At 41.0% G+C, this 144,179-nt stretch overlaps 1 protein-coding gene, 1 non-coding gene and 1 pseudogene across 2 annotated transcripts; 1 reads left to right on the top strand and 2 right to left on the bottom strand.

Annotated features, from left to right (window-relative positions):
• Nucleotides 1–57,852: 57,852 nt before the first annotated feature.
• Nucleotides 57,853–142,483, bottom strand: PTPN11 (protein tyrosine phosphatase non-receptor type 11). Its single transcript, XM_063085332.1, has 16 exons — nt 142,270–142,483; nt 125,832–125,954; nt 117,112–117,306; nt 115,222–115,414; nt 107,548–107,664; nt 106,818–106,931; nt 90,996–91,092; nt 86,835–86,914; nt 86,550–86,708; nt 83,254–83,385; nt 79,611–79,765; nt 78,506–78,573; nt 77,846–77,997; nt 65,227–65,339; nt 63,146–63,247; nt 57,853–61,974 (listed from the first exon to the last, which is right to left on the bottom strand). Exons 1-15 carry the CDS (start codon nt 142,281–142,283, stop codon nt 63,178–63,180), a joined length of 1,782 nt encoding a protein of 593 aa, XP_062941402.1. The 5' UTR covers nt 142,284–142,483; the 3' UTR covers nt 57,853–61,974; nt 63,146–63,177.
• On the bottom strand, nt 88,733–89,309 carry LOC134369145 (large ribosomal subunit protein uL1-like; annotated as a pseudogene).
• Nucleotides 91,495–91,574, top strand: TRNAT-GGU (transfer RNA threonine (anticodon GGU)). The gene has a single exon. It is a non-coding gene; the product is annotated as a tRNA-Thr (tRNA).
• Nucleotides 142,484–144,179: the final 1,696 nt, after the last annotated feature.

The raw sequence follows: 144,179 nt of genomic DNA, 5'->3' as shown, positions 1-144,179 counted from the left end.
ATGCATTCATTCAACAGATGTGCATTAAATGCTACTGGGTGCCAGACAATGCTGTAGGTTCCAGAGGCTTGGCAATGACCAGGACAAAGTCTCTACCCTCACATAGATGACCTTCTATAGAAGAAGAAAAATAAAGTCAGGAAGTCATAAATGAGATAAAGAAAAATAAACCATAAGGGGACATGAAGTTTGTGCAAAAACCTGAATGAAATAAGAGAGCCAACCACACAAGACAAACATTCCAGACAGGGAGAAGAACAGCAAGTACAAAATCCTTTCAGGTAGATCCTAGTATTGCCATTTTACAGATGATAAAACTAAGACTCAGAGAGGGTAAGTTAATTATTCAAGGTCAAACAGCTCAGAATTCAATCCAACTCTGACTCCAAAGCTCATGGTTTTCATCACTGTTATACTTTCACTCTCAGGAGAAGTATTTCAAGTATTAATACTATGAATTTGCCTTTATATGCTGCACTATCTATATCCTAAAGGTGCCAAAAATATTTTTATCGCCTCTTTCTCTAGATATTTTGTAACCAGGTTGATTTCCCTTCACCCAAGATGATTAAATGAGGTTTTAAATTTCCAGAAGTTAGGAGTGCTTTTTTCTTTTTCTTTCTCAAAGGAAATAGAGAGTAACTCAAACTGAAGGGAGGTGAAACAACAATTCTGTGTTTATGTTGCATTTTATAGCTTATAAAGCACTTTTACTCTTCTTTCTCAGAACTCAGTGAAATGAATCAGATGAGAAGATAGCCTTCCCATTTTGCATAGGTCAGAAATGTAAATTCCTAACCCAGGAAGAGACACCTAGCAAGTGGCCAAAACAACTGTACACTATATCCTATGCAGCTCCATGAGGAATCTGGATGCGATTCGAAGCTAGACTCCTGAAATATCTGAGACATGAAACTGTGTGGTGGTAAACAGTAGGACTCCCAAGTCACCCTGTGGCTCGGATCCAAATATTTCCACTTACAAGTTACAAATGCCTTTGTCTCTCTAAGCCTCAATTTCCCTAACTGTAAAATAGGTGCCAATAGTAGTACCTTCCTTGTAAGATTGTTGTGAGGATTAAATGAGAGGATGACTTTCATCATACCTAAAATGAGATACAAACACCTTACAATGCACAAAGTCACGGGCAAGGCTGTGTATGACCTGGTTCCTACCCACCTGTCTGACAACTCTCACTGGCTTAGCCTCATTCTCCTCCTTGATCTTCTTGGAACGCACTAAGCTCATTCCAGCCTCTTAGCCCGTGCCTGCTGTTCCTTCTTCCTGGAACATTTTCCCCACAAATCTTCCCGTGGCTTACTCCCTTATTTCATTGTTTTTTTTTTTTTTAAATTTTATTTTGTCGATATACATTGTGGCTGATTATTGCTCCCCATCACCAAAACCTCCCTCCCTTCTCCCTCCCCCCCCAACAATGATTTCATTGTCTTTGTTCAAATGTTTTTTCAGATAATCTCTCCAGGTCCCTGACATCCCCTCTCCAGCAACTCTGTCCCCTCCCCATGGCTATATTTGCCTTCAGAGTACTTAGCACAACCTGCAAGTATCTTATTTATTTATTAGTTAATTTTATTACCTACTCCCCTGCAGGTGTAAAAGCCCCATGAGGGCTGAAATTTGGTTTATCTTGTTCATTACTTTGTCCCCAATACATTCAGCAGCTAATAAATAAAAGTAGCTGTTATTACAGGGGTGGAATGGGCAGAGCTCTAAGTCCCTCATCTCCTAGTCAACAAGGCAGCTCAACCTTTATGTGACATGTAAGATTTCATCGGAGAAGCATTTCTTGGATTTCTTTTCTCTTTTTGAGTTTAAAAAGTAATAATATGGATCTGACTACCAGCATCAGACTTATCTTAGAGCACTTGCTAAAAACGCAGGTTCCCCAGCCCCACTTTGGACCCACTGAATGTTTAGGAGGATTTAGCCACCTGCAAATCAACAAACAGCCGGGTAGCTCCTAAACAATTTAAAAGTTTGAGTTCTACTTATCTAGAGGACTCTTGGGCCTTACTGAATCCCAAAATCAGGATTAGAGGTGTGCTAATTCTCTACAACATTCGTTTTGCCTCATAAGTGCATCTCCCGACCATTTCTTACCTGCATTTGAGCAAGTAAGCACCTTTGAAGAAATGAGGCTTAGCATGCTGTGATCAGGATGTACAGGCTTTTTGCCTGGGTATCTTTCCTTAGTGAATATCACTATGTGAGAAATCATCAATAAAACTTGGTTGTAATTCATTCACAAGCACGCATGTGCGTGCATGTACACACACACACGCACACGCACACACACACCTTAATGCCTCGAACAATAATTGGCTCCCCTGGGCACCCTCAATTCTGTTTATGCCTTCCTGGGAGTGCCACATCACATAAAATGAAAGTAACTAAAGTTTGATCATTAATGACAACTGCACAAGTTCTTGCCGTGCTATGTGATAACCAAGGGGTGCCACCATGAGAAGGAATTCTACCCTTGGACTTCCGAGCTCCATGCCTGGGATTGACACCTTCTGTGGCTTCCGCCCCTCCCTTGCTGAGCCCTGGGGTGCCGTGTTTGGGCCACGCCTTCTGCCTGACACAGCTCACTGGATCGGAGGTGGACATGTGACTTTGGCCGGACCAATCAGGTTTTGTCTCTAGATTGAGTCTGAAGATGTAATATCAGGCTCAAACATCTGAAAACCCAGTGACTTCCTTGGGTGGAGAAGCACAGGTACCAGGTCAGAGAGAGAAGAATGACATTGCCAGTAGGGTAGACATGAGCAGAAATATCTGTTTCCCTTGCTCTTTGGTCTTGGGTTCCCTGTGATGTCCCAATATTCTTACACTCTATTCTCCTTCTGTGTTTAAGCTTTGATAAGTCCATTCCCAAAAAGACCCCAAAATACAAAGTCCCAGATATTCACATGTGAAAGATCCAGCAGGCGCCTGCTACTTTTTGTGATACAGGTGACTTCTCTGTGCCTCAGTTTCCCAATTTCCAACAGCCATAATCACCACTGAGTCCCTTTCCACAAACCTAGAGTTAATAGGGGAATCTTCAGAGCCTCAGAGTCCTCAAAGATTCTATCCTTTAGCTCTTTAACTCCATAGATGAGGAACCCAGAGATGGGATTGCTCAAGGTCACACATCAGTTGAGTAGTTTGGCTAGAATGTGAGCCCAAGCCTCCTGGCTCTTAATGCAGAGCTGCCTCTAGACATTAGAGGAATGCAGAGGATGGTTCCTTCTTCCTTCCTTCCTTCCTTTATCCATCTCCTTCCTTTCTTCTTTCTTTCCTTCTCTTCATTATTTTTTAAAATTACAGATGTTTCTAGGAGAACCAATATGGGGGAAGGGGTGGGATATAGTGGTTAAGATGTCAAACTTTTGGATAAAGAAAAACTGGTGCAAATCCCATTCCCCATGTGATCTTGAGAAAGGAACTTAAGCTCTCTATGCCTCAGTTTCCTCATTTGCAAAATGTCACAAATACTGACTTCAGAGGAGCTGTTGTGAGACTGAAATGAAAGAGTGCACAGCACCCAGCAGGTGATGAGCGATCATTAAAGAGTAGCTGCTATTATTATATTGTTATCAGCCATGCAGACAAAAGAACTGAATGAAAATTGGGTCATACCCAAAAGAAGTGAGGCTGCAGGCAAGTGAGAGTTATAATAAAGACTGAAATTCAGAGTTACCTCGCAGCCACTGGCTCCCCTCTGACTCACAGTCCCCTCAGTTATGCGAGGCAAAGTAAGTTTTAATTCCAGGCAGAATTCAGGAAGCCACCCAGCAAGCTTCTGCACCATGTACCCATGTTTGCTCAGGGAATACAAATAGAGCCATTGGAAGAGCCACAAATTCAAGGAAAATTAAAAGATGGAGGAAGATTCACGGACAAAGATCTGTATCACAAGTAGTCATAGAAGAGCTGGCATCAACCAAAATACCTACCAACCAGGGAATGGTTATGTAAACCCAGACATGACTGCTCAGTGAAATATTATAAGCACATTAAAAATGTTGTTCATGGGCCGAGCCGGTGGCGCACTTGGTAGAGTGCTGCGCTGGCAGCGCGGTGACGCTCCCGCCGCGGGTTCGGATCCTATATAGGACTGACCGGTGCACTCACTGGCTGAGCGCCGGTCACGAAAAAACGACAAAAAAAAAAAAAAAAAAAAAAATGTTGTTCATGAAGACAGGCAAGACAGAGGCGTGCTTAGGAGAAAATTCGTGCTTAGGAGAAAAAAGAGGATACAAAACTATAGGGCACAATGTAAACCACCATGATTTGTGAATATTAATAGATCAAAAAAAGAAGAAAATGCACCAAAATGTTCACAGTGGCTCTTTGGATGGTAGAATTAGGGGTAGTTTTTATTCTTTTATTTTATTTTTTCCAAATTGTTTAATGAGTTTGTCCTCTTTATAACAGGACAAAAAATACATATTAAAAATGAAACACTTGGTGTGTGTGTCGAGGAATTTTAGATCTGGAAAAAACATTAAAGATCGTGTAGTTCATAATTTCTTACCCAACAGAAGAGGAAACTGAGCCCAGAGAGGTTGAATAACGTTCCCAAGGTCACACAGCTGGTGAGCAGCAAAACTGAGATTGAACTCAAGTGTCTTAAATGTCCATTCAGCTTTGGCTGCAGCATAGCAGGCTACTAACCCAGGAATAATATAGAAGGGAGGAAAATGAAACAAAAAGGAAAAAGAAAAAAGAAGGAAGGAAGGAAAGAAGTGAGAGGAAGGAAAATCTTAAAATTCTTCCCAATCTATCTGTGGTGTTTGTTCCTCTCCCCCACCCCAAACATTTTGAGTTATCTGTGCACCTGCTCATTTCCATAAAGGCTGATAATCTTAATTTTGTCAAGACTCTGTTAAACATTTCCTCTCACTAATATTCCCCAAAGTAAGAAAACTTGAAGGAAATAACCAAAGAACAATTTTTGCCTTCTAATTTAATTACCTCTGTTCTTGTCTATTACAAGAATTTGGATTTAAATGTTCCCTGCAAAGCCAGTGTGTAATGCAGTGGATTCAGTATCAAGAAAAGTTAATTTTGAATGTCAGCATAATCCCTGTGGGATAACATGCTTCTATAATTTACCTTCCCAATCCATTAGTACTTTTGACAGTGTAGGATTTTAATATTTTAGTCGCATCTCACATCGTGCAAACCAATCTGCACAAATTTGTTAATAAAGAGGCTATCTTGACTAAACTGCATTAAGTGCAAACTAGCTAACTCCCCCACCCTGCCCCCACCCTCAAATACAAAATGCAAAAATGATGTCAGTTAAGTCCTTGGTTAAAAATGGCCTCATCTAGAGGGGACTGTTTCTTAGAGTCATAGAATGTTAAGGGCTTGAGAGAGAGAAAAGATGAAGGCTGGGGGAGACAGCGAAAGACAGAGAGATAAAGAGAAAGAGAGACTTCTATGTTAAATCCAGAAAGAAATGGAGAGAGAAGCAAAGAGGAACAGAGACAAAAAAGATTGAGACAAACGGAGAGAGATATGCAGTCGTCCCTCAGTGTCCGTGGCGCTTGGTTCCAGGACCCCCTACAGATACCAAAATCTGGAGACGCTCAAGTCCCTGATATAAAATGGCATAGTATTTGCATATAACCTACACACAGCCTCCTGTATACTTTAAATCATTCTAGATTAATTATAATACCTAATATAATGTAAATGCTATGTAAATAGTCATTACACAGGATTGTTTTTTATTTGTATTAATTTTATTGTTCTATTATTTTTGTTGTTTTTTATATTTTCAATCAGTGGTTGGTTGAATCTGTGGATGCAAAACCTAAGGATATGAAGTGCCAAGAGAGAAAAACAGAGATGAGAGGCAGACAGAGGCAGAGACAGACAAAAAGACAAAAGAAACTGTTGGGGGGGGGGGTGCTGGTCTTCCCCCCATCATGTTCATATCATGTCATTGTCATTATCGCCGTAACAAACCATATGTCACCTGGGCTCAGGGTATCCTCTGAGGGGAGACGGGAGCAAGGTCAGGATAAAGTGGGTTGTTAGGATTCCAGGTGCTATGGTTTGGATATAATTTGTCCCCACCAAAGCTCATGTTGAAATCTGATCCCCAAGGTGGCAGTGTTGGGAGGTGGAGCCTAGTGGGAGGTGTGTGGATCAGAGAGGCAGATCCCTCATGAAGTGATTAATGCCCTTCCTGGAGGGTGAGTGGGTTTTCCCTCTATCAGTTCCCTAAGAGCCTGGCACCTCCCCTCCCTCTCTCTTGTCTCCTCTCTCCCATGTAATCTCTGTGCACATGAGGTTCCCCTTCTGCTTTCCTCCATGAGTGGAAGTGGCCTGAGGCCCTCACCAGATGCAGCTGCCCAGTCAGGGACTATCCAGCCACTAGAATTGTGAGCCAAATAAACCTCTTTTCTTTATAAATTACCTAGTTTCAGGTATCTGTTATAGCAACACTAAACTAAGACACCAGACAAGACAGCAAGAGAATGACCAATGCACCTCTCTGGTAGAAGGCTAGAATCCCAGGATTCTGTGTCTTAGATGGACAGGCAGAACCTTCTGGTCCATTCTAGGCATGCTAGTCCTGAAAGCATCCATTCTCTGTCTCCTGCTCAGGCAGTCCTAATAGGGAGTAAGAGTAAAATTTCACATAGCTCTGAAGTGCTTAAAATAATGAGGGCTAATGCTGCAGGCCTGGGAAACACCAAGCTCAGGGTGACTTTCAAAACCCATATGTTCTCTCTCCACCGTGATCTGCAGACATCAGAAGTGGTCATCAGTGCAGACCCCAAGCTTCCCTTGTCCTCCAGACTTCACAGGCCTAAACAACTTCAGGATCTGGCCTAGATTTGTTTTATCAGCTGATATTTAGCCAGTGGAGTGGGAGGGGGGGAATATGATAGTGATAATATCGATGAGCATTTTTGAGCATTTTGTGTGGCAGGCACTGGGAAAAAACTTCACAAGAATTATACCATTTCATGCTCACCACAAAACCATCTACACTTTAGTAACATCATTTTTCAGGTAAGACGATTGAGGCTCCAAGAAATTTCTTGTCCAGGAACACATTGCTAATGAGTCAGGGAAACAAGATTTGAACCCATGGCTCAGCTCTTAATCCAAGTCCCTACTGTGAAGGTTCATTTAGTTAAAGATTGTAATTCCTAGTTTAATTCAAAAAGTGGTTTCTGAAATCCACCATGCTCCCTCCTGCCACAGTGCTTTGCACATGCCGTTCCCTCTGCCCTGTCCTGAATGCATTTCCTTTCCTCCCTCCTTTCTCCCCAACAAGATTTTAAATACTGCTCACTTTTTAGATTTCAGTTCAATCATCTTTTCTTCAGGGAAGCCTTCTGTGATTTTCTTGACAAGGTCAAATTCCCCTATCATGCTGTCTCCTGGTGCCATACACCTTTCCTGGGTTCACTCGACAAAGATGCAATTTTATGTATTTTTGTGTGATTCTTTTATCAAATCCTGGTTCAGGCTCCTCTGCTAATGAAGAATTCTGTAAAGGAGAGCTTGCATCTGTTTTTGCTCATTGCTTTATCCATAGCATCCAGCAGAGCCCCTGGCCCACAGTAAATGCTTTTTGTATATATGTTTAATTAATTAATTAATGAGTAAGAGGGTGAATGGAATAACTAAAAATATATGTCAAGATCAAGATTAGAAATATGAAGATGGGGAAATACTATAAGAAACAGCTGGGCCGAGCCCGTGGCGCACTTGATAGAGTGCTGCGCTGGGAGCACGGCGACGCTCCCGACGCGGGTTCGGATCCTATATAGGACTGACCGGTGCACTCACTGGCTGAGTGCCGGTCACGAAAAAATGACAAAAAAAAAAAAAAAAAAAAGAAAGAAACAGCTAAGGGAGCTGAAGGTAATTATCTCTAGGAATGGACCAGAAGGAGAGGAGCAGAAAATAATATGTTGTTATAAATATGTTATAATCTGACTTTTGTGTGTGTGTGTGTGTGTGTGTGTGTGTGTGTGTGACCGGTAAGGGGACTGTAACCCTTAGCTTGGTGTCGCCTGCACCGCGCTCAGCCAGTGAGCACACCGGCCATCCCTATATAGGATCCGAACCTGCGGCCTGGGCTCTCCCAGCGCCACACTCTCCCCAGTGAGCCACGGGATTGGCCCTATAATCTGACTTTTAAACTGTGTACTTTAATACAATAAAACTAATCTTTTAAATAAGATCATAAAAATTAACTACTTGACTAGAATATTTTTTTTAATACAAAAGGAAAGATGAAAGCTACGGAGAAAAGGAGTTTTTCAAATGGAGAGAGAATCAGAGAAGAAAACGTCAGGGAGAAAGCATCCCGGAGGACAACCCATGAGGTTGGAAGGATCCAGGGCCCACAATCTAATTCTGAGAAATGTAACCCCTGGGAATATTTTGTTCTGAAAGGTATAGCGACTTGAGTCTGTGCATTGGGTAAAGCCAGCCCTGTATCCATGGCCCACCCTGATGAGACCCAGAATCAGTGCCCACGCCAAAGGCAACCAGTCACAATGAGACCACGAGTGAACTTCTTGCCCAATAGGAGTGCTACATATTTGGTGGTGGTAAATCCAGCCAATCAGATCCTCTCTTAGAATGTATAAATACCATGGCAGGTCTTTTAGTCCGTTTTGTGTTGCTATAATAGAATAGCTGAGACTGGGTAATTTATAAGGAAAAGAGGTTATTTGGCTTACGATTCTGGGACAGCTGCATCTGGCATGGGCCTCAGGCTGCTTCTACTCATGGCAGAAAGTGGAAGGTACGAACAGATCACATGGCCAGAGGAAGCAAGAGAGAGAGGGGAGGTGCCAGGGTCATTTAAACAACCAGCTCTGGTGGGAACTAATAGAGTGAGAACTCACTCACTACCCCCCTCCCCCGGGGAGAGCATTAATCCATTCATGAGGGATCTGCCCCCATGACTCAATAAGTTTCCAACATTGCCACATTGGAGATCAAATTTCCACATGAGTTTTGGAGGGGACAACACATCCAAACTCCATCAGCAGGCATCAGTTCTGACCTTAAGGCCCTCTATGAACCTCTCCAAATTGTATACAAAATAAAGTATGTATGCCATAGTTTCCCTGGCACTATGGCTTTGATCAGATTATCAAAGGATCCTGTGATGAAGAAAGGTTAAGAACTAGTAAAGTAACATTTTTTTCTAATTGGAAGATTTCATGTAAAAAAATCATGATTTCCTGCTTCAAAAAAGATACAGTAATACTGAGCCCATAATTTCTCATGCTAATGATTGCTAATAGCTGAGTGAGTTGCAGCTTCTCCCTATGGCTGGAGCATGTGCTCTCTGACTCACCACACCCCCACCACTCTTATATTTTTTGGCTCAGCCTGCTTCAATTGTTTATATTTCATGCTTGGACCCTGTAAGCAGTTGAGTTGACAACTTCCAGCTGTCAGAAAGTGGCTAGTTCAGACTAAAATGTGAGTGGCTGCTATGTTTGCATTTTTGCAATAGGAGTTTATTGACCCCATCAATCCCTGATGATGTAATTCACAGGAGAAATATTTTTGAGTCTCTCTTAGGCCATGTTTACTTTCCCTACTCTCTCTCCCATTCAAGTTGGACCAAAAGGACAGAAATTCAGTTCCAACCATTCTATCCCCAAAAGATTTCTGATCCTCTGTAGACCTTCCCAGATTTCTCTGCATTCTATTTATTTTTGTTGTTGTTCTTGTTTTGGTTTGGTTTTGGTTGGTTTTTAGGGTTTTTTGTTTTGTTTTGTTGTTGTTTTGCATTTTTAAGGCTCATTATTAACTGCTGGAATTATAGTTTAGCCTCTCAAAAGATTCTTGCTTCCTAACAAAATGGAGAATCAGCAGCACCCTTTGATTGCTCTTTAAAGCTTCTGTTTTCCTCCCTGGCTCTGAGGTAACAAACACAGACAGCCACTATCAGTGGGGTCATGCTGAGAAAAATCCTGTTACCTTTGCATAATAAAATGCTGCTGCGCAGTTTGAAATTGTCTCATGCTGGGCCCATTTTCCTCCTGGCACCTGTGAAGGGACAAAATGACTTTGAATTGAGGGGTGGCAGTGAGGGAAACAAAGGTGTCCAGGTGAGGAGCCTGTGATGCTCTTTACACTACAAGCTTGAGAACAGTGACTTTCACAATAACTCAGAGGGGTGGAGAGATTTCTTGCCTGAGGCATGTGTCTAAAAGACAGAATCTCTACTTTGCTTGAGTCAATTACATTTGATTCAGTACTTCTTGAGCATCATTTTGTGAAATACATGTGCATCTGACATGCAAAGATGAGGAAGAGAGAGCCACAGCTCTCAACCAACTTGAAGTCTAGTATAGGAAATCAGATAAAAACAAAAAGAATATAATAGATACGGTTATTCAACTATCGTAAGGGGCTTCTGATCTTTTCTTCCAAGTATTTATTCCCACTTTTTAAAATAAATGCCACCATGTTCCCAATTCCAAGCTATTTGGTCCCGGTAAGCCAGCTCCCACTGCCTCTCCTGACTCCTGAGAAAGTGACCAAGTGCCGACATTATTTGAGCCCCTGGACCTAGCCATGCCTGAAGTCCTCCTCCTGAGTCTTTTCTGAGCCTTGAAACTATGAAGTCCTTTTTTTTTTTTTTTCTTTGCCTAAGCTGGTTTATGTTATCTCTTTTAACTAAGAGTCCTGACTATCTCTTTTAACTAAGAGTCCTGACTAATAATAAAAATATATACAAATGCTCTTACTTATTGCCTTGTATGATCTTCCAAAAAATCGTGCAAGATTTATAGGAGGGAACAGATCCAGACCCTCACAAGGGTAAGACCAGTGTGAACACTGTCAGTTTTATTGTGCAGCTAAGCTTCCTAAAGAAAATACTTCCCTCCATCAAATTATCTAGGGCCAGATCTGAGCTTTAGGGGTATTAAGACAAGAACTCTTGCTAGGCCTGGAGGGAGAAAGACCTAATAGGAAAGAGGCTGATAAAATTTGTCCTGGCAAACAGATCTGGAGCAGAGCTTCTCAAACTTTAATATGTATGTGAATCATCTGGGAATCTCATTAAAATTCGGAATCTAATTCAGTAGGTCTGGGGTGGGGTCTAAGATTCAGCATTTCTAACCAGCTACCATGCTGTTGCTGCTGGCCCAGGACCACACTTTGAGTAGCCAGGGTTTAGATGAGGACAGTGTCAGAGGTGTTCAGGACAGAGGTGACCACTGGGCATGCTTTATTTGGCCAATACAGTGTTTAAAAAAACATTATTTTTTAAATTATTATACTAGTTTCTCTACTTTTGTGTATATTTAAAACTTTTCATTATAAAAAGAGTTTAAGTTCAAATTAATTGCCAAAATTTAAAGATGATGCTACTCGAAAGTCCCAATTTCTGGCTTCTAAGAAATCAGACAGTCTGGCCACACAGAACCCATAATCCTGCCCAGCAACCCCAAGTCTCCCTTGGGGGGCTCCAGTTGGCCCCCACCGCCCATGTGCTCAGCACAGCACGGTGGTTAAGAGTCTGGATTACTGAGACTCCTGCCTAGGTTCCCTACTAACTTGGCACTTGCTACCGATGTGATTTGGGGCAAGTGACTTCCACCTTGTGGTACCTCAGTTTCCCTACCTGTAAAATGAGAGTCATAACAAATAGGCACAGGGGCTCGTCCTGAGGATTAAATAAATGGGTATGTGTAAAGCCCTTGAGAGCGCCTGGCACATAGTAGGGACCAGGTAAACGTTGGGATCATTATTCACCTGCCTGCTCCATGTGTACATCTGGGTTTGCCACCCCTGGTTTAGGAGGTGAAAAAGAAAGGATAGTGTCCGTGGGTGAGGCCAGGAGGACTCCGACTAGCTATGGAAACCACGATGCATGGGAGATACCATGCCTTAGGGTGGGGAATGAGGATGGGGTAAAAATCTGAACCATCGTTCCTCAACTATCCAAATTTCAGCACTTTCTGAGTGTCCCCTCTTCCGACCCCTCCAAAGACCCGAGACCAAGGCCTGACTGGGGGACCCAGCCGGCTCCAGGTAACCCCTGGGATGGTTGGAGAAAGAGCACCTCCAAAACCCTGTGGCGACCCAGAGAGGGGTTAACCCCGCCAGCCCGAGGAAGAAGGACTGTCCCTGCGCCCCGAGGGACGGCTAGCACCCCGCGACCACCTGTTCCCCGCCCGCGGGAGCAGCCACACTCGGGGCCCTCCGCAGGGACCCGCCCCCCCAAAAGCCGGGACGATCCCTCCGGTCTTGTGCCTTCTCTCCGTCCCCAATTCCCTTGTCGCCCCACCCCCAGTTCTATAGCATCCCCCAGCTCCAGCAGCCCCACTCTGCGTCCCCTGGCCCGCCGGACATAACCACCCGCGACCCCCTACTTAGCGAGGGCTGCAGCTCGGAAGGGCAGGACCTGCAGCGGCCCGTCCCCTTGCTCGCAGCCCCCGCCCAGACCACCTTACCCGCCCGCAGCGTTGATGGGCCGCCGGTCCCTCCGCCGCCTCCAGCGGTGTCGCTTCTGCGACCGCCGCCACCACCGCGGCAAAGCCACCCGCGCGTGACCCTCGATCACAATCCCCCCACCCCCCTCCCCGCTCTGCCCTTAGATGTGGGAGCAGCGGATGATCCTCGTGTCTCCCACCAGGCTGATAAAGGGTTAATAAGCCAAGATCAAGGGTTAGGAACACACCACTCCCTCCCTCCTCCGACCACAAGAAAAAGTTGTCTCTGCAGCTGGTTTCTCCACTGGCGCTGGCTGAGCCGATTCTCACACTCCTCTCCCCATCGATCATTCCCTATTTTACTGTTCCCCAGATACAGTGGTCTTTGCCCCCTGGGGCTTTTCCACTTACTGTCCCTACACCAGGAACACTTTTCCCCTCTTCTAAGGGTCCCCAGAGGAGGACCCAGAGAGTCAACCAATTAAAGTCTCTCCATCTCTAGTCTCTAAAGGAAGTGCTGGCACAAAAGTGCAGGATTTTTAATCAGTGATTCAGATGGTGCCTAATCTGGACTTTCAGCTACTTTATTTATCCCTTTTGTGACCCAAATGGAATGGCGTTGTTGTTGGAAGTAGTAAATGACTTAGTGTATGTCAAGTGCTTAGGGAAGCTCCTGGCACACAGTAGGCCCTCAATAATGTTAGCTATTATCATGTCTGCTTGCATTCAGCCTGACAAAGATCCCCAAGGCTGAAATGGACCAGAACGTCTTTCCAGGGTTGAAATCATCCCATCCTCTTCCTGTTTAAGGCCAGTGATGTAAATCAAACGACTGCGCCAAGTGTGGCCTGCAGAATACGTTCTGTTTGGTTTAATTGGTATTTAGAAAAATGTGAATTAATTGCCAACACTTAAAAGCTGAGAGAGCACATAAATATGGGGATTTCCAGTAACTCTGAAAAATAGAAAGTCTGGGCCAGACTGATCCCACCTTCCTGGAGGCAAGAGTTAACAAGCTCCCCTTAAAGAGGTACTTCCTCTGATTAGTCAGTTTCCACCTACTTCTCTCTTTTACAAAGTGTGCCTAGCCCCCCACCCCTACTCTCCACCATAGGCTGTTGAGTTTGGCCTAAGGCCTAATGCTGAGTTTTCTCCAGTTTCCAGAAGTAACTGTCATTATCCCCACTTTACAGGTAGGAATATTGAGGCTCAGAAAGGCCTAGCAAACTGCCCAAGGTCACACAGCTAATAAACAGCAGAACTGAAATTTGAACCCAGTGTTTATACCCCAAGTGCCTTAGCATAGTAAGAGGAAGTATAAAGGGGAAAAGCAGCTTACACCAAACCATCTTTTTGAAAGGAACATTTTCATCAACAGCATACTTAGAATGCCAATCTGTTGGGATTGTTTAACAAGAATTTAAATTTTTAGCCTCATCTAAATTGGCAGTGCCCTCTCTCACACTCACTCCACGTTCTTATTTTTCTCGCCTAAGCATTTTAAAAAATTCTAAAAGTTTGACTAAAACTGAAAATGTTCCTTATTTCATCCATCCCTAGTTACTGTGAACCGTAGGTGTTCTTTCCTTTCCATTTCTTTTCATCAGCTTCTTTATTTATATTTTACTCTTTGTAGTTTGTAAATTCCCTCTTACCAGCTGCTTGCAAAATCAAAATGCCTTTGCTGTTAAGTTTACAATTAGGACTGTGCAGTCTTTTGGCTCAATAAACACAAATAGAAGAAATGTGTGTATTAACACACATATACCCATATATTAACACTCACACTCCTGATGGTTCTTGGTGTCTCTCCGGGTCTCATTGTCCAAAATGAATTTATAAATTTTAAATTCAAACACCAAAGTCACTGACAGTTTTTATGAAGCATTATTTAATGGACATAATTGCACCTTTTCCAGGAAATTTTTAGAAAAGTTTGGTTGCAACAATTAACCATAAAAATGATCGTACGTTAAAGTCAATTTTTATTTTTTAATGCATTCTGGTTGTATTTTTTAAACTAATCCTTGCCTTTTAAAAATATGAAATATTACCAGATGAAATGATATGATGTCTGAGATTTGACAATAATGTGGCCAGGATCACAGCATAAGGATCAAGTGGCAAATACTTTACTTAAGAAGACTTTGACCTGCTGGATCAGTGAGGATCTCCTTTTGATTGAAAGTGAACAAAACACAATCAACTTCAAACTGGGAGGGAGAAAAAAAGAACATATTGGATCATATAATTGAACTGTGCAGGGATTGATCTAACTTCAGGCACAGTGTGATTCAGTATGATGTTGTCAGGACCTGGTGTCTCTCCATCTCTGCTCATCTCTGCAGTCCAGGCACATTGTCACCTCATGGGGGTAAGATGGCTGCCAGCAGCCCCAGGCCATGTGCTCTCAGGCTCAAGTTTAGCAGAAGAGAGCAGGTCTCTTTTCTGGTAACTCCCCCAACGTTCCTAAGATTCACTCTGATTGGCCAGTTGTAGTCTAATGGTGCATTCCTCAACCAATCAGCGTGGCTAGTGGAATGAAAAGCACTGATTGGCCTAGGCCTGGGACACACGGAGAAAAAGGGGGATTTGATGCTGTGAAGGGTGACAGCAGATGACCCTGACTAGTGTGTTTCTTTATGAAGACACTGGGTCGGCAGCAAGAGAAAACTAATACAGCCTGCATCTGACATTGGGGATCTTCAGAAAGTTCCACTACACGGTTAATTATGGGTGTCTGCAGTGTTACAGGATAAATTGCATATAGGCAATGACTCATTAGGTACCTAGTACTGAATTAGTCCCTTTTCTATTGCTCATAACAGAATACCTGAAACTGAGTAGTTTATAAAGAAATGAAATTTCCCAGTTTCGGAGGCTGGGAAGTCCATGATCGGGGGAGCTGGTGAGGGCCTTCTTCTGGATGGGAACTCTCTTCAGGGTCCCATGGCAATGCAGGCAATCACATGGTAAGGATGGCAAGAGTTAAGATCAAGCTCTGGAGTCAGACCAACCTGGATCAAATCCTAGCTCTACCTTGACCCTCAGAAAGCAGCTCCCTTGGAGCCTCGGTTTAATGCTAGCACCTATTTATTTATTTCCCCGTCTGTGAAATGGGATGAATACTAGCACCCACCTCCTACAGCTGTTGTGAGGTTTCAATGAGACAACAGATGGGCAGCACGTGGTGCATATCAAGACTTCAATTAATGGCAGATATTGCTATTGTTACTATTACCAGAAACAGGGCCATCCCATTAATAGATTTGATCATTGTGGCAATGACAACCGTATGCAGTGAAGAACTTAACACGACTCTGGCTTTGAAAGCAAAAAAACAAAATAAAAAATAGGTTTAGGGCCAACTTGCTGACACTTCTAATGGGGCTATTTTTATTACCAAAATTTGATAAAATGATGATGGAATGAAACATCTGTATACACAGGTATCAAGCTAGGTGCTTTCATGTTTAATACTATTCCCAAGCAGTAGATATTTTCATCCTCATTTTTTTAGATGAGAAAACTGAGGCTGAAAGATGCGGGGGGTGGGGATCATGGCACTATCTTTGCAACAGAAGTGGTGCGATTGCAAACTGATAAAAAACTTTGGAAAAGAGTTTGGCAATTTCTTATAAAGCTCAAAATACACTTAACATAAGACTCAGTAATTCTACTCTTGGGCATTTACCCAAGAGAAATGATAACATATGTCCATACAAAGACGTGAACACAGCAGCTTTATTCGTAATAGCCGAAAACTGTAAGTGACCCAGATATCCACCAATATGAGCATAGATAAACAAATTGTGGTATATTCATACCCTGGAATACTATTTAGCAATGAAAATGGAATGAACTATTGATACACACGACAGCATGGATAAATCTCAAAAACATTATGCTGAGCAAAAGAGTCCAGACAAAAAAAATTACACTCATATATTGTATGATTCCATATATATGAAATTCTAGGAATCTATAATGATAGAAAGTAGGTCAGTGGCTATCTGGGGTTGGGGGAGTGGTGATTAATGGCAAGGGAGCACAAGAAAAGTTTCTGGGGTGATGGAATGTTCTATATCTTTATTGGGGTGGTGGTTACACAGGTGTACACATCTGTCAAAATTCATCAAACTGTCCACTTAAAATGGGTGCATTGCTGCATGTAAAGCACATCTCCAGGAAGTTGATTTTTTTTTTTAAGCATTGATACATGTAAATGACACTTCGATAAGGGAGCTTATTTTTAACTGCCTGTCTTGGCCCAGCTGTGTCCATACCAGGAAAAATTGCTAATACCAAAAGGGCCAGAGGCCTCTCTGGGCATGAGTCTGTCTTATGAGCACTGAACCTGTGCTCTCGAAGCTGTTCCTGCTTCAGCTTGGAGGGAGGTTAGCAGCATGGAGGTTTTTCCCACATCACATAAATTCAAATGCGCAGTAATTTGGAAACAAGCATCCCCAGCTCAATGCAATTACCAAGCACTCCTCACCCTGGTCCCTGAACCAGCCCAACAGACAGTGGGCTGGAGATTCTGTCTGTAAAGAGTGGCAGGAGCCAACCTAGGGGCTGTCTGGGGATTCTCACCAGCCAAGTACAAGATCCTAATTGGAATCCAGTTCATCAGGGTCACGTTCTATGTTTCCTGCACCTTTTGGGGAGGGAAGAAAGCCACAGGCTTGAGAAGGCACTGACATTCCAGCAAGTCAGATCAGTTTCTGACCATGGCACAGAGCTGCCACATCGCACGACTCTGCCCCCCCCCATTGCCACACATGGAGAACACTATGTGAATGGCGCCCCCAAAACTGGGCAACGCAGCAGCCCCACATGAGGCATGGAACTATGCACCAGCTGCAAAAGTCTCTGGCATTCACTAAAATAATACTCATTTTTCTGTTTACAGGCATTTTTTCCCCCTGGTTCACGTAGTATAAAATCAACTATTTTAAAGTGTTCAACTCAGTGACATTTAGTACATTTACATTGCGGTGCAACCATCACCTCTTATCGAGTGCCAAAACATTTTCACCACTCTAAAAGGAAACAAGTACCCATTAAGCCAGTCCTCTTAATTTCCCTCTCCTCCAGCCCCTGGAAACCACTGCTCTGTCCTCTGTCTCTGTGGATCTACCTATACTGGATCTTTCATATTAATGGAATCATATGTGACCTATTGTGTCCGGCTTCTTTCACTTAGCATCATGTTGTGAAGTTTCATCTATGTTGCAGCACAAGTTAGTACATTCTTTCATGGCTGAATGATACTCCATTATATGGATATATATCATGTTTTCTTTTTCCATTCATTGGTTGATGAACATTTGGGTGTTTGCAGGCATTTTCACAGCCCTTATCTCAGTCTTAGGAGATAAGCAGGACTGTGAGTTCCTTGAAGGCCAAGTTCATGCCTTCTCAGTTCTTCACAGCTTTTACCTCTGACCCAAGTCTGCCTCCCCTCATGCCACCAGAGAGTTCCATGGGATCTAAGATACACTCTTTAATATTAAAGGAAAGAAGGCTGGAGCCAAGGAAGGGAGAACAGTCTTTGAAGGAATAATAAAAACATCATAAGTTTGCTTATTATTTATTCAATAAATATTTAGTGGGTACCTATGTGGCAGGCAGGTTCAATACCAGAGACACGGCAGTGGCAAATCCTCCTACTGTAATATTTCTTATTTTTTCCCTCCTTAAACTTTCAATTTTTTAATTTCACAACTGCTGTTTCCCTTCCCCATCAAGTTGATCTGGTTCTTCCCACCCCCATCTCACACTTTGTTTCCACCCTATTCCATGATTGAGCCATTAATCTTCCCAGCAAATAAGAATTTTTTAATAAGATACTTCACAAAAGAAGATATATAAATGGCCAATAAGCCTGTAAAAAGATGCTCAGCATCATCAATCTTAGGGAAATGCAAATTAAAATCACAATGAGATACGATGGCACTTCCATTAAGATGGTTAAAATTAATTAGGCTGACAACATCAAGTGTTGATGAGGCTACGGAGCAACTGGGCCTTTCATACATTGCTGGTGCCAGTGCAAACGGTACAACAACTTTGAAAAACAGTTTGCAGTCCCTTTTAAAGTTAAAGATACACTTACCGTATGTTTTAGCCTGTTTTGTGTTGCTATTACAGAAATACCTGAGACTGGGCACTTTATAAAGAATAGAGGTTTATTTGGCTTACGATTCTGGGACAGCTGCATCTGGCATGGGCCTCAGGCTGCTTCTACTCATGGCGGAAAGCAGCAGGTACAAGCTGGTCACATGGCGAGAGGAAGCAAGAGAGAGAGAGAAGGTGCCAGGATCTTTTTAAAAAACAATGAGCTCTCACAGGAACTCATAGAGCAAGAACTCACTCATTAATCCCCTCTCCCCCAGGGAGAGCATTAATCCATTCATGAGGGATCCACTCCCATGACTCAATCAGTTTCCGACACTGCCACATCGGAGATCAAATTTCCACATGAGTTTTGGTGGGGACAATACATTCATATTCTATCACCGTATTACCCAGATATTCTACTCCTGGATGTTTATCCAAGAGACAGTGCTGAGTTTGAATTCACACCCTTTCTCTTTCCAGATATGTGACCTTGGCAAGTGATTAAGGCACTTTGAACATCAGCTTACTCATCTGTGAAATGGGGATGATAATAACACCATATTCATTCATTCAATAAATATTTATTGAGTACCTCTGGGTTCTGGGGATACAATGGTGAACAAGGACAGATGTGGTTATCCTCAAAGAGGCTCACAGTCTGGAGAGGAATACAGGCATTAAACCAATAAACAGACAAGTAAATACTACAAAAGTTGATGCACACTAAGAAGGAGAACAGAGAGCTGGCAGAGGAGATAACACAGGGTGCTAAATTTAGACTGAGGAGTGAGAGGAGACTTTTGGGGGAAATGGTGCAGAAGGTAAAACCAGAAGAGAGGAAAAAAGAGAGCCTTCCAGGAGGACAGAAGAGTCATAGAAAGGCCCTGAAACCACAAATCTTACTGATTCTAAGGAGGGGAAAACTCAGTGCAGCTGGAGTATTGATGGAGGCAGCAGCCAAGGACCAGATCGTATCTGCCTTTAAGACCATGACAAGCTTGAATATTATCTTAAAAGCAATGGCAAGTGTCCTCATTTGGGTTTCGCCAGAAGCAAACTGAGACAAAGATGTGAGTGCAAGTAGATTATTAGGGAGGTGACCTCAGGAAGTACTAGTAGAGGGAAGGGGAAGGGAAAGAATGCAAATCCAGGGTGCATCATTCAAAAGGTTACCACTGGGGCCCAAGTCCAGCAGGGAGTCTGGGGGACAGCCTAGAACACACTCAATGGAATCCCAGCCAAGGCACTGGGACATTTATCCACCAACTCTCATCAGTGGTGGGTTGAAGCATGCTGGGGGGCGGGAAGGGAGGGGGAGTGTTAATTTGTAGCCTGCCCTTTAAATGTCCAAAGAAGCCCCCAGGTTAAGAATCAAAGATGCTGCTGTTAGAAGCCATCAGATCTGCATTCCCAGAAATGGCACATGCCCAGGATACATGCCAATGGCACATGAGCAGGGCACCCATGACATCCACTACAGGGAACCACTGAAGGATTTTAAGCAGAGTGATTTTCAAACTTCATTCTTGTCTGCAGGTGGAGAATAGACTGTAGGCAACAGGAGTGAGGACAGAAATCCAGCTCGGAGCTTGCTGCCATGGTGTAGGCAAGAGATGGCCGTAACTTCATGAGACTGGTGGCAGCGGGTGGGGAGAAGTGGGAAGGTTTGAGATATATGTGGAAGTAGGAACCTCAGGGCCTGGTGATGGTTCAGATGTGAGAAGAAGGGAGAGAAAGCTGTCAAGGATAGTTCCTAAATTTCTGGCTTTAGTGACTAGCTGAATGAAGATGCTGTTCTCTAAGAGTGGTAAGAGGGGCGAAGAGGATGCTCATATTATTGTGGAACTGAATTCAATTCAGGGAGCTACTAAAAACTACACCTAGCCCAGGGCCCAGGTACCTATGCTAGGGACTCCATTCTATCTTTTTCCTTCCACTCTCACATTCTCTGAAGGCAAGCTCAAGGCCTGCCGGTGCCTGTGACAAATGATGAATTTGAAACATTTAATCTCTGGGAAATAACACACAACAGAAACAAACCTCACAGTCTACCTTGGCAGGTTACTGGCAAACCCACGTGGCACCCAACCCGATTCTGGAGGCAAATTCCTGAGATTGTCTTTACTCCTGCTGCACTAGGGACAAATCTTTTCCTTGGTTTGCAGTGATTGTGGCATAAACGGAATATTAGATCAGTATGGTTATTTTCCATGGGTGATGTGCTTTTAACTCATATTTTAGAACTGCTTAGAATTTTCCTCTTAAAGCATGGCCCAAAAATAAAAACATAAGAGGAAATGTATGGAATGCGTTCCAGAAGAACTGAATCACTGACTCATGAATTCAACAAGCATTATTATCCAATGATTTCAAGGCAACTGGTAAAAAGTGAAGAGCTTTCTCAGAGAGCTAATTCATATGGGCAGAGATAAAATGGTTCACAAACAAGAACAAAACTGCACTGAAGGGTCAGGCAAAAGGTGATCATATCCACAAGTGGCTTTACAGGGACTGCTGGGCCAAGGAATTATGTGGCAGACTTAGAGGTGGAGAGATGTAGAATTAGCTGAACAGGAGGTGCAAATTGGCATGATCACTTTGGAAAACTGTTCTATCTATTAGAAGTGAATATACATATACACCATAACCCAGCAATTCCATTCCTAGGTATATTCCAAAGAGAAATGCATCCATTTGCCTACTAAAAGGCATGTGCTAGAATGTTCGAGGTAGTATTTATTCATAATAGCAAAACAAAACAAAAAAACTAGAAACAACCCAAATGCCCATCAATGGTAGAATGGATGAATAAATTGTGGTATATTTATTAAATGAAATACTGTACAAAATGCAAATAAAGGATTTACAACTGCATGCAACAACATGGATGAATTCCACAAATACAGTGTTGAACAAAAGAAGTCAGACACAAAAGAGTGCATACCATATGATTCCATTTACATAAAGTACAAAAATAGACATAATTAATATATGTTGTTAGAAATCAGAATATTGGTTGCCTTTTTTGAAGGACAGTGACTGGAACTTCACTGTCCTTCCCATGTGGAGGAGGAGAGACTTAGGAGCCTAATAATATCCTATCTGTTGACCTGGATGCCATGAGCTTCTCTGTATGAATATTTTACTTCAATAATGAGTTCAAATTGGAGGAAAAAGTTACCTGAGCACCTACTGTATGCAGAGCCTCCTTATTTTACTCATCTAATCCCACAGTGTGGGAAAATAGATTACTCTAACTTCTGCCACCACAATCAATGATCACCCTTGTATGTGCCTCATGGGGACCCGTGTGTATGTCTTTAGGATATATACCCAGGTTAGTAGTAGAAATGAAGATGTTCTTAAGCTTTACCATAGATTGTATGACCCCCCAATCTCACTGAAGTTTAATCCCCACTGTAATTGCTGAGAGTGGGAAATCCTATTGTGGTAATTGAAAGCTGGGGCCTTGAAGATGTGATTAGATTGTAGGACCATGCCCTAGTGAATTAATAAAGGTGATTGGGGGCATGGTTCTGAGGGCTTTAAAAGGAGAGCATATGTGGAGCTATCTCTCTCTGCTCTGCCATGTGATACCCCTGCATTGCTGTAAAACCACCACCAAAGAAGACCCTCACCAGATGTGTCCCTGGACTTTGGACTTCCCAGCCTCTGAAACTGTAAGCAATAAATTTCATTTTCTTACAAAACACCTAGTTCCAAGTATTTTGTTATAAGCAACAGAAATGGACTAATACATGTTTTCTTTCACTTCCCTTCCTAGTACCTGATGAAGATACTAAATTGCATTTAAACCACTTTATGGGGTATCCTTAGAAAAGCAATATTTAATACCCCTAAATAATGGTCCAACACCTGAGTGTCTATGCTGCTTTGCAGGCAGAGTGAATTTCCTCATCCCTTGACTTCGGCCTCCACTGTTTTGGCCAACAGCCCAGGGCAGCAGTGGCTGCGAGGCAGTTCCAAGCCTAGGTCTTAAGAGGTCACACACATTTCCACTTGCTCTCTTAAATTTGTTATCACCGTGAGAAGACCATGCTCAGCTAACGTGCTAGTCTGAGAAGGAAGAGAGGTACATGGAGCAGATGCAACAGTGAGGCCCATGCCAGATCAACTGAACTCCAGCCAATACCCGAAAATGTGAAGAAGCCCAGTCAAAATTACCAGAGCTGTCCAGTTAAGGCAAGTACACATTGTCCAACCCCCAAGCCAATCTTCAGACTTGCAAGCTAAATAAATTCTTATCCTTTTATGCAGACGACTTGTGTGTGTGTGGTTGCTTGTTATGCAGCAATAGCTAACTAATATGGGCCGAGCCCGTGGCGCACTCGGGAGAGTGCGGCGCTGGGAGCGCAGCGACGCTCCCGCCGCGGGTTCGGATCCTATATAGGAATGGCCGGTGCACTCACTGGCTGAGTGCCGGTCACAAAAAAGACAAAAAAAAAAAAAAAAAGATGAACTATTCTAAAAAAAAAAAAAAAAAAAAAAAAATAGCTAACTAATATGGGTGGTGAAGGGCTTTTAAATAAATATATCACCTCTAGGAAGTAAAAAAAAAAAGAAAACCAGGACATATCACTTGACTCTGATAATGTTGATATGTAACTGGACCCTCAATGAAAATGGCTATTATATCTTTAAAAAATGAAATGAGAACAGAGTGTCAGCAGTGGCCCAAGATACTCGTTTATACTGTAGCTTAAATGTCAAGCCATTGACTCTGGAGTTAGAAATCTGGGGCCGATAGACTTGGCCCTCAACAAATTACACCAGCTTTCTAAGTCTCAGTTTTGTTCTCTGTGAAATGGAAACAATGACTGCCTGACCTCAGAAAGTTACTGGAAAGATTGAATGAGAAAATGCATGTGATATTCTTAGTGCCATAATCTGAACCATAGTAAGTGCTGAATAAGAAATGGTTTTAAATTATTACTTGTATTGCTACTATTATTATTACTAATTAGTAACGAGCATCAACCAGTTGATAGAAATGGCCACAACAAACATCAGTGGCTCTTCACATACAAAGTCATCATTCTAGTAATAATACTTTGAATTTGAGCTGCTATTAAGTAATTCCTTCATTCAGGAAATATTTAGAAGTTACCACGAAAATAGACCTATTCTAGGAACTGGAGATGCATACAGACACAACAAGACTAACAAGAATCTTTGCCTTCATCGAGTTTGCATTCTAGAGAAAGGAACAGACAGCAAACAAGTTGTATATCCAGAATCTCTGACCATGTTTTAGTTCGGATTTTGGCTTTGTAATGGAATTAAATAACTTAATGACCACGATTGCACTAAATAATCATTATGATTTAACCTGAAGTTAATGGACCTTTTCGGGAAAGGATGACCCTTAAAAGGGCATCTAGGCAGCCACAAATCTCTTAAAATTATACATAAAATGTTATATGTCTGGAAATTTGTGGGGGCAGACAGCCCACAGCATTCTCAGACTCTTAAAAAGGTCATTGACCCCCAGGATGCTCAGAATCTCCATTATTATTTTTTTTATTGAAATGTATTGATTATACATGTTTGTGGGGCACAGAGTTATGTTTCAATACATGTATACAATGTGTGATGATCAAATCAGGGTAATTAGTATATTTGTCATTGCAAAACTGAATCATTTCTTTGTGATGTGGATATTTCCCCAACGTTGCTGAAGGTACATACAAACCTTTTCAGAGTACATATCTGTAATCATTGGGATCAACTATATTTTGCTTGATTCACTTAACATTATTTCTCTGAACTAATAAATGTACACCATGTCCTATCTGTCAAGGCTACAAAGAATTACGCTGTGTCACACTCTGATCACTTCATGTAACCACCCCCCAACACTAGGCGTAGGGTTGCTTCTCATTTCCCACCATTCCATGAAGGCTGCTGCGAGTACCTTTGTACAGATTGTTTTCTCCTCCTAAAGGGTTTTCTTGGAGTGTTTTTGAAAACTACAGGAAGTGGGTCAAGTGGTACCAGGAGTTTAACACTCCTGGGTTGCTACCAGCCACATTTTCAATGCAGCAGGAATGGCTATTAAAAATCACCTACAGGTTATGACAAAAGGGATTGTTTCAGTTTTATTTCATCATTGATCTTCCTTTTTCCTTCTGTAATAATAGTCATTTATCCTTGATAAAATAGGAGAGCACAAGATACGATAATGGAAAAATACCTATTTCCTGGCAAGATATTTCATGCTTCTATGCCCTTGGAAGTTCCTCTCAAATTTTTTTCTATCATTCACCATAACAAACATGCCAGTTTTAGGGTAAACAGGCAAGACTGGGGGGGAGGAAGGTTTGGGGGGGTGAAGGGTGGGAGGTTGCCATGGCAACAAAGGATTTCAGTGATGAGTATCCATGGTGATTGTTGCTACATTCTGAGTGGTTTTAAATGCTTTATTTAAAATACATATCAACTGTGCAGCTGCTGAGGATGTTATAAGGGAAAGAAAGGAATGGGCTGTTTGCTCTTTTGTGGATACATGCTTGGTGTTGTTTGGAAGGAAGAAGATAAGGTGGTGTAAGGACAGACATAATCCTGTGTGATGCTATTTAGTAGATAGCAAAGGCTGCTATCCTCTATCACAGACTGCTCTCACACTTTAAGCCCCATTTGTACCTCGATCACCTACTTGACAGGTAACACTCTGATAAACTAAGGCGGAAACCAGCCCTCACCCTGCTCCTTCCCCAGGCATCATGCCCCCACCACTGCCTTAGAATAGAGTCACATGGGGCTCTGAGCTGAACTGACAGTTCCCAAGGGGGTAAGCCTCACTGGATGCTTAAAACAAGTGTCAGGGATTGCAAGGCAAGGGCTATTTATCTTTTTCCATTTCCAAATTCACACAGAATATGAGTTGGAGAAGTGGGACCAGAACCAGGTCTTCTAATCCCTAATCTGGGGTTCGTTTGTTATCCTTTTATGTTAGAATGGAGTTTGGCTGTGAACAGTAGGGACCCAACATAACAGGAACTTTAACAAGATGGAAGTTTCTCTTTCACAAAAACTAAACAAACAAAAAAACTACAGAGGCTCAAAGAACCAGGTTCCTTCTGTCTTGTGGCTCCACTGTATGTAGATACCTCATAGTCAAGTGTAGCTGCCTGATTCCAGCCATCACATACCAATTCCAGGCAACAAGAAAGAGAGATGAAGAAATAAAAGCAAAGGGCTCAGATGACTATCTTTTAAGGAAGGTTTCTGGAAGCTGCTGTCTGTCACTTTCTCTTACATGTCATCTACTACCTAGCCATAAAGGAGGCTGAAAAATATATTGTTTCTTCTGGGTGGCTAACTGTCCACTAAAAAACTGGAGGTTCAATGACTATGGAATTATGAGAAAACCAGTACTGGGGAACAACCAGCAGTCTCAGCTACACCCTCTTAAGTGAGGACTAGAGCTAACCTGCCCGCCCTCCTTTTTCCCTCTCCTCCTTCCTTCCCCAACTCCTGCTCTTCCTTCTTGCCCCTCCACAAACCACAGCCCATAGGGCACCACATAAACATACAGTGAGAAGAAGCCTTGCTTTATCCTCATGCTTTGAGTAATGACAATGATTCCAACATCACTGTGCCCTCAAGTTGCCCTCTTGGATAAGTCTTCAGAGTTTTCCACCCGTGGAAGGTCAAGTCCTTTTCAATGGCAAGTCTAAACACTCATTCTCAGCAGGCTGTGAGCTCCAAGATCGTGGAGCAGTGTCCTCTTAGGATCTTATCACCTGAGCTTTGTGTTAGCATGGGGAGGCAGAGAAAGAAAGAAGGAGAGGGAACTTCTCTGTTCAGATTTATCTAAAACAAGGACCGGTGGTGGTTTTTGAGATGATTCCAGATGGAACATCCATCCTTTTTCCATTCCCTTCCAATCCTTCTGATCATAAGGAAGGGAAAGTCTCTAGTTGGTGCTACAGGGTTCTAAACACCTCTCTCACATTTGCTATTTCCTTCTTTCCACAAAGAGAGTGCAGGTTTCAGCACAGAGTTTTAAGAATCTCTTAGGGCCGGCCCCTGGCTCACTTGGGAGAGTTCGGTGCTGATAACACCAAGGCCACGGGTTCGGATCCTATATAGGGATGGCCAGTTTGCTCACTAGCTGAGCGTGGTGCTGACAACACCAAGTCAAGGGTTGAGATCCCCTTACCAGTTCATCTTTAAAAAAAAAAAAAAGAATCTCTAGATATCCCTAAATATTAAACCCAGTGTGCAGAGCAGATGCTAACTTTTGTTTTACGTGAGTCAGTGCCTTATCAATCAAAGCTGTCTTGCTAGAGCTTAATAACATTATTTTGTATGCCTTGCATTAATCTTCATTTACTTCCTATTTTGGTGAGCAATAGCGTTTTCCATTTATATTTGTGAAGTGTTTTCCTTTTACATAAATGTCTTTACATTTTAAAAACTGAATTGATTTAAAAGAAAAAAACCATTAAGTAAACAATACAACAGGTGGTACATTGATATACTAAAAGTGTAACTGAAATGTGAGACACACACGTTTGGAGGAAAATAAAACTGCTGAAGCTGGAAGAGGCATGTGCTCTAATTTGAGTTCTGCCACTGCCTTGCTGTATGACCATAGACAAGTCCCTTTACCTCTCTGAGCCTCCATTTCCATACCTGTAGAATGAATTAAACTGAGCTCAGTGGTTGCTAAGATCTCTGCTCTGAATGACAGGAATTCTTGGGACCTACAGAGAACCCAAAATATAACTCCAGAGGACCCCAGACATCACTCCTCTAATGCACCAGCTTTGATCATGGTTTGCCTTGGTGAGCATTTCAGAGTACATAAAGCAGCAAACAGCTTAGCAATGGAGATTAATTTGCATTCAGAGCATTACAAATAAATAAAGATTTTTAAGCCAGTGGATAGCCATCTCCCAAACATGCAAAATTAGGCTTAATTATTTTAAAAACAATACATCTCTTAATTTGCAAATGAGCAGAATGGAATGCTAAACAGGATCTTATTTTGGATGCTAAACTACAGTAGCTTTTTCAATTGAAGATTTTTGTACTCTCTTTTCACACTTTCCCCCAGCTGTTTATTAATAACTCTGCCTTTTCCTTGGTTTTAAATTATCCCTAAATATTAAGCCTGGTATGCAGAGCAGATGCTAACTTTTGTTTTACATGAGTCACTTGTCTTATTATAACCCAAAACAAAGACCTATTTCCTATTTTCTCAAGAAATGCTGGGAGATGGTTTACTTTAGCACCCTGAACTTCCAGCCAGAGGGGGACACAGACCTACAATCCCTCAGACATGTCAACATGTGAATGCTCAGGCATTTCAAGAAATCCACATTAAAACCACAATGATACCATTTTATACCCATAAACTGGAGAAAATTGAAATGTCTGGCTATTGCAAGAGTTGGCAAGGATGTAGAATTTTTATAGACAAGAAGCCAGTCCAGGAAGGTGGTGGTACATGCGGTGGACAGAAAAATGACTTAGAGTCATTCATTCAACAAATATTTATTGAGCACCTACTTGTGCCAGGCACTGTTCTTGGTGTTGCAGAGAGTAAGACAGACAAAACATCTTGCCTTCATGGAGCTACTGTTCTAGTGGGGAAGGGTGAACAACAAACAAAATAGTAAATAATAGTGTGTGTGAGATAATGAGAGGTGCTGGGGAGAAAGAGAAAGAAAGAGGAAGGAGTGGTAGGGAAAAATTACAGTTTTAAAAAGGATTGTTAGAGAAGGGTCAATGAGGTGACTTCTGAGTAAAGACTTGAAAGGAAACAAGCCTCTGCGAATATCTGAGGCACAGTATTCTAGGAAGAGGGGGCAGCCAGTGCAAAGGCCCTGAGGCAGGAGCATGCTTCTAAAGAAAAGAAAGGAGGCCCTGTGACTGAAGTGCAGTGAGCAAGGGGACAAAGGGCAGGAGATGAAGACAGAGAGGGAACATACGGAACTTGTAAGTCAGGGTGAGGATTTTGGCTTTTACTGTGGGTAAGATGGGAGCTGTGGAAGAGTTTTGAGAAAAAGAGTCGACTTAGCATCCTTCAGGCTGCTGTGTTGAGAGCAGACTGTAGGGTGGAAGGAGGTGGAGAGACATAATCAGGGAGCTCAGGAAAGAGGCTATTGCAATAGTCCTGAGAACTGGTGATGATGGCTGGACCAGGTGGTAGCAGTGGAGGTGGGGAAAAGTGGGGAGGTTCCTGATATTTTGAAAGTAGAACCAACAGAATATGTTTGGATCCAGACAGAGCTGATTTCAAACCCCAGCTCATCCATTGGACATGACACTTACCCTTTCTGAGCCTCAGTTTCCTCATCTGTGAAATGCGGATAATCATTCCCATTAGAGCTGTGGTGAGGTGTCAGTGAGTCGGTGCACAATAAATCAAAACTGTTATTGTCACCATCTGCTCCAGTCAATGTCCATTTCCTTGTAGCTCTGCTGACCACTCCACGAAGCTTCACAGAGGACAATGAGGGTCAGAGACCCATGCTCTGGTATTGAAGAGGGAAATAGGTATGATCAGAGATGGACTCTAAGACGCTGATGTCACCAGCAGTATGGAAACATGAAGGGTCACAGGCATGGGAGGGGACTGACCAGTACATGACCCATCTCAGCCAGAGGCCAGAAGAACGCCTTGCCCAGTCTTTCTTCCCCCTCTCCAGCCCCAGCTTCTCTCTCTGCCTCTGCAGGTCTTCTCTCCACCCTCCATTAACTGCAGCCTCTTGTTCTTGATGGAGAAGGTGCGGGCTGCCTCTGACAGCCTTTCTGCCCACCGAAGATGTGGGAAAAGCAAAATAATTATGCCCTGCCTTTCCTGATATCTTTCAGCTGGAGACCTAGAGTGCTTTTCCAACATTAATGAGGCCACTGAGGCTCCCAGCAGCGAAGCATTGAGGGGAGGTCACAGACAGAGCCACAGACAGGGTTGTCAGGGTTTCTCTTTCTGCTGCCTTGGGAACCCTCCAAGAAGAATCTAAGCTAATTCAAAGGAATGTCCATTCTGCTCTAAAAGGATGGATGAATCTTCCCTTTGAGTCACTTCTTTAAAAAGCAGTAAGATTCAACCTGGAAGACAGAAGCCAGAAAACCTTAAAATGTTTGTGGAAGGAATCTTATGTAATTCACACTGATTACCAACAATCAGCTTATCCACTTGTGCCATAATCAAGCTGGGAATCAGCAAAACATCATTCAGTCAATCAACAAACATTCACTGTCATGTCACACATCCCTCAGACGTGCTTTTTCTGACCTCTCTACTTAAAATAGCATCCCACTGCCCCCCACTTCCATCATTCTTTGTTCCCTTACCATCCTTTATTTGTCTTCTTACACTTATTACTGTACAAAATTGTTATTATCTTTCTGTATTCTCATTTACTATTTCCTCCCCCACCTGAAAAGAAACCTCATGTCTGCCTTGTTGTTACTCTGCCCCAGCACCTAGCACAGTATCTGACACATAGTAGGTCCTCAACAAATATTTGTTGAATGAGCAAATGAGTGAGTGAATGAATGAATGAGGGGAAAACATTTGAGATAGGTGGGACTGACATATCTTTCCCATTTAACAGATGAAGAAACTGAGGCTCACCCACATTGAAGGGAATAGCTCAAGGAGGGAAAGGAACTGACAGGGATGCCTGCTATGTGCCAGGGACTGTGCTGGTGCTTGACATAGTTTCTCTCACCTGAACCCCTAATAGTCCTTGAAGGAGGCAAGATGACGCCCTATTTACAGGTGACAGCAAATATCAGAAACTGCCTGTGGTAGGCAGAAAAATCGTTCCGCAAAGATGTCCACATCTTAATCCCTGGAACCTGTGAATATGTGACCTTACATGCAAGGGGTAATTAAGGCTACAGATAGAATTAAGTTTGCTAATGTTATAATAAAGAGATTATCCTGGATTATCTGGTTGAGCTCAATGTAATCACAAGAGTCCTTAAAGGTAGAAGAGAGAAATGAGAGCATCAGGGTCAGAGCAAAGTGGCATGCAGAGGGCTGAACTGGCCACCGCTGGCTTTGGACATGGAGGAAGGGCCAGGACCCAAGGAATGCAGGCAGCCCCCAAGAAGCTTGAAAAGGCAGGACACAGGTTCTCCCCTATACCCTCCAGAGGGGAACACAGCTCTCTTGATACCTTGATATTAGCCTTTTGGTTTTAGTCCAGTTAGGGTTTCTGACCTCCGGAACTATAAGATAACACATTTGTGTTTTTTAAGCCACTAAGTTTGTGGTCATTTGTTACAGCAGTGATAGGAGACTCATACATGCCTCATGATTATACAGGAGTAAGTGACGGCAATAGATCCACAAATCGTTTACCACCTTCCAAGGAAACTTGCCCAGCTCTCAGAAAGACTATCCTGTTCCAAACTGAGTGGGCAGCGGGTACATGACACCTTCTGGCCATGACTGATTGGACAAGGGAGGGACAACCCAAACAAAATAGGTCAAATAGAATGTCTTCCTCCTGGGAATTTGGAATTGAGATAAAAGCCTCAAATTAATTTCTGTTTAGCGTTGGGCCAAATCTTGTTTGTGTATGGGATTTATCGGGCCCTGCCCAGCACTTTAAGCCCTTTTTTATTTAACTAGTTGACAATGTTTTAATCTTGAAATTTCATCATTTCCAAATCTGAATTACCTGTTTCTCTTAAAAAATCAGAGCCCCTGGCAATATGAGCCCACACTCCTGTGTGGCAGTAATGGGCCAGTGCAGAGTTGCAGCGACAGTGATTAAAAGGGATTGGCGTGCTCCTCTTTGTCCCAAGTCCCACAACTCCCCGTTTGCTCCCCAACAGTAAGACCAGGTGTCCATCAACACTTATCCTCCTGGGTTGGCTGGATAGCTCAGTTGGTTAGAGTGCCACCTTGTAACACCAAGGTCACGGGTTCTGATCCCCCTACCAGCCAGTTGAAAAGAACAAGAAAACATTTACCTTCATGCTTAAGTCGTTGTTTGCCATACAGCAGGGAAATGCCTCTTCATGCCCTGCATGTCTGCTGTCTTCCCTTGGCCCCTCCATGCCCCTCTCTTGCATCCCCATCCTGCTCAACACCCAGAGACTGACCATGTCGGCAGCACCCGTGGGCTCCTGTGCCCCAAGGATTTCAGATGGGTTTGGCCAAGGGGAGGTGCTTCAGGAGGTCAAGGATAGGAAGAGTGTGCTGTTGGGTTATTTGATTGGCTCCATCCCTATGGGATCACTAAGGACTGATGGTAACCCTCCCCTGAGGGCCAGAACTTCTGTCCAGGTGGCCCTCTCCACACCATGCATGGCTTCCAGATTCCAGAACCACTTCCGCCCCAGCCCTTTGGGGCATAGGAGAAGCAACACCTCTGCTATTACTAACCCCAGGGGTTCCTACAGCAGACCCACTCCTCTGTAAACAGTCCATTTACTAAGCCATCTCCAGGTCATCTGAATGAGAGTCTGCCATCTACGTTCTGCTCAGACCCTAGCTGATATGCCATGTTTCTATCAAGAGAGATGGATTGAAAAGCCATGTGCATCCTCTTTCACCATTGCCCCCATTGATATGACCTGCCTGACCCCTGAAGATTCTGAGTTTGAGACCCCAATGTAGTATCACTCTGAGCCCTTGATCTAGGAAAGGCCATGCCGCTATTGCACATTGTTAGGTACATGGGAAAGCAGAGAGAAAGAGAGAGAGGCAAACAAGACTGCCTGGTCCTCAGCAGCTTCCCAGTCCCTGGTTCCTGCCCCTTAGAGAACTGGCCATATTTCCACACTCTCAGGTCTGCAAGCTGCCCCTATGGCTACAGTCACCACCACCATGGAGTACCCCTTGTACTTGAGCCAGTGTGGGAGTGGGTTTCTCTTTCTTCCTACCAAAAGATCCCTAACTGCAGAAGAGCCTAGGTAAGAGCTCAGGTAGGGTAGATTTTTGTCATCTTCTCACTATCCAGCATCCATTTTCCTTTTGATTTGTGGAATTACCCTCACCTTTTACATAGAGGTGAGGGGGCTGTCAATTTAGGTGCCAGTACCACCCTGCCCTGGGGACAGCTCTTTAAAGGGACTCCATGACCAGGGTCTCTTTCCTAAGTTGTTCTCCCAAGGGTGAATTATGCTACGACCATGGGCATTTTGAGGCCTGAACAGTGCCCAAGGGGCAGCTATTTGTTGGGGGCTAGAAAACAGAGCTTTGGACATGTGGGCCAAGGCCCACATGTATGGCCAGGACATGTATGCCCAGGCCTCTTGGGGTGCAGGACAGAGCCAAGGGTGACAAGAGAAGGAGGGGTGGGCCACCGACCATGGGCTGACTCTTCTCAAGTCACCACACTATGGCCCATAACTTTGAGGCATCCAAGATTCTAAACTCAAACCTGCCCTTCCAGGCCCTTGTTCAGGTATATGTCCCAAGGTAACAGGATAGATCATATTTTATTTAATAGTTTATTTGCTTGATGGGTAACTTTTAAATATGTCGACAAATGGTGTATGGGTTCTCTTGCTCTTGGTGCCGCGAATGTCAACTATGAGGCTGCAAGGTGCCCTCACCACACCAGGCCAAAAGCAGGTGTGGAACCCAAACAGGGCCAATTGGATGCCGCTCACCACAATCTACATCCTGAGCCTTCTGGTGAACACCTTGGACTTAACTGAGCCTGAGCTGGTTTCTGTTGTTTGTAGCCAAAGAACCCTAGCAAGTCTGCCCAACCCCCAGTCCATCGTTCTTTCCATTGGAAAAGGAGGTAAATACATACCAGGTCTGTATCTGTGAAAGATCTAGGGGGTCTAGAGAGGGAGGAAGGAGGGGGAAGGGCATCCTCAGGCACAGGTCACAGGGAGGTACTCAGAGGCTGAGTTGGAACCTCTGCTTCCTTACCATTACACCTCACTCTAGTCCCCACCCTCTGTCCCCTTCTCCCCCCAAGCCCCACTGACCCAGGGTGAATTGTGCATTAAGATCCACTAAGTCACATAACAAGGTTTTACATTCAGCTCTAGCCTCCCCCCTCAAAGGTATCAAACAAAACAAGAATTTTTTTTTTTTTTTACTTTCGCTAGAAACCATCAAAGCCTCCACACTTGATTCTCTGTCTTTTGTAAATATTTCTATCTCATCCTCTAAAAGTGATCTCACTGAATGGATGAATAATCATCTGGAGAGAGGACCAAGATGAAATTTACATCATTTAAATGACAGTCTCTATTATGCAAAATTATTATTCAAATTATGCAAACATCATCCTCTCAACAGGAGGAACCTGCTCCAGCTGGGGGCAGACCATTCTTTGTGAGGTGGTGGGAGAGTGGAGAGAGATTACGAGGACACAAGAAGAATGGGTGGAGGGTATCAAAGCCTGGGAATGGTCCACAGAAGGGATCATCTTTGTACACTAAGTTGTTTGTGCATCACTCTCTCACTCAAAATATGCAAAAGTCTGAGTCATTCCCCTCACATCACAGGAAATGAACCCCTCAGATGTGGCTGTAGATCAAGAATACTTGTAACAACAACTCCAAATATTCCAAAAGACTAGGAAGAATGGAATTCCCTCCCAGCAGGATGTCTTGTAGATATGAGACAACTGAAAAAAAAGTTAAGCTTTCAGGGCAAACAGGGAAAAGGACAGATGTTTTGTACAACAGAGACCAACATCCATTATTATTATTATTGTGGATGTTGATACTGATAATAATAACCCCATTCATTTGCCAGAATTTTTTTTCTTTTCTTAAGGAAATTAGATTGTGACTTTCACCTGCTTGAAGCTTTTTAGGGGCTTCTCATTCTACCTGGAACACAACCTAAGCCTACACCCCCCTGCATACTTCTCCAGCATCTTCCGAGGTCACTAAACTTCTCCCTCCCTCCTGCAGCCAATACTTTATCTCCTAGGATATGCACAGCTCATTCATACCCCAGGACCTTTGCCTGTGCTGTTTCCTCTGCCAGGAAAGCTCCTCTCCCATTCCCTGGCTGGCTTCAGGTTTCTTCCTAAATGTTTCCTCTTCAGATAGGTTCTCTCTAGCCTCCAAAGACAGGTGCCTCCGACCCCAGGCCCCCTCAGACTCTCTATCACTGCCTGACACATACACCTCTCCCCCCACCCATCTCCACCTCATTTGTTCCTTCATAAAAATGCAATTCTATACTTATTTGTGTCTTCACTTATTTTTTTGTTTGTCTCCCCCACCAGGTTGTAAATTTTAACAAGGTAGGGATTCTGTGTATGTTGTTCATGGCCAAATTTCCAACACCTAGCACAGTGCCTGGTACACAGGAAGCAGGCACTAAATAACAAATTAATCGATTCATTCATAATCAATTAATTGGTAGGGTACTCTGTAGTTTCTAAAGCACTTCCACAATTCTCTTGAACCTTGAAACAAAGTTGTCAGATAAGCCTGGCAGATATTAATTATTCCCATTTTGCAGATAGACACCTGAGACCCAGACTTGCCCCTGTGAATATGAGCCCAGAATAGAAATCAGATCTTCTAACCAATCCAGAATCCAGGGCTTCTTCTGCAGGCCACACTGCCTGACCACCTCATTAATTCAAGTTCCACTGAAATTCAGTAAACCCTTTCTTCCTTCAGAGTTCAGATATTTGTAAATAAGACTGGAAATGTTTTAAAGATTAATGAGTTTTCAGAGGCCCTCAAGCACTTAAGAAGTATTCATTCATTCATTCTTTTGAGAGAATTGATTCTTCTCTCTGTGCCAGGCACTGTTCCCACAGATTTGGATCCGAACAAGCTACTTAGGAGATCCTGATGAACAGCCAAATGTGGGAACCACTGATCTAAACCCACTCTTTCAATTTACAGATAGGGAAACTGAGGACCAAACAGGCACTTGCCCAAGGAGGAGAAGGAGTTACTGTGCCCCAGGACCTACGTGTACTTCAAAAAGTTTATGGAAAAATAGAATTAAAAGATAATATGCATCTTTCCATGCACTTTTCTTTTGATTGTTAAATTATTATTTTTTTATTAATATTTTTTTTTACATTCTATGATGTTGTTGCAGAGCAGTGGGAAGGAGTGGGAGAGGGGAAAGGGGAAGGAAATGGGATGGAAGAAAGAGGAAGGAGGAGGGGTGGGATTGAGGCCTGTGGCACCCCCACATTCCCACAGGGGAGACCAGGGGGCTTCCAGTGGTGGCTTGGTCATTGCCAGGCTGGGTGCAGATGTCGTGGGGGTGTAGCAAAAGCCCTCGCCCCCCACCCCCCAGCTCAGGGCTTGGTCATTGCCAGGCTGGGTGCAGATGTCATGGGGGTGTAGCAAAAGCCCTCGCCCCCCACCCCCCAGCTCAGGGCTTGGTCATTGCCAGGCTGGGTGCAGATGTCATGGGGGTGTAGCAAAAGCCCTCGCCCCCCACCCCCCAGCTCAGGAACCCGGGGCCCTTCTTGTTGAGGCTCGGTGGTCGTCACCAGGCTGGTTGTGCATGTCCGGGGGGTGTGGCCGAGGACTGAGGCCCCCACCCTCTGGACTGGTTGCAGGGGCATGGCTGAGGTCCCCAGCCCGTCCCCCCTTTCTGTCTTGGTAGCCCAGGGGACTTCCAGTCCTTCTAGGTGTTACAGGTGTTCTTTGGTGAAATGAGACTTTTACTGGTTAGTATCAAACTTTGTCTCTGGTTGTGGGCACTTTGTTTTTACTTTCAGTTCTGTGTTGGATTATTTGCTGTTCCCACCACTTAAACTCTGGAACTAATTTGCTGTCCTTTGCTCACTTCTAAAATGAGGGTACTTCCTCTGGGGACCAGCACTTGAGCCCTGTGGTCGAGCTAAATTGCTGCTTTGCTGCTGGTTCCCTGGGGAAGGATTTTTGTGCAGCTCAGGTTTTAATGGTTGACTTTACAGGTACTTCCGGCTCTCATGAGATCCAGTGCACCTGGGTTGTATAGAAACTCTGGTCTGGGCCTGAGTCTTTTCATCAATCTGCACCCCACACAATTCTATATTCTGACCAGTCTCCTCTGAGTGGTGCTACACTGATTGGAGGGCAGATCAGCTGTCCTTGCTGTGCCCCAGCATTCCCCCAGTGGGCCTGTCTCCCTCATCGTCCATGTTGCAAACACTTCCCATGGGACAGGCCATGCACTGGTCCCTTGTGATGACTCACCGTCCTCTGAGTGGCTCCTTTTTTTCAGTTGTTGTAGCTCCTTGCTCCTATGTGGGTCCACAGGAACCCTATTAGTGGTCTTGCAGTCTGGGGGCCACCAAGGCCCATGCTGCCTCCAAGCCACTTCATCCAAAGGGCACAGCTGTGGCTTTTGCCAGCTCTTGCTCCATGAACTTTTTGAAGTTCATCCTCACAATCATGGTGAGAAGTAGACATTATTATCCCCATTTTACAGAGGAGGAGTGAAGAGACTCCATCAAGGTCACACAGTCGGTTAGTTGGGAGCAGGGTTCAACTCAGGATTATCCAGCGTCAGAAGAGGGCAGGATTTGCACTTGGCCAGCCAGATCTCCAGTCCCGACTCTGCCACTGCAAGCCATGTGTTCTCAGGGGAGTCTGCACCCTTTCTGAGCTTTTTGTCAATAAAATGGGACTATTACCTACCTTGTGGAGTTGAAGAGATGATTAAATGAAGTAATGAAGGGAAAGGGCTGGCATTTAATTCTTTAATAAATTATATAATAAGCCATATATAAGTAACAGTAAATAAGTTATTATTCACTCTTAATGCCACCCTTTTATCTGTCCCTTCCATCCCATCTTTAATCAGGACGCTAGTTGTCACATAGATATTCCTTCTATAATGGATAGGCTAACTAAAAACTATACTTCCCAGCCTCCATTGCAGCTAGATGTGGCCATTGACTACATTCTGGCTAATGGGATGAAAGGAGAAGGAGGTTTATACTTCTGTGTTGCAGTCCATGGAAGGGAAGGAACAGGACTTCTACTTGTCTCTTGCCTCTTCCCTGTGACTGGATAGACAACATTTGCTCCAGAGCTCCCTTGGGGCATTGCAGCTGGATTTCTCCCTCCCTTCTGCCCATCCCTGCCTTCTTCTTCCTCACACAGGTGTTGATCCCCAATAAACATTACATGCTCCAAATTTCATTTCAACATTGGCTTCCAGAGAATCCAACATGAGACAGTCACTTTTTCCAATCAGATATATTAGCAATGAAGCTATAATTTCACCTCCAGCTGTGTAACTCTTATGGCTTATTTCTTAATAGATTGGTGGCAGCCAGACGGGGCCCTCTGCAAAGTCTCTTTAGGAGCTGAATGGACCCAAGCTCAGAATCAACTAGACGACTAACAAACTGTGTGACCTTGGGCAAATCTCAGCTTCTCATCTTTGGAATGTAACTGACAATGCCCACTTGTATCTCATGTACCCAAAAGGTGGCTTACACCTAGTAAATGGAGACGCTAGTAACCAGCGACACTGTCTGAACACTTGCTGTGTACCAGCTACCACGTGAAGCATGCAGCGGTGTAGGTGTGATTATCACCCACTGTCCCAAGTTGCGTTCCCTAGGAAGTTGACTCTGAGATAGAGTTTATTGTACAGGCTGTTTATTAAGGAGCGCCCTTGGGATCAATCTCTGGGGCAGGTTGTGGAAAGGAGCAGGAGTGGGCAGGGGGAAGTTGAACTGTGAAGCAGGTCCAGCCATAGCTCAGCCCACCCCACAGCGAGTCCTGGAGTTAATGTGGTGGTGTCCCAAGTGGGTCCAGATGGCCAGAACTTTATATCTCTTCTTGATCAGTCTTGGGTTGTAGTCTGCCCCAGGAAAGGGAGTAACCTTGCATGAGGTGGTTCTGCAGCTACAGCAATCCCTGAAGGAGTTAAGGACTGAGGACATCTGCTGCCAGCACACCCAGCAGCTGCGGCAACAAGTCCTGCATTAAAGGGGCCTGGGTGGCACACAGAACTGAGGCTTGACTACTTCACAAACCTTGCCCAACATCTCACAGACAAAAAGGAGCAGAAGCAGGATTTGAACCCAGGCTTGTCTGATGCCAACATCCCCCCCTACTTTTTCTTTTTTAACTGCTAGGCAGTAAAAAGCAGTGCATTAACCAACAGAATTCGTAACTACTTGGACAGAGAGAAGAAAAGAGAAAAGATTCCAAGATGTATCAATCCAAGGTTTGTCAGCCTAGGATACTGAATATCTGATGTCATCCCTGATAAATAGTAATATTGGGATGTGGAGCAGAAGCAAGGAGAGAGATGGCTGGTTCAGGTCTGGCCAAGCTGCCTCTGGCAGAGGTTGCTAGAATGAAAATTAGTATTCAGGGAAGGATGATGAAACCACCATATTTTGATCTCTCTGAGATGGCACAAAGCCGGGAAGATAACCTAGCATTTGCTGGGAGCATTGCATAATCGGGAGCACCATTAACACTTCGAAAAGATGAAATGCAGCCGGAGAGATTAAAGAGCGGCACTGCACTTTCTTCCGGGGACTCTGAGGACTCAGGCTTGTCTAGAGAGAGGGAGAGATTGAAGACAGTTTCACAGACAGTGACAAAATGGAACAGGCACACAAAGAGGAAGCAGGAGTTCCAGCTCTGCATTGACAAACACACTGTGTGGCTTTGAGCAAGCCACTTGCCCTCTCTGAGCTTCAATGAGAGTGAGTTACAGTGAGGAAGGTCTGCTTTACAGAGGCCAGACATAATACAGAGTGAGATCAAATAGGTTTGTTGTCTAATGATGTCTTCAGTCTTTTGTCACAGATACACTTAGCACATTAAATCTGTAGCAAGAGCATTATTTCCACAAATAACAATGTTCATTCTTCATCTGCTTCTAACACACAGCCCTCTCAATCTGCCTTGAGTTCTTCCCCTTTTGGAGGGCCACTGATTAAAAGAAATACCTAACTTTCCTCCTAACTCTGCTGCAGCAGCAGGAATGTGCTGATCCATGGAAACTAACGACACTCAATCTCCATGTCAGGGAGGCAGTAGGGAGTGGTGAGGACTCCGGCAAAAGGAACATGTGGCCTCCTTGGAAAGGGGGCAGCTGCCATTAGTTGCCAGGCAAGAACACAGGCCTGTTGCCAGACATTCCCACTTTTCCAGAAAAAGGTTAAATCTGAGTTTAAATTAAAAATCTCCTTTTATTTCAATGTTAACTAATTTGCATATTTTAACAATCCTTTCAGGAAGATGGAACAGAGGAGTGACTGCTTAATGAGCATAAGGTTTTCTTTTGGGGTGACAAAAATGTTTTAGAACTAAATAGGGGTGGTGGTTACACAGCATGTGAATGTACTAAACGCCACTGAACAGTACTCTCTAAAATCCTTAATTGTGTGTTATGCAAATTTCACCTCAATTGAAAAAACAAAAACAAAAACACCCTGTCTGGGATCTATGGGCCAGACACAGCATAAGAGTTGTTGAATGGGACCCCTGGGCTGGGCCTCCCAGTTCTGGCTCCAGGAACAGAAAGCACCCTGGCCCTCCCATTCAGGCATCCATCCCATGGGAAACACGGTGCACACCCAGTGCCACTTGTGGTCCACCGGGAGTGGAGCTATGGGGTGTGTCCCATTGCCATGAAGAGCCATGCCAGAGATAGCCAGGGTTACCAGCTCTGATAGCTTTGCCCTGCCTAGCCTCTGCCTCCAGCACATGGCGTTTCCCCTGCACCCTGCACTGCAGAGCAGGGTGAGAAAGATGGTCTCTGAGCACTAGCCTTTCTCTGCAAACTGCAATCCCCATCTCCTCTGCCCTCGCCCACTCCTCTTCTCGCACCCTCCCGTGGCTTCTGGTCTCTTATGTTCTATTAAACACGAGAAGATTCTCAACTCTGGCCACACAGTGCCTCAACCCATCATTCCACCCTCGGGCCTTTGTCTGGACTGTCAGTTCCATGAGGACAGGTGTTTTTGTCTGTTTTGTTCACTACTGAGTCCCTCAAGGCCTAAAATAGTGATCACACAGAGTAGGGGCTTGATAAGTATCTACTGAATGAATGAATGCTGTCCCCTCTCTCTGGAAGACTCTGACCCAGATCTTTGCCTGCTGGCTCCTCTCACCGTTTAGGTTTCAAGTCAATGTCGCCTCCTCAGAGAAGCCCTCCCCGACCACACTACCTAACCACCGCCTACCTGCTCCTCTCCACCCCCACCACCAAGTCATTCTCTAGCCAAGGCCTTGGCAAGCTGAATCCAGCTCACTGATTGTTTTTGTAAATAAAGTTTTATTGGAACATAGCCTATCCATTTATGTATTGTTTATGGCTGCTTTTGTGCTGCAATGACAAAGTTGAGTAGTAGCCACAGAGACCACATGGCTCGCAAAGCCAAAATATTTACCGTCCGGCCCTTTATAAAAAAAAAAGTGTGCAACCCCACTCTACCCGTTATCCTGTCTTATATTCATGGCATTTCTCACTATTTGAAATTGTCTTGTCATTTGTTAACTTGCTATTTTAGCTGTCTGCTTCCATTAGAATGCAAACCTCACGAGGGTGGGGATTTTAGTGTGTCTTGTTCACCTGCTGTGTCCCCTGTGCCCAGAAGAGTGCCTGGCACACAGCAGGCACGCTCGTTACCCTCTGTCCCATCAGCTCCCCACTCAGACATCTTCCTCCCTGCCTATGCCCTGAGTTGGGGGCTGACCCCCACGGACTTCACTCCAGCTTCCGGGCAGGTCTGGTCAACAGTGATAGGTACTTGCAGGTGCCAGGAAGGCAAGAGGAGGAAGGAAGGAGTCTGGATGTTTCTTTCCAACCCCCTCTCCGCTCTGGGCTGTTTTCTAAGGACTGTATACCTCCCTGAGATACTGCCTGTCAGGGGCCTCCGCTCCATAGTGCCACCTGTTGCTGGATTTCCTCAACTCCATTTTCTCCCAGAAGTGGTAACAGCTCCTCACTATCCCATCATTATAAATAGTCATTTAATTAAATTCTCCTTGATTACCCTGTTAAAGTGTGCCTTCTCTTTCCTGCTGGAACCCTAAGTGATATAGCAGGTGCTCAGTAAATATGGGTGAAAAACTAAATGAATGAGCCAATGAGTAAATGAGTAGATGAATGAATGGGTAAAAAGGAGAAATAGAGGATTCGGGTAAGGATTAGGGTTAAGCTTAGAGTGAGGGCAAGTGTTAAGTCTGGATAAGGGTTATGGTTAAGGCGAAGGTTAGGACTGGGTATGGGTCAAGATGAGGACAAAGCTTAGGATCAGGGGAAGAGTTAGGGCTAGGATTAAGATATGGGTCAGGGTTAGGGGAAGGGTTAAAGTTAGAGTAAGTGTTAGCATAGAGGTAGGGTTAGGGTAGGAGTCAGGGGAAGGATGAAAATTTGGGTTTGTTGCAAAGCAGAGGGAGATGGGATGACCCCGAAGGGCAGGTGAGCTGCCCACAGCTGTCTCTGATGTGGCGTTAAAACTCCTCCATCCGTCTCTACTGCCCATGGAACGTGACGTGACTGTCCCAGGTGAAAAGCCCATTAATTACTTCGGCTGAAGGTCAGTCCGCACACCCCACACTCATTCCGCAGATAGTACATTTAAAGCACCTGTAAATGATGGCCCTTCACCGTGACTGAAGGACATTAGACTCAGCCTTGAGCAAGGTCAGGTACAAGGAGAACAGCTCTCCTGGTGCCCTTAAAGGAAGGTCCCGGGCTCCGTAGTTATGAAAGGAAGACATTTCTTTCTTTAGACAAGCAATTTTTGAAGCTACTCAGTGCTGTTGCTTAGAATATACTCAGGAGCTCCCATCTGGCTTCTTCCTGTGTCCAGTGCAGGCATTTTTGTAATTTACAGAATTCTAGATTTCTGGAGTGGCCAGTATTTTCTACATTCCAGTTATTCAAAGCTGCAGTCACCATTTTGCCATATCCCGGTCATACATAGTTTATTATTTATTTCAATTTTTTTAAAAATTGACTCTCACCTAGCCTCCCCTGGCTCCTGCTTTTTTTTTTTTTTTTTTTTTGGTAAACACATTTTAAAAGGAAACATTATATCATACATCAGCAAAGTAGAATGGTTCAGAGCACTGGGTCTTGCAGCAGACTTCCTGGGTTCAAATCCCAGCTCTTGGTACTTACTAGCTGTGTGACCTATAACCTCTCTGTGATTTGCTTTCCTTATCTACAAATCAGTAATAATAATAGTATCTTACTTCTTCAGAGGATTAAATGAGTTATACATGTAAGACCTTTAGAAAAGTACAATTAATAAGCACAATAAAATTGGTAGTGGTGGTGATGGTTGTTATGAATGGAAAACTAATTTTCACTGGCTACATAGAGGGAGACAGTAAGAGAAAATACGAATACAACATTTAAAATGATGTTGTTACATTTTCCTTATTAGAAAGAGAGATCAGCAAATGCCACACAGTAAAGTCATTGCCTTAGTCAGCTTGGGCACCTTTAACAAAATACCATAGACTGGGGTGGCTTAAATAACAGACATATTTCTCATAGTTCTGGAAGCTGGTGAGGGCCCCCTTCCTGGCTTGTAGACAGCTGTCTTCTTGCCATGTCCTCACATTACAAAAGAGGACATTCTGTTGTCTCCTCCTTTTATGAGGACACTAAATCCCATCATGAAGCTCCACCCTTATGACCTCATCTAAACCTAATCACCACCTCCTAACACCATCAGCTCCTAACACATCACATTGGTTAGGGCTTCAACATGTGAATTTTGGGGGACACAAACATTTAGTCCATGGTAATCATTTATATTAGCACAAAGCTGAATTCTTCATAAGGTAATCAATCAGAAAGACTGAAAGAGAATTAAAAACAGGAAAGACTTTTTTTTTTGCAGCTGGTCAGTACAGAGATTGAACCCTGGGCCTTGGTGGTATCAGCATCGTGTTCTAACCAACTGAGCTAACCAGTCTGGAAGAACTTTTTAACCAGGCGTTTCAAGGGTATTTAAATCTCCCTCCCTGCATTGTACCATCTAAAATCATCCTTCAGACCACACACACTGTATTCCACTCTGGTTTCTCCCTCCAATTACAGGGGCAAACAGAGATCCAGAAGATGGAAGAGGCTAACCTAAGGACACAGGCAAATTAGAACAGACATCATTCTCAGTCCAGCTGGAGGAGCTGGCTGGTTAGTTCAGTCAGTTAGAGTGCAGTATTGTAACACCATGGTCAAGGATCCAGATCCCCATCCCACCCAGCCACAAAAGAAAAAAAAAAAGAATTTCTACAATATCATGTCATCTGCAAAAAACAAACAAACAAATTAGTCCAGCCGGAGATTCTCTGGACATAAGGACTCCTGGAATCTATCCTAGAAGGAATAATCGAGAACCTCAGTCCAGCTTTCTGTTAGGCATCTAACATGAAAAGCCCTGAAATGTAAACAAAGGCTTTTATAAAATTCTATAAAAACTTGAGAAGCAGTCAGTGGCCATTAAACAAAATGATCTGCAGAAGTCTCAAACATTTTCATCTTTTCCAAACTGCCTTTATAAAAAAGACTGCCATACAGCTCTATGTGCAATAGCCAAGAGTTGGAACCAACATGAATATCAATTGTCTGATGACTAGATAAGGAAAATGTGGTATATACACAATGGAATACTACTTTGCCATAAAAAAAGAATGAAATTCTGCCATTCACAACAACATGGATGAACTTAGAGAAAATTATGTTAAGTGAAATAAGCCAGGTACAGAAAGAGAAATACCACATGTCCTCACACGTAAGTGGGAGCTAAAAAATAAACAAATAAATTTTAAAAAGAAAGAAAGAGACAGCAATCACAATAATTCATTGAATTTTCAAAAGGAAAGAACAGAACTGAGGCCACCAGGGGTGGGGAAGAGGGAGGGGAAGAGGAGTTAGTGAGAAACTGGTAAAGGGCCACAAAAAATGATTACATTGTGTAATACTGAATATACTAATTGTACTGATTTGAGCATCACATATTGGGCACAGGTATTGATATTCAACACTATACCCCACAGATATGTACAATTGACCATGTTTCAATTTGAAAACAACAAGGACATCCATAAAAGTGAATCTTTAACAACTCTCTCAGGGGCTGTGAATGTTGATATATTGCAATCTATTGTGGCTAGCCTCAGGGAACTTGATTTTTTTTTTTTTTTTTTTTTTGGCCACTAAAAATACCTGCAATGTTCTCCTTTGATTTTCAAAATTAATTCAAATTTCCATTCCTGAATAAAAGGGAAATAAAAATTAAATAAAATTTTTTAAAAACTAAAAACGCCAGACTAGGGGGTGTGAAATCAGGAGACAGGGGTTGCCACTGTGAGAGGGTGGGCTAATTATTTCTCTCTCTATTTTAGTGGGAGAATGAAAGAGGGGTGTGTCAGGTAGAAGAAAGTGGAGCATATGCAAAGGCCCTGAGGCAGAAGCATTTTGTGAAGCAGGAAGAAAGCCACCGTGACTGAGGCTGAGGGAGCAGGGGCAGGCAAGCATGGAAGAAAGTGAGATCTGAGAGAAAGGCAAGGCCCAGGCCATCTGGGGTGGGCCCTTAATCTAAGGGCATGGGAAAAGGTTCAAGGAGAGAGTTAATCATCCGATCTGAATTTTGAAAAGTGCCCTGGGCCTGCTCCAAAGAGAATGCACTGGGATGTGGAGGCAACTAGAGCAGGTGTTGGGGGGACCATTTGGGGACTGCTGTAACCATCGGCAAGAGAAATGGTGGGCTGGAACAGCACCGAGCTGCTGCCCTTGAGAAGATTGTACAGAGGAGGGGAGGCTGGCCACATTCTCTACCTTTGTAGCTACACGATGTGAAAACTAATGCAGCTGCCAACGCAAGATTTGCTGCAAGCCAGCAGCCTGCCCAAACCACCAAATCATGGAGATTTAACACCATCAATAAATCTACAGTTGCTGAGCCAGAGGGCTGCTTTGCATACATATAGCCATGAAGCAAGGAGCCGTGAGCTATTTTGCTGGTTGCATTCAGTCATCCATAAGCTCAGAAGAACCTGGAAGCTCGGCAAACAGTGTCTGCCAGACAGGGCCTCTCATACCTGTTTGTCTTTTCCTGTTACACTCTTCAATGATTTCTTCTTCTGAATGATATTTCCCTTGAGTTAAAACAATGCCAGATGTTAATTATGAATGTAAAAAATTCTTTTACAGGGGAGAAATCAGACAATATCACCTTAACCAAGTGATCGAGGTTAACATCCTCAATAACGAGACAAATGACATCACGTGGCTGCTGATGGTATGCACTGAGAAGGACACAACGTCACCCATGCAGTGTTTTCACCAGAAATGTTTAACCTGAATCCAATCACCAGGAAGCAATCAAACAAGTCCAAATAGAGGGACTTTGTATAAAACAAGTGGCCTGTGCTCTTCAAATACGCACACCATGGAAGACAGCAAGAGACAAGGAAACTGAAGAAAAATGGTTAATAAATGCCATGCATGATCCTTGATTGGATCTTGGCTTTTTTAAAAAAATCTATAAAATACATTATTGGGAATATAAATATTGGCTATATGTTAGATAAAAGTATTGTATCAATATTAAATTTCCTGAGCATGAACATCATATTGTGGTTATGTCCATGTTCTTAGGAGATGCACACTGCAGTACCAAAGGGATGAGATGTCAAGATGTCTGTACTTAGTACCCAGGAAAGGAAAATAAGATATATTGACAATGGTGACAGATAGATGGATAGATATAGATAAGACAGCCATAGGTAAAGACAAAGAGAGAGAGATACAGAGATACAGAGATAGATGATAGATAGACAGATGGATATAGATAGATGATAGATACATACAGAGATAGGTAGGTAGGCAGGTAGGTAGATAGCATAGACATGATAGAAACAGATGGACAGATAGATAAAAGAGGTGATGAGAGGATGAAAGACAGATAGCACAATGTTAAAGATGGCTGCATCAGGGTGACAGGGGCGTGTTCATTCTATTAGTATACTATTCTTGCAACTCTTCTGCAAATTTGAAATTTGTCAAATTAAAACATTGTGGGCAAAATCAGTAATTTTGTTCGAGACTTACGCACATGTGCCCGAAGATACACACACACAGAGGCAGATGTCCTGCAGTCATTATGATGAAGAGTCATCTCTCTGGTGGAGAAAACTGGGAGAACCACGTATCCCCATTTTCCTGAGACATCCTCAGTTGACACTTGTAATCCAATATCATTATTAATAGTGCACCCTAGAAAAATGCTAGTTATGTCAGGGTGGTTGCTCAAAGTGGAGAGAAACATCACCTTCATCTGACTTCTGAAATACCAGCTTACATTCACTCATTAATTCAACAAACATGTACTGAACACCTGATGGAGTGCCAGAAGCTGGGTTTACAATGCCGAGCAAAGTCAACATGGTTCCCGTCCTCGTGGAACTGATGGTCTAAAGCCAGCCTTGGCAACTACGGCCCAAGTTTCCGTTCCAGCCCACTGCCTGTTTTTGTATGACCCTTGAGTTAGGAACAATGTTACCTCTTTAAATAGTTGAAAAAAATCAATAGGAAAATGGTCTTTTGTGACATGTGAAAATTAAATGCAATTCAAACTTCACTGTCCGTCAATAAAGTTATACTGTAACACAGCCATGCTCATTCATTTACGGATCATCTCTGGCTGTTTTTGTGCTATGACAGCAGTGTTGAGCAGTCTCAACAGAGATTGTATGGCCCACAAAAGCATAAAATATTTACTATCTGGCCATTTCCAGAAAAAGTGTGCCAACCTCTGGTCCAAAGTTGTATTTTCAGTATAGTTCCCAGGCTTGCTAGAAGTGAAATAAGATAATATGTGTGTAAGAGTACAGTGCCTGGTACTTAAATGATCACTCAATCGATATTGGATAATGGCCTCAATATACTCATCTGTAAAAAAAAGATAATAATTATAGCACCTACCTGGTGTGGTTGTGGTGTGGATTTAGTAAAAGAATGCATGTCAAGTACTTAGCACAGTCCCTGCATATAGTAATCACGCAATAAACAGTAACTACTGGCTTTTATACAAGCTGACATCAGCAGTTTCCTTTCTATTTCTGTTGTCACGTTTATTATCTCAGTTAATCTTTTTAACGTTTCATCCTGAAATATTTCAAATGTCCCATAGAATATATATAAAAATTAGTAACAAGGAAAAATTTAGCTTAAATGAACTTTTTTTTTTTAATGAACATTTTTTAGGCCCCTGGAACCCTATAAGTTCCTCTCTTATTCATCCATTCTCCTCCCTTCCACATGCCAAAGCAACAATTAGCCAAAAAGTGGGGTTTATCATTCCCATACTTTCCTTTATAGTTTCACTACAAGTGATTTTTTTCTCTAATATTGTATTACCATCATACCTGCAGTTCCACAGGTAAGGATTCAACCAACCGTGGATCGAAAATATTCAGAAAACATAAAAACAATAAAAAATAACAATTCAACCATAAAAATAATACAAAAAAAAGAGTATAACAACTATTTTCATAGCATTTACATTGTGTTAGGTATTATAAATAATCTAGAGATGATTTAAAGTTTACAGGAGGATGTGCATAGGTTATATGCAAATATTATGCCTTTTTATATAAAGGACTTGAGCATCTGCAGATTTTGGTATCTGAGGGGCATGGGGCCTTGGAGCCAATCCCCTGTGGATACGAAGAGATGACTATTTGTTTCTGCATGTTGCTGATCATGCAAAATAAATGGTCTCATTCTGTTCATATTCTTCTATGATTTGCTTGTCCCTCTCAACCCTCTCTTTGTGCAATTCATCCATGAATCCTTTCTATTCTTTTTCCACTCCTTTTTACTGCTGTGTCAAACTTCAGTGTATGGACTTGACTCCATGTCCATTATTCTGTAGAGGGACATTGGGGTAGGGGGTCTTCCATCGTGGCTCCTTCATACAATCGATGGTTCTTGTGTACATCCATTAGCTCCTTTAATCCTTACAGCTGTATGACAGTATGTTATGATTGTCAGCCCCTTTCTTCAATGAGGAAACTGAAAGTTTAAGTTACTCTCCAAAGACACACAGATGAGACTCAAAACCAGGCCTTGTCTCTCAGCCTTCTCCTATTTTCAGTTCTTAAAAGTCACTCTCTTCCAAAATTAAAGCATTTTCCCCACTTGACCCAAGGCAGAGGTTATGATCAACCTATCTTTGTTCCCAAGATTAAAACTCATTAGCAAATAAAAACATGTTTGCACTCCCCAAATGTATTCCATACCAGAAAGGAAGGCTAATTGAGGATCTCCAATACTAATAGACTATAATAAAAGGAAAAGGACTTTGCTCAACAATTACTTCTTGGAAGGGCATGAATTTTGTTCACTGATTCTCCCTGCTATGCCCATCAACTGGTAAATTCATATAACCCAGGGATGGACTATGTCAAGGGCCTGCAAGACATTCTGAATCCCCACAGGAGGAACACAGATGTTTATTAAGCACCTACTATGTGCCAGGCCATCCATTACCATTAAACAAGGTAGGTACCATTATCCATTTCCAAAAGAGGGCTGAAGGCCTTAACTGACGCGTCCAAGGTCTCACACACAGCTAGCAAGTGGCAAAACCAGGAAACAAACCCAAGCCCATGGGGTTCCAAAACTCTGACTTTCCTACTAAATCAATGTGCCTAGAACAGAATGGTCCATCTCCACCTGCCGCCTAAAACTCAAACATATTTAACATCTTAAACCAAAACGCATATTTTAACTTACCCTAAGAAGAAACCTGATGGTGTATTCTTAAATCTAAAGATAGGAAGATATGATCCCAAAAAAGGATTTTAGTCCATTTTCAAATGTCGAAAATGTGTTAAATTCAGTGAATCTATGCACAATAAGGCACTGCTAGAGGATAATTTCAGTGGCTGAGGGGCAGGTTTTTTTCTGTCCATAATTCAACTTTTGTCGGGCATTTTCTAAAGCCTTCATCCAAAGTAATACTTGGGGAAAATCAACCCTTTAGAAAGAAGGAAATTGATTTTAGTGTGAGAAAAAAAATAATGGTAATGTGGAAAGCAATGATCAAACATATATGAATGAAGATAGGAAAAAAACAACTTTTACAAGTCTAGAAATCTGTCAAGACCCAGACATCTGTCACCTCCTGAACAGACTTTAATTTTAGAGTTTGCTTCCTTTAAATGTTTTTTTTCTCCTTCTTTTCTCTTAGTTAGATAGATTTAACATATGCTTGGGATTTCACAAACTCAGTTTTGGTAGCTGTGATGCCTAAGAATATCTGAAGCTATTTTCAAGACATTTTGCGATCCTGCTTGTCTTGTTCTTTGAGATCCAGGCTTTGGGTCTCTTCTACCCTATAGTCTAGACACTGCGGTTATTCTGTGATATCAAATGATTCTCAAACCCATGTCTCCAGATATGAACTGACCCAAGCATGGGCATAATTTCCAACAGCCTTTATCTCCACATGGAAATCCTCCAGGGCACCTCATCTCATACTACAAATGTACTTATCAAGTCACTGGTGATCTCATAAAAAATGCAGATTCTGATTCAGCAGGGCTGGGATGGGGGCTGAGATTCTGCATTTGCAACAGTCCCAGGCAGGCTGATGCTACTGGTCTGCAGACCGCACCTTAAGAGGTGAGTCTCCAGGGGGCTTCTTACTCTCCATTTTCCCCTCGTCCCCCCACCCGGATTCATTCTCTTCCCTGCTCTGTGCCTCAGAGGCTGAGCCCTGCAGACCACAGCACGTGCACAACATGGCCCTCTGGCTTGCAGATGAGGTGGGCCAGTGGTAGGCAGTAGCAGGAGATCAGAGGGAGGGAGGAGAGAGTATTAGGGTTTTTCTTCCCTCCTTGCTGAGTCCTTCTGAGCCTGCAGCTCCAGCTAGCAAGTCCTTCTCCACGGACCCAGATATTTCCAGGTTCCAGGCACATGTTCCCCTATCCCTGTACCCTTGAGGGCTAAGGCAGAATAATGAGCCCCCAAAGACATCCACCATGCTAATCACTGGAACCTGTGGATACGTTACTTTACATGGCAAAAGGGACTTTGCAGATGTGATTAAATTAAGGATCTTGAGATGGGGAGATTATTGTGGATTATCTGGGTAGACCCAATGTCTCATCAGGGTCTTTATAAGTGAAAGAGGGGCCAGAAGTGTCTAGAAATGTGGTGTGAGGAAGACTTCAGCGGCCATTGCTGGCTTTGAAGATGAAGGAAGGAGCTACAAGATGAGGAATGTGGGCAGCTTCTAGAAGCTGGAATAGGCAAGGGACTGGATTCTCCCCTGGAGCCTCCAGAACGAATGCAGCAGCGTAACACCTTGACTTTAGCCCAGAGAGACTCATTTCAGATTTCTGACCTCCTGTGTTATGTGTTAGTCCATTTTCTATTGCTTATGACTGAATACCAGAAACTTGATAATTTATAACAAAATGAAAATTATTTTACAGTTTTGGAGCCTGGGATGTCCAAGATCTAGGAGGCACATCTGGTGAGGGCCTTCTTCTTGGTGGGGACTATACAGAGTCCTGTGTCAACACAGGGTATCACAGGGCAAGAAAGGGGAAGAGTGTGTATTAACATGCTCACCTGCTGTCCTTATAAAGCCACCAGTCCACACCCATGACAACCCATTAAACTATTAATCCATTACTCCATCAATGTATTAATCCACTCATGAGAGCACAGTCCTCATGATCCAATCACCTCTTAAAGGCCCCACCTGTCAACACTGCCACATCAGGAATCAAGCTTCCATGCGAGCTTTGGAGGGGAATAAACAAATATTAAGACCTCCAGAGCTCTAAGATAATGTTTGTTGTTTTAAGCCAGTAAGTCTGTGGTCCTTTGTTACAGCACTAAGTAGAGACTCAAACAGGCACTACCAAGTTTCCTACTGATGTGGGTCCCTGGTGCTTCACCATCCCACGTGGCCTCCCTGAACCCTGCTCACACCTACGTGAGCAGTCCCTTCTTTACATTCCCACAGTTCAGCCCTTGTGAGTGGACTTCCTTTTCTTCCTGGATCCTGGCAGATATATCTAGGCACCTCAGGTACAACTTTAGAATGTTCAAGACTTTCATCTCTCCCCAAATCTGCTCTTCTTCTTGACAGTCAAGTCCTCAAAGGTGCCGAGCTGATTCCTGCAGCAGCAGGACATTTGCACATGCTGCTCCTCTTTCCTAAGATGCTCTCCCTCCAGATCCTCACACAGCTGACTTCTCTGTAATGGCACCATTCCCTCATCTATTCACCCACCCACTGCTCCATTGCGCAGACATTTATTGAGCACATACCCTGGGCCAGGCACTTTTCAAGGCACTGAGGATGCAACAATAAACAAGGCAAAGTCCCCATCCTTTTGTTGAATGAATGACCACACAACAAGGTAGGAGGCACAGATGGAAGCCAGAGCATCACACAACACTTTTCAGCCAGGAGAAATACTGATGCCCCCCGGGGGGAATTTGGTAATGTTTGGGATGCTTATGGTTGTTACAGTGACTATGGACACAGCTGACATTTACTGGGTAGGGGCCCAGCTGCAAAAAATGCTAAAATATGCAGGAGAGTCCCACACGGTCAAGTTCTGTCCACTCCAAAAGACCAGTAGGAATTCGGATTTCATTCTAGAGAACAGGGAGCCGTGGGATCTTACGCGCCTGTTGGCAAACACCTCTGTGGGGACAATGGCAGGAGCGGGGCATGAGTGTAAATGCGGAGGCCACTTGAGCTCTCACCAGGTTCCAGCAACACTGTTGTGTACCCTCCTTGACCTTCAGAAATCACAGCAGCTAGAGTAGGGTGGTGGTAGTAGAGGTAGGGAGAAGTGATAGACTGGGGCTATAGATTTTGGCAGGAGAGTGGACAGATCTGGCTGGTGGGTTAGACAAGCAGGGGCCGGATTGTGCTAGGAAGAGAGGAGTCAAAGTCAACCTTGTGTTTCTGGCCTCAACGCCTGTGGGGTGATGGTGTAGTCAACGCTGAGTGCCCATCCAGGTCACCTTTCATGGGCTGGTGCGCCCGTCCCCTAGCACTGGAGGTGACTGCTCCCAGCTCCCAGCCACTCCCTTCAAAGAAGTGACCTCACTGGGGGGCGGTCCACAGCCAGTGACCAGCTTGCCTCTAGATAGCACTAACTCCTAGCGTGCTTTGTGCTCCAGAGCCCTCCTGGATAAGCTGAATCCACCCGAGGCCATCTCTGGGCTCAGCTTTTCCCCACCCCTCCACTCCCCTCACTCCCCTTCTCCTGAGAACCCCCCTCAGTAAATCACTTGCCCCAAATCCCCCTCACAGGCCCCACTTCTACAGAAGCTGACCTAAGACACTTGGGGACGGTCTCCCTGTAATTTTATGATTTAAACACACATTTTTATTTTTAAAAAGTTTTGCTTAGGAATAGGAGAGCCAGGGGGGCTGGTGAGTGATAGCTAAAGGGAACAGGGTTTCTTTTGGGGTGATGGAAATGTTCTAGACTTGACTACGGTTCCACATATCTGCGATTATACTAAAAACCATTTCATTCACTTTGAATTGGTGAATTGTATGGGATGTGAAGTACATCTCCATAATTCTGTTTAAAAGAAAATAGTAGGGCTGGCCAGCTAACTCAATAGGTTAGAGCATGGTGCCGATAACACCAAGGTCAGGGTTCCATCCCTGTACCAGCCAGTCTCCAAAAAGAGACAAAGAAAATAGTTATCCAATTTACGTTAAAAAAAAAAAAAAAAAAAGTCCAGCCTCCTCTGTTCATGGTCCCAGGCAGCTGATCATCTCCTCTCCCATTCCCGCCCTTCAGGCACCCTCTGCTCCAGCCAAGTTGAATTCTTCCCCATCCCCACTCCCCAAATCATGCACTTCTCTGTGCTGCAGTTTTGCCTGCCTTGCCTACATCTCTGGGAATGGTCTCCTACTCTTCCTCGCTCTCCTCCCCAACCCCAGTCAAGAGGAAAGTCCTCACTCAGGTCCCCCCTCTCTCCCTGGATTCCTCAGCGGTCAGTGTGGTGAAAGCAGAGAGCACACAGACTTTGGGGTCACAGAGCCATCTGGGCTCAAATTCTAGCTCCCCCATTTACTTGGTGAGTAGGACCTTAGATAAGTCAGCTAATGTCCCTGAACCTCAGTTTACTCATCTGTAAAATGGACATGCCAGAACTACTGAGCACCTAAGGGCCAGGCACCATGCTAGGCAGTGAGCAGAACACACAGCAGAGGGGACTCACATTTCAGGTTTAGAAATAATCTGTCTAAACCTGCTGATAGTGTTTGGCATGTAATCGTCATTTACTAAATGATAGGCATTATCATCATTTCCTTCTATTCCTCTAGTCTTAATCCAGGTCTCCTCCGCAACTGTTTTATTTTCCATCTCGTATTCAGCCTGTGTGTGTCTTCTCTCCCTAAATGGGCCATAAAGTCCTGTAAGACAGGGATTAAGGCAGATACTTCTTTTGTATTCTCCAGAGCACCTAGCACAATGCCTGGCTCACTGTCCTCATTAAAAAGTGGTTGACTGAAAGTGTGCACACATACATACTGTTCGGTACTTTTGAATATGAGAGAAAATCTGAAATAATTTTCAACTCACTAGCCGGGATAGCTAAGTCTCAGTGGTGGCTGGCACAGGGCTTCAGCATCCTGAGAGTGCAAAGAAGGTCTTTCTCAGATTATTCTCATCCCCACTGAGAATATAATCAAAGCACAACCAAAACAGCAACCCACACACAGGTGTATCTATCCCACACGCACCTAAGCACCTTATTTAAATTGATCCTGGTGACTCAATAAGTCCAGTCATGTCAGTTAGTTTGTAAAGAATTAAATATCTTTATTCCTAAACTCAAAACAAGGCAGACCCCGGCGCTGGCCAGTTAGCTCACTTGGTTAGATCATGGTAGTGGTAACACCAAAGATTCAGATCCCCATACCAGCAAGCCGCAAAAAAACCCGAAACAAGACAGACCCAGAACTCAATAGAAAAAAATGTCAAGAGACATAGACTTCACAGAAAAGCATATACAAAGCACAGGAAAAGATGCTCAGCCTCATTTTGAAGAGAAATGCAAACTTAGTTACACTGAACTACCACTTTTCACCTATCAGATTGAAAAGGATGTAAAATCTTGATGACATGCTAAGTGGATAAAAGTGCGACGAAACAGGCTGGCGGAGGTATGACCAGGTTCAGCCTCATAAAAGGACAATTCTGCATTATCGATCCACTTGACATATGTAAAACTCTTGCAACCAGCACTTTTATGTGGGACATATGTTTATAGCTGCTCATGGTACCCAGGTGTACACTACTGATTGGAGTCAGGGACGAGAGATTTTCCACTGTATGCTCTTTTGAACCTTTTATATTTTGTTCTAAGTGAATGTATTACCTATTCAAAAATTATGCAAAAATTGAAAAGGCTGGTGGGGAGGGGGACCTTAAAAACAATTGTTTAATGGGTACAGAGCTCCAGTTCAGGACCGTGAAAAAGTTCTGGAAATGGACAGGGTGATCACTGCACAACAATGTGAATGTATTAATGCCACTGAACTATACACTTAAAAATGGTCAAAGTGGTAAATTTTGCTATGTATATATATTGTACCACAATAAAAGAAAAATTAAAAACAAATGCAAACATGTAAGACTAAATCAGGACACCAAATTCAAATACCATCACTTGGAATATACATTCTGCAGAGGTGCTAAAATTCAGGGCCTAGACCACCTGAATTTTTTAGGATAGTCCTGATTGAGTATTATGTTATCTTTCTTAATAAACGAACTTCATCAAATGTAAAAATAATCTGCAATGTAACTTTTTGGATTTAAACAAATTGCAAAATTTTATGAAAACACATACAATCCCCCCTCAAAAAAAAAAAAAAAAACTTTGTGGAACCTGATTTTCCTCTTGAAAAAAGTGATCTCAGTAATAATATTCAGAAAGAATTTACTCATTGCAAACCATAATGTACACTCTAAATTATACTACAAAATTCTAGCAAAACTAGCCTAGATAATCCAAAATGGTGATTTTAGTCAACAAATTTCACCAAGAGCTGAACCCCAATTGCAGTGAATAGATGCAGGGATCTAGAATGGAAACATTAAAATATGTACTACGTTGTTGCAGAATGTATCCAAGAGTGCTAGAAAGGTCTTCCTCCTGGGTCATAAGAGTCCCTCTTCAGAGGTAAATGAGGAACCAAGAGTTGAACAAAGAAACAACTATTTGCCTTGCAAATTCATTTCTAGAAAGATCTAGAGAGGAACCTGGCCTTGACTGAACCCACAAGAAAATAAGAGGACAATTACTCCAGCCTAGAATCTATCTCTATTTCTACACACACACACAGACACACACTTGACCCACTGGTCAAGTTCAAGTGACCCCTCCTCTGAATTCTAACTTCTGTATAATTCACTCCTCTATGCAACCATCAATTTAATACTCTTATTACTGCCTACTCCAACTGGATGGCAAATGTCTGTGCGTGCATGTCTCCCTGACCACACTTAGCTCCTTGAAAGCAGGATCTGTTTTATCCATCTGCTCCTCAATGCCTAATCCCTAGTGGGATTTAACCTTTGCCAAATGGAAGAGAATTTGAAGCCCAAATTCTTTTCAGTTCAGTATAACTACGCTCTTACCAGGTAAAAATGATCTCAAGTCTGAGCATCACATACAACTCCCTTGTCCATAAACTGCCCACAGGTCTTGCAGTATAGAATTGCTTTCTTATAACCCTTATTTTAGCAGCTATAGTGTATATATATGATGATGATATTTGGGTATGTAAATGATCTGATCTCAACTGACATGAATATCAACTCATTGGTAGCTGTTACTGCTGATAAAAAAACAAATCTCTATTTTTGGCTCATTATCATTTTGCAAATCCAGGGTTTGGAAACTTAAGCTAGTTCCTAGGGGGATAAAAAATAGCTCCTGCAATAAAACTGTTCACTTTAGGCCACAGTCCCCTTTTTACTACCCCTCATAGAGTCAAAGAGAACAGATGGATGCAAAGCATGTATGTAATATGACCCAAAAGTTGGTGCTTTCATCAGGAGCATGACCAAGTTGAATAAACCCTTAGTTCTCTGTCTACAATTGATTTGCTATGAGGATTCCTGCTTTGCTTTAATCTACACATTTTCTTGGGGATTTTTCTTGTGAGTAGGAACTATAGAACTAGAAGTTCCTTTCATGGCTTGTCTATGACAAGATTTTGCAGTCTCCAGGCCAACGGTGTATACAGCACCTCTTCTGAAACTCCAGAAGAGAAACAACAAACAGTACCAAGATCTGAAAACCCAGTAGAGGCCCCCTGTAGAAAGTTATGTTCCCCTGCGATCCAAACCCATAGCCCCTCTTCATGACTCTCATCCCATCTGGAATTAATCATCTAATTTCTGTTTTGTGTCTTGGCCACAGGCATCTTCAGTAGGGCTATTCCAAGGCAAGTGACTGCCTTCTGACTTGAGCAAGGCCAAGCTCCCCAGGTAGACAGCCACTGTGTCAAATTGTGTGGGTCACAGCTCATCCCAATACAGAGGTGCAGTGCCTGGCATTTCAAGGGTGCTCTGTATTTTTCGAAAGGATAGGTGACTGGTCTAATCAACTAAACTGAATTATGAAAACATACATTAAACAACTCAGTTAAGACTGAGAGGAGGGTCATAGTATTTTACAGCGTAAATAAGTAATCCAAACTACTACTTATATTTACAATAAAAAACTAATAATCTGTTTTGTTATTTATAAAATGCTTTCTTTCTGCCCATTCCAATGTACATTGTCAGAAAAAGGTGACCTTGTTTGTATGTGGCCTAAACCTACTCTAAAGGAAAGAGCTAGCTGGCCAGTTAGCTCTGCTGGTTAGAGCATGATATTGTAACACCAAGGTCAAGGATTCAGATCCCCATACTGATCAGCTGCCAAAAAATAAATAAACAAATAAAGGGAAGAACTATATATGTCCTATAGCACATAATTTACTCCTCTTATAAACCTCCCTTACTATACCTTTACTTAATATCCCCACCCAATACTATTTACATTCAGTTCTGTGTGTTTTCTAATGATTTCCTGTATATTTTACAGACACACTTTTTACTCTTTACTCTTAAATTCATCCAAATAGAATTCCCTGTCTACTAAAACTACGCCTATAGTACACGCTCGATGAATTCCTGAGGAACTGATGGATTTAGCCTATACTCCAAGTCACCTTCTAGATTAGAGCTGCTAAATGTCAGCATTTTGCCAGTGTGAGAAGTTGAGTGACCTACAGTCCCATTTTTTCCTAGACATTTCTGATGAAGTAAATGACAAATACCATAATATAAGAAAACGGTTTTATTCCTAATTTTTAGTTCCCATACAGTTTACAAATACACTTTTACTCCGATAATACAGCTTTGCAACTAGCAAAGCAGTTGAACTAACACCCATAAATACAGGTGGGGAGACAATATCCACTAATGTTTTTCTACATAAACTATTATTTTAATGTCATTTTTAAAAACAATTGCAAATAGACTACATAATATACGTGGGCAAAAAGGCAACTAAGTGAATCTCTTGAAACACTAAATGTATAATAAACAGCATATTATCAACATTTACATGATTCACATCAAAATGATGACATCCTAAAACGTATTCCTTTTAAAGGATAGATTTATCAATAAAATATTACATAACTTTTAATACTCTGGTACAATACTTCTTCATATACTGCAGGAAAATTAATTGTAGTTCTAGTCATCAGCTTAATAAAGGATCCTTTTCCATTAGCTTTTATTAATAAAAGAATCACAATTAAGTCATAAATAAACAGGCAAATTATTAATTACATGATTTGAGGTTTAGGATGAAAACTTGTAAAATTAGTTTGATATACAGCAAAGTTATACAACACACTAAAACCAACTGTTTAATACTTTTGCCTTGTGTGAACTGCCCGTAGTGAAAAAGTAACAAACTTTTTAGTGATGGAAGATACAATAAACTATATTTTGGAACTTATTTTTCAAGAGTAAGAAGGAAAAAGATTTCAACAAAAGGGCTAATACAGATCCTAAAAAAGGTGTCTTGAAATCAGGGTGGCCATGTGCTTGCTATATAAAACTTTATTCCCCCAACAACATACAGAAAACAAAAAACTGTACTGGGTTTGTATTTATGTCTACAGTCTAAGTTTCCTTTATGGATTACTAATCTACAACAAAACACTTCACAACTGCATACCTTTCCATGTTCCCCTGACCTAGAAATAACCCAAGACATTATATTAGTTTTTAAAATCTCCAGTAAAATAACCCCTAAAAATAATCTTAGCCATTTTCTTGGCTGTTCCAAAGCAACTGGGTTCTGTAAAGAATGCAGACACCAAAACAGTCCTACCTATATTTTCTCATCCCTACTTAGCCATTTTGAAAAGTCGTTGATTTCAATGGGAGATGACCATAAGTTTCAGGAGGGCCACTCACCAAACATGAAGTGCCTTTTAATTTTTTGAAAAAAGCTATTAAGTCTCTGAAACTTGGCTTTTTAAAAACCCCAATATCACGTGCCAGATAATTCCTTCACCCCAAATATAAAATCCTATGCTTACAATTTTTAAATACTCAGCCAGCTACAGGATATTGTGCATATTTAATGTCTACCAGCAACCCAGAAGTAGACTGCATGTGTGTAACTATCACACCTGTTTTCCAGGTAACCTGATTCACCTATTACTGACGGCTCTGGCCCTGGGCCCTGTGACTTCCTCAGAAACCACCTCTTTGGAACTTTCATTTCCACTATATTTTTAAACCGGTACCTTGAGTTCCCCACATCTTCCAGCCCTTCTGCCTGACTCCATCCCATGTAGAGTAATCTCATCTGAGAACCTGCAATCACCTTTTACCAAACACACTGCAAACCTTAGCAACCTAGGGACTACAAGGATACTTCAAAAAGTTCATGGAAAAATAGAATTGAAAGATAATACGAATCTTCCCATGAACTTTTTGAAGTACCCTCATTTTATAAATCTTGTCTTAGCATAAGTTTACATAACAACATGATAGTTTGCTGACGTTGTAGAGGGAAATCTAAATGAAATCAAGTCCTGTAACAAAGCAAGCCAACATTTGGTATTTCTGTCCCAAGTGCAGAAACAACCGATCTTAAGCTACAGGCAGAGACATTAATGCAGCAGATATATTTGTACAATCAAACCTTTGTATGCTGGTGAAAGAATTTGTCCCCAAAGTCCAGAGTCAAAATATTACCACAAAATCGAATCAAAATGGAGAACAATTCAATGGGACAATGTAATAAAAAGAACAGGATACAAGATCCTTGTTGCCAATAATGAACTTGAATCTCTTCCTTTACAGGCTTGACAAGAAGAGAGCAGTCATTACATTCCCCTAATAAGGTAATACCTTCAGGTCATAACTGTGTTCTGAAGCAATTCTAAGTTCAATGGATATTGGGGGGAGGGGGTCAATGTACATTCTGTCTATGAAAATGGCAGCCACTGAGCTCCCCAAACTATCTCAGGGTTTCAAGGGGGTGAAAGACCTCAGAAAGGAACTATTACCATGGCTGGATCTAGTCCTTCCTTTCAGAAGCCAAAGCAAGAGAATCTGAGTAAGGAGAACATGATTTCATAAATAAAATGCTAAGTTGCCCTAGCATTTTATTATCATTATAAAAGTCAACCAATGATACTTTAATTGAAATATACTCACTGAATGATGATTCAACACACAGGCAAAGAGGGATGTCTTTAGAGAAGGCACTTAAGGTAGAACACTAGCAAATCTCACTGCTTGGATAAAACAAAAACGAGCTCATTCAATCTGATGGGAGGACTTCTTAGGACTGCTCCTTCTCACTGTAGCCTAACTGCATCTATGGGTGTGAGGCCTGACTAAAAACCAGTGGTATTACGAAAGCATCACATTCACCACAGTCTGGGGGTACAACAATGATGGGGTGGTTGTGCTTTCACATGCTCTGCGCCTCTAAACACATCCATCCTTACGAGACCAATTTTCCCAAGTAATGTTTCAGAAAATATGCTTGGAGCTGGCGGAACTGGTTCAGGAAGCTTCTTGAAGGTCCCCTCTTTATTTCTGAGTATGACTATCTTCTTATACCAGCTACTAGAAGCAGCTTCCACTTCCCAAAGTCACTAGCGGCTTCTACTTTTGCTAACGATAGTTGGTTCTCCATGGCACTGGTTGTGACAGTCTGTTAGACTGGGGGCCACCAATGAAGTGCACCTCCACTTTATGCCCTCTTCTTGAATCTGGGTTGGGCCTGTGACTTGTTTAATCAGTAGAGGGCCATAGAAGGGAGGCTGCAACAGTTCCAGGCTTACATCATAAGAAGTCCTAGCCACTTCTGCTTTTGAGCTCTTGAGAGCTCTGAGCTGTCACGTAAGAGGTCTAGCTATCCTGCTGGTGAGGCCTCAGAGAGACCATGTGGTGGAGGAGAGACCCCTGAAGACTGCATGCAGAGAGAGAAGTCTAGCCATCCCAGTGTCTCAGCCAACCTGCCAACCACGTGAGTGACCACCCGCAAGACCAGCAGAAGAACAGCTCAGCTGAGCCCAGTTATTAAATAGTGGGATGGGAGTGGGGGAGTTATTGTTTTTGGCCAAAATGTTTTGGGGTGGTTTGTCAGCAACATTTGATAACCAAAACATTGGTCATCAGTAGATGCCTTTTTTCTAAATATAAGACAATTATTCAAATACAAAGAAAATATGGCAAATGTTTTCCTACCATAACCTTCTCAGTCAACAGCTGAATGTAATTGGTCATCTGCTAAGAAGAAAACACCTCTTATCCTAATTCATAAATTTCCATGATTTTTTCTCCATGACATTTTAATGGCAATACAAAGGTAGACAGTCAGCTTCTGATAGTCTCAGACACTGGCTTAAAGATCATTTAGCCAAAAAAAAAAAAAAAAGAAGCCATCAAAATGAATTATCCACTACTGGATAAGCAATGATAAATGAAATTGTTCTCATTTCTCCAGGGTTGTTACTTAATTTTCCCAAATATTTCTTCTTACAAGTGCACTATCATCCTAAGAGAAAAAAAATTAAATTGGTTAAGGTTATTTAAAACAAACAAAAGTTCCTTGACTATAATTTGAATACCCATAATCTGCAAAATATAGAGCACAATTGCTTCCTCAATTTAAAACAAAATTCTATAAAATATAACATTTGTCTACATTGTAGAAATGATTTCTTCTTATCTGAGGAAATGAGTAATTGGAAATCAGGTATTGTTGAGTTAAAATACAGTGGTCTTTAAATAGTTTCAAATTTTGCTCATCAAAAGGTAGTCAACCACAATGCAAGCCTTCCAAATCCAAATTAATTCTTCACATAAACGTTCTTGCATCTGTTCTTGATCTTTTTAGGGAGAGGGTGAAGTTTCACATCTGGGGAGGAAATAAGTTAGAATTTTTAAGGAGTGTACATTTAAAAGCTTGACAAAACATTAAATTATTTTAAAGTAGACTTAAAACTTTTAAATATACTACCTATTGAAATGGATGAAATACTGACACTATGAGTTTCTAGCTTATCATTAGAACATATATCACATACTGGGTCACAGGCTAAAAAAGTAATTGATGAGAGTAAATAATTGACAGAGACATATAAGGGAGATGAATTCCAAGCAGTCAGGGGCCAGGGGAGTCCGCCACCCATGTCTCGTAGCCAGTCTGACGCCAACTGGGATGACAATTCAGGTATCCTGACTCCTAACCACTCAGTGCCATGCCCAGATGCTTCCCAGATCCCTCCAGATCATCCCCTAGCACAGCCTGGGTTAACCAACTCTAATTAAAATTGCAGGAATGGTGATACCTATTCTTCACCACTAAGCAATCGTTTCTCTAGAATAAGTGCTAGCTTTGCCCCTTGCAGAATTATTTCTGCATTTGATTCTAATGCTTAATGAACTCTGCACTATCGCTTTGTGGCCTTTAGGTTATGTATTAGTCCATTTTTGTTGTTTGTAACAAAATACCTGAAACCGGGTGATTTATAAAGAAAATGAAATTATTGCTTACAGTTTCTAAGGCTCGGAAGTCCTAGGTCCAGCTGGTGGTGGCAACAGTGACCCAAGGGTCTCACATTGTAAGAGTGGAAGCAGAGAGAGAGAAAGACTCTCTTCTCTCTTCTTTTAAAGCTCTCAGAACCATGCCCCTGACCACCATTTTTAATCCATTCACTATGGCATGATCCTATAATCTACTCACCTCTTCAAGGCTCCACCTTTCAATTACCATAGTAGGATTTTCCACCCTCTTAACAATCACAGTGGGGGCTAAGTTTCTAATACATAAAACTTGGGGGACACAATTTAAGATTCAGTGAGTTTTGGGGGGACATAATTCAATCCACTACAAGTTAAAATCAAGTGTAATGAACTCTAAACTAAATCCAGCTTGGAAAAAGAAGTATAGGGAGAGGGGAAAAAGAGGCTGGTTTGTTAAACTCATTTATGGTACACTTTGCTGAAACATTCACAAATTATTCACCTGCTTAAAAATACCACAAGTTTATAAACAATTAACCAATAAAACACTTGCATTTAAGTACCTATTTCTGTGCTGAAGTTTTGGCGGGTCTTCTCATCTGAAACTTTTCTGCTGCTGCATCAAGCCCACATTTTCATAGACTCTAGCATTATCCTCTCTCATTCTGCAGAGAAAAGAAAAAAGAAGACATTTACGAAGATGCAGACCGAGCTGTTTAAGCTTACACAGTATTTATAAAGTACATTCTACATTCTTTGGAAACCAGATATGGTGCAGACACAGTTCCTGCCCCAGGAGCTGACATCTCAGCAGGGTTATAAGACATGAACATACAACAATATAATTATGAAGTTAAAAGTGAAATAAGAGCCTCAAATCCCTGTGCTCTGCCTACGTTGGGGGGAAAACAGGTTGTTTTTTCTAGGTGGGCAGAAAAAGGGAGGCCTGCAGGATGAGACATTTGAGTTAGACCATGAAGGGGGATAGGACACGTACATATACAAAAGAATCACATTAATTTCCAGCAGAGGAATCTGAACAGGCAAAAGTTCCAAGAAGAGGAAATGTAGGAGAAGCAGGCAGTGATTAGAGATGCATTTAGCCTCAGCTCAGGTTATGTGAAGGGCAATGGGCGGTTTAGGGACCTAGGATGGGAGGCCAACACATCAAAGAAGCCAGACTTCTTTCTACTGAGCAGGGCGGGGTGGTCAGACCAGTCTGGGAGGATGAGGAACCCAGCAACTGTGAATGCCAGCCTAACAGGGGCTCCAGGGCTGGGGTATTCTGGTTCTGTACTCTACAGGGGAGATGACGTGAAGGGACAGAGAGCCTGTCAGTCACAGACATGCCACTGGTAATACGGGAGTCATCAGAGCTGATTCTGTTATGCTATCATGAGGGGAAAGCTTTCTGGCAAGGACTCACTCAGAGCCCTGACATTCTGGTTCCACTGCAAATTACTGCAGATAGCAATTTAAAATATCAACTTTCCCAGTCAGTCCACTGGGAAAGAAAAGAAGCAGGCAGAAGGAAGAGGCAACTTGGAGGAGAGAATACTTCTCTATATAATTTCATTTCAATGTTAAATAGAAAGCAGATGTGAATACAAGCCTCATATATGCTAACTAAAATGTTCATATAGAATATTAAAATCAGCAGGGGTTTAAAAAGCCACATCAGAAGCAAATAGAGATAAGATTCTTAGGAGAAAATAAAAAGTAAATGTTATACTAGAGAGTGACTTTACAATACAGAGAAAAATAATGACTTACAATTGCTATTCACAATCAATTTAACAAATGTTTTCCTATCATGTTTTAATTTATACAAGGAGGAGCTGGCCAGTAAGCTCAGGTGGTTAGAGTGTGGTGTTTTACCAAGGATAAGGGTTCAGATTCCCACCCTGGCCAACCACCAAAAATAAATAAATAAATAAAATAACGAGTTTAAACAAGAAGTCAGCAATGTTTTTCCAGAAAGGATCAGAGAGTAAATATTTTAGGCTCTGTAGGCCCAACAGTCTCTGAAATACTATTCTTTGGGTTTGTTTTTGGTTTTGTTTTTTACAATCCTTTAAAAACCATTCATGGGCCATACAAAAGTAGGCCATGGCCCAGATCTACCTGCAGGCTGTAGTTTGCCAACCCCTGGTTTAAACATGCAAAGTAGACTTCTGTTGACTGGTGGAAAACTAGCAGATTATGGTTGTGCTGACACATTAATGGTCAATTTACTTACTTTTATTTAGCAAAGAGTCTTAACACATCATAAGGAATGATACCTACTTCTGCAACAATCCCTACCCCATCAAAATAAAAATAGATTCTTCTTGGAGAACCAACACTTGATATACTTATAATCCCATATAAGTATCCTATAATAAGTATAGGTATAAGTATATATAATCCCACATAACTATCCTAGCCAGCATAGCAATCAGCCTTCCATTTAGGAAAATTAAAAATTAGTTTAGATAGCATCAACTCAATCCTTAACACCAGTCACTGACACAGTAATCACTGGGCAACAATAATGTGAACCAATGAAAGGCATCTGCTGCCAAGACTTATTTTTGTTTAAAGTCTTTTTAAAGAAATATGTTGAGGTTAAAAAAAAAAAAAAATTTCCTTCATCACTACTTACTCTGCACAGGATGGCGTTGGGGTACAAGGTGGGAGGGGACTCTGATCACCACTTGTCTGGTCCGCTAGTGAATACTTAATATTTGTATATTCATGACCTTTCCTCTTGCTTTTCTGAAAGTTGGAAGAGTGCATATATGAGGGACTGTGACTTTTTTAAAGGAATAAAGAAGCAAAAAGATATTTCACACCCCACCACCACCAAAAAAATAAAAAAAGAAAGAGAGACAGACAGGTAGACCTTTGAGAATACTGATATGTTGACCAAACTGTTAGGGAACTACTCAATGTAAATATACCTTATAGGTGAAAAGTACTTTTGAACCAAGAATTCAAAAGCACAGAGAGTCATGCATAAACAACTTACTGTATTGAACCAAATGTACCTGTTTCTGAGCTGAGCAATTTTATACTTTGATTGCCACATTAGCATCCAATCATTTCACAGTTCATTTGCAACATACTGAACAGTTCTCAGGGAAACAGTCAGGGAAGAGCTCCAGAAATAACTTTACTCCAAGAAGAAATAGCACACAGGTACAAAAGATGGTAGCACTTTTACCAGAAACAACAATACACTTTCTCACTTCTCTCCCTCATTGTGGGAAAAGACCCTAGCACCTTTAAATTTTATTTTTATTTTATTTTTGGCTCTTAACAATACCCTGGAGGGAAAAAAAGGCAAGGAAAACTAGTAGGAATATAATCTCATCTCTGATGTAGAATGAACTATATTTGGCAGGACTCCTGATTAGACATTTATCACTCTTTTCTACTCCTATATTCATCTAGAAACAGCCAGTTCTGAAAATCTGCGCCAACAAATGAACATCATTACATAATGCTCCCTTCACTACAGGACCGCTCAGGAAAAGGCAAATAGCAGAAAGGGTAGCCGTGTCCGATATCGATGTGCAGGGGCAACTTTCACTCATTGCTGGCGAGAGGGAAAACTGGTTACCATCACTTTGGTGCACAATTAGTTAGTGGTAAAAGTGCTAACTAGTCAGTATCTAGTAAAAATGAAAAGGCATTAATCTTGCAACTCTGAACATCTACTTCCTGAGAAACCCTTGCACATAAGCCTAAAAGAGCTGTCCAAGGATGGCCTGTGATGCGCTGTTCTTAATAGTGTCCACTGACAGAACAAAGAAATGTGATGTATCCATAATCATGAAATAACATGCAACAATGAAAAAGAACAACAACAAAATGTATGCACATCAAAACAGATTTCATTAATCATGGTAAGTGGAAAAACACAAGCTGCAGAATAATAAAACAGTATGATACCATCTGGGCAAATATTCTAAACATATAAACCAAGGTTATACACTGTTCACAGATATTTATATTTGTATTTTTAAATATAAAAAGAGACTGCAAGGCTAGTGATTGCTCTGGAGTTCTGGGGGTGGAGATGAGGGATGGATCTGGGGTGGGGGTCAAAGTGTACCTGTTACACTTGATATTTTTTATAAAAGAAAAAAGACATAAAAGAAATGTGGCAAACAAAGTGATCAATTATGGGTTGTGGTACTGTATTTTTAAAATATTTAAAAATAAAACATAAAGCATAAGAGAAATTTAAATCCATCAGTGAGGTGTCTTTTTCCATGCCTTACTCAAAACCCACCCAAAACAACAGCTAATAAAAAGTGAAAAATCCCATTACACATAAAACAAGGGAATGCTACCACTCTAATCTAAATATAAAACATAAATAAAAAATATAAATATAAAAAGAACTTCTGCTTTAATACTGTGAAAGTTGGAACAAAATGAAGAGAAAGCTCAGACCTAACAAATACCCACTCAGACTGCCCCAGAAAAAAGCAAGCCCTGAATGTCAGTGTCACAGAAGTGAAAGGCTGTAAACTTCTCATTACAGCAATGAGACCCAGGAACATAGGTAGGCCAGGGCAGAAATAAGGAACACTGTGTCAAGAGCCACAGCAGCGAGTCCCACATTCTAAAGGGCTAGCCCACCCTACTGGCTGAGGCAGACTGGAGGTGAGGCAGGGTAGGAGGGAGTATTATTAACCCTGGAATTCCTGAAGAGAACAAATAGAACAGAAGAAATTTTCTAAAGCAGAATGCAAGAAAACGTTTCTGAAATTTTAAAAAGACCTAAATCTGCATTTTAAAAGGGCACATAACATAGAAGAAACTGTCCATACCATCTCCAAGCAGAAAAAGCAAGTTGATAATCAAATTGTTTTTAGATTTCAATACAGCCCCATAATTCTAAAATTCCTATGAGAAAGAAAGATGACCCCAAAATTTCATACCCTGCTAAGTTAACCTTCAGATACAAAACCTGTTCAGACGTTTTCAAGCGTGCAAAAACTTGGAATATAACATCATCTTTAAAAACCCACTAATAATACAACCTAGCCAGTAGGACACATTATCAAAATAATCAAATCAAAACAAAGAATTCAGAGCAATAGAAACCATGACAAAAGGACTAGAGCACTGATTTAAATATAGTGCTACACTAAACAACTGTGGCAATTATAGATAAAAATGTCAAAATTTATATCTATATAAATTTCATATTATCAAAAATGAGGTAAAAGAAAAATGTATAAATTCTCTTTCATAGGTGGAATTAGATATAAATCATAACAAAAACAGTTAACATTTCTAAACACTTACTTTGTGCCAGGCACTATTTGAATATGTTATCTCATTTTAATTCTCATAATAACCTTTTGAAAAGATACTTTCATTAATCCTGTTTTACAGGTGGGAAAGTGTGCCCATAAAACAGGGGTTGGCAAAAAAATGGCATGTGGGACAAATCTAGCCCAGGGCCTGTTTTGTAAGGCTTCCAGATAAGAATAGTTTTTACATTTTTAAAAGGTTGTAAACAAAAAAGAACATGCACAGAGAGTATATGTGGCCTGCAAAGCCTAAGTATTTACTATCTGACCCTAACAGGCAGTTGCCTGCCCTCCACTTCCTTGTGCTGTCTGCAACCATGGGGGAAAGGGAACATCCTAAAGGACAGAAGAGTGACAAGACAGAAATGCCTGGGTCTCCAGATGACCCTAAGGAACAGAGCTGCCTTTAAACCCTTACCCCCATATTGCCTGTAAGAGAGAAATAAGCTTCTATCTTGTTTAAACCACTATTATTTGGCGTCTGTTAAAGCAGCCATGCCAATTTATTAATTGATAAAGCAGTCATTACAGAACTTACAGTCTAGGGAAGAAGCTGCAAAACAGAAATCCAAGATGAACATGTTTTGTTTAGTTTACATAGTATTTTAATTTTTAAACAACCATTTTTTAAAAACTGAAGGTCTTGTGAATAATCACCTCTGAGTAACAGCCACAGATTTTTAGCACTGAAATCTTGACTTACGTAAGAAACAGTCTTTAGAAAGAGACAATATATTGCTTCTCAGGCTTTTGGCTAAGATCAAGTGTAGAAAGAGACAATATAATTTAAAATTAAATATGAAATGGAAGAATTGGCAGAGAACATTATTTTAAAACTTATTCTAAAGTTTAAAAGTCTTAACTCATTTTTTCAAATAAAAATTTAAAAATACAATAAATAAAAACTAAAGAGTAAATTTGCTTATTTACTCTTTTTTTAAAAAATTGTGGTTATAACAAAACAAAACACATGAGATCTACCCTCTTAAATTTTTAAATGTATGGTACAGTATTGTTAACTACATACCCATTACTGTATAGAGATTTCTAGAACTTTTTCATCCTGTGTTACTGAAACTCCATACCCACTGAACAGCAACCCCCCATTTCCCCCTCCCTACTCGACTTTTTCGAAAATCAAAATCAGTATTTGTACATGACATGATTACAAAAGAATTTTTCTAATGAGGAATAATTAATACAAATGGGACAGGTACATCTCAATGAATCAAAGCAGCCCAAGGAAAGGCATTAAAATGTCGGAGCTTTCTATTTAGAAAGAAAAAGATCTTACAGAGATTGTCTTACAGATGAAGAAAAATTCTCAAGGGATTACGGTTGGTTTGGTTTGTTTGGGTTTGGTTTTGGGAGGGTAGAGGGTAATGTGTTTCTGAGGCCTAGAAAACAATCTCAAATTGATCTATATATCCCACCAAAACTCGGGGTTATAGCATGGTTACCAAGCCTCCTACAATGTTTATAATAAATCTGTGGCCTGGCCAGTTAAAACACAGCCAACGTTGTGAGGATGGATCCACGATGAGGCTCCAGAGTCATCTGGCATTAAATATCTTTCCATGTGCAGGAACTCCAATTACATTCTTAAATCTTAAATCACGAAAAGTCCAAAAGTCAAGAGCAGGAAGAGAGGGTAAAATGAAAATGCTCTTCTTTGGGTTACCAAACAACAAGGCTACTGGTCCAGATGTGAGGGCTGCAAATACCATGGCTCCTTCCACATCTAATTACAAACGCCTCTAGGTTCTACTTCTCTCCAGACTCGCTCTCAGCTCCACCCACCCCGTCCAAACCACCAGCAGTTCCTACTGTCCTCTGTACCTGCCCAAGCCTGGTGCCCACCCATTACTCATACTCAAGCCAGGGTCCTCTTTTAAAATGAGGATCTTTATATGTCACACCCCTATTTCAAACTCCTCAATGACTTCCCACTTCCCTCAGAATAAAGTCTAAAATCCCTGTGAGCTTCTCTTCCCCGCTACCTCCCAAACAAAAATCTGGTCTCTGCAGACTTTTCCAATCCCACCCATCACACCTCATGGTCTCCTTCTAACTCCCTCTACTCTAGCCCTGCTGGATTTCTCCCCATTTTAGGAACATGACTGCTTAGGTTCCCAGTACCTGGTGCAGTGCCTGGCCCATAGTACAACCTACTTTAATTAATGCAGGAATGAATGAACAAATTGTCAGAAAGCCTCTTCATTGGACCAAGTAGATTAAGGAAGATTAAGGAAGATATGTGAAGAAGCACTAGCCTTGGGAAAGAAATAAAATAGTTGGGGCACATGGGGGCATGATCTCAAGTTAACTCAAATTTTACATCTGGTGAAACTTAAGTTCCATGAGTCAACAGCCATGTCCATCTTGTTCACTGTTAAATCCTCAGCATCTAATCAGTGTCTGGAACAGAAAAGGCATTCAAATATTTCTTAAAGGAATAATACCAAACAAAAAGAAAAGGTTTAATAAAATATAAGCAGCCGCATGGTAAGTGCCACACCAGGCCAGTTTAAGTTTTGCTTAATTTAGGCTGCAATGACTTAAATTTAGCCTGCACTACTGTATTTCCATCCTGGCTCTGCTGTCATTACAGAATTTTTAAAAGTAACTTCTGTCCTACAGAATGATTCACTCAGAGAGAATACTGCATAGGTCTCTGCATGATGTAGCTTAAAGGACACTCTCCATGGGGTATGTAATTATTTCCTTCAAAGGGTTGCCCTGTTGGTAAATTCAATTCTCACAGGGGTACAGGTTAGCAATTCTGAAACTACTTTACCTGTACACTAGGGATGAACAAGTAAGTTATAGAAAATGGGAGCCAAGATTCTAGCTGGTAGAGAAAGAAGTTACAAATAAGCAAGAGGAAGGCCAGAATGAACTCTGTGGCACTGCATAAGAGTCAGAGACATCAGTATGAACTCGGTTGACCTTAAACATAACAGATATAGACATAATTATAGATATATGTGTAAACATGGATTTACACACATAAACAGAGAGAGACATAATTACATGTGTAAACATGGATTAGAATACAGACATATTTTCTAGCTCTGTCTGCTGAAAGGGCCTAGAAGCAGTGATACTCAGTAGCAATGAGCACACCCAACACCAGACTTGGTTTCTAAACATCAGTCACCATGAAAGGAACCAGGGCTCCATAGAAAAATGGCTGATTCTAGGGCTGGAGCAGGGAAAATATAAGATGAGCCAGGAACATCTTGTAGAGCCAGAAAGTAAGGAAGTGCTCAAAAACAAAAGGATAGGAAAATGTCAAAGGACACAGGAGCCAACCTGGAAAAGCTCCCAATGGCCAAAGCTGCAATAATTTCAGCAACAATATAAATGCCATAGTACTGAGTTACAACCCAATGTAAAAAATAAATATACAGGGGTCTGTACCGATATAAATAATTGCATAAATAAATAAATGGAGAGAAGGGACAAATCCTTCTTATAAAAGGAGTTTAAATAATTTATATAGGGCTGGCCAGTTAGCTCAGTTGGTTACAGCATGGTGCTGACAACCCAAGGTCTAGGGTTCGATCCCTGTGCCAGCCAGATGCAAAAAAAAAAAAAAAAAAATTATGTAGGTGCTACCAATTTCATGAGATGGAGTTTTATTTCCCTTCCCTTGATTATAGTCTGGACTAAATGACTTGCTTCCAAAGAATAGAACAGGGAAAGGGAAAGAGAGTACCCCAACTTAATGATAGCTCAACTTAGAATTTTTTGACTTTAGCATGGTGTGAAAGCAATACTACCATTCTGTTTTTCACTTTCAGTACAGGATTCAATAAATTGCATGAAACATTCAACACTTTATTATAAAATAGGTTTTATTAGATGATTTTGCTCAGCTGTAGGCTACTGGATGTGTTCTGAGCACATTGAAGATAGGCGAGGCTAAGCTATGATGTTCAGAAGTTAGGTGTATTAAATGTATTTCTGACTCACAAGACTTTCAACTTAACAATAGGTTTATCAGCACATAACCCATTGTAAGTAAAGAAGTGTAAATATATTAATACTATATACATATATACATATACAGTATGTATATATATACTGTATATGTATATATGTATACAGTAAAATGAGTATACCCTTCATTCAGTTTCTCCTGAAGTTAACGTTTTACATAACCATGGTACATTTATCAAAAATAAAAAATTAATATCAATACATTATTATTAACTAAGCTCTAGAATTTATCTGAACTTCACTAGTTTTCCCATGAATATCTTTCTTCTGTTTAGGATCCCACATTTCTGTTTAAGATCCCACATTGAGTTTAGTCACCTGTCTCCTTAGTCTCTCCCAATCTGTCTGTCTCTATTTTTCATGACCTTGGCAATTTTGAAGAGTGCTAATCAGATATCTTGTAAAATATCCCTCAATTTGGATTTGTCTTATGTTTTCTCATGATTATGGAGTGATGGATTTTGGGGAAGAACACTACAAAGATGTACTGTGAAGTCTCTCCTCATCACTCAGCAGGTAGAGCTTATCAGCATGGCCTGGTGATGTTAACCTTGATCACTTGGCTTAAGTATTGTCTGCCAGACTTCTCTCACTATACAGTTACAGATGCTCCTTGACTTACAAAGGGATTAACTCCTGATAAACCCAAACTGAAAATATCTTGTTGGAAATGCATTTGACACACCTAACCTACCACACATCAAGTTTAGCCTAGCCTACTTTAAATGTGCTCAGAACACTTATATTAACGCACAGTTGGGCAAAACCATCTAATGCAAAGCCTATTTTATAGTAAAGTGTTGAATATGTCATGTAATTTATTGAATCCTATAATGAAAGTAAAAAACAGAATGGTTGTATCACTTTCATACCACTGAAAAGTTGAAAAATTGTTAAGTCAGGGACAGTCTGTTTGCATATATATATATAGGAGATTATACAGAAAGAGCTCAAATAGAGCAGTAATGAATTAGCTAATTAGCAAGTCAAAGAACATTATACCAGTACAAATGAGCACACACCCACTGCCCAGATCTTGGTTTCAAAATACCACACTGCATAAAAAGAATCAGGGCTCCTTTGAAAAATGAGTGGGAAAGGAAAAAAAGACCTGGAGCATCTTGTGGTGTCAAAAAGTCTAAGGAAGTGCTCAAAAGGGGAAACAAATCAAAAGACACAGGAATCAACTTGAAATGGTTCCCACTAGCCAAATTTGGGACACTTTAAGCAACAAAATAAATAATAGTAATGTATTCTGATATACATTCTGATATAGATGAATAAATAAATAAGGGAGAAAGAAAAGCTCCTCCTTCTAGTAGGCTTCCAATCAATAAATGAAAAGGGCGTACTGGCTCTGAAATCATAAAACTCCTGGAAGAAAACATACAGGAAAAGCCTCATGACATTAGTCTTGGCAAGGGTTTTTTGGATTTGACACCAAAAACATAAGCAACAAAAGCAAAAATAAACAAGCAGGGCTACATCAAGCTAAAAGTTTCTGCAGAGCAAAGGAAACAATCAATGAAATGAAAAGTCAACCCACAGAATGGGAGAAAATATTTGCAAACTTTATATCCAATAAAGGATTCATATCTAAAATACATAAGGAACTCCTACAACTCAATAAAAAACAAATCAAATAATCTTATTTAAAAATGGGCAAAAGACCTGTAATAGACATTTTTCCAGAGAAGACATACAAATGGCCAACAGGTATATGAAAAGGTGCTAAACATTACTAATCATCAGGGAAAGGCAAATGAAAATCTCAATAAGATATCACCTCACACCTAGTAGGATGATTATTATTAAAAAGTCAAAAGATAACTAGTGTTGGCAAGGGTGGGAGAAAAGGAAACCCTTATACATTATTGGTGGGAATGTAAACTGATACAGCCATTATGGGAAAAAGTATGAAGGTTCCTCAAAAATATTAAAAATAGACCTACCATATGATCCAACAATCCCACTAGTGGGTATATATCCAAAAGAAATAAAATCAGTACCTGGAAGAGATATCTGCGCTCCCATATTTATTGCAGATTTATTCACAAAAGCCAGGATTTGGAAATAACCTAAGTTATTGATGGATGAATGGATAAAGAAAATGAGCTGTATACACACAATGGCATATTATTCAGCCTTAAAAAAGAAGAAAATCCTGCCATTTGCATCAACATGGATGAATCTGGAGGACATTATGTTAAGTAAAATAAGCCAGACACAGAAAGACAAATACTGCATGATCTCATTTCTATGTGGAATCTAAAAAAGTTGAACTCACAGAAATAGAATTACGCAGGGTTGGAGGGTGGTAGAAATGGGGAGATGTTGGTCAAAGGGTACAAACTTGCAAATACAAAATGAATACGTTCTGCAGACCTAATATATAGCATGGGACTATAGTTAATAATAGTGTATCGTTTAATTGAAATTTGCTATGAGTAGATATTAAGCATTCTCGCAAGACAAAAAAAGTAACTATGTGAGGTGATGGATGTATTAATTCACTTGATTGTGGCAATCATTTCACAAAGCATGAGGGTACTTCAAAAAGTTCATTAAAAAAAAAAGTTCATGGAAAGGTTCATATTATCTTTCAATTCTGTTTGGTTTTTTTTTTCAGAATGATTGATTTTTAATTTCTTAAGTACAGTAAAAGATACATAGACAAAGATAAGTATCCCTCACTCCTGCTATCATCAATTCTATTTTTCCACATACTTTTTGAAGTAGCCTCATGTAGGTATATCAAAATATCATGTTGTACATCTCGAATATATACAATTTTTATTTGTCAGTTATACTTTCAAGGCAATGCTGGAGATAGAAAATCACCATTTGGCAACACAGTAATGATCTTTTTGGACAAAAATTATCAATGAATGTAAAATTAGTAGGTAAAAAATATGATGAGAAATAGGTTATTTACACAGTCGCAAGTATCTACCTACAAGATACTAATTAAAAAGGGAAAAATAGTAACTTTACAGTGGAGAAACCTGACAGACATCACCTTATTCAGTGATCAAAGTTAACACCACCAGTAATGATCCAAAGACACATTACTTCTATGACAGTCCTATCAAAAATGCATAATCTGAATCCAATCAAGAGAAAACATCAGACAAATCCAAACTGAGGGGCATTCTAACAAATAACTGGCCTGCACTCTTCAAAAATGTAAGGGCATGAGAGATAAAGAATGACTGAGAAACTGTTCCATATTAAAGGAGACTGAAGACACGAGACAACTAAATGTACCCTGTGACTCTGGACCACATAAGGGATATTAGTAGGCCAGACTAGCAAAATCTGAATATGGTCTGTAGGTTAGAAGATAGTATCATATCAATGTTAATTTCCTGATTTTGACAACTGTACTATGGTTATGTAAGAGAATGTTCTTATTTTTATGAAATACACACCAGAGCATTTAGAAGCAAAGAAACATAAATGCTTGCAACTTACAAATATTTCATTTAAAACATTTATAGAAATAAGGGCCAGCCCCTGGCTCACTTTGGAGAGTATGGTGCTGATAACACCAAGGCCACGGGTTCGGATCCCTATATAGGGATGGCCGGTTAGCTCACTAGGGAGAGCGTGATGCTGACAACACCAAGTCAAGGGTTAAGATCCCCTTACCGGTCATCTTTTAAAAAAATAATAAATAATAAATAAATAAATAAAACATTTATAGAAATATATATTTTAAAAAGAGAATAAATGAATGATAAAGTAAGTGGTTAGAATGTTAAGTCAGGAAAGTTGGGTAAAGAAACTTCCATATACTATTTCTGTAAATTTAAAAAAATCATTTTTACTACTGCAAATGGAAGTTACCAAAAAATTCTACCTCCAAGTAACTGTCAGAGTGTGAGAAGAACCATTTATAAAAAACTTGAGCATTTTCTCAATCTTGCTTCATTTGTACTTTCCCCTGAATTCTCACCTCTGATTTTGTATTTCTCTCTTCCTTGCACTGTCTCTATTTGTCTACTTCCTTCCCCATAGCTCTCCACCCTGACTGTCGTTTCTTTTTTTGTTGTTTATCCCTCTTTAGCAAATTCTTTCACTCCCAAAGGTCCTCAACGCTTCTTAATTTTACAAATGACTATACAATATTTCAAAATAATTATCTTTGAATGAGTTTTGTCCTTTCGCTTAATTTAAAAATCACATGGGCTTAACATTTTTAAGTGTGCCACTTAAACCTTCTTTCTATTAAATGAAAGTACTTCTCACTTTACCACGATCAGGTAGCAGGTAAGTTCTTACACTGACCCAAACTGTACAGAGCAGAAATCTACATGTTACAGGATCCCATTTTTAAAAATACATAATCTAAGCCTACACATTTTTAAAAATCCAAAGGCCCCCATACCAAATAGTAGTTAAGATACTTACCAGCACAGTGCTGGCACATATCAGCACCAAAAAAGTGCTGGCTGAATGAACAAATGCAAGCGTTCCTGGGGTGGGGTTGCGAGGGACGTTCACTTTCTATATTCTACACCCTGCAACACTTAAGTTATAAAGGAGCATGTTTTGCTCTTGTTCCCCCCACCCCACCCCCTCCAACAAAAAGACAACAATAAAGATTTTTTAAAAGTAGTTCCTAAATCCAACTTACAACCTCAGAGTTAGGGTCAGAGAAAACATATGGTAATGAAAAGATGAAAGTGCTACAAAAGCTGGGGGAAGAGGGTGCTAAATTCTCTAAAACATGGCTAAAAATCAAAGTTTCTAAATGAAATAAGAGAGCTTTTTCCCCAGCTTTTCTGAGCAAAACTACACTATGTGCCTCAAGATATTCCTGAACGTTTTTCAACTTGTAGCAACTATGCTGCATTCTCTTTGTATTTATTAGGAGTCCCTCTCTTTGGGCAACTTTTTGCTTAAACCATTCCTGGTCCAAGTTAAGTATAATGGAAGAAATACACAAAATAACTTATAGTAACCACCTAAATATTTCATAGCAATTAATACAAATTCAGATTTAAAACACTGAAGTTCAAAACTGGTAGTTTATTAATTATTTGCCCCTATATTTCTATACTTACACTGTTTCTGAAGATGTTCTTATACAATGAAACAATCCCGTGTTTTTGTGTGGAGTGAGAACCTACTAAACTAACTAACAGGTACCTTCCTTCGGTTATCCAAACTTTAATAATGTGGCTGCTGTTCTGCTAGGCTAGAAATCTTTCAATGAGGCGGCAGGTCCCATTTTGAGAAGCTGAGTTCTCTGCAAAGCTATAAACAGGGTAAAGCAGGCAAATGCTGCTGATGTTTAGATACTACCCCATCCACAGCACAGCAATGGGGTTGGGGGTCGGGAAGACAAGCACAGCTCCACAAAAGCGCAGTTCTCATTTCCCTCATCTCAGCATATTCCTAATTAACTCAGCTTTGTGTCTGTTATGAACAGCTTCAAATGGAAAGGCTCCAGTCCCACATTTTTCTTCATTATGCACAGCTTATTAAAATTGAACTTTCACTGTTTCCAACACGACCAAATTAGTGGCTCAAACTGCCATGCGCTATTAAGAGTGAGGCATTTGTATAAAGAGATAGAATCAGGAAAAACATGGCCCAGATCAAAGCTGGAACAGTCTGAAAACTTCAAGTCTTTGAGTTTTAAGCTGGCCACGTGAGACTGGGAAAATCATAACCTTTCTGCACATCAGTTTCTCAATCTGTCAGGCCAGGATGATAGCATGATGCCCCTCCCTGAGCTCCTCTGGGCTGAAAAATCAGAGCTGTGAAGGGGGGAATAATTACAGTTTCCAGAGAGGCCCTTTTAGATGGGAACTAAAAGGCATCCCCATATAAAGACAGTTGTCAATCAGAGCCTGTCCTCCTGCTCAAAAGGAGAACCTATCCAATCCACCCAGAAAGAAAATGAAAATCTGCAAGCCAGCTCCCCAGGCTTGGTACCTGCTCTTCTTCAATCCTGCGCTGTAGTGTTTCAATATAATGCTGGACAGCCATGTAGATAAATCGGTACTGTGCTTCTGTCTGGACCATCCCTGACCTCTGAGACCGCACCATCTGAATGGTTTTGGGCACGTCAATGTCACAGTCAACACCTACAAAGCAAATACCACAAGGTGTCAGGAGAAACCGCAGGGCCAGGATGAAGTTGTTCAGTGCATAACTTTTAGCAGACTACAAGATAAAGCAAATTTAGTCTTCAACATTCTAACAATGTATTCCAAGGGCTAGAGTACTGGACTTGTGGCCAATACCAATGATCCCAGAAGATTACACGATGAAGTGTCAAAGGTCAGGAGTCCCTCACTTCCCAATAGCACCACCCACACTGGAAGAAAGGATTAGGTGGCTGGGTAAAGAAAACCACTGCTTAGGCGGCAAAAGCCACAGCAGTGGAGTCCACATCTCCCAGGCTTCATTTTATGCCAAAAAGTTCAAATGGCATCATTTCTATTCCCATGCAAACATACTGAAGACTTTAGCCCAGATTTTTGTGAAACTTTTTTACATTCAAATTTCTCTTCCCTGGGCTATTTTCACTAGCACTTTCCTTCCATAAACTAAAAACAGAAACTGTAGCTTCTTGCCCTCCAGATGACCTACCTTTCTCTCTGATGATGTCAATAAGAATATCAATCACAATGAATGTCCCTGTCCGGCCAATTCCAGCACTGTGGGCAGAAGGACAAAAATGAAGACAACAGAGTCATTCATGGGGGTTTTAGACTCAAAACCAAGTTACTAACACTAGCAGAAACAATGTCGGCTCTTGGCAGCATGTATAAGAGTGTCTATTTGTATCTGAAAATATATTAGCAGAGAGCATAGGGCTTTGGAGTCAACCCAACCTGCACTTGGAGTCCAGCTTCTCCAGTACAATGTGTCTAAGGCAAGTCCCTTAAACTCTCTGACCCTCAGTTTCCTCACCTGTGAAATGGGGATAACAGCACATACCTTACAAGGTTGTTGTGAAGATCAAATGTGAATAATTTATGAAAAACACTCATATATTATTACTCAGAGGCTGGCACAGAGCAAGTGCTCAATAAATGGCAGCTTTTAAAAAAATTAAACAAAATTTCATGTATATCTACTTGCCTAACACATGAGTGAGATTTAGGAAACCAAACTTTCCCCAATATAATCATGAGGCCCAAACTTGGGCACCAGCACCCTGCAAGATCTGATGCAGAGGCCACAGCACAGCTTCCATCAAAGGCCTGGGTAGGAAACAGCCTGAATCTTTTGGAGCAAACAGGTGAGGTGTCAGGGGAAAAAAAAATATCTTATTTCCGTAGTAGAAGAGAATGAAATCTCAAAGAGATGAATCCTAAATTACTACATTAAAAAAGAAAAACAGGGCTGGCTGGTTAGCTCACTTGGTTAGAGTGTGGCACTGATAACACCCAAGGTCAAGAGTTCACGTCCACTTACAATCTAGCCCCCCCCCAAAAAGAAAGAAAACCAAACAAAAATTACTAGGCTAAGGGATCCTTGACAGTAAGGACTTTGTCCACCCCACTCCTCCACATCCCCAATACCTGGCAGTCCCTAGAGTCTATCAGAAATATACTTTGGGGTCAAAATGTCCCTTAATACAGTTTATCCATGCCTCAAATAGAGATTAAATGCTTCCTACAGTTAAAGTGCTGGGTATGAGTAGGCAAAAGTGAGCCCTGGGTATTAGGAGACCGGGAGGGGCTGACACCTGCAGTGGACCACAACCGGCCCTGCGTCCATGATGCTCTCCTGCTTATGGTGGACCTCCTCCAGGAAGTCCAGCACACCCCCAGGGTCACTGGGCACTCCGTGGTCTGGCCAGGTCCGAAAGTGGTATTGCCAGACCGTTCTCTCCGTATTCCCCTGGAGTAGAGCCAAGAAAAACCAGAAAAGAATTAAATAAATCAAGGGGTTGAGGAGTCACCCAGTTCTGAGCTTTCCTATATCCCACATGAGACAATGGAGCTGGCAGGCACAGAATGTCCACACACACTATTTCAAGGTCCTCCTTGTGCGTTTCCAGAGCTCTTCTCCTTTTGGATCTGGCTGGGAAATCCTTACAACCTGAATCCTCTCTCTGAACCATCAATGGCAGGCAATGTCTCCCACTCCTCCTCATCCATGTGGCGCCCAACTCCAGAGGCAACTGAGGCCTCCGGGACTCAGGTCTCTTCCCCCAGCAGATGAGGAAACAGGTATTACCTCAAGACATCTGTCATCTTTTTATACCCAACCCTCCCCATCACATACATACCTACATTTTTATTATAGTATCATTATGTTTTAAACTTTTGTTCAGTGCCAAGTAGGTAAGAAGATGGGCTTTGCAATCAGACAACTAGATTTAGGCTCAAATCCCAGGCATTCACAGTCGCCGTGGTCCTGGGACATCTGTAAGCCTCAATTTCTTCATTTGCAAAATGGGGAGAATAATCTCTCTCTCACACTATCATTTTAAGGCTTAAATGAGCTCACTGAAACACACAGCCACTGTCCAGCAAACAGTAAGAGACTCAGCACATTATAGCTATTTTGAAGATAATGATAATTAACAAAGATCAGCAATGGCACCAAGACTACAGAAAACCATGTTTCTGGGTCTATTGAGATTAGGTAATTGTAGGTTGCTATGCATTGCTATTATCTTCTTTCTATATATCTGGAGGCAATCCAAGGTAAGTGACTTTTTTAAAGTTTATTTTGCTTTTAATTGACACATAATAATTGTACATATTTACTGGGTACAGTGTGATGTTTCGATACATATACACATTGTGTAATGATCAAATCAGGGTGATTAGCACATCCATCACTTCCAACACTTGTCATTTCTTTGTGCTGAGAACATTCAAAATCCTCTCTTCTTAAGTGACATTTTAAAAAGGGATTTAAACAGATATTTTAAAAAGAGAGAGAGCCCAGTGTCCACCACTAGTGAACTTTATTACATCCAAGGAATCTGAGTCACAATTAAGATCTTTCCTTGAATTACGTGCATTTAATTTGCTAATGTCACGAAAAAAATTGCCTTGTGTTACTGGGTGACGTAAAAATCAGGAGTCTACACGGGCCACAGAAAGGACAGTCAGGGACCAAGAGTCTGGCCCCAGCCTTGCTGCTTCTCTTCCTTGGTCAAGGAGGTTTCTGCCCCAACTCCTCCTTCCCAGGCAGTTAGGAGGCTTAAATGAGATCTTGTGACAGCACTTTAGAAAAAATATAACATGCTATTCGGAAAGCAGATAATATGCTATCAGCAATTCAGAAAGAATAATCAGTCCCATGCAGCACCCATGTCAGGGTACAAAACACAAACCAATACACCAATGTTTCCCCTACCTGCTATTTAAAAGTATATGGTAAGAAGATGGATAGTTTATCACTAAAATTGAAGAAAAATCTACTTGCTGCTCAGAAACACCTGATAATAAAAAGATGGGTAGTTTATCATTAAAACTGAGGAAAAGCCTATGTGGAATCTGTCCAGTGTCCTCTAAATCTCTCTCTCTCATTTCTACTTGACAGATACATTTTTACAGCTCCCCTTAGTCTCTGTGCTAGATTGAACCTACACCCCCCCACACCCCATCGTCAGCAGAACTGCACTCTCTCTGACATCAGAAATCCAAATATCCCACCTAGACCATGACCACACAGGCTTCCAGCTCACTTCAGTCTCTGACCACCTGATGGAGCTCCCAAACCCCTGAGCACTTCCTCCATTTCCCATCTGCCTTGCTCCCTCCGTCCCCAGCTAGGATTCCAGTACCACGGTGACAACTGCTGTCCACCATGTGCCTTCATTGCTCGACCTTCTCTCCATCCTGTGCACTCAACAGGCAAAGCCCCAAGCCTGGACAAACCACCCACTTTCTCTGTTTTACGCCCAAGGAGCAGAGTGTCCCTGGAGAAAAATCAGATGATTGGTGTCACTAGATATTCATGGTCACCACCTCAACTGGGCACTCAGCACTGTCCAGAAATCTCTAGATTTCTTGCCCTCACTGCACAATCACTATTTCATACTTCTCCCTCTTTCTTCAAATATTCCATCTCTTCTTATTCCCTTTGACTGTCAATTGATGGCCTTGCCTCATGTCTCAAAGAGAAGGCAGAGAAATCCCTAGCAGCTCACCCACCGGCGCCCATAGCCACATACTCCTCTTGCCCTCCTGTTGGCACAGAAGAAATGTCCCTCCATCAATCAAAACTGAGCCACTCACAATGCTCTGGGTCCCATCTACCCTCCTTGGCCAATCTCTACCCCTTCCTCCCAGACATCTCCACTCCAATGTCTCAAAGGCATGTCAAACTTTACGTGTCCACAAGGAAGTTCTTGATCCTCCCTCCGTCCTCAAACCACTGCCATCCGCTCCACTCCTCAGGTGACAAAACTGGCGGTCATGCTCAACGCTGCCCTCGCCCTTTGGTTCATGTGTCATCAGAACCTTCATGCCACCTCCACAATGATCCTGTCAGTCCTCTCTTTCCAGTGCTCCTGCCACCACCCTAGTTTGAACCTACCGCCTCTTACCCAGTGATGTGCAGGACTCCTAATTGGTCCTAATCCCTGGACCCACTGAATGTGACAGTCCTATCTCCTCCACTCCCTATAGCACAGAGGAAGCAGAGGAAGCCTGTGTCTGCTTTGGAGCATAATGATTTGAATATATGGCTTCTTGCTGCTACATAATTGTAATACATGATTTTGAAACAAAGGCGATTTCCTTCATTTTTGTGTCCCCAAAAGACCTTGAATAAGTAAACCTCTCTAAACATGGAATTAAATTGAATCCAAATCTAATCCTTTTTGATTTTGTAAAGTTAATCACTCCAGGATCAATCCTGAACTACATGCAATTAAGAAGATATGATGCATGGAATTTGATCACAAATACAACTCAGGGCCTTTGCACCTGCTGTTCGCTCTGGGTGAACACTCCTCTCCTGGTTCTCTGGATGCCTGGCTCCTCCGCCATCAGGTCTCAGCTCCAGTGTGATCCTCTCAGAGAGGCCCTCCCTGTTTACTCCATCTCAAGTACCCAGTCACTCTCAAATATACCACCCTGCCGCCTTTACAGAACAAGCACAATCAGAAAGCTTAGTTGGTTATTTACTTTTAAATCTTCAGTCTCTCTAGGCTCTGTAGGGGCAGGGAGTGTACCTAACTTATTCACAATATACCAGTAGGACCTGAACTATACCTGGCACATGAAAGGCACCCAAAAAATGGCTAACAAATCAATGCGGGAACGAATGCATGAACACATGTAAACATGAGTATCTGCAAGACTCTAGATTGCTGTATACCATAAACAGTTACCAAAGTCTCTAAAATACGACAATATACTTACTTGTCCAACCTTTGAAAGTTTAAGTTCTCTTAACGTATAGTCATGAGCAGCACTTTCTTTGACGTTCCTAACACGCATGACCCCATATTCTTTTAGAGCATACTCATCAGGCCAGTATTTGACACATTTGCTCTGGAAGGGATCAGAGAAAAGACAGTTAATCTCTGTGAATTCCGAAATAAAAGCCTAAACAAACAGCAAACAAATGTTCAAGTCTTGCTCAACAACCACTAATATGGAAAATGGCCTGTCTAGCAACTGTAAGGTTTTCAAAGAAACGAAAGAAGAGTTGAAATCAGAAAAGCAAGTATACAGAAACCAGGCAGAAATGGGACAAGAAAAGCAGTTCTTGCAGAGTTGTCTGACCCAAGCCACATGTCAAAGGAGACTCGATGCTTGTTTATTTATCTCTAAAGAACCAAAGACGCGAAGAGACAGGGACCAACCAATTCAAGAGTACTGCCTAGCAACCACTGAGTTTTGAATTCTAGAGATCTGCTAGTCACTCTGTAGAGAAGGCAGGCAAGGACTCTGGAGGTGGACGGGCTGCCCAACGAGCCAGACTGTCTGGTTCATTTCCGCACCAGTGTGGGAGTACTCTCTGCCTTATCGAACCCAAGTGTGAACAACTCTATCACAGAAAGGCAGCCTATGGGGCTTTGAACCAGCTGCTTTTTCTATATCCAGATCCATCTGATACCTACTATACAAGTCTCTTTCCCTTAAGTAGGTGCCTGAGAATGCCAAGTCTATGATAGCTGCTGACTTCAAGATCAGACGGATTGAAGAATATGGCACCAAGATAATCATTTTTGCTGTCAAAAAGGAAGCTATTTCGCTCAACGAGAGATGAGTCTGTATCTATTTAGTGATGCGTCCTGGGCAGAAAATGCTTTCGTGTTTTGGTTTTTTCTGGGAGCGGTCATCCACACCGCTCACTTTCTAAAACCACTAAGACACAAATATCAGCAAGAGAAATCAACCTTGCATATTAGGCAGACAGAGAAATTTTTACAGTTATAAAACTAAAAATAAGAGAGTAGCTGCAGACATCACCACAGTCAGTCAGTAGTTGAAGGAAAGAAAAACATATAGGAGGAAAACTCAATAGAAGGATGTGGTCTTTCATTTATTATTAGAATTCAGCTTTCCCTCCAGTATTTTGTAGATCCAAAAACCTTTTTGACAGATTTAATACAATTTTTATTTTCCCCAAATAAACACTTCAGATATTAATTGTACTCAATTGCCGTTACTGTCCAGCAAATTTTGAGGACTGCTTCCAGTCACTATAGAGAACTCAAAATTAAATCATGACTCTAAAAAGAAAATTTTAGCTGACTTTAAACTTCTGCAAACTGCTGCAGCCTGGCCCCAAATGTTCCAAACTCTCATGCAAACCTCGGCAAATAAAGTCTGAAATGTGAGAGCTAATATGTTTTCTTTTAAATTAAAGCCCAGAAATCAAACGAGCCTGGTTTGTTTTCTGTGCACTGCGGGGATGCCAAGAGTAGGCTGTCAGTCAGGCCTGTGGAGAGAATAAAAGGCTATTATGTCATCCTCTCTGCACCCACAAAGTGTAAAGGAAGGATGGAAAACAAGCAGAGACTGAGACAAGCTGGTGAGGAGTGGGGCAGAGCAATCCGGTCCAATGTCTGTCCATTCTAGGAGCTTCTGGCAGCTCTTCTGAAAGGGACTGACACATTTCTCTGAAGCAACACAAGACCCCCCTCTTCCCAGCCCCCAAGTCCTCTGAGAACATGCAGCCATCTACAACCACAATAAGGCAATAAGGAGGACAGAGGGCTTCATTTTTCCTTTCCACATTAGGGGCAGGTAACACTCGCCTGAAGCAGAAACTGTGGAGACATTTCAACTGGTGCTTTAATTCAAGAACACCTAATGTTACTGCAGGCAGTTACTGGAGGAAGCCATGTTTCACAATGACAAGAAATGGCCTCCAAGGTATTCAGAAATGGATCAACTAGGAGTAAAACAATGAACATCTTATAAAATCACAGTGCCCTTCACAACCAATATGAAAATTTACATTAGGAGGGCTAATGTCCAAAGTCCCCCACCTGCTTTAGGTTAAATTTATAGGGATGACTGCTACATTCCACACCATCCTCATACAAATCAATTAAAGGATATCTAAAAATGAGCTTTGACTATAACACAAATACAGAACTTTTCCATATTAAAAAAACCCACTTTCAGATAACAAACAGCACTGTTGCTCAACGAGATTTACCTGCTTTTCTGTAGGTGTGGAATATTACAATTTTAAAAAAACCTCAAGTGTTCTGAAGGATGTGGGGAGATGGGTACTAGGTATATGCCACTGGTGGGAGTGTAAATTGGGACAACCATTCTAGAAGGCAGTCAGGCAGAGTTTATTAAAATGGGCAACATATTCACCCTATGACCTAGCAATTCTTCGCCTTGATATCCAACCTAAAGAAACACTTACCACATGCACATAAGGCAAGCACAAGATTGCTCACTCCAACACTGTTTGTAACAGCAAAAACTGGTATACATAAATGCCCATTTATGACATAACGGTTACATGGTACATCCACAGCACAGAATATCATGCAATTGCTAAAAAGAATGAGATAGGCCAATATGTACTAACAGAGGAAGTTAGAACATATATTTAGTGGGAAAAAAACAATCAAGATGCAGAGTAAAATTACTGTATGAAAGCACTTTTTCAGTCAGAAAGTAGTACTATATACTTCTATAGGTACATATACTTATGTAAATGCCAAGAAAATAGTATAAGAATAATACATATCAAACTGAGAACAGAGTTTTCACACTGGGGGAGGACTAAAATGGGTTGCAGAAGAAAAGATTCACTTAAAGACATGGCCAAAAAAAAAAAAACTATCCAAAATGAACCACAGAGGGAAAAAAGTGAACTGAATGAAATAAACAAAGAGCATCAGTGGGCTGTGGGACAATATCTAGCAGCCTAATGCACATGTAATTGGTGTCCTGGGACAGAGTGGGGCAGGGTACATATTTGAAGAAATAAAAGCTGAACATTATCCAAATTTGAACAAAACCACAAATCCACAGATCGCAGAAGCTCAATGAATCCCAAGCAGAAGAAACATAAAGAAAACTACACCAAGGCACATGGTAATCAAATTTCTCCTACGCCTTTTTTTCCAGAGGGTCAGTTAGAGGAAGCTTAATACGTTTATTCAGTTCCTAACTTGGCCAACCTGACATGTCTGATAATTTAAAAATAGGTTATCAGAAAAGAAGATTATGTAGTATACCTTTCCTCTCTCCACTTCTTTTGTCGTCATGACAATCACTCGGGAGTTCTCTTGGAACACCATCCGCCAAAAGTCATTCACCGTGTTTTGCAGGCAGCCTTGTGTGGCAATATAACTCTTTTTGGGCTTTGAATTGTTGCACTTGGTTTCAAATTCAGGCTAGAAATTTAGAAAGAAAATCCTTCAAATGTGTGAAAGTTGCTTTCAGGACACAAGGAAGGATTTAAAATACAAAAATAGTCTAGCAATGCATGGTCAGAAAACACTGTTAAAAGCAAAGTTTACCATGATAATATTTGCATTGATGTAATCTGAAACAGGCTCATTGGGATCACCGTCGTGTAGAACAACCCTGGTATGATCAACTGGAAGAAAAAGAGACAACAGTCCCATAAGTACTCAGACCGCTTTAGGACAAATCCATTCAAATCAGTTAATCCTCAATCTAGTTCAAGTTTGGTTCATTTATGATAAAACCACATAAAAAATTAAACCCTAAATAAGCACAACAGTAATTTGAACACAATTTGATGCCTCATAACACTTTCTTCACAATTCCCTGGTTTTGATAATGTACTATGAGTAGAGAGGATGCTAACATGGGGGAAGCTTGAAGAAGGGTACATGGGAACCCTCTATACTATTTTGTAACTACTTATAAGTTCAAAATTATTTCAAACCAAAAAGTTGTGTTTTGTTTTGTTTTCTAAAAAGAAGATTAAAGTACAGATACATGAAATGATGTCTGAGATTTGATTCAAAATAATTTGGGGAGAAATAGTGGATCAGAGTACAGATGAAACAAGATTGGGCCTGAGCTGATAACTGTTGAAGCTGGGTGATGGGTATGTGCAGGTTCTGTCTGCTCCTGAATAGATTTGAAAATTTCCATAATAAAAAGTTCTCTTTTAAATGAAGCAGAATGAAGTACAATATCTAGAAGACAAGATTCTGACCAAATCCTGAACAAAAGTACATTATTGGTATATAAATCTCAGTGTTCTATCTAAGCAACATATTTCACGGGCCGACCCCATGGCTCACTCGGGAGAGTGCGGCGCTGGGAGCGCCAAGGCCGCGGGTTTGGATCCTATATAGGGATGGCCGGTGCGCTCACTGGCTGAGCGCAGCGTGAGTGACACCACACCAAGGGTTACGATCCCCTTACCGGTCACAAAAAAAAAACAAAAAACATATTTCACAATGGGAATTAGTAATATAGTTGTATGTCTCAATAGAATAATGTTCTTTTGCCTCAGACTCCCCATCTTTAAAGAAATAAGATGTTAATCAGGGGAAACATCTGACTGGGACCTTTAAGAAAGGAAAAGGTGATATCCTTTTTAGATACTGTATACTACCATCCCCTTCATCTTTCCTACATCCTATGGTTCTAATAAGCACGTTAGACCCCAGAGCAGAAGGGGGAACTGAGACATGAAAAGGATAAGGCTTCCCAGGGTCATTAGGATCATGCTTCAGCCCAAACTACTGCTCTGCAAATTCCTCATGGCCTTTTCTCACCCTTTCCTACACACATTACAAATATCCATATGGGTGTGCTATACATATACACCATGTATACGTACATTTGCACACAGAAAGAGAAAGACTGCGCTATGCACACACACACACACACACACACACACACACACACACACACGGGATGGGTTTACAATATCTGACAAAAGGGTTCAACTTGATGAGACATGACAGCAATGCTCTCCAAACATGATCATGCTCCTCAACAGCAAAGAGGCTTTAAACACTGAACTATACAGTTGACCCTTGAACAATGTGGGGTGGGGGGAGGTGTTAGGTGTGCCAACCACCCATGCAGTTGAAAATCCACATATAACTTTTGATTCTCCAAAAATTTAAATGCTAATAGTCTACTGCTGACTGAAAGCCTTATCAATAAACAGTTGACTAAGACACATTTTGTATATGTATTATATGCTGTATTCTTATAATAAAGTAAGCTAGAGAAAAAGACGTTATTAAGAAAATCATAAGGAAGAAGAAAATACATTTACAGTACTGTACAGTATTTATTGAAAAAACCCACATATAAGTGGACCTGTGCAGCTCAAACCCATGTTGTTCAAGAGTCAACTATATACACATATACACAAACAAGGTTTTTGTTTTTTTGGTAGCACTAGGATTTATGAGGACATGCCTTAATACAGGCTCTGGGGCTTGCCTTTGGCACTCTTGATGTATAAAGCCCAGGCATTCTACCAGTTCTTAAGCAATGACATCAGGAAATTGACAGCCAGGTGGATGTTGTACACAACTTCATCATCTGTCATCTTCACATGGAAAATGGCAATGGCCAAACATAACAACTTCTTCATCTGGAACTTCATTGTGGATTTAACCTCATCTACTTTAGCCACCATGTTTTCATTGTGTGTTAGCAGGAAAAAGAACTTGCCATCCTTATTTAGTCCTAGGCCCAAAATTCATGGGATCTGCTTGATCAGAGATTCTGAGGCCAAAAAGGCATCATACTTCTTGGCCAGTTTCTCATTTTTATTTTTTTTATTTTTTGGCAGCTGGCCAGTACAGGGGTCCAAACCTGTGACTTTGGGGTTATAAGGCTGTTCTCTAACCAACCGTCCTGACCAGCTTCTTATTCTTGCTGGGTTCCTTCAGCGCCTCAATTTCCATGTGGGGGATATCCATAGCCTTGGCCTCGTCATAGTACTGCTGGTCCCCCAGGACACACACAGAGAACTTAGGGTAGGAAGTAGACTTAAGCCCAGAGTGCTCACAATCATCAACAGCTAGTCTGGCTTCTTAGACCAGCTGGCAGGCCTCCCCTTACCTCCCCTCATGTTTTAAGACCCAGGGTGAGGGTCTGTAGTGGATTGAATTATGTCCCCCCAAAACTCACTTAAGCTTGAATTATGTCCCCCAAGTTTTATGTATTAGAAATTTAGCCCCCACTGTGACTGTTAAGAGGGTAGAAAATCCTATTATGGTAATTGAAAGGTGGAGCCTTGAAGAGGTGATTGGATTGTAGGACCACGCAGTAGTGAATGGATTAAAAATGGTGGTCAGGGGCGTGGTTCTGAAGGCTTTAAAAGAAGAGGAGAGTCTGTCTTTCTGTCTCTCTCTCTGCCTCCACCATCTTGCAATGTGAAACCCCTGGTTCACTGTTGCCACCACCAGAAGGACTCTGGACTTCTCAGCCTCAGAAACCGTAAGCAATAAATTTCATTTTCATTATAATTACCCAGTTCCATGTATTTTGTTTTAAGCAACAAAAATGGACTAATACAGGGTCCATTAAACAAACCTTATTTTCAAGTTAGACAAATACATTATGCAAATACCGATCTATGCATCAGATTTAAATTTTTCTTTACTTATTATAATGTAAAGACTGTAAATAGAGGCTGGTCAGTTAGCTTACTCAGTTAGAACATGATACTGCTAACACCAAGGTTAAGGGTTCAGATCCCCATACTGGCCACAGCCAAAAAGTAAAAAAATTAAAAAAGAAGAATATAAATAAACAGAAGTCATAAATGTTCCTTCCCTTCCCCCCAGTGCACTGCCTTGCCCAGCCTACCATGGGGACTCCTGCTTTAGAGCGTGATGCTAAGAGCAGTGCCTCTGGGGACTCCAGTGCCAGCTCTCCCACTTACTCTCACTTGTGACCTGGCTAAAATGTTCTACAAAACAGGTCTATGATGGTCTATGATAGTAAGAATGCCTGCTTCATGAGCACAGGGTATGGATTAAGTGAGATCAAGATGGAAAATTCAGTACAGAGAAAGCCCTGGGGAGAGGCAAGCTATGAGTTGATTAGCGCCATTTCCGGAGTCCTCACTGAAGGCCTACATCCTTCCAGGCCTCTTCTTCCTCATGGTTCAACGTGGGCTCTCCCTGGCGGCATTTGGCTGTTAAAGGGGACACAGCTTTATGAATATTCACAAGGTCCCCTTCTGAGCAAAGTGTAGGTATGTGTCCTTATCTCCAGTAACTTCAGCTCAGCGGATCAGCAAGCAGAACATTTGGAAGAGCCTTCACAGGAAGCTTGTCTGTTTCCCAGAAGAAGGAACTGAGTCCCAGAAAGGAGGCAGGGCTTACGGAAGACCCATGGGCCCCACAAACCTGGGACCCCTGCAGCTTATGGTGGGACCTGACGCTAAAAAACAGCAAGCCTTGAGATTATTACTCTTAGGCAGATAGAAAACTAATTAACAAAAGGAAACAATCGCAGACAAAGCCTTCTAGTGGCAGTTTTACTCAGCAATCAGCGTCATAGGAACTCAGTGAATGAGAACATCAATCCTCACTACGGTTGATTATTCTGGAAACTGCTCACAATTAAAGAGGCTAAGGCCTAGGATCTGCTAACAAGAGAGCATGGCCCCCAAGAAAAGTTACAGGGATACAGTGGCTGTTTCTGAGCAGAATATTGATACTTACAGGGCAGGATGTTTTTATATCTATTTTTGTTTTTATTTTCTTGCCTCTGACCTTCTTTTCGGCTGTAGAGAAGTTTGCACTCCTGTTGTTGTAGTGTCTAGAAAGAAAGAAAAGTAAATATTAAGCATCAAAAGAAAAAAAAGAAACAAAAACGATGCCTGGCTCACGTTTCTGCTTTAAGGAATTCATCCGAGGAAATGTTCAGAGTTGTGTACAATAGCTATAAGAATGCTCATCTTACCACGTCAACAGTGGCAAAAACACTGGGAACAACATAAATGTCCATCAGGAAAGGACTGCCTAAATAAAGCTATCATTCATTCATACGAAAGACTGCTCTGAAGCCATTTAAAAAGATGTTCTAGACGTGATATTATTGGAATCCTTTTCTTTTTTTTTTTTAAAACTCTTTTCTCTCCTAAATTTCTACAATGATTAAGTAGAATATTTTTAAGAAGAAAACCCTTTTAAAATGACAATGATTAAGAACGAAAGCCTGGGCTGGTCGGTAAGCTTAGCTGGTTATATAGCATGGTGCTGGTAACACCAAGGTCAAGGGTTCGATCCCCTTACCAGCCAGCCTCCAATAAAAAAAGAATGAAAGCCAGTGAATATTGGTGTAGAGTATACAAATAAATTATAGATGTGATCCATGTTCTTGCACTTCTGATCTGCCTACTTTTATTATTGATTAATTCATAACCAGCCATATGTCAGTTCTTGAATTTAGATTTTGGAGGACAACAGAAGTGGTTTTGGTGCCACTGGATGGTGGGCATGCAAGCTTTGTTAGCAAAGCTTTGGAGTCCTCCTATGCCAAAAACCCAAGTTAGTGCCACAGGCAGCCAACCCTGCGCCTACACAAACACCCGCTCCTCTATGCTGTCCCCAGGAAAACCTGGCAAGGTTAAACGAAGCCAAGGAGGACAGAGCCAGAAAGTGAGGATGGGAATGCTCAGGCACCTAAAGCAAGTGGTCAAAAAGGACACCTCTGCAGGAAGAGGAGGTGGGGAACATGAACAGGGAAAGAAAAGAGACTAATCCAAGTTGACACCAACAGAAGGGGAGACTTCAGGAAGTAGAGAGAAGGACCAGCTGCGGAATCAGACAGGAAGGTGGACAAACCCAGCCGAAGTATATTCAACTGTGTGTTTCATTTTCAAAATTACACAAAGTGTCTCTTCAAAGGGCCATTAGTTTCCAACAAGCCTGGTTTTTAATGGAAAATCAAGAAAGTCAGGCTAAAAAGAAAAGAAAAAAAATGTATATATATAAAATGCCAAAATGGCTACCCCTTAATGATTTCTACAAGGAGAGACAGAGTTAATATTTCACAACACAGCAGCCCTCTTTTATTTCCATTTCATTTATCTGAATTTCACAGACAGGTACAAAAGTCAGGATTTAAAATTGGTATTTGACTCTTGGTTTCAAAATGCAATACACAGTCTTGACACACAGCTCATAACAAAAGTGTTTAGCTAGCTGAAACCTGGACAGAAATAAAATACAATGTATATAGAACTCTGACAATGAAACAGTCACTCAAAACTTTTTAATGAGCTCAGATTAAGTAATTAAAGCCTTTTACCTTCTCCAAGCTGGCATCTCGTTGAACTATGGGCCCATCTTATCAGACAACATTGCTGTGTTAAGAAGCTTTAACCCCAATCTTTAGACAGGTCATTAAGGTGAGGTTCAAAAAGAACTGAATCAATCACTTAAAAATCAACCAAGTGAGGTGAAACATCAACAAAAAACTACAAGGAAGGTGGAAATAATTAGCTGCCTGATTTAAAATGAGCTTGGCAGCAAAGCACTCTGGCTTTCGCTATGAATCAAACTTTATGCGACACTTCACTTGTGGAGAACACACAACTGGAGCAATCGCTATAAAAGGTAAATTTCCTCCAGTCCCTCCCTGTTTAATCACTCTTCAACTTTTCCCTCTGCCTTCAAGATCAAGTCCAAGCTTTTCAGAACACATGAGGCCTTCTCATCTTTGAGCTACTGGGGCCTGCCTCTAACCTCAGCCCCTTCTGCTTCACCAAGTTACTTAGCCTGTCTTTGCCTCAGTTTCCTCAAGTGTAAAATGGGTAGGATCCTAATTACCTGCTCAACAGGGCTGGTGTGAGGGCTAAATGAGATACATGCACATTGCTAAACAGTGCCTAGAATACAACTACGCATGTAAACAGATGCTGGCTATTGCTATTAAATTATTATTGTTACACGAACTCTACACTCTGGCCACTCCATATGTGGACCTGCAGCATCAGCATCACCTGGGAGCTGGTTAGAAACACAGGCTCAGGTCCTGCCCCAGATTTACTCAATCAAAATGTGCATTTTAAAAGATTCCCCAGTGATTCAAATCACCTTTAAGTTTGAGAAGCACTGTCTATATCCCAGCCATACTAAAATATACATACCAGTCTTGGACTCAGCAAATTACTCTGTACTACTGTACATGCTAGGCCCTCTGCCTAGAATTTCCTTTCCCTGCCTTAAGCACTTAAAAATAGTTCAGTTTTATTTATTCTTTAAGACCCACCTCAAGTCTTCCCTCCTCTGGGAAGTTTTCTCTGACCCACTCAGCAAAGCGGAGCTTATCCTCCTTTGTGCCACGTAGTACTTGGCACACAATCTGCAGTACCTCCCTCCACACCGAATCCCAGCTGTGTCTTACAAATCTGGCTACTAGAAAGCAGGGACCACCTTGCTATGGCAGCAAGCACCTAGCACATAGTAGGCACTAGAATGTGTTTGCCGAATAAACAAATGAAGGTGGGGAGAGAGGGGGAGGAAGAAAGGTGGAGAGAAGGAGGGAGGAGACAGACAAGCCACACACCGGCAGCAGCGCTGGTCTCAGCACAGCAGGTCCCACACTTAGAATCCCATTCTGACACTGTTAACCCAGACTCCAACATAAAGAAAAATTATTGCAGGCAAAATACCAGAGCAGCATTTCCCAGTCTTTAGTCATTTGAAAAGCACCTTCAAGATGCTTGGCCATCTCTGCACACCACCTACTGTGTCACTTGTTTTCTTAAATTGACCTTTTTCTCCTTCATATTTCAAAAGGAAACTTCAGATTACCTTCACACATGAAAACTAGTATCACTTGCTATATATAGAAGGTAATCAGAAAAAAGAATATAACAAAATGAAATATTATCTAATTCTACCTAATACTGAAGCATGCCTGAGGCTTTGCAAAAAAGGGACACTGGCAAGTGCCAGTGGTAGATGTTAAAGACATATTAGTACCATACTGAGACTTTCTCCTAGGCCTCATCAAAAGGACTATGTAAGGATTAAAAAGAAAAAACCTTTCTCATTTGTTAATTCAATTTTAACTATTTCACAGACACCAAGAATCCTCTCACACACAAAGGAAACATTTAGCCAGACTAAATTCACAGTTCCAGGCCAGGAAAATCCTCATCAATACCCATGGCATTTGGGCTAGACCAACCATCAGGTCTGACAGAGGCTTCCCTTATTCTACATTAAGTTCCCAGTTGCCTCTTCCAGGCAAACTTGGGGTTTGAACAGTCCACAGTCAAGGCTGGCTTCTGGGTCTGGAGGCTTCCATAGAGGACAGGCCCAGGGCCCCTGCTTCCCAGGCACAGCTGGGTGCTAACTGCCGGCGGCTGGCAGCTGTCACAGATTAATAATGGCTAACAGTGCGTCTCTGCCCCCCTCCTTTCCTTTTCCCATCTTCATCTGTGCCTGGGGCCCAAGTTGCCTAAACACATTTCATCTCCCACAGTGGAAGGCTGCCATCCATCTAGAATGAAACTAAAAATAAAGAGAAATCAGAAGTTGTAACTTTCCATGTTCTGCCCGCTGAGGCTCCCCAACTGCACCCGAGACCATCAGCTACCATCTGCTAAGGGGTGCGTCCTCCCCAGCATGAGGCTTATGGCTCCAAGAGTCAGAAGAATATCCATAAACCGTACCTTTGAGAAGGATACAATCCTGTCAGGGTTTATCTTCTACAACCTTCCTCTCACTAGCAGTCCCTGGGGCACAAAAAGCTGGTAATGATCTGTCAAGCTGAACATCCCTGTGTCTTTATCCCCACTCTCCTTGGGCCTTGGCACAGGCAGCAAAAAGGACAATGAAGAGCTGGAACACAGGCTACAACATACCCCATTTTCTCAAATAATACAACAAAGAGTTTGCACCAAACTATGAACCCTCAAAAAGGACAAGAGACTGATTGCATGATCCCAAGCAGATCTAAAGCCAAAGAGACTGCATCAAACTATTAAACCTTAAAAAATATCACGAGAAAGTTAACACCCTGATCCATACTGTACATTCAGGAGTACCCAGCAGTACTTTCAATTGTGGAGGAGACACGTTTTCACTTGCAGAACCATCCCCTCACATGTATGACCATTGAACATCCCTGCTCCCCACCCCCAGGCCCCTCCCAACCTAAATCCCAGTAGCAGTAGCCCCAGTTACTGTGATGACCAAAACAGACCCCACAGGCTTCCAAAGTCCTCTGACTGAAAACCATTGTAGCTGGCTCTTGACCAGAATTTCATGAATCAAAGTGGAGGAAAGGATTAAGGAGAGAAGCAGGCAGCATATGAACTGGCAGAACCAGGTGTCCCCATGCACCATGATGATGCTCCAACAACCATGTCACCTGCACTGCTCTGAGGAACAGGTCCAAATCGCTAGGGGGAAAAAAAAAACAATGCCACTGGCCATTAAGGCCAGACCAAGTTTACGGTTACTTTACCTTTTTTTTTTTTTCTTTTCTCGTGACTGGCTAGTATGGGAATCTGAACCTGTGACCTTGGTGTTACAAGGCTGCACTCTAATCATCCAAGCTAACTAGCCAACCCCAGTTACTCTACTTTTAAAAACAAAGGTACAGGATGGCGGTGGTGGCAATAGATAGATAGATAGATATAGATAGATAGATAGATAGATAGATAGATAGATAGATAGATAGATAGATAGATAGATAGACAGACAGATAGATAGATAAAAACAAAGTTACAAGAGTGTGCAGAGGAGGGGAGGGAGAAAGAGGAAACAAGATTAACAAAATGTTGGTAAGTATTAAAGCTGGGTGCTGGGGGAAAGGGAGTTCATTAGACTATTTTCTCTACTTTGGGGTCTCCTTGGAAATTTCAATAATAAAAGAGGGTTTTTATAAACAAATTCATAATAAATAAAAATGTAAAAGCTCCTATTAACTAAAAGGAGCTGAGATAGGCTGTCAGAGAGAAGGCCTTTCTGGTTTTGATGCAATGAATAATTATAAGATACTGGAGCTGGCTGGTTAGCTCAGCTGGTTACAGCATGGTGCTGATAACACTAAGGTCCAGGGTTTGATCCCTGTACCAGCCAACCAAAAAAAGAAGAGGACAACGGTATAACCAACTGGGTAGGCTCCAAAACCAGGCCTTCTCATAAAGTGAATGAATTGGTTTTCCTTAGGCATCTGTCCTCTCCAAGGAGGACCACTGCACTTTCTCATTCCATCCTCTTTACTGCAACCTCTGCAGTGTTACCCAGCACCACAGGCGGGTGAAAGCCCCCACTTTCAGACTCCATGCTGCAAGGTCTATCACCATTTCTTTGCGGTGGATTTTGGACAGCTCTTCCTGAGAGTCCACAGCACTACCCAGAAAGGAAGAAGCAGGTGGAGATTTTCTTCAACAGAGAAGTTCCTAGCTAACCTAGAAGCACTTACGAAACAATGTGAGGGATAAAATCAACTAAAGCTTTGGTTCCTTTCCAGGTGCTGGTTGTAAGCCAGCTCGCATCCTTTCCTGCAACATGCTGAAGTATAAGTAGAAAAACACATTTAAAAGGCATGTTCACTGGAGGAGAACAGATCTAACACATGAAACAGCAGCAAAGAGTACAAGACAAATCAGTAATTAAGTGTGTAATTAATTATGTGGTGTGCAATTTAGGGAGTGAGACCCATGAAAACTAACTGGAAAAGGTTTCTGGGAGGAGCCAAGGCTGGAAACAGGTGAAGGGTTCAGATGGGTTTGGGAAAGAAAGGAAGACATACCAGCAAGTTGGGGAGTATATGCACAGGTGATTAAAAGGCAGCAAGTCTGTGGGAGGATGAAGGAGACTGGGTGGCAAGTCTGGAAGCTGAGTGTCAGGAAGTGGCAGGAAATGAGGTGAGATGGGGAGAGTAGGAAAAAGGGTGAAGCTCCCTGAGAACTGGGCATTAGAATCTCAATGGCCAGGTGAAAGGAAGCATGGCATGGTAGACTTGGAGTCAGAAGTCCCCAAGTTCAGGGCTGGTCGGTTAGCTCAGTTGGTTGGAGCATGGTGCTAAAACACCAAGGTCAAGGGTTCAGGTCCCTGTACCAGCCAACCACCAAAAAATAAAATAAACTTAAAAATTTTTTTAAAGAAAATAGAGTTCAAACCTGGCCCAAGCATTTGCCAGGCATGTCACTGGTGGTGACAATCTTCTCCCTTCCTCTGGGACTCGGTTTCTTTGTCTTCAAGATGAAAATGCTATGCCTCTAGTAGGAAATAGGGAGCCACACAGGTTTCTGAGTGACATGAAAAATGCTAAGGGCAGATGAATGTAAAGTGTGAATGGAGGGCCAGAGGCAGAGTGGCCAAAGGAAAGAGCAGCTCATGTCCTCTGAGGTCATATGAGCCTGAACCCCTGGCATCAGGCTAGAATCCCTTCTCATCAGGCTAGAATGCCCACCTGGGTGGTCCTGAGCAGGTGCCTTGATCTCTCAGGGCATCTGGGGATTAATCTAGCCCACAAGATCTGGGGATGCGATCTAGCCCAATATGTGGCACAACATACACAATAAATGCTAGTTTCCTTCCTTCCTCTAACACCAGAAAGACACTAGGAAAGAAAAATCAACAGGACTTGGTTATCAATGGCAAGGTGGGAGAAAGAGGAGAAAAATGAGTTAAGGGATGCTCTGTGGATCCCAGCCTACAGGGCCAGAGAATAAATGTATGACCAGCAGGGACAGGGAAGTAGAAAGGGACATTTGGCTTGAAGGAGAAAATAACAGGTCCTGTTTGGAATGCTTGAGTTTGAAGAGATATGACAATCAATAAAAAATATGCAATACCCAAACTAAAAGACAAAACCAGAGCTCAGAAGCAACCTAAACTTAAGCTTAGGGGTTATCTGAACAAGATGAGAACAGATGGACTCCCCACGGAAGAGAGAGTTTGAAGATGAAGATACCGTGTCTCAGAGAACCACCAGTGAGCTGGTCAGGAGATGAAACGCAATGAACAGCAAGACAGGCACAAGGGAGAGGAAAAAGGAATGAGCCAGGGTCATGGTGCCACAGGTCAAAGGAGCATAAAAAAGAAAACTGTGGGAATGAGGAGGTGGACAGCTGTCTCAACAGCAGCACAAGGAAGGAGGCTAGAGAAAAGATGACTGTCATCACCAATAAAAAAGCCACTGGTGTCTTTCCCAAGTGTCATTTCAGGATATTGGGAGAAGTCGCATCACAAGGTGAAGGAAGGTAGGAGCTGAGAAGAAATGGAGGCTGCAGCACAGGCCCTCAAGGAAGAAGACAGAAGGGCAACGGAGGTGCAGGAAACAGAAGGTCGTCTAAAGGCAAAGGGCAAAGGTTAAGGAGAGATGGTCAAGGATCTAAAAGGGCCTTTGGTTCTTAAATATCTGGAAAGATGTCAAGCAGCTCCAGCAAATTAAAATGACTCCAAAGAGAAAAACATGGGGAGGAGAGTCAAGGAACAAATGAGAGAGAAAAAGAAATATTCCAAAGGAATTTCTCCAGAATGTGGCATTTAGCTTGTGGAATAAAACCTCTAACCACTGAAATATTCTGCCCAAAAGAAGGTAACAGCTCTTCTATTAAGTAACTGGGAGCTCAGGCCGAGATGGAAAATGCTCGTTACAGCACAAGCCTTGCAACCTGAAGCCTTTTTAAGCATGAGGTTGGAGCCCGGGTTGGGGGTTGCTGTTCACTGTAGTGTTGCTTAGTCACCAAGGGGAAGATTTCCGCTAGAGATCACCAGCCAGAATTATTATTCTAGACACAGCTCTGGGGTGCAGTTAAAGTCTTGTTTCCATAAAACCTAACCATCTCGAAGTAGAATTTACAGCTCCCCTAAGCAGGATGTAATCACTTTAAAGAAATCAAACTGGACTGTGGGTTTGAAGACACACTAGCCTCTCCTGGAGACACATCGGTTAGCAGAGCTGCTGGCAGAATCCAGAACATCTATGTAGCTGTCAGTGAAATGACTGCATTGCTCATGCAAAGTGAAAACAGCTTCAGACCACTACAGAGAGGAGAGGCCTGCGTAATGGAAGGAGGCTGGGCTTTTTTAAAAAATGAAATTACTAAAGGAAACAAGTTTCAAAGCACTGGGAAAAAATAACCCCAGTTAATAAGGTTTTGTATGGGTTTTTGTTTACCTGGTTTTGGGTTTTAGGGGTTTCTGGTGCTGCATTTTTTTTCTTTTAATCAGAAATGTAAGATTCAAAAACTAAAATCTTTCTGAAATTTAACACTGCGAACCTGAATTAGATCTTCTGGGGTATGTATGTACAGGCATCTCAAAGACTAAAATGTACATCCACAAAGGCTCAAATGGGCTCCAAATGAAAGCAAACTGAATAGTAGTACAGCAGAACACCTCAAAGCAAAGCCCATACTTTTTAAGCATTAAAAACCTATTCTCTGTTGAATATACACAAAGGGTATGAATCAAATACAACTCTTTCTTGCTACTGAAAACAGCTGAGATTCAATATATTACAAATATTTATTTTGTGCCTACTGTGTGCCAGGCTCTATGCTGGATTCTGGGGCTACAGTGAACAGAACAGGACTTCCTGTCCTTGTGGGGCCCACGGAGTGATCTGGGTTATCTTCCTAGATAATACGCACACAGCAGATATAAAATAGCAAGATCAAAATGTGCCTCTTTATTTCTTCTTAACAGTTTCATCTGAGCAAAACCTCTCTTTATTCCAACAGACCTACTAATGTTATCTGCTTCTCTGGATTCATCATACATTAAACCAACAACCACACTAATTATTCATGAATTCTAAGGATGGTAAGTACCATAAAAGAAAGGACTTGCTGCTATGCACACCTGTAACAGGAAGAGCAAATCCAGGCATGGGAACAGGGATCAAGAAAGGTTTCCCTATGAAAATGTCCCTGAGGCTGAGAACTAAAGGGTAAAAAGATGTTAACCAGGTAAAGACATGAAGGAGGAACATTCAAGCACAATCCCAACTATAATACCAGAATCATATCCAATTGGATGTCTAATAGGCAATCCAAACTTCAACATGTCCAAAATAAAATCTGATCATCTCCCCCAAACTCGTTGCTTCCAGTATTCCCCATCTAAGTGAATGGCAACTCCATCCTACCAATTGCTCAAGCCAAAAACTTTCATCTTACCCTTGACAGCTCTCATACCACACAATCTGTCAACTCTACCTACAAATACTGACCATTCTACCTTCAAAATAGCTCTAGAACTCAACTACCTCCGCTGCTGCTGCCCTGGTCCAAGCCACCATCATTTTCTCTGTTTGGATTATTCCAACAGCCTCCATACTGGTCTCCCCGCTCCCACCTTCTCCCTTCAAGACTCTTGTCCGCTCAGCAGCCAGAGTGATCATATCACTTCTGCACTCAAAATTCTCCATAGACTTTCTATCCTCCTTCGAGTAAAAGCCAAAGGTCTTACACTGACCCACAATGCCCTTCAGGATGTGACCCTGCCACCACTGATCCACCTTCATTCCTTCTTGTCCAACCACTCCTACTATACTGGCCTGTTTGCACATTGTGCAACGTTTTAAGCACACCCCCACTTTGGGGCCTTTGCACTTGCTATTCCCTTTGCCTGGGATGTTCTTCCTAAGGTTATATGAGTGACTTGCTCCCTTATTTCCTGCAGGGCTCTGCTCAAATGCCACCTTATCAGAAAGACCTATGTAAAATAGTAATATTACATCAACACACCCTTTTTATCTTACACTACTTTGTTGTCTCCAAAGCACTTATCGCCATCTGACATACTGAATATTTGTTTCTTTGTTTACTGTCTATCTCTCCCAGCTGACCATAAGCTCCAAAAGGATAAAGACAGATTTGTGCACAGCTATATCCCCAGAACTTAGAATAGAACCCAGCACAGAGTCTGTATTCAATAAGTACTTGCTGAATGAGTGAAGGAATAAATCACCACCACCACGTGTCTAGTTTTTAGTAGATGTTTTTGGGATGTCTGCCCAACTCTCTACAACCCTTATCTCTGAGAACTGTTTTTCCCCAAACAGGGTGGTCCGTGCAGACACATTTGTTCTATGTGATCATGTACTTGGGCACTGCTCTTTGGACCAGAGATGGATAGCATCAGAGCCAATGAGAATCTCTGCGATTTTGGTACAAAGACTGAAAGTTGCTGTTTTCAGTATCTGAAAGGGGCTATAAGTAAGGTTTGTAAGTCAAGAAGCAAAAAAATCTGTTGAAGGAAAAGAAGAATGAAGCAGGTATACGGAAAGCAGAGATACAGGACACAGAAAGGGCAGCAAGTTAGAGAAGGCAGGTGGAGGGAGAGAGTAAGGCCTAAAGGACTGTCAGCAGCAAGATCTCCACCTGCAACTGGGGTCCTGCAGTACCCTGCAGTCAGCTTCAACGTCCAGGCTCAGCCCCCAGTGCCCTCCGGCAGCTCAGGCCTAGAGGACTCAAAGGAGAGAAGCAGGTAAAGTAAGAGGGTAAACACCTTATAAATAAGAGTAGCACAGTATGCACCTCATCACAACGCACGTGGCTGACTGAAGTTTCAAGTAACATGCACAATGCAGGCACAAAATTACAGAATTACAACCTGCCTTTTCATTTATTTAGTGCTAGTCTCATCTGAGCATAACTTTGCTTCATTTCAATGAATCTGGAAATATTATCCATCTCTTTACATTCATGAGCAGAGATATGCAAGAGACAAAAGATGTTTACACAGATCAGAAACGGACACTCTCTAGGAAAAACCAAAGACTTGGGCTGGCAATGTCTTGATTATACACTATATCCTAAAAGAAAATCATCAACCTGAATTTATTTCAGTAGCAAAGGAGAAAAGAACCAAAGAGCTTCACAAGAGACTTCACACTTTCAGATGTGTCAAAAGCAAAAGTAATTTATAAGTGTGTAATGGGTAAATGTTACACCTCTCGCAGTGTAACAGAGACAAAAACAGATTACTCAAAGCAATATGAATGCAATGAGAGCCCAAAGTGGCTGCATCTCAGCAACTCCTCTGTTAGAAGGAGACTGGATAACAGCCCTGGGTTGGTTTTGAAAAGACAAGGAAATTACAGGAAAAGAACAGATGGTTAATCAATAATAGTAAGAACATACAGAAATTGGCTATGTAACTAACAATCTTCATCCAAGCATGCATGGTTCAAAATAGTTAAAACAATATACCAACAAAAGAGTCATAAATCTAAGCGAAGTAACATGCAAAAGAAACAAAACAATCATGAAAGTGCCTGACTTCTTGAGAAACTCACAGAAACAGCTTAAAGCACAATGTGGAAAAACTCCCATGTACTAACTAATCTAGCAAAACGTCCTTGGAAATCTTAACTCACAAATTTTCCCAACATTTAAGCTCTTAAAGGTTATTGCCCACAGGACAATCCTTGTTCTGTTTCAGTTCTCTTGTTCACATCAAAGGCTTTAAATCTGTGTGAGTTTCCTTTTCACAAAATTTTCCAATGAACTCATTATATTAATAATCAGTGTATATAATCCCTTACCTAAACGATTAGAATTGATTCGGTGGGCTGTTGCCCCCCTAGCCGTAAGCTCTTGCTTCCTGTCCGAGGACTCTTGTCCCACATGCATGCATTACCTAAAAACCCTATCTAATAATCAAATAGGAATCAAGATTTCTAACCCTCTACAGGTAAACATATCTGAAATGACAAGCAGAGTTTTACAAAAAACCTGGCAGGAGCCAGGCACAGAAACAAACAAAACATGGCTGTCAGAGTTAAATTACCAATGGCACTGCAATTTAGAGCTTTGGTATGTTTTAAAGACGATCAGAGCACACTGTAAGAAGGCAGGGAGCCCAAATCCATCACCTTCTGTTAAAAACTAAGGTACAATCACTAAAACAATGGCACCTTGCTGTTGTGGATCAAACTTCAGTTTCAGATTTAGATTTAGATTACAATGAGTATCTGCTTGCAAGTATCTAATTTTTTTCTATAATGGCTTGTCTGTTGTCGGCCTTATTCTCCCGGCTCCAACCTAAGGGCAATTTTTAAAAACAGACTGAATTTGAGAAGCAGGTACATAAGAGATCTAGAAAGCAGGCCATCAGCTATTTAGATATAGCTTCAGTTTCAGTGAAACATTAATGCCCTGATTTAGTACACAACAATTTTACCACCTCAGTCTGACTTCTATAGAGAACTTGTAGAGCATAGAGGTGATCTTGTTATATTTCATTTCCCCCAAAGGCAACTCAATTTTTCCCTTTTGCTGTTATTAATGTATAAAAGATGACCAGAATTTGAGAAGTTACAGAGTGAAACCATCAGGTCAGCATTTAAATCAACCGTCTTTTCCATATTCAGAAGAGTCAGGCTACGAGTTCCTTCTAAGCTCACATCTTGACCTCATCAATAGGATCGTGACAAACACCCCCACTGCCAGAAGCTCTTTGGGGAGATTTGACTTTGTGTCTCTAAGCACTGTTCTAAGTGAACCTAGTGTTGAAGAATCTACCACTGTACTAGATACCCTGTCCATTTTTTATTTTTAAAAAATTAATTTTTAATTTTAAAAATGTTGTAATTTTTAAAATATCCACTCACTGCTGCAATTTTTTAAGTTCAGTCACTTTAAAGAAAAAGTTGTTTATGCAAACGATCATCTCAGCTATCATTTTTTCCCACGTTTTCTGTGGGAAGGGTGGGGTGAGGTGAATTAGAAACTGACAAATTAACAGAGCAAAGTATACTGACAGAGATAGGTACGGGGTGCTATAGAAGGCTAGAGAACAGCCTTAAGTCCCATTTTGATGCTTCTGGGCCAGAGATCAGCTATCATTTTTAAAGGTTAGTGTAAGATTTAAATGGGTCTAGATTACAAAATAGTTCAGTATCTCTTTGTTCATTTGTCCTGGCAGCTGGCCAGTAACGAGACCCGAACCCTTGACCTTAGTGTTCTCAGCACCACATTCTCCCAAGTGAGCTACCCGGCCAGCTCTATTTCTTATATTTAACCAAAAATTTTTAATTAAAAGCAGTATTTTGCAGAAGTTATACATGCTAACCAAAATCATGAATAATATATAATAAAAGTTAAGGATGAGTAACAACCATCATTTTTTTTTTAACATGGAACATAAAAAATGTTAATAGTAACAGTAGTCAGCCAAAATAAGAAAAGATACATCACAAGGCTATTCACTGGAAGCCTCTTTGTAATACACTTGGAAACTACCCAAATGCCCATCAATATGTTGAATAAACTATGGTCCAACCACACAATGGTTTTTTACTATTCAGTAAAAAAAAAAAAAAAAAAAAGAATGAAGACTATCTCTAGATACTACTATGGAGTGATGTCCTAGATAGTGAAAAAAGCAAGGTTAGAAAAAAGTACATAAAGTTATGCTACTGTTTATCTAAGAAAAGTTAGGAATACAGAAATACATACATATTTCCTTATATTTTTTAAATAACGATATACTTTTTAAACTATGGCTAAGATATAGAGAGGAACGAACAGGAATGAAAGGTAGACTTCTTCAAATATAACCTGTTTTTTAGATTTGACTTTAGAATCAAAGCCAATATTTTATATAATTATAAATAAAACTTAACAGAAAGAAATTTCTAAAATTCAAACATAAAATGAAACAAATAAACTAGCCATAGATCCAGTTAGCATATAACCAACCACACAGAGAAAAGGATTATTTCTTTTCTTTCCTTTTCTTTTTTTTTTTTTTTTTGGCAGCTGGTATGGGGATCCAAACTCTTGACCTTGGTGCTTGATGCTGTGAGCACCGTGCTCTCACCAAGTGAGCTAACTGGGCAGAGATGCAGACAAGGACTATTATAAATGATTCTAAGGCACAGTAATTTGACTATACATCTCTGAAAGACTAAAAAAAAAAAAGAAACTAGAAAAAATATTAAACTGTTTTCAATAATCATATTATTAGGAAATATTATTCTGAGACTATTACGTGTGTAATGTGGGACAAAACAAATAAGTAATCTCTTTTTTTTTTTTGGCCAGTACTGGGATCCAAATCCTTGACTGTAATCTCGTTATGGCTTCAAGATATAGGATTTTTAGCACTAGAGAAAGGAGATACAGGGGTAAGACCAACGAGGTTAGTAAAAACCCTGAAGTCCTAAATTTGATTTAAGTATCATCAGAATTCATAATGTATTTAATTTCAAGAAAAAAAAATCTTCTAGCTGCATCCATTGAGAAGCCTAGAAACAATAACTAACCTAGTAGCAGTGAGTACTGTACTCCTGGTGCCACAGACTGTAATCTTTAAGTGCCACTTCCCATGAAAGGAACAAAGAGAAGAAGGAAGAAAGAAAGGGAGAGAAAAGAGAGAGAGGAAGAGAAGTTAGCTCACTCCTTGGAGAAATGACTGATTCTAGTTCTGATACTATAAATGTATTATCCTGTAACAACTTATCCTACCAGAAAGTAAGGAATCTAAAAAACCCTATCAATCTTGTTCACAATAGTGTCCTTAGTGCTAACCCAATGCCTGGTATGAGAGAATCAACCTGAATTCAAGTCTCTGCTCAGAAATGTTGAGCAACGACTGTGAATGTTCTATTCAGCACCCGTCCCCAGTGCTGGAATTCCATCAATATCTGTGGTATAAAGGTTGAGCAATTTATTTAACCTCCCTGAGCCTCAGGCTCCTCATCTGTAGAATGGAAATAATATCTAGCTCACCAAGTTGTTGTGACATTCCATGGCTAAAAGGGCTTCATTTGCCTGTTCATTATTCATTCATTCCACAAACATTTGTAAATTCTAAAGTCTCATAAAAAGTATAGCACAATCATTTCCATAAAACAAAATAGTAATAATAAATGATGTAAACATTAGCTAAAAGAAATACTCATTCAACAAACATTTATGGAGTTTCTGCTATGTGCCAGGTACTGTGCTATGTGCTAAGGATAACTACGAAGGCAAATATGCCAAGTTTTCTGTCGTATGGATGAGGAGAGAAAGAGATTACAATGTCAATGGGTAAGTAACCTATAAGAGTGCAACAAGAACATGGCACATTCCCATCAGGGACATTCTCCTACCCAAGTTCGTTTCAGGAAAGAAATCAGTTTGCTTAACTTCCAAAAGTTATCAATTTAAACTCCCAAATTATAGTCATCTTGAGGTATTTCTCTTTTGCTTACTCATTGCAATAAGGCTATGGATTCTTTCTAAAGACCCCAGTGAATGCTGAACATCCTCCAAAAGAATTAGACCCTTTGTTTTTCTGGGGTTTTGCCAGTGGTCCAACCCAAAATAGCCAAATGGAGCTGTTGGCTCATCCATTTACTACTAAATGCCAATTCCCTTCTCTCAGAACACAATGCCCTTCTTTTTCAAAGAAACCCCCTCAGTAGCTTGTTCCATGTCAATCAATGGTGGAATTAAGAAAGGACGTCAGATTCGTCTTTCAGATCCAATTCCAAACACAAGACCAACAACTTCTCTTCCGCTAAAAATAAGATTTAATAACTCATGTAAAAATAAGTTTTTAATAACTTACCTCAAATTCTTCCCAAAAGCCTTGTTTGACTTTATCTGTGGTCTCAGCTAATTTGCTTAGTTCTCGAACCCGGCTTTCTATTTCAGCAGCATTAATACGAGTTGTGTTGAGGGGCTAATCAAGTTTAGCAGGTGGTGTAGAGTGAAAAAAATATTAAAGAAAAAGGTGTTAGTGCAAAAAAAAAAAAAAAAAAGATTTCTATGTTGGTATTCATAAAGGCAAGAACAGGAATTCACAACAAAAGTTTTCAAATAGTTTCACTTTTTCTGTTCTGTCAGAAAATGTAACTTTCTTCAATCTCCACAAATACTTTATCTGCTGATATAAATTTAAGGCTATTTTTCTTTATTTAGAGAGATAATATCATTTGCTTCTGTGAACTCTGAAACAGCAACAACTCCAAAGTCAAAAAGTATGATCACTTAAAGGTAATCAAAGGTGAATCTATAATAAAAACTTAGTGGAAACTTGCATTTGAAACTCTACAGTGCCTTTTAGAAATACATATGGAAATGATATAACATCTGGAATTTGTTTCCAAATACTATATGAGGTGGCCAGTGAGTGGAATAATAATTAAAGAGAGATTTGATGAGTTGATCATAATTGAAGTTGGGTGATGGGTACACGAAGGTTTATGATACTATTCTGTCTACTTCTACATGTTTAAAAAATTCTATATTTTTAAATTCTGTTACAGGGAGGAACTTTAGCTTTCCAATATGCTCACCTGCTTGAGTTGTAGTACTGTGCCTAATGTTTCTACCATAGGATTTTTCTTGTAATGCTCCACAAGATCTGTCAAAGAATCAAACCGTTCTCCTCCACCAACATCGTATTTCAGTTCCTTTCAAGACAAAAAGATGTTTATTACATTTATGTTACATGACTGTTTTCCCTACACTTCCACATTCACTACAGCATTACTCACAATAGCCAGTATATGGAAACAACCTAAGTGTCCATCAACAGGTGAATAATGAAAATGTGGCATGTGTATGTGTGTACATACACACAGTAAAATATTATTCAACCTAGAAAAAGGAAATCCTATCATTTGCAACAATATGGATAAACCTGGACGACATTATGCTAAGTGAAATAAGCCAGACACAGTTGGTTAGAGCACAGGCTTGTAACACCAAGGTCACAGGTTCAGATCCCTGCAAGCCACAAAAAAGGAAGCCAGGCACAGAAAAACAAATACTGCATGATCTCACTTATATGTAGAATCTAAAAAAAAGGTGGAGCTCAGAGTAACAGAGAGTAAAATGGTGGTTACCAGAGTCTGGGGAGTGGGGGAAAGGGGAAATGTTGGTCAAAGGGTACAAACTTTCAGTATAATGAATAAGTTCAGGAGACTTAATGTACAATATGGTGACTATATTACTATAATTAATAGCAATGTATTTAGCACTTGAAATCTGCTAAGAGAGTAGATCTCAAGTGTTCTCACCACCAAAAAACAAAAAAGGACTATGTGAAGTATTGAATATGTTACTTAGCTTGAATGTAAAAAATAAAAGCAACTGTTTTTCCCAGCTTAAGCACAGAGACTGACTCTCCCCCGGAAATGGAAAGAGCAAACAGCTGAAGTAGTATGGGGAAAATAGGATAATTTAGTAAGGCTCCCACTACATTTCTTGTAAACAAGTTGTGTGTGGGTGGAGTTAGTATGCCTGTGCACCCATGTATCTTTCTAGTTAATTGCTGTTGTGTGTTCTGCAGTTTGTGAAGCAGGCTGGCAGCAGAGAGCTCAGTCTAACAATAGAGCATGTTTAGTATGCCTGTGCACCCATGTATCTTTCTAGTTAATTGCTGTTGTGTGTTCTGCAGTTTGTGAAGCAGGCTGGCAGCGGAGAGCTCAGTCTAACAATAGAGCATGTTTACTCTGCTGGCAGCTGCTCAGTCTCAGTTTGACTTTGGACCTTGCTGGTAACAGTTGAGTTTCTGAGTTTCTCTGTGGACTGCTTAGCTCCTTATGTTGTGTGTACTGAATAAAGACTACTCCTACTTCAGCCAAGGCTCCGAGGACCTTTTTGCCGGTTACCTAGCTCGTAGACCTGAGTGTGAAGGGATTGTGAATAGGCTCAAGGGGTCTGTGAGCTCCAGACCCTAGCTCTAGCTCTACAACTGGTGTAGTTGGCAGGATTACGCTACCATTGGCATAGTTGGTGCAGGATTCTGAGCAGGTACAGGAGCCAAGAAGCCCTTGGAGAAGGAGGAAATGTGGCTACTTTTTTTTTGTCTTTTTCGTGACCAGCACTCACCCAGTGAGTGCACCAGCCATTCCCATATAGGATCCGAACCCGCGGCGGGAGCGTCGCCACGCTCCCAGCGCCGCCCTCTCCCGAGTGCGCCACGGGCGCGGCCCAATGTGGCTACTTTTGAACATGTTGTGCCCCGTGGCCACTTTTCCTGTTGACTGGGATCTGGGTGCTGCTCGCTATAACGCAAGGCAGCATAGATCAGGCACTACAGCAGAACACCCCTTAGGAGGGGGAGGAAATGTGGCTGTTCTTGAGCATGTAGTGCCCAGTGTCCACTTTTCTGCTGACTGGAGCCTGACTTTTGCTCACTCTGCTGCAAACTGATCAAGATTTGAAGCAGAAAGCAGAGTTGTTGGCGGATGACGTGCAACTACTGCAAGATTCAAAGAGGAAAGCAGAGTTGTTGGAAGCGCAAATAGATGTCCTGGAGGATGACATGCAGCAACTGGCCACTCCAGCTCCTCACACCAGGGAGGATGATGAACCCAGTGGTGAGTTGGGGGACACCGTGCGTCCCCAGGCATGACCTGTCGTGCACCAGAAAATGAAGCACCAGCAGCCTATGGGACCGGGCAGACAACCAGTGGGCAATCCACAGGTGACCCAATTTACCACCTATGTCCCATATACCCAGGTTGAGTTAGCTGACTTGGGTAGACAGTTTCGGCAGAAACAGAGGGAGCCCCTGGCTGCTTGGCTGTTGCAGTTATGGGACCTAGGTGTGGACAGCATGGTATGCTCTGGTGAGGAAATGGAAAAATTAGCCTCCATCACCATGCACCTGTCCCTTAGGCAGCGGCTGCAGAATAGCCGCAGGTAGGCACAAGGGTCAGGTAATCAGGGTGAGTGGAGCCACCCAAACCATGTGGGCAAATGCTGGAGAACTGCCAAAGACTGTTAGTAAATGGCAAATGTATGCTGAGTTAGTTCAAATAATTCAAGAGCTGAGGATGCGGCAGTCCATGTTTAATGTGAACACTCGTGGCCTGGATGATGAAAATTTTACAGGCAGCATGAGAGACATAGTGCTGCAGAATGCCCCGTCAACGTCCTTTTGGTCACTGGTGGCCATACTGGCCCCATACATTGGTCGTCCTATACATGAAGTAATGACCATGATAGCCAGCTTCGGTGAAGTAGAGGACAGCAGACAAGCAAAAGGGGTCCGAAAAAGGTGGCTAAGACCAAACCCCCAAGAAATACTTGTGATTTTATCCCAAAGGGACCAAGCAAGACTAGCCATGTGGCTTGACTTGCTTGCAGTAGGAGTTGAAAAAAGAAAACTGAATGGCAGCCAAATGCAGTTCTGTTTGCTTTGTGGCAGCAATTGTGCTCTGAACAGCGTTTCTTTACTAAACATCCAGAAACAGGTAGCAAGGTACATTCAGTGTATTTAAAAGATTTTTTGGTTGCTCCTGAGGAGGCAGATGAACTGTTCCATTTTGTTTAAGGAGCAGGCCAAGGTGCGTATCTTTTGGGGACAGGCGAGGACCAGAGGCCTCATGTGGAATTGGCAATGATAAAGCCAATGCCTTGGCTAAGGTAAGGTGGCTGGAGAGAGATCCAGCAGTTGATGTGGCTGGGTGGCTACACTGGAGAATGCAGCATGCTGGCTGCAAGGTCAGGTGGTCAGTGGCTTGCCAGGTGCCACATAAACCTGAGAAAAAATGCCCCTGATGGGCAGATGTGCTCCTGATGAGATGGGTGCCCCTGATGGGTAGATAACTCGATGAGAGTGCCCCTCACACAGTGGCAGGTGGATCTTGTGGGACCACTGCCAAAGTCAGTGTTACTTCTGTTTGTATGGACTTGTGGAACCTCAAACCAGGTAAAATACCTATTCCTGCAACCATCCTTTCTCAGGATGGCAAACTGGTATGTATCTTACCATAGGGGTAAGAACTTCCCCTCCTGGTACCAATAACCCTTCTGTCTTTTTGCCCATAGTGTTCTGGCTGCAGGCACTGCACCAGAGTCGACTGGGTACATACATATGTTGGTGTGATCATCTACTGAATATGCATTGAACTTCACATCAGTATGACTACAAGATTTGCACAGAAAATCACACCAATGATGACTGCTAACTGGACATGTGCGGCTAAAGGAAAGAACTACAGGATAAGCCTTAAGGCATATCGAACAGACAATAGGTTGTATAAATAAACCGGTCATTTATCCTCGCTAAGGGAACATCACAGAAGATTTTTAACGCATAGATTGTACAGTGAGAAACCCTGAAGAGGTGGATTGTGGGGAAAATAGGATAATTTAGTCAGGCTCCCTCGACATTTCTTGTAAACAAATTGTTTGTGGGTGGAGTTAGTGTGCATGTGCACCCATGTATCTTTCTAGTTAATTGCTTTTGTGTGCTCTGCAGTTTGTAAAGCAGGCTGGTGGCAGAGAGCTCAGTCTAACAATAGAGCTTGTTTACTCTGCTGGCAGCTGCTCACCTTGCTGGTAGCAGTTGTGTTTCTGAGTTTCTCTGTGGACTGCTTAGCTCCTAGTGTTGTGTGTGCTGAATAAAGACTATTCCTACTTCAGCCAAGACTCCAAGGACCTTTTTTCTGGTTACCTAGCTCATAGACCTGTGTGTGAAAGGTTTGTGAATGGGCTCAAGGGGTCTGTGAGCTCCAGACCCTTGCTCTAGCTCTACAATTGGTGTAGTCGGCAGGATTACGCTACAGGTAGTCAAAGAGAAAAAAACAACAAAGGAGATGAAAGGGAGAGGCTGACCCCATGTGAAAGTTTGTTCATGCTGAGCCCCTAAGTAAGAATCCAACGTTTAATAGTCCACACAAAAGTTTCTCCCTCAGAAGTTAACTAAATAGACCAGTTGGTTGGCTCATGTGGTTAGTGCACTGCTATTCTAACACCAAGATCAAGGGTCCAGATCTCCTTACTGGCCAGCTGCCCACCTCACCCCTAACCCCAGAAAAAACAAAAATTTAAAACGGAAATTATAAACAGAGGCAAGGAAATTTTTTCTGACAAGGAGATCAGAATAGGCTATTTAAGGCAAACAGGAAAGTAGTTAAACTCAGAAAATACAAAATCCTAGAAATGATATATGAAATATTTGGATGTGATCCTTTATTTAAAAATAAAACTAGGGCTAGCTGGTTAACTCAGGTGTTAGAGCGTGTTGTTATAACACCAAGGTCAAGGGTTTGGTTCCCGATACTAGCCAGCCGCCAAACAAAGCAAGCAAACAAACAAACAAAACTAGAGGGAGGGAGGAAGTGCTTTCAGAATAATAAAGTAAGGATCTCTGAAAATCCACTCCTCCATAAAAGCAACAAGAACACTGGCAAAAACTGTCACCAACTGTAGCCTAATCCTACCGATGACGCCAAATGTAGAGCTAGCACTAGGGTCTGGAGCTCACAGACCCATCGAGCCCATTCACAAACCCTTCACAGACAGATTATGAGCTAGGTATCCAGCAAAAAGGTCCTTGGAGCCTTGGCTGAAGTAGGAATAGTCTTTATTCAGCACACACAACACTAGGAGCTAAACAGTCCAAAGGAGAAACTCAGAAACTCAACTGCTAAGGCGAAGTCCAAAGAGAAACTGAAAAGCTGCCAGTAGAGTAAACATGCTCTATTTTTAGATGAGAGCTCTGCCAGCCAGCTCTGCTTCACAAACTGAAGAACACACAATAGCTATTAACTAGAAAGATACATGGGTGCATATGCACACCAACTCCACCCACACACAACTTGTTTACAAGAAATGTGCTGCTCAACCCCCCAGCCAGACCTGAGCCTAGGGAGCCTGACAAAATTATTCTATTTTCCCCACACCAACTTTTCCAGAACTTTGAAAATTAACCAAGAATTTGCAACAATCTGAGGAACACTTAAGAAACAGGGCTGAATCTTGGTAAGAAGAGCAAGCTGTGCTGTTTAACCTACCCTATTCCCATACACTTCTCCTCAGCTCCACAGCAGCCTTGAAAACCAACAGCCTCAACCACAGTAGCTGTGAAAGCAAATAACCTAGCACAACTAGAGAGGAAAGAATGGATTTAGAGCTTCTAAAGAGACCTATTCCCAGATAATTGTCACTATCGGGCCTTTTTGGTAGTTCTCTGGAAAAGCTCAGTTTTCAGAGCTTGACTTTTTTTTTTTTTTTTGGCTGCTAGCCAGTTCGGAGTTTGTCTTTATTTGACCTGACCTAGAGCTTTGACACTCAGACCTCATTCAGCCCTGTCTTCAAGGAATCTGGCAGAAACAATTAACAGCAACTGTTTAATATTGCAGCTGCCTGAAGTGGCAATACCAGTTGGACCAAAACTTAATAGTAAACCCTAGGCAATGTCCATAAGGGGCTTTAAAACCTCCAACATATTCTTGGAAATCTAGAAGGCCATGTGCAGGGATGTGTGAAGTCCAGACCCGAGAAGTCTCCGATCGCTCAACTCCGGCTGACCTTGAGGCTCTGCACAAGCAGGAAGTGAAGGCTAAGGGAGAACAGTAAACTGCTGGGCATTACAGGAGAGCCCCAACACACACACACAGCCCCTTTACAAAGGCTAGGAGACTTAATGAGTCAATGCATTTAAGGTAATCTCTGTCCAGTCATTAGCTGACCATTAAGCTACCTAAGCAGAGACTTCAGCGGCCACACATGACAAAGAATACAGATTTTACAGAATTAGTCCAGGTCAGTCACCAAACACACAAACAACAACAACTACTGCAATAATAAGCAGCAGCAGCAACAAGCCCTGGGTAGGGTAGGCATCTGATTTCCAGAGTTACCAACCACATTGTATCATTTTAAATGGTATGACACAAAGAAACAGAAAAGCATGGCCCAATACAGGGGGAAAAAGGTATTCAATAGAAACTGTCCTTGAGGAAGCATATACAAGGACTTTAAATCTGCTAGTACAAATATGTTTAAAGAATTAAAGCAAACCATACCTAAAAAATTAAAGGAAAGTATGAGCATAACATATCACCAAATAGAGAATATCACAAAAACCTGTATACATATGTTCATAGCAGCAGTATTCCTAATAGCCAAAAAGTACAAACCCAAATGCCCACCAACTAATGAATGGGCAAATAAAATGTGATATATCCATACAATGGAATATTATTCAACAATAAAAATAAAGAAGTATGATACATGCTACAATGTGGATGAACCTTGAGAACATTTTGCTAAGTCAAAGAAACCAGACCCAAAAGGGCACACATTGTCTAATTCCATCTATAATGAAATGTCCAAAACCGGAAAATCCATAGAGACAGAAAGAAGATTAGTGGTTGCCAGGGGAGGGGGGAAAATGGAGAATGGCTGCTAATGGGCACAGGGTTTCTTTCTGGAATGATGAAAATGTCCTGGAATTAGATAATGTTGGTGGTTGCACAACCTTGTGAATATAGTAAAAACCACTAAATTGTCCACTTTAAAAAGGTGAATTGTATGGTGTGTGAATTATATTTCAATATAGGCGAAATTTATTTTTTATTTTAATTAAAAAACTGAAGTGAATAAGTGAATAAACAGTTTCTATTTAGGAAACTATGTCAAAACAAAAGCTCAACCTCCTTGTCCAGTTACTTTAAAAACAAGAAATAGTTCAATCCTCTCAACCTTTTTTTTAAAGATGACCAGTAAGTGGATCTTAACCCTTGACTTGGTGTTGTCAGTACCCAGTGAGCTAACTGGCCAGCCCTATATGGGATCCAAATCCGGGGCCTTGGTGTTATCAGCACCACTCTCTCCCAAGTGAGCCACGGGCCAGCCCAATCCTCTCAACCTTAATGCAGGGGTTTTGTAATATGAAGGAAAATACAGTGATAGGCTACATGGTAACAATCCCAAAGAAGGGCTGAGGCCATCACTTTAAAAACTGAGACTTTAAGGCAGAGTCCAGCTGCCATCAGACATAAGCAGAGCAGTTTCTGCAGGACCGAGGCATGATTTAATATTCCAGAGAGAGACTGGAAATAATGTAATAGAGTTCTGAAATGATGAAACAATTATAATAAATAATATACTGAAAGTGTTTAAGTCCTTGACTAAATGAGCAAAGAAAATCTGACTGGATGTAATGGTGTCTGCCTTCTCCCAGCAGAAAAATCACTCAAAGGTGACATTTTTGATTGGAGCTTTACCTGACAGCGAATCATGACATGGGTCACTTTAGACTTGCCATCATTGCTCTCCCCTTTGTCATCACCGGTGCGCACAGAGAGAACAAAATCTCCAGGATGGCTCTGGCTCTCTCGTACAAGAAAGCTACCATGTTTTCCTTTCTCAGTTAGTAATTTCTCTGCTTCTTTCCCAGAGAGGTGTCCATGAAACCACCTAAATTTTTAAAAATGAAAATGAATTGAATTCTGCCATAGGTTCACAACATTCTTTCACAAAACCACCATATATAGTCCACTCTCCCAAACACAAAAAACAGACACATTCTTCCAAGGGATTGATCGATCCTGCGTAAGACAGAATTTGCATCCCAAACAGGCCAGAAAAATGACAAAGACGTTAAGAATGACCACCAAACTTCATAAATGAGCCCACAGTCATTTTGAGACAAATGTCCTCAAACTTTCATATTTCCTTTTAAATCTCCCATCTTTTAAAAATGCAATTTGCGGTTTTTCCATTGCCCAAGCCTAAAAGGAACAATTAGTTAATCATAGCCATTTTTAAAAGTTATATAAAAAGTTACAATAGAGACAGAAAATCATTTGGAATGTTTGCCCTTGCCTTGGCATGTGAACATTAAATTAAAAAGGATCTCCACTATAAATTAATTCAAGCATTCTAAATCTTTCCATATTTACAACCTATATTTCAATAGCCTCCAAATTTGATGTCAATGTCTTTGGACTATATATGGTGTTATCATCTCAAACTTTAATGCACCTAAGACTTGGAGTACAGGTAAAGGATTTGCTAAAAATGTTAATTCCTGTGCCCCACAACCAGAGATATCAATACACTTAAGTCTAAATGGGACCCAGGGATCTGCATTTTTACCAGCACACCAGAGAGTCCTGATGTAGGCTGTCCACGGCTGTCTGAGGACAGACTTTGAGACCACACCATTCTAAGTTACTATGGAAAACACCTTAACATAGTCATATTAATAACATGGCTTTTCCCTCAGGATCTTGGTAAGACAACAACCACTACCATGGCAGGTAATGCTAATGGTTGATCACTAAAGGAATATACTCTGAGTTATATTTCACCCACGTTCAACTGAAAAGAGTAAAATTTAGAAATAAACTGCACAGCAGCCTTTTGCTTGAAGCTACAGTTGTAGCTGGAGAAACAAGTTATCAGTACTAATAGCATTGACATAAAGATGTGAGCTGAAAAAACATACCTGAAGGTACAAAATATACAAACCTAATTAAGAGACCCTGAATTTGTACTGAGAGAGGAGACTGGGAATGTAGAAAACCAATACAAATAAATCAAGTCCAAGCTTTCATCAGCTTATATCAACTCAGAGGGGTGGGAATGGAAAGAATACAATTCCCTCTAAGCAAAGTCATTCTCACACATCTGCGGATATAACATTAAAAGAACTGATGAAAAAGCTGACCCTCTGAGGTCTTTGCTTTTCCTCTCTTGAGCTTAAACTGACATCTGTTGGTAGAACTGCTGAATAACTGGTCAGGAACCACTATAGAGAACTGCTACTATTTTGGTGTTTCCATTATCATTTGTTTTCCTCTAATAACTCTCAAAGATTATCAACTTAAGTTCAATAAATCTTAAAATTACTGCACGTATATACAGGAATAGAATGAAACCCCTGTAGAATGAGTGTAAATAATACTAATCGAAGCTTTTGCAAGAAAACGGCACTCAGAATGATTTGATCTTGTTATTTTTACTTAAATAATACTTTAAAGATTACAGCTTGAGAAACAGATACAAGCCTTTGGAGCCATACAGTCATACACAGACCCCCACAGTGCATTCATATAACAACTAGGGCACAGAAGAGATGCAGACTTTGTGGTCACTAAAATGTCACTGACCTTTCAGAGGTAGGATCTGCACAATTCAGAGGATATTTGAGTTCAATAACATCTCCATTCTTCTCTTTTAATTGCCCATGATGTTCCATGTAATACTGGACCAACTCAGCCAAAGTGGCAAACTTCTCCCCTCCATACAGGTCATAGTAATCACCAGTGTTCTGAATCTTGATGTGGGTGACAGCTCCATTTCTCCTAAAATAGTCCATTGAAAAAGAGGTGAAAAAAACAAAGACCCATAGTAGTAAAAACAGATCTCGTGTTCAATATCAGATTTCACCTAACTTTGAAACAAACCCAAGGAATATACTCCTTCCCTGTAGCATGTAATACAACAGGTGAAATAACCATACAGTCAACCAATCCAACACAAAGGGCTTTGTTTATTAGTTTCTTTACCTTGTATACCTTCTACTTTGAATGACCTATCAAATTGCATATATTAAGTGACAATAACTATTCTCATCATTAATTAATCAAGGACAAATATACAAAGTTAAAATTAAACATACATTTACCCTGTAATCCAGCAAATCCACCCCTAAGTATTTTACCCAAAAGAAATCAAATTGTATAGCCACCAAAACACTTAAACAAGAATATCCATTGCAGCCTTATTCATAGTAGAAAATTTTTTTCTATTTTTTAATCACAAAAATGCATACACAGAGGGGCATACTCATACAATGGAATACCACACAGCAATTAAAAAAAAAAAAAACCACTGATACGTACAACAACATGGATGAATCTCAAAAACATCGTGTTAAGAGAAAGAAGCCAGACACAAAAAAATATATACTGTATGTCTTCATTTATATAAAATTGTATAAGTAAAACTAGTCTATCAGGACAGAAATGAGAATAGTAGTTGCCTCCTAGAGTGAGCGAGACTGGAAGCGGCACAAAGAAAATTTCTAGGCTGACAGAAATATTCTGTATTTTGATTGGGGTATTGGTTACATGAATAAATAAATCTGTCAAAACTCATCTCATTGTATGATTAAGATACTATATATAATTCTATCTTAAAAAATCATTTTAAAGACACATATAATTGACAGAGTTTCCAGCAAGAGATGGCTAATGTGTTATCCCACTGACTTGATACAACACTGGCCAAACTGCTATTTTAGTTAGCCTGGGCAGTCTGACTACGATTTCCATTTGGTTTTCTGAACTACTAAATACATCTCAAGGACATCTTTTACCCAAGGGTCTGGGCCCAAGAGGTCTGGCAGCCCTAAAATGGTAACCATTGACCTATATTTATTTTTAGTCTGACCTTTTAGCACCATTAATGAAGGCTCTGGAAAATATAAACACATTTCTATGAAAGAAAAAGGAAAATAGGAACTAAGGACAAAAAGAAGACTTGTCCCATAATGTTACTGACAATATCTACTTCTAATTTTTGGTGATGACCTCTTCCATTGGGTAAAAAAAGCACTTCAGGTCACACTCTCCTCCAGCTACACCTGACTCTGTTTCATCTCCTGCACCTCCTATTTTTAGCCTTTACTTAATGAGATAACACAAAATCAGATATTTCAGGTACGGACTAATCAATATATAGCAACACAGGTGGATATCAAAAACATAATACCACATAAAAGAAGCACAAAGCAGAATATGCTTATTATGTAACATTTATGAAAATCTAAGAAAACACAAAAGTAATGCAACATATTATTCACGATACATACATACATGGTACACACACACACACACACATATATATATACACAAAGCGTACTTCAAAAAGTTCATGGATGGGGGCTCTCTGATTAGCTGACTTGGTTAGAGTGTAACAGCAAGGTCAAGGGTTCAGATTCTCATACCAGCCAGCCGCCAAAACAAAGTTCATAGAAAGATTTGTATTATCTTTTAATTCTATTTTTCTACAAGTTTTTTAAATGTCCCCATATACACATATACATATAATTTTTTAAAAAATGAACTCGGAGGCTGGCTGGTTAGTTCAGTTGGTTAGAGCACCACCTTGTAACAGCAAGGTCAAGGGTTCAGATCCCCATACCAGCCAGCTGCCAAAACAAAACAACAACAAAAAAATTAATTCAGGGCCGTCCCCGTGGCTCACTCAGGAGAGTGCTGCGCTGGTAGTGCCGATGCCGCGGGTTCAGATCCTACATAGGAATGGCCGGTGCACTCAATGGCTGAGCGTGGTGCACACCACACCATGCTGAGGGTTGCAATCCCCTTACCAGTCAGAAGGAAAAAAAAAAAAATTAACTCAGAAAACAGACATCATAATCATGATGGTAACTGTCTCCCTGGGGCAAATAGGAAAATAGGACCAAGGGTGGTGATTAAAAGAAAATTTTACTTTATTTTATATTTTATTTTGAAGGAAAAAAAATGACTGGCAATGAACATAACATGGGTGATTGTTACATAATTTTCTGCATTTTTCTGTATTTTTTCTCAAATTTAAAAACAGGATCTTCCTTGACTGATCACCAATTTCTCAGCATGAACATACAACAAAAAAAGTTAGGTTACCTACAGAGAAGCAGAACAATAAACAAACCATATATGCACATACACACACACACAGGCACACAGCACATACAACTTTCTATAACGTATATCATATATAAAGAAGCATAAAAGTGAAACTTAGAGGCAGTCTTGCAGAGCTCTTAAAAGCACTCGTTCTATAACATATGCATGTATCGTAACAACACACAGTACCCCATAAACAAGAACAATTAAAAAATAACCTTCAGGCTGGCCAGTTAGCTCAGCTGGTTAGAGCACAGCCTTGTAAAACCAAGGTCAAGGGTTCCGATCCCCATACTGGCCAGCTGCCAAAAAATTAAACAAATAAATAAATAAATAACAAATTTCAGGGCTGGCCACCAGTTAGCTCACTCAGTAGAGCTTAGTGCTGATAACACCAAGGTTACGGGTTTGGATCCCCGTACTGTCCAGCTGCCAATAAAGAAATAAATTTCAACAAAAGCACTAGTTCTAAGACATTTCACAACAAAGATATATAAATGGCCTTTAAATTTCTCGAAAGATATTCAGCTTCAATCATAAGATAACTAAAAATTAAAATTCACTGAGATACCATTTCTCACTATCAGACTGGCGAAAATGAAAAGCTTGACAACACTCTATTGGTAATGCTGTGAAAAAACAGTCACCCTCATACATTGCCGGTAGGAGTGCACAATGGTCCAACCATTATGGAGAGAAATTTGGAAAAACCATACTATATATACACTTACTCTTTGCCCCTGTCATCTCACTCCCAGGAATTTACCCTGGAAATATATTTCCAAAAACATAAAACAACATATGCAAAAGGTTATTACATTCACTGAGGCATTATATATCATTTTAAAATATTAGATACAACTAAATTCCCATCTGTTGGAGATTATATAAAGAAGTTATGGAATATCCACACAATAGAGTGCTATGCAGCTGATTCAAAAAGACGAGAAAGATCACTAAAAGATTTATGTAAGTAAAAAAAAACAAACTACAAAGAAATATATTTAGTGTTCACTTCATGGGTAAAAATAATAGGAAAATAGTAAGAATAAATATATTTGCTTGTTTTTGCAAAAAGAAACACAGAAGGATAAACCAGAAATTAATGAAAATGGCTACCTACAGGGATGGACAGAGTCAGCATTAACTTCTGAATCTTGTTAATGTTTCAACAACTCAAAATATAAAATTAAATCAATAGGAGGGGCTAGCCAGTTAGCTCAGTTGGTTACAGCACGGTGTTGTAACACTGAGGTCAAGGGTTCAGATGCCTCTACAGGTCAGCCACCAGAAAAAAAACAAAAACAAAAAATAAATAAATAAATAAATAAATAGGGACCAAAACAACTGAATAAAAACAGAAAGAAAGAAATCTGTGTAGTAAATATATAACTACACAAAACATTTATTTCTGTAACTTTTGAACATAGTACTGACTATACACCCTTAGTAGGATAGAGTGTAAAAACAAAAAGACTCCGAAGAAATCTTGAAATTTACTTAATAGGTTTGTAATTAGAAATGATAATGGTATACTAATTCTGAAACTATTTTTACATTGTAAGATTGGGCGAATGAGGTCACACATTGATGTTGTTGGCAACCAGGGTTCTCCCTACAGGAAAAGCTAAATACAGTCATGAGCCACATAAAATATCAGTCAGTGAAAGACCACATATACGACAGTGGCTATACAATAAAGCCTATGTGTGCAGGGGGCTATACAATCTAGGTTTGTGTTAAGAACACTCTACAGTGCTTTTACAATGACTAAATCACCTAATGATGCACTTCTCAGGATGTATCCCCATCGTCAAGCGATGCATGACTGTACAAATGTGGAATGGGAAAAGATGAGGAAGTTGGGTTGAACTGGAACTATTAGTAAGAATACTTGGTTTTAAATATACAAATATTTATTTCCCAGCTCTGTCCACTGTAAGGGACCAGGAACATAAACATACCTAACACCTAGATTTTGATTTCTAAATACCATCCCGACTAAAAGAATCAATGTTCCTGAAAGAAATGGGTGATCAGAGGCCTGAAAAAGGAAAACTGTAAGAGTAGCCTGAAATATCTTACAGAGCTAGAAAGCAAGGAAGTATTCAAAGACTGCTGGTGATGGGCTGGCTCTAGCTCAGCGGTTCCTCCAAGGGAGAATCAACTGGCAATTTCCCCTAAGCAGGTGGTTCAAGACCCACAGGCACTCACAAGTCCATCTAAAAAAACCAAAAAAACAAAGACTACTGGACAAATGTCAAAAAGGTATAGAAGACACACTGGCCAAATGTGGGGTAATTTGAACATCACAAAGAATGAATGATGACAGTGAATTAAAATGCACTGGATAAAAAGCATCCTTAAGTCCATAAGTGATACTCAAAACTAAAAAGGGGGCTGGAGCACCTCTTCATAGAAGAATGTCAACTAATAAATGTGGAAGAAATAACAATTAGAAAAATGGTAACTTTTCAATTGCCAACATAATAATTTATTCAGATAAAATTCAGCAACAAATGCTAAAAATATTGCATAAAAATGTGTTGGGGAAGAAGATATTCACAAATCACAAACTATCATCTCACAAATCATTTATTAAAAGTGATTTCAAAAGGAAAAAGTCACCTTTATAATGGAAAATCTGGCAACACTTAAATCAAGTGATTAAACTGTATATGAAAAGATGAGGCAAAAAGATATTATGTGCCTTCTGATGTGAAATAATGGGATGGATCCAACACCATCTATGTAGTATGCTTGCCAAAAATGTTTAATCTAAACCTAAAAATCAGGATCAGCAAATCCAAACTGGGGAACAACCTATGAAATATTTGGCATAAATATCAATGCCAAAAAACCAAAAAAGGAAAAAAAGGGCCAGGAGAGGGTGCTGTTCTAGATTAAAGGAAAGTAGAAAAAATTAAATGCAATGAATGACCTTCAATGGGCTCCCGAATCCAGTCTGAGGGATCTGGGGTTTTGAATTACCTCAAAACCCATTATTAAAATAATGACAGAAACTTGAATATGGACTATATGATAATATTACCAAATTAATATCAAAATTTCTTATATGTAATAATCATGTGGGTGTGATATTATGAAATATACATTTGGTCTTCATCCCCATTTCCTGGCATACAACCCCTAAAAACCTTGGAATCTCCAAAGTGAAGTCTTTTTGTATGCTAATGAGTTAACTGATGGCTGGCAGCCCTGGGTAATTTCAGGATGGGGGCTGGTCACCAGAAAGACCAAGGCAGGCTTAGAGAATTGGGACTTTCAGCCCCACCCCCCAATCTCAGGGAAGGGAGGGGGCTGAAGGCTAAATTGATCACTAATGGCCAATGATTGTCAATCATGTCTGTGTAATGAAACCTCCATAAAAACCCAAAAGGGGGCTGGCCAGTTTCCTCAGTTGGTGTTATTACACCAAGTTCAAGGGTTCAGATCCCTCTACTGGCAATCCACCAAAAAAAAAAAAAAAGGACTGGGTTCAGGGAGCTTCCGGATGGCCAACACATGGGGGTTTACACATCCACTTGCACATGACAGCTCCAACAAGACAAAGGCTCTTGCACTTGGGACCCTTCCAAACCTCACCCTGTGTATCTCTTCATCTGGCACGTTTATCTGCATCCTTAAAAACATCCTTTGTAATAAACTGGTAAATGTTAAATAAGTTTTCCTGAGTTCTGTGAGCCACTCTAACATATTAATCAAACCCAAGGAGGAGATCCTAAGAACCCAGGTTTACAGCCAGAAGCACAGGCTTCTACAACTTGGGGCTTGCGACTGGCATCTAAAGTTGGGTGGGGGAGCAGTCTTGGGGACTGAGCCCTTAATGTATGGGATCTGACACTATCTCCAGGTACTGTTGGAATTGAATTGGAGGGCACCCCAGTGATGGATCTTGAAAGTGCCAGCTCCATTTTGCACACAATAAGCACAAAATAGTCGCCAGCCCCTCCCTTTGTAAGAAACCTCGTGATTTCTGAGAAACAGAAACCCTTTTGCTTCCTGCAAGGGCACAATTCTCCACCCTGGTGGCATGGCTTCCGCATTAGCATAATGCCCCTCCTTGATTGTATCAGCCAGCCCTTGGTTCCCTATATAAGCTCTCCTACCCCTACACCTGATGCTGTCCTCCATTTTGAGTGCAGCCCGGCAGATTCTTTTCCTTTAACAAAGCTTGATCGGTACCTGGCGTTTCAGCTCACTTTCTTTCACCCAGCTGGGGTCTGCTGCAGAACTAATTGCTTGCTTGGTATGTGGAGAAAAATCCCCACATATTTGGTCACAGAAGTGTGTGTTGATTGTTGCAGAGTAAGATTATAGAAAAAAACACTCTTATTTGTTTATTCTGATTTGGTGGGGAGGAGCAACCAGCTGGTACATGGATCTGAACCCCTGACCTTGGTGTTATAACACTGCACTCTAACCAACTGAGCTAACTGGCCAGCAAATTCCGATATCCTTAACAGGAGAATGCCCTTGTAGGGGATACACACTGAAGTATTAGAGGTAAAAATAAATGTCATCATATCTGCAACTTATTTTCAAAAGGTTCATGAAAAAAGTATTCACACATGCAAACACACACTTAGAGCAAATATGGCAAAATGTTAACTGGTGAAGGAAATAATGGGTTTCTGTATTCAGCTTTCAACTTTTCTATAGCTCTAAAATGTCCCAAAATAAAAAGTTGGAGGAAAACGAAAAAAGAAAAAGAAAAACTAGTTCTGTAGTCCTGGCTATGCAGCTTACTAGCTATGAGACTAGCTTACTAATGTAACCTCTGTGCCTCAGCTTCCTCACCTGTAAAATAAAGATAACAGTGGTACTTATTCACAGGTAAAAATAAAATAAAATAATGTGTGTACAGTGCTCAGCACAATTGCCTAGTATTTGTCAATTCCTCAGTAATGTTTGCTGTGGTCACCATCATCATCATCATTGTTATTACCATTTAATCTCCATCCAAACTCTTACAGCTCAAATGTCAAAGGTTAGGTTAGAAGTCTGTCCTAAGACAAACCCACAAAACTTATGAAGTCTTCCACCCACTCCTTGTAGTAAAACAAAAGTAAAAGCTAATGAATGACAGGGACTCTTCAAGAAACTAATCTATACCAAAAAGGGACTTCCCAAGTCTCAAAGAGAACCTAAATAAATTCTCAAGAACACGTTTTACTTACCCCTTTATTTAAAAATAATAATAATACGAGAAATTCATAGAGCAGTTCAGTTGTAACTCCTAGAATGAGCTAGTATACGCATATGAGAAAGTCAATTTCTCTCCCACACCTGCTCAGAGACATGTTACAGGATGTTCACCGTATTACTCATAAAAATTTAAAACAAAGTGAAAATGACCCAATGTCCATCACTAGGAGATGAGATAAACTGGTATATTCACACCACTTGACTATTACATACTCATTAAAATTAATAATTAGATCTATACATACCAGCATAGATCTCAAAACATTTTAAAAAGCTGCAAAATGATACATACATTATAAACCATTTGTGTGAATTTTAAAAACACACAAACCACCTTTATTCTGTTCGCACACAGTACAAATGTAGTACAAGTATAAAAACATGTTCAGGAAGGATATATGCCAACCTCTTGATGGCGGTTTCCTCTGGGGAAAGAGGGGGGAATGGGACTGGGCAGGGGAACAAAGAGGACCACAACTTCCTCAGTAATGTTTGATATCTTGACGAAGAAAAGTGATCTGAAGAATCCCTTAAAAAATATTTTTCCTCCAGTATGGTGTGTCTATGTCTGGGAAAAAAAATAAAAATAAAAAATAAATATTAAAAGAGAAAGCATTTTTCCCATTGAAAAATCAAAAGAAGGGAAAGGAAAAACACAGGAACCAGGATCAAGCACTGGAAGGCTCAAGAACTCCTCTGGTCCACTCCAACTCACCCTCATGGGGGTCTCTATGGGGAAAAAGAAATACCCACCATCAAGCCCCTTCTGCCAAATGCCCAGGCCTCTCACTCCCAGGAGGCTACTCCCTAAACCCTGTAAGCAGACCAGTGCTCCAGCAAGACCTCACAAGAGGGCGACAGACAAGCCTTCAAACTCTAAATGAGGGTAGCGAGTTGTCCAAGTGTGGTTTTACCATTTCCTACCTGGAAAACACTCTCAGAATTCTCTTTTACTTCCAACTTACCTAACGGAAAGTGTGAAGTCTCCAGGGTTACTTTTACTGGGCCTTGCCAAAAAACTTCCATCAACGCCTCTTGTCAACAGTAGGTTTTCTGCCTCCACGCCAGTGATATTTGGATGAAACCATCTTTAAAAATAAAGAGAGAAAGAGAGCAATGAAACTCACAGGACTCTGTCAGCACTGCTTTCCACACCATCACAGCCAAGATGCCTTATGAGTGCAGCAGCAAATAAAAATATAATTCGAGACCTTCCCTGCCCCTTCCCCCCTCTTCCTCTCGATCGTCACTGCCACTCCAGCTTTCCCATGGTAGGGGCCTGTGATCCTGCTAGCACAGTAGGTGGGGATGGGAACACTGTCAGTGGGACTGGGGCTGGGGGCATTAAGACGGTGCAGTGGTGGGGCCAGGCCACAAAAGATAGTACACATGGTCAGGAAATTGAGCACAGGGAATAAGACTGAGCAAATAAGTAATCAAGTAAATAAACTATTTAATAAATAAGTAAACATATTGAGGATAGCATAAGCAGGTTTCTCACTGTTGGAGAGGAAGACTCAAATATGGAAAGGGAGAAAGCCACAGTAAATACTGTGACGTTAGATTGGAATTGGAGGTATCAGTGCGAACTCTAATTTTTAATATATATATGGACATAATTATACAGATATAAAACATAAATGAAAGCTTCTGTGTATGTATGCGTGTTTATGAATACACACACACACATGCACACACACATACATTTCCCAGCACTCTCTTCTGAAAGGGTTTGGAAGTAATGGACACCCAGTAGCAATCAGCACACCTAACACCCTTATCTTAGTTTCTAAATACCATTCTCCAGTAAAAGGAACTGGACTCCTTAGAGAAATGGCTGACTTCAGGTCTGAAGCAGTAAAAGTAAGATGATAAGTTTGGAATATCTTATTGTGCCCCAGTTAAGAGTTACAGTGAGAGGTCTGGCCAGTTAGCTCAGTTGGTTACAACATGGTGTTATAACACCCAAGGTCAAAGGTTTGGATCCCCATACCTATCAGCCACAAAAAAAAAAAAAAAAAAAGGCTACAGTGAGAACACACTGAAAGGATACAGGGGCCAACCTGAAGGGCCTCCCACTGGAGGCCAATTTGTAGCTCAAAATAAACAATGATATTAACAGATTATAACCCATTGACTAAAATAAGAAACCAAGAGTTCATGCAGATATATTAAAACTAATTAAGGTTCCTCAAAAAATTAAAACATGGAATCACCATATGATCCAGGAATTCCAGTTCTAGGAATATATCCAAAATAACTGAAAGCATGGATTCAAACAGATATTTGTATACCCAAGTTCATAGTAGCATTATTCACAAAAGCCAAAGATGGAAGCAACCTGAACATCCACAGATGGATGAATGGATGAACAACAAGGATGAACCTTGAAGACATTATGCTAAATGAAATAAGCCAGTCACAAAAGGACAAATAATTCCACTTATATGAGGAACATAGAGTCACTTTCACAGAAACAGCAAATAGAATGGTGGTTGCCAGGGGCTGGGAGAAAGGGACAATAGGGAGTTGGTGTTTAATGGGTACAGAGCTTCAGTTAGGAAAGATGAAAATGGTCTAGAGACAGATGGTGGTGATGGCTGCACAGCAGGGTCAACACACTTAATGCTACAGATCTGTATACTTAAAAATGGTTAAAATGATCAATTTTATGTTATGTATATTTTACAATTTAAAAAAATACAAGAAAAAGCTCTTTGCCGCAAAATCACAAATAATAAATGTAGAAGGAATGACGGAATTTCAGGAGGGACAGGAGAGTTACAGCAATTAATTCAAAGTATCTCCCCACAAATGCTCAATTAGTTGTTAATTAATAAGTAAAAAAATACTTACTAATGAACTTCTCAGAGGAGAAATTTTACAGATACTATCCTAACCAATTTATAAAATTAACAAGGCTGGCTGGTTAGCTCATTTGGTTCAAGCGATGTGCTGCGAACACCAAGGTCCAGGGTTTGATCCCTGTAACAACCAGCCACCAAAAAAAAAAAAAAAAAAAAAAAACACAGTTAACATTGCCAGTAGTGAGTTAAAAAGGCATTGCATGCCTCCCGATATGATACACTGAGAAGAACAAGGGGTCATTTCTGTGATATTCCTGCAGAAAATACATTACCTAAATCTAATTATTAAGAACATCAGACAAACCCAAAATAAGTGACCTCTACAAACTAACTGGCATCGTGTACTCTTCAAAAATGTCATAACCTTAAAAGTTGGGGAAGGGAGCAAATCAAAGGCTAGTACAAGACAGAATTATATGATCCTGGACAATATCATGGAGCAGAAGGAAAGGGGCAAAAGGGAAGAAGAGTTTTTGTTGCTGTTTGTTTTGTCTTTTGCTATGAGGGACATTACTGAAACAATCCTAAAGGGGTATAAAAATTTGAGAGTAGTAATAATGTAAATTTTGATGATGTACTGTGGATGTGTTATCAAGTATCTTTGTTTTTAGGAAAGACACACTGAAGTATTTTGGAGCAATGAGATACCATGTCTGCAACTTACTAATGGTTCAGAAAAAATACATACATATGGTATATACAAATATGGTACAATGTTAACTGGTAGATCTGGGTGAAAAGTAAAAAGAAGTTCTTTGTACTATTCTTGCAACTTCTGTAAAAATTTGAAATTAATTTCAAAATAGAATGTTTTTAAAACACACAAATGATAAAGTCCATCATAGACAGCATCTGCTTCAGAGGAGTCCTCTCTAGTTTCCAGCAAGATGATTTCCATCATGGATTCCAAAAGTCACCAAGATCCATGCTATGAGAATAATACCTAAAACCAAATTATCCTGGACCTTTATAGGCTAATTCAATGTTTTTAAATGCTCCCAGGAACATAAACCAATAGTTAAATGTTAGACTCCCGATACTGACAAAAGAGGAACTTTTGAGAGGCTTCTCAACAAATATTGACCCAATTAATATGTACAACAGCGAAGGAGAGAGGGGCGCAAGAGTGAAGAGCTGTCACAAACCATGCATTAAGGACCTGGAGAGCCGAACACAGCAGTTAACAGTCTCTGCCCTCAGGAAGCTTTCTTTATAATGGGAGGAGATAGAAAATAAAGAAATAACAAGTAAATAAATAAAATGTCAGACAGTGATAAGTGCCACAAAGAGGAATAAAGCAGGGTGAGGGGAACAGGAAGTATGGGGAGAGTAATGTGCATGCTATTTATACAGGGTGGCTGGGGAGGGCTTCGGGGATAAGGTTACATTTGATCAGGAAAGAATGAGACAGAGACATTCAGGTGTAGAGGAGAGGGGCATACCAGGCAAAGAGAGGAGCAAGATTAAGCGCACACGGGCAGACTATGCTTGATGTGCCCAAGTATGCAAGAGGCCAACGACGCTGGAGATCAGGTAAGTGACAGAGGGGAAGGAGATGCAGCCAGTGAAGTAATGAAGGACCAGACCATGTAGCATCTCAGAGGACACTGTAAAAAATCCAGCCTTTACTTTTTGTGAAATGGGAAAGTACTGGATGGTTTGGGGCAGAAGAGCATGTGATCTGACAGATTTTTAAATTATCCTTCAAGCTACAGTGAGAGCAAGGCTAGAAGCACACAGATCAGTCAGAAAGCCTCTGCGATAATCCAGGTACGAAATGATGATGCCAAGCTGGCTAGTTAGCTCAGTTGGTTAGAGCACGGTGTTATAACACCAAAGTAAAGGGTTCGGATCCCCATACTGGCCAGCCACCTTAAAAAAAAAAAAAAAGCCACCAGTTATCCAGCCTGGGCCCCCACGATCTACCTGCTGGTCTGCTCCCTTACTGTTGCCACTGTCATCTCTTCTTTCTTTTTTAAAAATAGGTTCTAAAGGAATTTCTCAAGTTTGTCCTCTACCTTACCACTGTGATAGCAGCCTCAAGTGTACTACTAACTGCTTCTCTCAACATCTTTGTACTTAGCTATCCTGTTTTCGTTCCTATTTAATCTTTCCTTATCTCAGCCAGCTATTTGGGGGGCTGCTCTAAATTTTAGTCATTTTCTTTCTGGATCTTGTTAAGAACACAAACATAAACTTCCTAAAATCTTTTTAATTCATTTATTATAAAAGTGCAGATAGGGGCTGGCCAGTTAGCTCAGTTGATTAGAGCAAGCTGCTGATAACACCAAGGTCCGTGGTTCAATCCCCATACCAGCCAGCTGCCCAAAAAAAAAGAAAAGAAAAGAAAGTACACCTAGGTATGCGAGTCAGAGAAAAAGCCTAAGGTTCCCTTAGACTTTCAGGGACACTTATCAGAAGTACCTACATTAGTTAGAGCACAGCCTTCTAACACCAAAGTCACAGGTTCAAATCCCCATAACGGCCAGCTGACAAAAAAAAAAAAAAAAATGGAACTACAGGGTTTTAATCTTTCAGAAATGTCTTATGCACATACATATACGTATGTGTACAAGTGCACATTCACGCTACTCCTTCCATGCCCACCTGTGTGAAACACACACAACACACACACAAATGGGATCATCCTGATCTACACCCCCATGTTTTCACATACAACTTGAAGATCTGTCTATATCAGAACGTTCTTTTTAATGGCTACACAACACTCCACTGGATGAATGTGCTATCTGTACTCTGATCCCTGTTATAGGACAGTTATGTTATTCTCAGGTGTTTGTTATGACAAACAATGCAGCAGAACACATCCTTTACAATCATTTTTACACACTTTTACATCTATAAATCAAAGTTTTAGAAATAAAGTTGCTTTGTCAAGACATATATATATATACACACACATACATATATATGTTTGTTTGGTGGTGGCTGGCTGGTAAAAAATAAAAAATAAAACACAATTTTTTATTTTGACAAATATTGCTAAACTGCCCTCAAAAGAAGGCACCAGTTTAGACAGCCATAAATTGAGTGTGCAATCCTGTTCTCCCTCACTTTTGCCCATACTACATATATTATCAAACTTTTTCGTCTTCGTCTAGCTGATTAATGGAAAATAACATTTTAGTTTGCATTTCTTTGTCAGACTAAGCACTTTTGCATGTTTTCAGGCCACTTGTTTTTCCTTTTCTATGAGTTGTCAGTTTGTCATTGCTCATTTCCTACTGGATTTTTTTCTACTTCATTTGTAGAAGCTCTTGATAGAACCAGGAAATTACCCTTTATTATATGTGTGGCAAATATTTGTCTTAGCTTTCTTTTCCCCTTTCTATCCTGTTTGTGGTATTTTTTTCGTACAGAAGTTCACCTTGACATGGTTAAATTTATCAGATTTTGCCATGCTTAGAAACTAACTTAACTCAGCACTGTTGTGCGATGGAAATAAATTAATACATATAACATGCTTAGCACAGAACCAGTCCTTAAGAGTTTCACCAGTGGAACTAAATAGTTTTTAGCCAGAAGAAAATACAGGTACTTCTGATAAAGTCACAGATTTTAACAAGGCCCTGCAAAGTGTGACCCCTACTTGACTCTCTGCTCTAATGACCTCTCAGATTTCCTCAAATGTGCCAAATGTGACTTTGCAAGTGCTTTTCCCTCTGGCGACACCAGTCAGATCCCCCAGCCTACCTTCTCATTACCCTACCTGCTTCCCCTGTGTGATATGCAACATAGTGTCCAATCACACATTTCTACAATTGCCAGGTTAAAGGCTAGACTGGCACTTCCAGGAGGGGAGAGGACAAGTCTATTTCTTCACCAGTGCATCCCCAGGTCCAAGCAAAGGGTTAACAAGGAGTAGCAGTTCCTGAAATATTTGAAGCTAGAAGGGAAGGAAGAGAGCAGCCTTGGGGTGAACCCCATCACTGTTCTCTCCCACATCCACAGAGTGGCACATCGCTGACCTGGTGTTGTCACCAGGAGGCTGTAAAAGATGACTCCCACTTCCATGTAGGCAAGAGGAAGAGGCAGACAGCAACTGTCAAAGGCTCTCTTCAAACTGGCCCCACCAGCAATTTATTTGACAAAAATAAAAGTTGTTTTTACTACACAGTCACTTCTTACCTGATTTGTGGTACTGAGAAGGTATTTTTCCCCATCTATATGTTACTGCAGTTATTTTAATAAGAATTTAGAAAGTGAATGCCTAGAGTACCTGTGCATAAGCCAAAAACTTGCCCCAAAGCCTCCCCACACATTTGGAAACACCAAATTTTGATATTTTAACTAAGTTAACACACAAGTAGGGAGAAGAACTCTTCGGCTATTTCTCTTCGCCACTGTTACCACACTGCTGCCCTGACAATACTTCACCCAGTTTTGTTCTGTGCCCCTCACTTGTAAACCTGCATGTGTTGGTAACCATGGTAACATATGTAGACTTAAAAAAATAACTGCTGAGGGTTCTTTCCACTGGACAACCAGCTGAAGTAGACTACACCATGTAGCCCATTAAACAAACCCCACTGAGAGAAATGGAACTTTATATTTATTCTGAGTAACTGGAAAGTTCTGGTAGAAGAAAAGAACCAAAGTCATAAACACCTCTACAAAGGTCAACAACCATTCTACCAGGATTACAGTAGATAGAATATAAACTAGTTGGTTTTAAGCTTTGTTTAATTTATGAGGAGAAAATGTAATTTTTTCTATTAAGTGCATATAACAACAACAACAAAAATCACACGTATTCTGGATTTGTTTTCCCCTTCAATAAAGCCAATAAGCATACACACTTTTTAAAATATATGTATTTTTATTTACTAACATGAGTTGCATTTTTCTATACATTATATAAACCCAGCTACCATAGCATGAAAAACATAAAATACTAAGTTATCCTTCCCTTCCTAATTATTCAGATTGAAAAAAGGTGAGGATAAGGCACAGTTTTATGCTTTCTCAATGTGCAATTTAATTTGGAAAGAAATATGTCAAAGGGTGTAAAAAATTTCAGGATCTATTTTTGAAAAAAAGCTACTGCTGGGGCTAGCCAGTTAGCTCACCTGGAAGAGTGTGGTGCTGGTAACACCAAGGTCAAGGGTTCGGATCTCCTTACCGGCCAGCCACCAAAAAAAAAACGCTACTACTGTAGCTTAAAAGCTGAAGCACAGCTTTAAAAATTTCTTATATGCAATTAGCCAACATCATAGTAAAGCTTGGATAAGGCAAGAATCATCAATGGATGCTGAATCAAGGGAGACACTGTGAGAGGAGAAGGATATTTATGTGGTCTTAAAATATCTCATCAATCACTTATTAGTTACAAGGGAAAAAACAGTAATGATACAGTGGAGAAAGTGGATGAACTCTTGACAAGGTGATCAAAATTAACATCATCAATGGACGTCATGTACCTCTAGATTTGATACCCTGAGAAGGGCACAACATCACCTATTTAGTACTCTGGTTGAGAATGCTGAATCTAATAATGATAAAACATCAGACAAATCCAGAATGAGAAATCTTTTATTTTAAAGGGGGGGGGTTATATTCCTTTTTAAAAAGGTCACTGTCATAAAAGACAAAGAAAGGCTGCAAAAATGTTCCAGATTAAAGAGACCAACAACTAAATACAACTGGATCCTGTACTAGAGGGGGAGAGATGCTATAAAGGACATTATCCAACTGACACAGTTGGAATACAAGAGATTAGACAAAGGTATTGTTATCAATGATAAATTTACTAAAGTTAAGAATTAAAGAGAATAACCTTATTCTTAGAAAATATACACTGAAGTATTTAGAGACAAAGAGCTATGATATATGTAACTTACACTCAAATGTTCAGGAAAAAAATTATAAAATATCATGTATGTGTACATACGTACACACACAGACTAAGAGAGAAAGACAGAATGATAAAATATGAACATTGGTGACTCTGGGTAAGTGGTATTCTATGTATATGGGTATTCTTTATGCTATTATTCTTGTAACTTTTCTCCAAGTTTGAAATTAATTCCAAATAAAAAGGTAAAAATTGTTTTGAAAATCTGATAACTGCATTTGCTTGAGTAACCAGCATGAATTATATCATCAGTAAGTTATCCATCCTTATCCCTGAAGCTGGCTGTGGTAGGTACTAAAAAGAGATGACAGAAATAAAGCGAATAAGACAGAGATGAGAATTAATATCAAGAGATTATGGGGATGGAGAAAAGAGATATTTACATTTTTACTAGTAATAATACTTTATATTTAAATAAAAGCTTATAAATTATAAAATTAAAAAGATGATTTCTCTATGCTTATATTAGTACAAACACTTTTTTCCCAGCAATTATGAATTGACTCTGAAAGAAAAAATTAATATACTGGCTATTATACATTATGGCTGGTTAAAATTACAGCTACATTTACTGAATGTCTGCCATGTGCCAGTGTGCAAAGTGGACTTGAGAAATTAAATTTTTAACCGTTACATTCCATTTACTTCTAAAAATTTCTAAAGCGGGACTCTGAATTTAGACGGTTTTTTACTGTAACCAAGTATTCTCACCTTCGCATGTTTACAGAAATAACACTTAGATTATCTGCTGACGCTAAGGGTGTGGAAGACACTAAAAAAGCAGCTTCCACTGCTGAAGGTGAAGCTGAATAAACACCACCTACACCCATCAGCTAGACAAGCAACAGAAGATAAGACAGGTGGTCGTCTCCTCACCCTTTGATTAAATAAATTACATTATTCTATTTGCAACTTATAATTATACACATCCTGTTATTAAGAGTAAACAGATGACAGTGATATTTTCAGGAGAAACTTAGTAACCAGCATTTAGCAGAGGCTGGACAGAGTAAGGGCTTAATAAACATTAGTTCTCATTGTTGTTGTCATGCAGGATTCATACTTCTCATGCATAATTATGTCAGTTTCACACAGGCCATTTGACATATGCCATTTTGCTTTTTCATACATTTAACTGCTTCATGTCTCTGGGGCTGTCTCTACATTATTTCAAATAACATGTAATTAGAAATTGAAGCTTCTATAACTCAACCTACTTGAGCTTTAATACATTTTAAACTCTCCTTCCTTAGCTATTTTTTTTTAAAAAACATTTGTAATTACCAAAACCTTTTTCCCAATTCTATGCTTAATACTTGCGTTTGGTCACTGACAATTTTGTGATCCACAGCATGCTTATCACTACTAAGAAGCAGTTTGAGTTAATTCAACCCCTAAGAGGTTGGTAAGGGAAGGTAAAAAAGAACAGCAGAATTAATGAAAATCTTTATAGGGCTGGCCTCAAGGGTTATAATCACTTGTAACAGTAGGTACTGAGACAAAAAAAAAAGAAACCACACATCTCTAACCCCTATCTCCTACCTAGAGTAAACTGGACTCAGTAGGGGTTAGTCTACAAACAAAAAAAAACTACACCTATATTACCTAAAAGAGGGGGAAATGACTCCATTTGAGTTTAACAACAAGGTGATTAATACAGTAGGACCAGATACGATGAGGAGACAAAGACAAATTGCCAGTCCTCACCATGTATACAGTACGCTCTTGATAAATGGCAGTGAACAGAATGAATTTTGATGGGAGTGAAGGATAAAAAGACTGAGCAGAAGGGGTTAGAGACAGTCACATGGAGAAGGGAGAAGTAAGCATCTTCCTCTTGCTCATTCTACCACCTGAAAAACCTGCCAACCCCAACAATCCCTTCTAACCTTCTGGCATTATCTACATTTATTATGGAACTCAGGTCATAATACGGCCAGGGGGGTACCACCTGTCTCATAGAAAGACTTACACACACAACACCAGCAATTGTGAAAAAGAGCCTCAAATTAATGTCCAGGGCTGGCCAGTTAGCTCACTTGGTTAGAGGATGGTGCTGATAATACCAAAGTCACGGGTTCAGATCCCCGTACCAGCCGGCTACCACCTCCAAAAAAACAAATCAATGTCTAAAACAGGCTTCAAGTCCTACTATACATGAGCCCTGTGCTGAGTGGGCTTGAAGAAATAAAAGACATAACCTGCCTGCAAGAGTTTACAAACCCAGGCTGGCTGATTGGCTCAGTCGGTTAGAGCACAGTTTTATAACACCAAGGTCAAAGGGTTGGAATCCCCAAACTGGACAGCCACCCAAAAACAAAAAACAAGAAGAGTTTACAAGCCCAAACTATTGTCTGGGAAACTAAAATCTAAATCCCTCATTAGCGAATGCAGAGTCTGCAAAGGCTTCACTCTTTGAGGCTAGGAACTTACTTAGGTCAAGTTAGTTTAAAAAAACAAAACAAAACAAAACAAAAAAAACGCTGATGAAACAAAAAGAAAACACAATAATACTGAATATTTTGTTATATCTATGCATCTCCCTCCCCCAGTGATATGGGGAAACAGTCAAGCAAGCCAATAATTTCAGGAACTTATTCTCAGGGCTGCTATACTAAGAAGGGAGTTCAAACTAGGAATCCAAAATTTAATTTCAGTTTCTTGCATATAAAGAAACATATCACATATCATTTGATAATATATATGTGATATAAAGTGATACTTGGTATATCTTTCTTACCTGCTGGTCCCAAAAAATTATTATCTTTGTCCTTGAGAAAGTTTATAGTTTGGTACTTTTAGATTACAAGAATATTCCTTCTTTCTAACTAAATTTTAATATTCTACAGGAAAAGGATAAGTTATAAAGAGAGGCAGTCAATAGGGACAAGCATTCTAAATAAGAAGCTACAAAAAACTTGTTGAAGCAGCTTTTTCAGTGATAGTGAATAGCTATGTCTTTATAAATTGCTCTCTTTTCACGGCGTTTCATTGGTCAACATCTCTGCACAGATGACAAGGCAATAAAAGAGAACTGCTTCCAAGAAAGTCTTTCCAGACTGCTTTTACCCTACTTCAAAGCCTCTCTTGTCACTTGTCTGATCTTCCTGAATCTACACTTGCCTCCTACAATCCTTCCTTCACAGCAGCCACAGGGATATTTTTAAATAGACCAGCTCACGTCACTCCCCCTAGTCACATCCTTCTACGGTTTTGCATTGCTTTTAAAATATAATCCAAACTCCTCTCCATGGTCCACATGACACTGAAGATCTTAAGAATCCCTGAGTGGTTAAGTCCCCATTCCTCCCCAGTCTCAAAGCTCCTGCACATGCTCCCTCATGCTCTTTAAACACTCCATGACCTCCCCCATCTCAGCACTTTCACATGTGTTGTTTCCTACAAGCTGGAACACCAAGTGCACAGTGTCTGGCACACAGTAATCTCACCATGAACATTCTTCAATGAATGGATGTTTCATTAGATGAAATGATGGGATCGATGGGATGATAAAGACTTGGATCTGTTGTCCATTATCTTTAAAACAGGTATTATATGTGTGTATGTGTGTATGTATTCACAGACAGATATACACATCATATATGTAAGTATAAACACACAGTGTGTACGTGTGTATATCAGTATGCAAATAAAAAAACTTTCTGAAGTACCCTTGTATATACATACATTCTAAACAGTATATTCTACACTGATAAATTTCAGATTTCAGTTTTGGTACTAGCTTTATCAAACACATTTGACGCTGGCATAAAAGTGTGTCTCCTTCTCTAAATTCAATGATCCCTGCAAACACGGATAGTATCTTTCATAGTTCAATATTGTCAAGAACTAAAGTGCATGTATGTTTGCTAATAGCACACAACCCTCCATAGTATTGAACTGGGCTGCATTTTAGGGCATTTGGATCTATTTCAGGGGTCTCAAACCGTTGGTTGCAATCCACAACCACCACAGAACCTGCCGAACATCAGTATTTGCCTTACTTTTCCTTAAAAATGTTGGCGTTTGATGGCAAGTGTTTGTGTTTCCCAAAGGAAAGGGGAATAAGCTCAGTGTCTCTGTTGTTCTGTAGATGCCTAACACAAGTACACCAAGGCCTGCTAGTTAAAATTACAAACATGAGTTGGCTCTGCTTTTCCAGGATCATGCGTGAAGCATAACACTGACCATGCACAAGAAGGGTAAGTAATCTTAGCAGCGGCCCCTGAACGTAAGCAACTCTGGCCAAAAACTTGGCCTTACATTGGGACATAATAATAATAAATAAAAACATCTCAGTTTCAATTAGAAAGACACAGAACTGTTATTTTTCAGCAGGGCAAGTTTATTTATTCCCACAGGAGGTAAACAACCATGGTCACTAGGGAGAGCTTAGGACAAAATGTACTTGACCTGCAATAGATAAACCTAAAGTCCCCATTCTGAGAACAAGCTCAGTTTTCTGCCCCTCTCAGCTCAAGTCATCGTACGTTATCTTTCAAAGGAAAAAAAGCTAGTGTAAAGGATGTACCTACCACATGCTGAAGCAAGACTTGAGAATACAGGCAGTTTTGTCAGCTGAACATGGGCAGAGTAGGGCAGACAAGCAATCACTAAATCTAAATTCAGTATTATCACCACTAAATTACCTAGGGGGGAGTCACTGAATTGCTCAATGCCTTAGTACCCCTGCCTATGATATTGAGAGGTATCAGTACACTGAATATACCAACATTTTAATTACTCAATGCATACAGAATTCCAAACCCTAAAGACACTAATTAAAGGGAATTATTTTGATAATTAAGCAAAACAAAATTATTATTAATTTATAATAATTAATTTAAAACATTAATAATCATAATTTTTAATAATTATTAATTTATGGTAAATAATAATAATTTTGTTTTATAATAATTCTTGTTATTCGGGTGGCAGCTCATATGATCACTTCCTCGGAAAGAACTTCCTTAAACTCCCTATCAAAACTAACTGCATTCTCCCCATCCTCACATTTCTGTGAGGTTTTTCTCCCCTCCCAGCATTTATTACTACCTGAAATTGTCTTATTTATTCATGTGTTTGCCTATTCTCTCTTTCTCAGCCATGACAATAGCAATCTTTGCCTATCTCACTGCTTTATCCTGGCTGGCTCAATAAGTACTTGTTGAATGAATTAATACTAGGTTTAAATAACTTGAAAAGAAGAACAAAGCTGGAGAACTAACACTATCTGACTTCAAGACTTATTATAAAGCTACAGTAATCAAGACCATGTGCTCTATGGCTATACCACCCTGAACATTCCGGATCTGTCTAATCTCAGAAGTTAAGCAGGGTCAGGCCTGGTTAGTACTTGGATGTGAGACCATGTGGGAATACAAGGTGCTGTAGGCTTTAAAAAAAAAAAAAAAGGCCACATGTTATTGGCAAAAGGATAGACAAATAGATTAATGGAACAAAATAGAGTCCAGAAGTAGACCACACATAAATGGACAAGTGATTTTCAACAAAGGTGCAAATTCAATGGAGATAGATTGTCTTTTCAACAAATGGTGCTCGAACCAACAGGATATTCTTATGCAAGAAAGAGAACATGTACCCACACCTCAAACCATTCACAAAAATTAATTCAAAGTGGATCATAAACCTGAAACTATAAAACTTACATATGACAAAAGAGAAAACATTTGAGACCTTGGGTTAAGCAAAGATGTCTCAGAAATGATACTAAGAGCAAGATCCATTTAAAAAAAAATTGATTAACTGGACTTGATCAAAATTAAAAACCTATGCTCTTCAAAACACACCGTTAAGAAAATGAAAAGACAGGCCACGGACTAGGAGAAAATATTTGCAATTCTGCTAAAGAACTTGTATTCAGATTATACGAAGAACTCTCAAAGATCAATAAGAAAACAACTTTAAAAATAGGCAAAAGATTTGAACAGAGTTGTCATCAACGAAGATAAACAGACAGCAAATAAGCACATGAAAAGATCAACATTATTAGTCATTTTAGGATGAGATACCTTGACACATCCATTAAAAAGACTAAAATGATTGACTGATGGTATCAAGTGTTGGACAGGACATAGAGGAACTCTGATCTACGGTAGGAATGTAAATGGTATAGAACTACTTTGGAAAACAGTTTGGCAATTTCTGAAAAAGTTAAATATACACCTCCTACGTTATCCAGCCATCCCATTTGTAGGTATTTACCGAAGACAAATGAAAGCATATCCATACAAATACGTGTATGTGAGCGTTCAGAGCATTTTTATTTGTGATAGCCAAACCCTGGAAACAAGCAAATACCCATCAACAGGTAGACAGATAAGCAAACTGCAATATACCCATACAATGAAATACTACTAACCAATAAAAATTAATGAACTATTTGGCACAAGCTCAGCATAATTACGCTGAGCAGAAGAAGTCAAACCAGGGCTGGCCAGTTAGCTCACTTGGTTAGAGCATGGTGCTGTTAACACCAAGATCAAGGATTCAGATCCCCTTACCAGCCAGCTACCCTCCCCCCACACACACAAAAAAAGACACCAGACCAAAAGAGTACATATCAGATATAATTCCATTTATATAAAAATCCTAGGAAATTCAAGCTAACATATAGTAACAGAAAGCACAACTGTGGTTGCCTGAGAACAAAGGAGGGATTCTAAAAGGCACGAGGAAGCATCAAGAGAGGTGATACATATGTTCATTATCTTGAGAGATCAAGATATATGAAATGTATATATATGTCAAAACTTATCCAATTGTATACTTTAATATATGCAATTTATTAAATGTCATTTATAATTCAATAAAGCTGCCTAAAAAATAAAATGGACTTACAATTTAAAAAATAATAAACAATTCCCAGTTATGTGTGTTATGTTTATAATTTGACTTTTTAAGTAGAACACATTTCTTTTTTGTAACAGGTGAGTAAGAAATACCAGGACCAAAGGGGAGAAGGAATCACTCCATATCAAACTGTCATCTTTACCGCTTGCTCCTTTGGCTATGCTCACACTTCCCTGCTTCTAAACTAACAAGCTGGACAATGTAGGGTCTATTACTACCAACACCCTTTCCCCACTCCCAGCCCCCAGTCTTTTTGTTCCCTACAGCAGCAGATCCTTACTTGTCTGGAAGAGCAGACACAAGGAACAAAGGGTTCAATGACTATTTGACAGATTAAAGAATAGACAACTGTTTTATTTAAAAGCTCCCTAAAGAATTAGAACATTTGAGGCTGTATACTGCTCTGCTCAAATACAGTTACATATTACCCAGTTCTGTAAGCAGAAGACCAATAGACCTGTCCAAGTCACTCACTTCCTAAGTTTTCAGTTTTCTTTTTTCTCCCTTTTTTTGATGCAGGTCCATGAATGAACAACGTGCGGGGGTGTTTTGAAGAGACATTCCTGGTATTTTGAAAAGTGTCTCATCCAAATAGACCCAACAGCTTGAAACTGTTTTTTCAAATGTCTAAGACAGTGACCATAACTGGACAATCAAGGAAAAGAAAAAACAATGGGTCTTATGTAGGATTATTATCTGAAAACAAAAGGTCACACTACTGTTTGATAACAAAATTAAGCCTTACAAATGATTAGCAATAGTTATCAAATAATAGCAGCAACATGGTGATTATCAGTGGGGATTCTGGCTCCACCACTTATTAGCTGAGTGACATTAGGCAACTTGCTTAACTTCTGAAACTCAGTTTATTCACTTTTAGAACGGAGATAATAGTAGCGACCTGATAGAGTTGTTAAGATTAAATGTGTTTGGCTTAAAGCAAGAGCTAAATCAATGTTAGCTATTAGTAGTAGTACTATCCTGAACTTTCAGAGGACCTCATTAACTTCCTAATCATTCTTCTTACCCTTGGTTTCAAATCCTGTCATTTACTAACATGTTACTTCTGAGCCTCAGTTTCTACATCTGTAAAACGGGTACCATTAAAATTATCCGACTTTTAAGGCTATAGTGAAGGATTAAATGACTGGATACAGCTCCCTTCCCTCCCACCTCCCAAAGCGAAGATCGCAGAGGAAGGAAATACTTCTAGTGGCTGCAGATACAGTCAGTTTTTCCATCTGTGGCACGTGAGAGGTGGGGGGGGGAAGGAGATGCAAAGGTGCATATAAAAGGGTCGGGGGTCCTGGGTGAAGTCCCCAAATGTGCGCGAGTGGCAGTGACCCAGCGCGGTTCAGCCGTGGGGGGCCTGGCCCCGCGCTTTTCCCTTCCCGTGTCCCGAGGAGCCTCCCCAAGTGAGCGGGGTTATTTCAGAATCACCATGAGGCAATTCTCATGAGGCAATGGGTCAGGAATGCGGCGCCGAGCCGGGCCGCTGGCGTCCGCTGTTCCCCCGGCGGTTCTACCTGCCCCCGTCCTGACCGGCATCCCCGGTACTGCGGTAGCCGGAACTCGGGGAGGCAGGAAATGAATGGGGACCCAAGGGGTGGGGGCGCGATGGGGCCGGGCCCCCGTCCCCGAGAAGACAAGGGGGATGGGAAGGAACCTGCCCCCCCCATCCTGGGCGAGAGTCCGAAGCCCGGCCGAAGCGCCCCCTCCCGGGCGGGGCTGACCCAACACGGCGGGAGCCGGCACTAGGCTCGGGCCAGGCCCCTTGGGGATCCTCACCTCCGCGATGTCATGTTCCTCCCGACCTCCGGCTCCGCGACGGACCCGCTCCTTGCTCAGGCTCCGCTGGGCCCGGTCACATCGGGCTGGCCCGAGGGAGGCCTGCTCGGGACCGGACGGGGGGCAGTGCCAGCCGGCCGCGCGCAGACCCCCCTCCAGGACTAGGGATCCCGGAGACTGTGCAGCCGCCCCCCAACCCGGCTCGCTCCTCCTCCTCCCCCGCCCTTCGCCGCCGGCGCCACCGTGACGTCACCCCCACGCGACGCTCGCGGCCACTTCCTGCTTCCCTTCTGCCGGGGACTGAACAGCGGCTGGTAATGGCAGTTCGGTGGTTCAGTAGAGCCACCGCTGCGCAGTTCCCCAAGCAACCTCGGGGAACTTCCTCCTTTAAACCTTGTCTTTAGTGTGTGAGTTGCGTGCTCATTTGTACGCCCCCACGGACCGATTGCATCTGTTCTCGCGGTGTCAATGCCATCCCCGCGCTTACTTCCAAATCGAGTCATTCATTTCGTTCCACAAATCGCCGCTCCACTGTGTAACCTTGGGAAAGTTAATTTCTCTGAGCCTCAGTTTCCTTCATTCCTTCATTTCTATAAAATAAAGATGGTAATTGTATTTTCTTAATAGGGTTATTGTGGAGATTAAACATGCAAAATGCTTAGAACTGGGCCTTGCCTATATAGTAAGTGCTTTATAATTGCAAATTGTTATTATAATGCAGCATCTGTTGAGTGTTTTCTTCCTGCTAGGCACTGTTTTATACTATGGGGATATAACAGTGAACAAAAACTACAGAAATCCCCGTGTTCTCATAGGAGAAGCTAGAGTAATTCAGATAAGTTTTAAATACTGTGTGTGTGTGTGTGTGTGTGTGTGTGTGTGTGTAATTCAGATAAGTTTTAAATACTGTGTGTGTGTGTGTGTGTAATTCAGATAAGTTTTAAATACTGTGTGTGTGTGTGTGTGTGTGTGTGTAATTCAGATAAGTTTTAAATACTGTGTGTGTGTGTGTGTGTGTGTGTAAATATAGGGCTGGCTGGTCAGCTCACTTGTTTAGAGCACGGTGCCGATAACTCCAGGGTCAAGGGTTCAGATCCCCATACCAGCCAGCAGCCAAAACAACAAAATATATATTTATTTTTTTTCTATAAAAATGAATTTTAAATTTATATATATATAATTTTTATATATATGCTACATGAGGTAAAAAGGGGCTATGGAGAAAAGACAAGGGAAGATGTGACTATTAACATTTTAAATAGGGTACTTTAGCGAAGGCTTCACTAAGAAGATGACTTACTGACCTCCCCCCACGTGAACTCTAGTTTTTGCTTCTCAGACTAGAAGCCACTTCCTCTGGGACAGGAAGCCTTGCCTGATTCTCCCAGTTCAAGTTAGATGGTTACCAAGACACCTACCCTAGCTTAGAACTTAATACATTCCATCATAAATCTTTTTATATTATTTATTTTTTTGCCAGTTGGCCAGCACAGGGATCAAACCATGGATCTTGGTATTATCAGCACCATGCTCTAACCAGCTAAGCAAACAGCCAGCCCCTTCACCATAAATCTAAGAGGCAGATCATGTGGGGTTATGTTCTTGACCTTCCTGCCTGGGTGTCCATAGGCAAGTCACTTGACTCCTCTGCATCTCAGTTTCCTCCTCTGTTAAGTGGGGATCAAAATACTACCTACCCCCTAGGTAGGTTTGTGAAGTACCTAGAACAGTGCCTGGAAAAGTAAGCAAGTAAGCACTTGATAAATACTGGTTATCATTTGTCTTTTTTCCAAAGTAAACTATAAGCTCTTTGAGTGCGGGGACCATTACCTTCCTAGCCTGTCCTACGTTCTGTACACTCTGCAGGTAGAATGATCTTTCTAGAATACAGATCTAATCATGTCACTCCC

Source organism: Cynocephalus volans, chromosome 2 (genome assembly GCF_027409185.1).
Source record: "Cynocephalus volans isolate mCynVol1 chromosome 2, mCynVol1.pri, whole genome shotgun sequence".
Taxonomy (NCBI): Eukaryota; Metazoa; Chordata; class Mammalia; order Dermoptera; family Cynocephalidae; genus Cynocephalus; species Cynocephalus volans.
Note: the sequence above shows the minus strand (reverse complement) of the source record. Positions and strands in the feature narration are given on the sequence as shown.

Excerpts from the sequence above, each read along its gene's own strand:
- PTPN11 (XM_063085332.1), bottom strand. Across the intron at positions 79,766-83,253 it reads AACTTTCAAAGGTTGGACAA|GGGAATACGGAGAGAACGGT; the intron begins GTAAGTATATTG and ends GCTCTACTCCAG. Across the intron at positions 78,574-79,610 it reads CCGGTTGTGGTCCACTGCAG|TGCTGGAATTGGCCGGACAG; the intron begins GTGTCAGCCCCT and ends TTCTGCCCACAG.